Source organism: Adiantum capillus-veneris, chromosome 8 (genome assembly GCF_014529385.1).
Source record: "Adiantum capillus-veneris isolate H3 chromosome 8, ASM1452938v2, whole genome shotgun sequence".
Taxonomy (NCBI): domain Eukaryota; kingdom Viridiplantae; phylum Streptophyta; class Polypodiopsida; order Polypodiales; family Pteridaceae; genus Adiantum; species Adiantum capillus-veneris.
Window position 1 is genome coordinate 116535205 of NC_140938.1, and position 121896 is coordinate 116657100.

The 121896-nt window shown below is 43.7% G+C and overlaps 1 protein-coding gene across 4 annotated transcripts; it reads right to left on the bottom strand.

Moving 5' to 3' along the window:
* Window positions 1–45457: 45457 nt before the first annotated feature.
* LOC147452823 (putative phosphoadenosine phosphosulfate reductase) lies at window positions 45458–112122 on the bottom strand. 4 transcript variants are annotated; one of them, XM_086518417.1, is made up of 10 exons: window positions 111964–112122; window positions 80250–80544; window positions 79529–79645; window positions 79342–79437; window positions 49256–49321; window positions 49103–49162; window positions 46642–46697; window positions 46281–46431; window positions 45841–45976; window positions 45458–45758 (listed from the first exon to the last, which is right to left on the bottom strand). In XM_086518417.1, the coding sequence occupies exons 1-9, from the start codon at window positions 112014–112016 to the stop codon at window positions 45911–45913; spliced, it is 960 nt and encodes a 319-aa protein (XP_086374543.1). In that variant the 5' UTR covers window positions 112017–112122; the 3' UTR covers window positions 45458–45758; window positions 45841–45910. The 4 variants fall into 4 exon arrangements, with proteins under 4 accessions (XP_086374543.1, XP_086374541.1, XP_086374539.1 ...); XM_086518415.1 differs by having other exon boundaries at window positions 79342–79443; XM_086518413.1 differs by having other exon boundaries at window positions 79342–79443; window positions 111922–112106.
* Between the last annotated feature and the right edge of the window lie 9774 nt (window positions 112123–121896).

The following is a 121896-nucleotide window of genomic DNA, read 5'->3' on the forward strand; positions in this document are numbered from 1 at the left end:
CTCCCTCACACATGGCACGATTGAACAACACTGCGAGAACCTCCATCAGCATATCCTTGGCATGTATGAAGTGCTCCGCTACTAGACCGTCATGATCATATGCCTTCCCGGTCCTCATCCTGTCGATGGCCCTTTGTACCATCTCAGGTGTAAAGAAAGTGCTCGTAGCTGGGCAAGGCTTGGTAGGGTCTGGAAGGGGTTCCTGTCCAGGAACCGTATATAATGATGTCGCATATTGGCCCCACTATGCCCCACACATCAGGTGAAGTAATCACTGGGGGAGGGGAGTGCTCATGGAAGAGTCGCCATGCCTCTCCTGAGTCCCTACTCAAGAACATCTGATATAAGTCTCGCTCCATCTGAGCTAGGTAAGCTCGCTTCTTTCGTCGCACAAGGCGTCAGAAAGCAATCCGAGACTCCTGAAAGAAGATCCCTCTGAAGCTGGGCTCTCATCTCTCTGCACTTCTCATCATACCAACTATTCTGGGGCATGCTCCCAGAATGTCGTCTCTTGCCTAGCTGAGTGTGTGGGTATGCCACTGATGCATCCCCATGCAATGTCTCAGTCAGTAGAGTGGTGCACTCCTCCACTGAGAGGCCTGTACCATTTGTGCCAGTTGTGCCTTCCAATAGACGGTCCCAGATCTCCTCTGTATAAACGAAATCAGTCTCTGGTGTAAATGTATAGCGGGTGTGTGACCTGCCTCCTGATGTCTGGGTTGTATTATACTGAAATTTAACGGACAGTGTCAAGAGAGCATGATCTACTGCTATGCCCACTGGCCTGGCTCCCACTGTGAAATCCTGAATGCAGGGGACAAAGCTCGGTTGTGTCATAACATAATCCACTGTACTGGCCTCATGTCTGTGTGGAAAGCATGTGAAACCGGCTGCTTCGGGAAATCGCTGTAAGCCATTAAGTATGGCTAATCCATGTGTGTTAGTCATTTCCATGAGGTATCTCCCATACTCCGTCTGTTCTCTGTCATCTGAGCATCTGTCAAGTCCCAACTCACCCACATCCATCTCTCTAAGCATCTCATATGAAGTGTCGTAGAAGACTGTCTACGAGTTGCCCGTTCGGGCATTGATGTTCACTAGGAGAATGATATCACCATCCCTAGAAAACTCCCATATGTCATCATCTAGAATAGAGAAAGGTGATTGCCCTCTGGATGCAGCATACATGGATATACTGGGAGGAAAGTAACATATGGCAATATATAGGAATCGACCTATGTCAGCTCTCAGTCTCACCCACATATATCTAGCATGATCATCTCTTCGTACAATATGAAATAATGGATGTAGTTCCTCTCTGAATAGCATTGCTACTCCTCCTGAACCTCTACTCCCATGCTGAGATCTTGCATTTGTCCTGTGAGCTATCTCCCATCTGTATCCCATCACATGTGGCATTACCTGTCCAGGGGATTGATGAGTCTCTGAGAAGAATACAATATCCTTGTCTTTGAAACTGTCCTCAAATGCACCCCCGTCCAACCTCATAGACCCATTACAATTCCAGGTAGCCATCTTCAGTGTGGTCCCATAGGTCTCGCACCGTCATGCAGTGCGCCGCTCTAAAATCACCACCCGTCCATCTCTGTAAAAGGCTATCTTTTTCTTCTCCCTTGCCACTGTAATCTCTGGCATTACCTCTCTCATATGTGCGAGCTGTGACAGAGTCAGGTCATCCCCGAGGAAAATACGTGTCTTTTTGAGAGTAGGCCTCTTCCTCGAGAATTCCTTCTTCTCTTCCAACGAGGGGAAGCATAGTATGAGAGCTCTTCCCTTTGAAGACACTCCCGTGCCGTCACTTTTCTTACCTACCCTCCATGCCTTTGTGTGCAAAGGCTTCTCCATCCCCATCATGGATGTAAGGCTTGTGACCTCTTTCTCCACATTGTTTATGTCCTTGAGACCGGTCACTCTCACGTGTAGTGCTCGCATCCGCCTTCTTTGTTCCTCTTCGAGGGTCATGTTGATAAGCGTCTGTGTACAAGGGGTTTCTTGACCTTTCCCTTTCTTGGCGACCTCAATCCATTTTTCGGCCTCGTCCGCCTTTTTCTGTGTACTTGTTATCATCTCCGCCCATGAAGATGTCTTTGACACACTCGGTTTCTCTTCCTCTGTGCTCATCCTAACCTGTTCCTTGATTTCCTTGATTTCATCTATTACCGAGGGCTGAAATTCGCCTTCCTCTAGTCCACTGCTTACTCTATCCGCAAGCTCTTGTTTAAGGGCAGAGACTTCTTTTTTGAGTGTCCGTATCTCGGCGTTTGGGTTCTCCTGTTTGAGGGCTGAGACTTCTTCTTTGAGTGTCTGTATTTCTGCGTTAAGGCTCTCTTTCTCCTTCTTCCATTGTGCGCCTTCATTGAAGAAGGAGGTTGGCCTTCTTCTTCCACCATCCTTCCATCTCTGTTTCCACTCCTTCATTTCCCTCTCCATCTGCGCCATCCGCTTGTTTGTGATCGTGAAGGTTGCCTTTGCATGCGACTTGCAAACACGTGAGACATTGACGGCTTCTGTGTCCTATGCCGAGTCCTGTGCAAGGGAGATTGCTTCCATGTTTTGTTGTTCAAGAGATGTTTCGGGCTCACTTACTCGCGGCCTATGCAACCAGCCAGCACGCGGCCCCCTACTGGCTCAGCCCGCGGCAACAATTTTGCATCTGCCAGAGCCCCGCACGCTCCGTGTATGTCTGACCTGTTGCCCCCTCGTGTACTCGTGAGGAGGACCTGCACTACAACCCAGTATGGGCGCCTCTGATAATTAGGAACAGCCTCTCGCTGCCTCTCTATCTGGCTGTAAACAATAAGTCCCGCAACCCCCTATGTAAGGTATCCGCAGGCAGCACTGCTCGCTACTGAGTGTGCATTAACCAATCCCTCAGGCGACACGTCTCTTCTGGAGCATGGAACCCGAGAGCAGCCCCCACTGTGGGACGGGCCTACTATCCCCACACCTGCAACCAGTAAACCTGAGGGAGCTGCCCTAAGGTCTGCAGGCTCGAAACCTGCTCTAGTGTGATGGCGTATCTACTCACGGCCCCCAGAGAGAGAGAGAGAGAGAGAGAGAGAGAGAGAGAGAGAGAGAGAGAGAGAGAGAGAGAGAGAGAGAGAGAGAGAGAGAGAGAGAGAGCCAAACCTACTTGCTCTCCGCCGCAGACCTTCAGCCTCGCGCTAGAGAGAGAGAGAGAGAGCCAAACCTGCACGTTACTGCTCACCCTGCGCGCGCTGCAGAGAGAGAGAGAGAGAGAGAGAGAGAGAGAGAGAGAGAGAGAGAGAGAGAGAGAGAGAGAGAGGGCCTGCTCGATGGCGTGGCAACACACACAACTCCAGCCCAGGACTCACAGGTACAATGGGGGTGTCGAGGCTCAGATGTGGCGGGATGGTGAAGACGTGCTCTGTGTAAAGACCCACTTTAGACGACTACGTCCAAGATAATCTGACCAAACGCTACTACTCATATATATCACCATAAAGAGCCACCAACGGCTCATAAATGTTAGCCATGTGGTGACCTGGCCACGAGGTCCACTAGACCACCGTCGGTGGGAACCCTGCCACGTGTCACTCCCGAGACCAGAGGGTCCGTCCAATGTGAACCAAACCAAGTGTAACCAATTGTCCAACTGTCTGTCCTGTGAAGTGACACTGTAGCCCTGCTAGAGGTTGCCCGCCACAAGACCGCTCACCGTCTTGGTGAGAGGAATACTGAAAAAATTGTGAAGGAAAACCACTAGGTACTGCATCCGTAGATCTTTCTTGAAGTAGGTGTTAGGCCCATGACCATACATGCCTCAAAAGTGGAGTTAAAAACACTACACTGCTTGCAATCGCCTTAAGCCTCTAACTAGGCAGGAAACCAGTATGTATGATTGCATAGCCTAAGAATCCCAATTGGCAAAAGATGAGGCTCTACAGCAAAGAGATAAGCTTAGTTTGATTCCAGCGCATCTTTATCTTCCCTAACCATAGTGATAGAAAAATCACATGGTTGCAGATTAACCTTGCCACACTTTTTGCAACAACACTCTTCTCGAAAAGAGCTATGACCATAAGCCCGAGTAACACTGCAAATAGGGTTAAGCTCCATCATGATGGCAGAATGAAAAATCCCTCACAGCAGCAAAAGGATGGCAGCGAAGTGAAATCTTGAGAGCCAGTTGATCATGCTGGGGGTAAAAACTAGCTGAGGCTGAGAGGGGTGGGGAGGGCTAGATAGGGGTAAGTGGAAGGGAGGGAGTGGGTAGGGGCGAGGGGGGGCTAGGTAGGGGCGAGAGGGGGTGGGTAGGAGGGTAGGGGCGAGAGGGTAAGAGAGGAGGTGGGTAGGGGCGAGGCCAAGAGAGGGTTTTGAAAGCTTTTGTGCTAGCAATGGCATTCAGAGGCAAAGGACAACCCCAAGGACACCTCAACAAAATGGGATTTCGGAAAGGATGAACATGACAATCATGGAGCGAGCACGAAGCATGCAGCTACATACAGGACTACCGCTTGAGCTTTGGGCGGAAGCTGTAAGTACGTCTGTGTACTTAATCAATCGGTCACCCTCAACGGCATTGGATGGGGGAGTTCCTGAAGAGGCATGGACAGGTAAACCGATGAATTATGCATTTCTCAAAGTGTTTGGGTGTGAGGCTTTCATGCACATAGATAGAAGCCTAAGATCAAAGCTAGATGCAAAGTCCAAAAAGTGTTTCTTCATTGGCTATGGAGAAGGTGACTTTGGGTATCGCCTATGGAATCCTGAAGATGGTAAAATCTTAAGGAGTAGGGATGTAATTTTTAACGAACAAAATATGTACAAAGATTATTTGGAAAGAAAACAAATTAAAGAAACAGGTGATGAGTACATGGAGCTTGAGGACGGTGAAGACTCAAGGACTACAAACGGTGACAGTGTGCAACAACGTCAACCAAATGAGGAGCCTCAACCTATTCCCCGAAGATCTACAAGAACAAGTAGACCTCCAGAAAGGTTGGCAACATGAATCCAAAGAAGAATGGATGAAGAGCATGCAAGTAGAGATGGACTCACTACATCGCAACCAAACATGGGAGTTGGTTGAGTTGCCTAAAGGTAAGCGGGCACTTCAAAACAAATGGGTGTACAAGCTGAAGGAAGAAGAAGGTGGGAAGAAAAGGTACAAGTCTAAGCTTGTGGTAAAAGGGTTTTCTCAAAAGAAAGGTATTGACTTCAATGAAATATTTTCTCATGTTGTAAAAATGAACTCAATTAGGCTTGTCTTAAGCCTTGTGGCTGCTCATGATCTAAATCTCATGCAAATGGATGTAAATACGGCATTCCCTCATGGTGACTTAGAGGAGGAAATCTACATGCTTCAACCAAAGGGGTATGAAGTACAAGGTAAGGAGAAAATGATTTGCAAATTAAAGAAGAGCTTATATGGTTTAAAACAAGCATCAAGACAATGGTACTTGAAGTTTGATCTATGGATGTTGGATTATGGATTCACAAGATGCAACTCGGATCACTGCGTCTACACGAAGAATTTGGGAGATTGGAAATTTATCATCCTAATGTTGTATGTTGATGACATGTTGATTGCAAGCGCTAACATGCAGGACATCAAAGACCTAAAAGAGGAGTTGTCTAAATCTTTTTCAATGAAAGATTTAGGTGCTGCAAAGACGATACTTGGTATGAAAATATCAAGGGACAGGACAAAGAAGACAATAACGATATCTCAAGAGGATTACATCAAGAAGGTACTAGAAAGGTTTGCAATGCAAAATGCAAAACCAGTTTCTACACCTTTGTCTTGTCATTTTAAACTAACGAAGGATATGTGTCCAAAGACACAAGAGGAGATAGCCTATATGTCTAAAGTTCCATATGCTGCAGCGGTAGGTTCTCTAATGTATGCTATGGTCTGGACAAGGCCAGACATTGCACATGCAGTGGGAGTTGTGAGTAGGTTCATGGACAACCCAGGTAAAGAGCATTGGCAAGCTGTGAAGTGGATACTTAGGTATCTAAAAGGGACAACAACAAATGCTTTGTATTTTGGAGGAACTAATATTTTTCTAGAAGGGTATGCTGATGCAGATATGGCAAGTGACAAAGATACTCGAAGGAGCACAATTGGCTATGTCTTCACGGTTGGAGGCACAACAGTAAGCTGGGCTTCAAAGCTGCAGAAAGTGGTCTCACTTTCTACCACGGAAGCAGAGTATGTAGCAATGACGGAGGCAAGCAAAGAAATTCTGTGGCTTCACAGATTCTTAGAAGAGCTTGGATTCAAACAAGACAATTGTGTCTTGTACAGTGATATCCAAAGTGCTATCCATCATTCAAGGACAAAGCATATTGAAGTGAGATATCACTTCATCCACACTCTTTTGGAAGAGGGACAACTAAAGCTAGGAAAGGTGCATACAAGTGAAAATCATGCAGACATGTTTACAAAACTCGTCAACAAGGAGAAGTTGAGCTTTTGCTCATCTTCAATCGGCATTCAAGGATAAGAAGCCGGGATGGAAAGCAGTCACAGGTTTGGTTTGGAGATCAGTCTCCAAGTGGGAGATTGTTAAGTATGGAGCCTGATTTACCCTTGTAATTTTTTGTGGTAAAAGTGCACATTTGTAAGGCCCCTTTTTTTTCCCTCGCCGGAATATTCCTTTTCACCGGAATATTATGGCCGGACCGTGGCCGAAAAGTGGTCGAAAAACAACCGTCAGTTAGCCGGTGGTGGCCAGTAGTCAATGGCCAATGGCCGGTGGCGGCTGGCCGAATTCAATGGCCGATGGCCGATGGCCGAATTCAAAAGCGGACTTGTCTTTTCAAGGGCGGCCATACATGGGCGCATTGGAGGGTCCGATTTGGACTTATCTACACAAGGGCGGCTACACATGGCTGCCTCTCATGGAAGAGGGCAACACTTTTGGCCTATAAAAGGAGGCCATTTCTACACACATTTCATAGTGTGAAGTTGATGCAACAAGGTGAGTGTGAGGTGGTGAGAGTGAAGCAAGGTGGGAGCTCCATTAAGGGTATAATCCCTTTGTAAACTACTTCTTGTTTTGAAGTACTAAAGCCATTGAGTGGCTGCTTTCCCGTGGACGTAGCCCACATTGGGTGAACCACGTATATCGTGTGTACTCTCTCTCTCTCTCTACTCTACTCTATAATCTTTTTTGTGTGAAATCTATCTCTCTCCATTAAGTAATCTACTCAAATATCTATTTAGCTACGTCTTATTTCCTAACGGTCTGCTGCTGGGTCTCTGTGTTGATCAGCTATTATCTATTGTTTCCTTTGTTTTCATTATGTTTTGAGTGAGATGTCACACACATTGCACTGAGGAGCACCCACTATAGAGAGCACGACACACTATCCACGCTACATCTCTCACTTGGTGAAAGTGGAAGAACTCCATCTCCTTCTCCAAGCTTGTTGAGAAGTTGAGAGCCTACACCAACAATCTTGGATATGGAATGCAAATCCAAACAAGAGCCATGCTTCAATGTTTAAGCTTGCCATCTTCACCATCTTCATTATTATGCTCATATGCTACGCTAAGCAAGAAGAGTGATGATAAGTGAGCAGCTATTTATTTCTCCTATGAATGATTCTTCTTCCTCTTTCCTACCCTCATTCCCCGCTAGCTCTCTCCACCTTCGAAGGTGTTTGAGGTCTTAGGACTGAGGTCGAGGATGGTTAATGCTTTTACAAAGTTTATATTATGCTCGTGATGCATGAAGCTTTCCATCTTCATATCATCAGCAAGGTCACAAGGAACACAAATACTGTATTATACCAAGTCTCTCTTTATGGGAGAATCTATAATACAAAAGCCTATTGGAGGGGTGACCGGCTCCACATAAATCTGGTCCTCAATTGTTGTCAAGTTCTCTAATTATCTCTCTCTTACAAAAGTATTGTTCATGCCAAGTTAATCAGGTATAATGGTTATGTTGCTACCTCTAATTAAGTTTACCCTCTATGTTTTCAAAGTAACCTCACAAAAATGCTCTCTTCAATTCTCCTAGTTCCGCTATTCTCAAAGTTCATGGGCCATTTCCATTACATTGGTATCAAAGCTATTGGTTTCTCTTTTCTTGCTTAAGAAGAGAGGTCCTTAATTTGTTCATGAAAGGGTTGGGCATGTTTATTGCAATAGGGTAAGTGGGACAGGGATCTATTATCTTGGTTGAGAAGGACTTAGTTCGAGGTACACTGTTGGGAACTATAGTCTTAATATGAGTCTCTCGGGGCTTGCCTTTGGCTTAACCATTATTGAGCTACTAGCAAGCTCAACAGGAACTAGAATCAACTGAGCAATGTTAGACCCTCTTCACTAGTCTTTGCAATCAACAGTGTCTAAACCACGGGTGTGGCTACTTGAGAACTATTTTTCAAAGGTAAAGAAGAGTAGGGACTAAGATTTTTTAGGATACCAAAGCACAAAGTAATTGTATACATAAGTTTAATTAGCATGGCTGACAATAACCAAGAGAGTAGAATGAACATTGGTAGCTTTGATTTTGCACATGAAGGTGCTAATGATGATGCCCCCATGTTTGTTAATTATCTTGTTACTAGGTTGCAACAAGCTATGGGCAACCCTGCTTTGCAAGCCGAAGTTACTCAACAACCTTGTGCTTATGTGATTTCCCTTCTTCTCCAAGAGGAGAGAGAGTTTAGGAGACCTCTTGATAAGACTCCCAAAAGAAGACTCTCTCCATACGAGAGGAGGAATCCAAAGAATGAGAAAGTAACGAATCCCTAAGTTCCTCTAAAGATGTGGCTCAACGAAGATGGCGATCTAGACGATCGCCAACTCCTCCCAAGAGGAAACATTCAACCCACAGTCCTTCTTCTCATCACTCTAAAAGGGAAGAGAGGAAACAAAGGAAGAAAAGGGTAAGAAAGAGGTCACCCTCTTCTCAAATCTTACCCTGCATAGCAAAGGTCACAAAAGCTCAAGAAGTTCAAAGAGGGAGGAAAGAGTATCTCTTTTTTCACCTATGATGGCACCTTTGGTGCTACCGACAAAGTATTTACCTTCATCCAACAATTTGATGCGGTCTTTGGAGACAAGGGCTTCACGGAGTCCTCCAAGCTACGTCAAGTAGCTATGCACTTCCAAAAATCTACTCGTCAATGGTGGGATAGCCTTCATGGCAATGGCGAAGCCCCAAAGACATGGAAAACTCTACGAGTTTCCATCATGAATCAATTCCTTGCAAGCGATGCAAAGGACAAGGTGCTTACTAAATGGTGGAGTTTGAAGCTTCTCTCTCATGAGTCTATCCACAAATATGTGGACAAGTTTTGGGATTTACATCTCAAGGCTATTGTCTTTCAAAAAATAGACTTCGCCGAGCAAAAGCAACAATTATGTGCGGGATTACCCGAAGAAATGGCTGAGTATGTCAACTCCCAACGGCGTGATTCTATCATGGAAGTAATCCACCACTCTATGGTTGCTTCACGCATCAATTTCCAACAAGGGGTTAAAAGGAACATCAAACCCATGGAAAATAAAGATCGAAATGAAGCAAAGGGGAAGAACAATGCTCAAAATTCTTTCCAAGGCAACTCTATCAGCAACAATAAAGCTAAGGAGAAAGGTGTCTACAAAGGCAAGAATTGAATTTCTCTCGAGGAGCTAGAGTGTTATCGTAAAGATAACCGGTGCTTCAAGTGCTGGGAGCAAGGACATGCCTATCGTGCTTGGATGCTCAATCATGATCTAGTAAAGGGATTTTTAGGCCTAGGTATGGAACCGTCAGCTTTGATACCACATGATTTCTCCTTTCCTATGCTCGGGGAAAGATGCAAGATCATGATGCCTTTATTTTGTTTGACCCTGGTTCAACTCATGACTTCATATCCACGGAGTTGACCACCAAGCTAGGCATACAAGCCCACGAGATGGGAGATATATTGAAAGCCAATGGAGCTATCAAGGGACAAGACATCTCAGTTACTCCCTTAATTGGAAAATTGAGGCTTCATGTCCAAAGCTATGTGGACAAAGGGGATTTCTTCATCTCCCCTCTCAAACATGAGGATGTTATTGTTGGGGCACCAAGGTTTAACCGCATGGCTTCCAACATGAAGTTCCCTAAAAGGAGAATCTACTTCACCTACAAGGAAAAGAGCATGTATATAGATGCTCATGAGTCGAGGAACACCATATCCCTGGTAAATACGCTTGCTTTTGATAAGTCCATGAAAAGCTCTACTTTTGCGTATATGATCTTTGTTGGAGAATCTGTAAATGATTCCAATGGTATCACAAGTAGTAATAAAGGGAATAGAGAGGAATTAGAGTTACCTAAATTTCCTAAATGGATTCCAAGATGTTTTCGTTGATGACATCCCTAGTGAGATACTTCTAAAACGAGCTTCTATCAGGAAGCTCACCACCTAACAAGCCTCCTTATCGAGTTTCCCAAGCTCAACAAGAGGAGATCATGATGCAAGTGCATGATTTGATGGAAAAAGGGATGGTGAGTCCTAGCTCCTCTCTATTCTGTTCACCAATACTTTTAGTGCAAAAGAAAGACGGCACATATCACGTGTGTGTCGACTATAGAGCACTAAATAAGATCACTATCAAAAACAAATTTCATGTGCCACGAGCCACTCAAATTCTCTTGAGGAGTACAAGTGACACCTTCATGTAATCTTTCAAGTTGTGAGAAAGAATAAGCTTTTCATGAATAAGAAGAAAAGTGCATTTTTCCTACAAGAGATTCGATATTTAGGTCACATAATCTCTAAAGATGGCACATGTATGGATCCAACAAAGTTACAGGTAATAAAAGGATGGCCTAATCCAAGGAATCTACAGGAGGTACGAAGCTTTATAGGTATGTGTGCATACTATAGATGCTTCATAGAAAAATTCTCGCTAATAGCAGGCCCATTACATGACTTATCAAAAAAGAAAGTTAAGTATTCATGGAGTGCAAAAGTGCAAGAATCTTTCGAGAATCTTATTTCTCAATGTGTGCTCACACTATTAGATCTCTTAAAGCCATTTGAGTCTAATGTGATGCTTGTGGTGATTGCCTTGGAGCTGTTTTGCTTCAAGAAGAGCATGCCATAGCATATGAGAGTCAAAGACTCAACTCTGATAAGCGAGTATTGAGAAAATACAAAAAAGAGCTACTAGCTATTCTATATGTCCTAGACACGTGGAAACGCTATCTCTTGGAGACTCCATTCATCCTACAAATGGATCACAAAGCCTCAAGAACTTCATGACGCAAACCAAGCTCTCCGACAAACAAATTAGGTGGGAAAATTTTCTTTCATAATTTTAATTTCATATTGCTCACATTGCTGGCAAGCACAATCAAGTGGTCGATGCACTTTCACAACGGCCAAGGGTAAATGTGGTCTCTACAGCAACTCGCAATGATCTATCTTTTATGATAGCTGAGTATGCTACTCACCGAGACTTTAAGTACATAATTATAGCCTTTGCATTAGGGAAGAAAAAAGAACCATTCACCTTGAGGGATGGTTATCTTCCAAACGGCAATCGGCTATGTGTTACTCACCCATACTATAAGAAAGTCATGTATGAATCACATGATTCTCCTTATGCAAGGCAAAGAGGGATTCCATAATGGTCTACTCTTTGAGGCGTAGAAATGTATTTTTGTTGGTCTACCATGAAAAGTAAACATACAAGAGTATGTTTCAAAATGTGTGGTATACCAAAAGTTGAAATTTGACCGAGGGAAGCAACTTGGATTATTTCAGTCGACAGGCTTAACAAGAAAACACACTCTATGCCTGTCAAAAAGACTATTTAGGCACATCAAATGGCAACCCTCTTCAGATCTCAAATTTTCAAGTATCATTGGCTTGCCAGCATCCATAGTTTCGGACAAAGATCCTACAATGACCAGTAATTTCTAGAAGGATCACTTTGAGAATCTAAGAAGTAGATTAAAATTCTCTTTCCTCCTATCATCCACAAACGGATGACCAAAGTGAAATAACTAATCTAATGATTCTTGAATCTACTAAAAGCTTATGTCATGGAAGTAGATCAATGTTCTCAATGAGAGAAGTACCTACCTCTTATAGAGTATGTGTACAATAACATTGTACATACTTCTATGGGGAAAGCACCTTTCGAGCTTAAAGAGGGAAGATCCAAAAGTCCCTTCTACTTAAAGTACATGGGAAGATCTTCGCTACTGATGAATATAGCTGAGACTCACAAGAATCTTTTCCAAAGATTAAAGAGGTTATATCCATCTCACATCGAAGGCAAAAAGGGATGCTGCTAATAAGTACAGAAGAGCCTTACCCTTTAAGGAAAATGATTGGGTCTTGCTAAAGTTTTTCAAGACTCATCTAAGGCATACTACGGGCAAGAATCCTACAGGCCACAAAGAGTATTATGCTAAACTAGCAAAAAGATACTATGGTCCTTTTTAATTTCTTAAGCCAATCAATGAGATGGCTTATCAGTTAAAGTTGCCCAACCATTGGCTCATGCACATTGTTTTCTATGAGAGCCCACATAAGCCTTACAAAGGAGCACCACCAAAAGAAGCAATAGTTGCAGACCCTCCAAAATTTGAAGATCAAGAAGAAGTATTTCAATCTGAGTCCATCCTATGACATGAAGACAAGGTATTAAGAAACGGTAAGATTATCTAAATATATCTTATTAAGTTAAATAATTATCCTTTTAGAGATGCTAAATGGATGCAAGGAAGCTAGCTTAAGGATAATATGAACCTTGTCAATGGTTACAATGATGCCTTAAAGTAATCATATGAAAATGCATTTTAATGAACAATGTTTTTGTCTTGTAAGACCAGTTCTCTTTTTATTTTGCACAAATTTAAATAGTATGCATGCTTAGGATCATGTTTGTGGTGACGACGTCTCCCAAACACCAAATAGAACTTATCACTCTACTTTGGAAGTATGATATGGACTAAAGAGTAGACATGCTTGCGGCAACTAAGTCTCGAGCACCAAATGGATTAGTCATCCATTCTAGAATGATGTCGTAGGGTAAAAAGAGATCCTCTACTGGCTAAGAAACATGGACTAATGACTAGGCTTTATCTTCTCTACCTCATAGTCAAGGACGACTATGATTTCAAAGAAAACCAAGAAGTTGTTGCTGAAAAAGAAGTCCACAACCCCATTGTTGTCTACCAAGAACAAGGAAAAATACTACAAGTAGGGAACGTGTTTAGGGTGTGGTGAAGTGGGGAATGTCTAATCAAAGTTTCCCAAGAATAAGGAGAAGTTAGAAGAAAGCCAAAAACTTCCAAAGTGGAAGAGGAACAAGTAAAGAAAGGGAAAACAAAGTATAAACGTGTACCAAACTTCATGGGGATCCTTGAGGATGCAACTACAAAGCTTTGTGTGGCATGGGTCAAAGTACAAGATCAAGAAGCCCTAGTTTTCTTTGACACTGGCACCAAGGACAACTTTATTTAAAGAGAAACTGTGTCTTGCTTATGAATCAAGACCACTCAACCATATACATCAGATCATATTCCACAACTCAATACATATGAAATGTGTCCAACTTAAGAGATTTAATACACATGTCCTCCCTACGCGAAAAACAATGCATGGAGAGCCACCCATATACATAGCTTTTGCATAAGGAAGACACATCTTGAAAAAACTTAATCAAAAGATTATGCTCCAAGAAGTGTCCTCCCTACATAATTTTAGTAGGTATGGATGGGAGCTTGAAAACAGTGAATTCACGGAGGGAGGATACAAGTTCAATGGAAGATACACATTGCAACTAATAGATTAATTGAAAAATGTGTCCTCTCTATGCAAAAATACAATGCACGAAGAGCCACCCGTATACAAAGTTTTTGCACAAGGAGGACACATGTTGAAAAAACTCAAAAAATATCTTAGTAGGCCCAGATAGGCATCCGAGTACACTAAATTCGCATAAGAAGGACACAAAATCAATGGAGAAGATGAATTTTGTTCATAGTAAAGAAATAATAAGTAAAAGAAATGTACCTTTATGTCCTCTAAGCATCATTTTGAATTCAAAGTCACGTGGACAAAATTAAGAAGTTTAAGAAAAAATGAGGTTTAGAGGAATTTAGGGGTATATAGATCATGTCAATTATGAGCTTTGAAATTTGTGCACAACATGCAAAACGGTTAAATTTTGTATCATAAGTATGCAAAATCAAATCTTGTCTAGATATTTGTGCACTACTATATAAAGAGGAGAGCGCACCCAAACAACTTTTTTTACTCATTTTACTTCAAATTTTTTTAAAGCATCTAATCTGCTCTAATTTATTTTTTCTACGTTTTTGAATACTTCATATCCTAAACACTAAATGTAACTCTACGTTTTTTGAATACTTCATATCCTAAACACTAAATGTAACTCTACGTTTTTTGAATACTTCATATCCTAAAAACTAAATGTAATTCTACATACTCTATTATAAGCTCGAATTGTAGCAGGTTTTTGACATTAACTCCTAACAACTACAAATGTTATTATTTAACTCAATATGAATTTATACTACTTTCATTATTATCAATTTCTTTTGATCAATTTCTAAGACATGTGTTCACCTTACGTGAAAAGCAAGTACTTGGACTAGCCTCCAACTACTCAATTTTTCGCGCAAGGAGGACACTCACTCTTTTTTATGAACTCACAACAGTGTATGACTCCAACTAAGGAGTAGGATTTAGCTTAGCACTAGATAGATAATCCCTTCTAACACTTCTTGGCATAGAAATTTCTTTCAATCCTTATCAAGACATGCAAGACATTATAAAAAAGGAAAAGTAAGACTATACCTCATAGAAGAAAATAATGGTAGAAAGAAAGCCATAATTATGTACACACCTTTCTATCTATCTCAAAAGCAAAAGCTGAAGAAAAATTTTATGTGCATTGTGTAGATCTTGCCTCATTTGGTGGAATATGCATATGGATCTGATCTTCAAGGTGGTCATTTTTTCATTGTTCATCCACATATCAATGTCCCGGAACATAGAAATGATCATAAGAATATCCCCTTGTTTGTCAGAGACCCATAAGTTCTCCTTTTGTAAAGTTCCTCCTCAATGGAGCCATACTAAACACCCAAAATGTCCATGGTAGACTCCACTCATTGCCATTCCTATATGTAAGAAGCATAGTAGCACAAAACAAGCAAAAACAAAATAACAATCATAAGAGCAAAGTATCACAAACAACCCAAAGTGGAAATAATAGTCACCATCTGAATCACTTATAGTTATCTCTGTGCAAAGGAAGTCTGGAGCTTCCGAGATGGAGATGAAGCTCCTTGTGCATGTTAACATGCTTCAAAATTCCTTTAGTGTCTTCTTGGCACTAGAAAGCTTAAATTTTTTCACTCAATCTTTTCAGTATGATAAGAATTGGTTTTTTGAGGAATCTTTTCTTCTCCTGCTCTGCTGCATTATAATCTAGCTACCCTTGGCTATGGATATTGAGATCCACTATTTGTGCTCATTTAATGTGACATAGGTGGTAATGGTTTCAATGGATATGCTAGGGTGTTTAGACCAGGTGGATTCCATTGCTTGACGAAGATGACACACAGAAGATGAATGTGAAGAAAGGACATGAGAAAGAGGAGGGAGAAGAAGGCAGTGGCAGGAGGAGAGAGGTGGGAATAGGAGGGAAAAGAAAGCCGTGAAAAGATTCAAAAGAGAGGTGGAAATAGGAGGGAAAAGAAGCCCTGAGAAGATTCAAAAACACTTTTTGGTCGCTAAAAGAGACCTTTTTTAAGGTAAAAAGACCACATAATGAAAAGTTACCTTAGCCTTTGTTTCCAAAAAGAATATTTTTAGAAATTCAAAAGAAATTCTTAAAATGAAGGTTCCATAACGGAAGCCCTCCTCTCATTGGCATAGAGCACTCTCTGTCTAAACGTTAAAAGACAAAAAAGAGACCTTAAACTTTCCCTAATGTGAGTTGGAACACTGGTGCTTAGCGTGGGTTGTGTTTTATCTTTGACCTCACCTCTCCTTCATGGAAAACGATTGACCTCTATCCTCTCTCTCTCTCTAGCTTTGCCTTTGATATCATCCCCCTTCTTCATGGAAAACATGAAGGTTGTAGGAAACCTCAACCCTACCAAGAAACTAAAAGAGAGATATAGTGCGCACATGAAGGAGATGCACTCGGTTTGTTCCCTCTCTATGAACGTCAGTGAAAACGAATGGTTTCATGCACACACAAAGACTTGATCGCTTGCAAAGTTATTGATGTAAGCTACAAATTCTGGCAGAGCTTCTGCAGCTTAGTTGCAGAGCAGCTGTAGCCTTTAGGAGACCTTCTCGCCACAGTGAACATAGGCATTTGAAATGAAAAACTTCTTCACAAGCCCGAGGAATTGTCCGCTTGAATTGAAAGAAAACTATAATAACACCAAAAAAATGGTGGACCTTAGCACTTTTTGGATTTGGAAATGAACGAACGCGCTTCATATGCGCATTGCGAGAGAGCGAGAGAGAGAGAGAGAGAGAGAGAGAGAGAGAGAGAGAGAGAGAGAGAGAGAGAGAGAGATTCTACCCCTTAGATAGGTTGAAGTGGTGTCCATGCTTGGCGTGTCGTGTCCACTCAATCTTCAGGGCATGAATATGCGGTTGCCAACTTGCCACTCTCTCCCTGTGCATAGTGGACATTTGCATTTGCATAGAGTTTGCACAAAGGCATCCATCCCAGTTGTATAGGGATCCCATTAGGGCTAGGTCGCCTGCGCCATGCAAACATGCAATCCTACAAGCACTTCTGGTCATCAAAGGTAAATTCTATGGAGGTGAAAACACCAAAACACAGTTGCGAAAACAAATGCAGCTCAAAAAGTGGAAGGGGGTTCTAGGACCCAAATTAAGTAACGAGGAGAAGCTTTGATCCTCTTGTTCACACTGACGGGAGCAAAGCGAACCCCGAACCCCGACGGCCTCTAAAACACACCGGGGACCGAATGGCGCGCCTCGAGCTTGTCATGGTAAAGCAAACAGGGGGCACCACCTAGCTTCAGCGGCTAGGACGCAAACAACACACCACCATAACAAAGTTTTCATCCAAGAGAGATGGATGCTTAGGAGTAATGATGAAAAGGAAGGGGAATGAGATCAAGTGAGAGAGAGAGAGAGAGAGAGAGAGAGAGAGAGAGAGAGAGAGAGAGTGAGGGAGGGGGTATAGCGGCTTAGTACTTAGGCATCACAAAAGGATGGCGAATCCGCACACCCTTCACATATACACAAGCTCACTCCAAAACACAAGACTAGGTGGCGATTCCGCACACCTCACATGGGCAAAACATTGCAAGAAAACATACTCACAAAACCTCAAGCTTTATTTAGAGAATTAGGCAATGAAATGGGGAGCGTAGGGTAGGGGAATGAGAAGGGAGAGAGTGGTAGAGCACATGGCGGATAGGTGGGAGTTGATGGCGAAGACTCGCACGAGGATTATGACCATTATCCTTTATTTAGTTGCCCTTCATCTTCCATAGCCAAGGGTGTAGAGGTCATGCTCAAGACAAGCATGGTGATTGCGGTGATGGTGATGGTGTGGGTGTGTGTGTGTGCACTAGGCACACACAGTGCATAGTGTGTTCTTTGGTGATGTTGTGTGTTTTTGTGTGACCCTCTTTATATAGGGGAGGAGGGGGGGGAGAAATTCTAGAATTTAGAAATGAAAAAATCATTATCTACATAGGCCATGTGACTGTGGGCCCCACTTGTCTGGCTGTGTGTATATGTGCCAGAACAGCAGTCTCATGAGAGAGAGACTAAGAGAGAGAGATGGGTTGATGAAAAAAAGTGAGAGGTGACATGGAGAATAAAGTAATTACAAGAGGGGAGAGAGAGGAGTGTGTTCTGAGGTGAATTTGTGTGCAGATGTGTGTGAACACAAGAAAAATCAGGTAACCACAGGGTGGGGATGGGTCTGTGGACACCTTTTTTAGTGAAACTGAGTGTGTGTGTGTGTGTGTGAGTGTGGGGGAGGTTATTTAGCTACAAGACAAGAGACATTGCGCCCCTGAGAGAGAGGGGGGGGGGGGGGGGGGGGGGGGGGGGGTATTTGGGTCATGGGATATGATAGGAGAGAGAAAGGGGGGGTGGGGTATACTATTTTGGAAGATAGGGTAAGTTGCATGTGAGTTAGGGCGCATTATTGGTGAGTTAGAATGCATTATTGGTGAGAGGTGGGGTAGCTTGAGGGGAGAGAGAAAGGAGAAAGGACTAGGGGAAGAGAGAGGGGGTTCACCTTTTGAGTGGAGAAGAGAAAAAGGGACACACGGCGGGGCAACAGTGAAGAAAAAGGAGGCAAGGTGGGGATGGGCTGCCCCGCAGGCATGAGGTGGCCTATTTTACCTTTCTCATATATTTACATAATCATACTTTATTTTTTTCTTACTTTTTCCAATGTCTTTTATCACTCCCTCCCTAAGAGGGGGTTTTCATGGGGTGGGGACGAGAGAAGAGGGGTATGGGAGCTTGGCTTGTGAAAAGCCCCCATCATTAGCCCTCCCCTTTTGGCTAGAGGCATTCATGTCTCTAGCTCATCTGTTTGATCATTATCGTCAGAGGTGGCGGCTGATGGTGTGTCCACATCTGGAATGTCAATAGGTGGAGCCTGGTCAAATCGAAGAAAATAAGGTTTAAGTCGCCAACCATTTACCCTGGTTTTATGAAGTTTTCCATCAGCCTCCATAAGCTGGTAGCTTCCATTGGCATACTTTTTCCTGACGATGAAAGGACCTTCCCATCGGAGTAGGAGTTTCTTATCCTTGCGCGTGTCGAAGCGATTGTCGTAGCGGAGCACCAACATTCCTTTCTTCAATTCTTTTTTCCGGAGATGCTCGTTAAAGCTAAGCCGTCTATGCTCTGCTTGTGCTGCATAATAATTTATTGCTTCTTCTCTGTCCAACTGCAGTCTTTCCAAGTTGATGATGTGATCTCTCAAATGCATGTTGGGCTGTTGAAGCTGGCTTGTCATTACTCTGAGACTTTGTAGTTGCACTTCAATGGGCAAGATTGCTTCCTTACCAAATACTAGATGATACAGTGTGAATCCCAAGGATGTACGAAATGAAGTTCTGTAGGCCCATAAAGCTGGTAGTAGATACTTATCCCAGTCTCCAGGATGATTGTTTAGCTGCTTGGTAATAATTTTAGAAACCATTCCATTTACCTTTTCAACTAGGCCATTACATTGAGGGTAATATGGTGAAGAGTGCCTCCTTGTAATGCCCAGTTTCTGCATTAATTCTCCTACCAAGTCTGCTCTGAAACCTGGCCCTCTATCAGAGATGATCTCTAAAGGTGTGCCAAACCTACAGCATATGTGCTTGTAGATAAATTTAGCTACCTCTACCGTTGTGATTCTAGTGGTGGCTGTAGCCTCTGCCCATCTAGTCATGTAGTCGACCCCCATGATAATGTAGAATTTTCCTGAGTTGGCCCTAGGTAATGGCCCAATGGCATCGATACCCCATTTTTCAAATGGGCCATATGAGAGAATAGGTGTCTGTGGTTCAAGCATAAGTGACCTAGTGCCGGCCTTTTGACACAACTTACACGTTTTGCACCAATGGTGTACATCACAGTTGAGGCTAGGCCATATGAAGCCTGCCTGCAAGATTTTCCTACTTGTTATGTCTAGGGCAAAGTGACCACCACAAACCCCGTCATGACAGCTAGCAATTACTCACGTGATTTCGTGAGAGAGAGGGACCTTCATGAGTATTTGGTCCTTACCCTTACAGTACAAACTATCATTGATGAGTCGATACCTTGTGGCCTTCCGCGTCAGCCATTGCTTCTGTCCCTTTGTTAAATCTGATGGGCATTTCTCTGTTTCCAAAAAATGCATGATGTCAGGCAAGGCATCACTGCCTTGAAATAGAGGGAGCTTTAGTTTTATTGCTCCAACCACCACTTCCTGTAGTCTTTCACTTGCTAGGGCATTTGCTTCTTGGTTTTGAGCCCTTGGGATATGGTGTATTTGAACTTCTTCAAACTTACCCAACAAGGTTTTTACACCACTTAAGTGAGTCCTTAAACTAGGATTCTTGCATGTCCATGCTCCATTTACTTGCCTTACCAGAAGTAGAGCATCCCCAAATACATTAAGGCGTTGTACACCTTGCAAGACGCACCATTGTAGACCCTTGGTTAGTGCTGCATACTCAGCTTCATTGTTAGAATGTGAATCTAACAATTGGCCCAACGAAAATACCTTTGTCCCTTTGTCATCAAAGACCACTATGCCTGCAGCTGCTTTGTCGGATGCTCGCTTGTAGGCTCCATCAAAGTAGAGAGAGTATGCTCCTTCTACCATCGGTGGTATTGGAGGTAATCGGACTTCTCCTTCCTTAGATTGCTTCTCCTTCCTTTCAAAGACTTGGTAGGTCATGAGTCCCCCCAAACTTGCCCTTATCGTGCTTTCTACCTGTACCGTGTAGTCAAACTCTTGCAGACGAACTAGCCATTTAGTAATTCTAGCAGACACATCCATGTGTTGTACAACATAGGGAAATATTTCATCCGTGGTTAGAATCACAAATTGCTTAGGTAGCAAATATGACCTAAACTTTGTAGTTGCAAATCTAAGAGCTAGGACTAAGTGTTCCACATGGGTGAAACCTTTCTCTCCTGCTGTCATCATTCGACTAGAGAAGTAGATTGGCCTCATGAAAGATGTCGTCGTATCCTTTTGGAGTAGCACAGCCCCCAATGAGTCATCACCAACACTTGAGGTGACATAGAATTTTTCATCCCACTTAAGTGGTGAGATAGTTGGCAGAGTGGCTAAGACCTCCTTTACCTTGTTGTAGTGATGTTCACTTTCCTCATCCCAAGTGAAAGTTGATCTTTGAGTAAGTTTTTGCAGTGGTAGAACAAGTTGTGATAGTAGATGTATGAATCTATTGAAGTACCTCACCTTCTGTAGAAAAGAGACCAGTTAACGTGCGGTCGTTGGTGAAGGTAGGGCTATGAGTGCGGACACCTTACTTGGGTCGGCGTTGATACCTTTTGCTGAAATTTCATGGCCTAGTAGAATGACTTTACTCTCCCCAATGTGGCATCTATCCACATTTAATTGCCCACCTAGGCTCTGCAACCTGGCCAAACCTTCAGTTACCTTTTCTAAATGTGAAATACGGGAGCTATATATACAAAAATCATCAATGAACACTCTTATGGATGTTCCAAAGAATGGTTGAAAAACATATGTGACATATCTTTGGAATGTGGCAGGTGCATTTGTGAGACCAAATGGCATAACCCTGTATGCAAAACAACCCCATGGCGTGATAAAAGTGGTTTTTAGCTGATCTTCCAAGGCTATGTGTATTTGAAAGTATCCAGAATAACCATCACAGACGGTATAGCATTCAAAACCCGCTACTTCATTCAGAATTTCATCCAAGAAAGGGAGAGGAAAGTGGTCTCTCTTTGTAGCTGCATTTAGTGGTTTGTAGTCAACACAGACCCTCCACTTACCATTCTTTTTAGGCGTCACCACTACGGGTGACACCCATTCTGAGTTTTCTACAGAATAGATGAATCCCGCCTCCAGCAGTTTCCTTACCTCGGCCAAGAGTTCCTTTTCTTGTATGACCCCCAATCGTCGTAGCTTTTGCACAACTGGTTTTACCCCTTCCTTCAGCTTAATATGATGTTCCACCATTGTAATGCCTGTGATTCTTTCATAGTTGTCAATGAACAGGTTAGGAAATCCCATCAACATTTTCAAAAAACTATCTTTCTCCTCAAGTGTTAATTCCGTAGACAACATACCCTTCAACCTACTTCCTCCTAGGTCAGGTGATTTGCTCTCCTCTTCATTGGGTTGCCCTTTTAGTGATGGATCACCAGTTGTGCTTACCCTTTGTGGATCCTTCATAATGATACCCATCACATCAATGGAACTGTCACTTTCGTCGGTGGATGTGGTCTCCTCCTCAGAACTGGAAGATTCGCTAGTGGTTTCATCTGCCGATGTTTCCAGATTCATTTGCTTCTGCTTGCCAATCCTCATGTCGTAGTAGATTGTCTCCCCTTTCTTACCGGTCATGCGTAGAAGGCCAATACCCCAGTCCTGTTTTGCCTTCATGGCCATCAACCATGGCCTTCCCAAAATTAGTGGATAGCCCTCCCCCTTAGTAGGCATTACAAAAACATCTACCTCTACCTCAGTGTTGAAAGCTTTGATTTTCACGGCACTTACCACACCCACACACTTTACTTTTACGTTGTTTGCCATCTTTGCCTTGCATGGAGAAGGCCTGTCAACCTCGAGCCCTAATTGAAGCATCATAGCTTCGCTCATTACACAGATTTGTGCACCTCCATCAATGTAGGTGTTTCCAACCCTCTTTCCTTTTATGTTTACGTCGACAATTGGAAGGATGTCATCCATGTTGCATCCCGAAATTGCTCCGGCTACCTTTGTTTTGGAGCGTCTTGTACTTACCATTTTAGACCATTGTCGCCTTACTTTTGGTGCAAGATGTAGCAGCTGTGGCCATGTAATCTTCGGTCCTTGCTCTGCCACATCCAATGTTAGATCATAGGGCTTAGAACTTTCCCCTAGCTGGAAGTCGGTGATGCCCAATTTCCGTCATGGCTTGGATGGCCTCTTGCTAGTTTCTCCTCTCATGCTTCTCTCATCATCTGATTGTGTAGCTTTCTCCCTCCTAGCTCTTTTCACAGTCATGGCTTCAAGTGGTTCTAAAAAGGTTACCTTCTCCTTATCCTTGTCCCTCTCCTTTGCTCTGGGTGGATCCACTACTATGGCTTTTCCTTTCTCTTCTAGCTTTATGATGTTTAGAGGGCGATCAGGTGGTGGGGCTGTTGGAAGAGGTGGGATGGATACTTGTAGTGGTGTTTGGGGTGGACGTAGAATTTTTGTTGGTGGGGGTGGTGCTCGGGGTGGGGGTGTTCTTTCTCTAGGGGGTGACAATTGGTTCCTCCTACCTCCTCTATTATAGTTTTGTCGTGGTTTGGGACAGTAGTACATACCGTGACCGTCTTCTCCGCAGTTGTAGCAATGATACTCCCTGTTTTGTCGTCGTGCTCTTCCAGGGTCTTGATCTCTTTCTTGACTCCTCCCTTGTTGTATTAAGTGGACAGACAAATTCTGCAGTTGGTCAGTAATATGGGCCAACATATCTTGTTGGTCATCTCTTACCCCAAGAGCCGGTGGTGGTGGTGGAATGGTGGTTGTCGTAGTTGCTGGTCGACGCGATGTTCCTGATTCTGTTGACTCGGTTTATTTGGCTTTCATTCGCAGCTTCTTGTCTTTAAGGCAAGCAATCTCAACGGCTAACTCGTACGTAGCCGGGAATCTACCTTTCCCCTTTCCTTGAGAAGCGGCCATAAGCCATGCGTGAACCGATCTTTTTTTAGGAAATCGGGTGCAGCTTCCCCCCTAGCCAGTGACTCAACCCACCGTTCCCACAAATCCACAAATTTGGACTCATAGGTGGCATATTCTAAAAGACCCTCCTGCTTCAAGTCTCTCAACTTGTCCCACAACTTTTCTGAAGTGGTACCTCCCCCAAAGCACCTCTTAAAAGAGGTTTTTAAGGGTTCCCAGTCATCCTTGGTCGCTTGTGGAAGTGCATTGTACCATGATCTAGCTTCTAGCTTCATGAGATGCTTAAAGATTCTAACCCGGGATTCATCCGTATCTTTGTTGCTCACTACACATGCTACTTCAAAGTCATCTAGGAAGTCTGTTACCAAATTCTCCCCCTTCTTTCCTTTAAATGTTGGAAATGCTACACTTGCCATGATTACTGAGAGAGAGCTAGAAAGACACACTGCTTAACTTGCAAAAGTTTTTTTCTTCTTTACAAGGACGCGTGTATACCCTCTTATACTAGGACATAGATTAAAACTTCAAACGGTACATTGCCTTGTACCAAAGGTAAGACAAATGGCTGATATGATGCCAGAACCTCAAAAAACCGCTCCCCACTCAGCATGGTGTCAATGACGTGTTGATAGTGAGCCTTCAAGTCCAGTATTACCTTGATTGAGCGTACACGTGTTGGTATGTGTGATCTGTCCTGAGGTAGGTTGCACTGATTCATGTGAAGCTTAGAGGTGCTTAGTCACTGTCCAAGCTTGTGGGAGAGGGTGGAGTTCTTTCCTGAAACAAACTCAGTAGATCCCTAGTTTCTCTAGTGAGAGTGTGAGCCAATGATTCCATTATCTGTGCTGCAGCATCATGCGCGACTTGAAAACTGACTGTGATAATTACCTCGGTGACTTGAGTTACCCGATTCTCAAAGTAGAATAGTGTTGATTCTCTATTGTGCAGAGCTCCTTCCATTTTGTTGTTGTTGATTGGTTGTAGGTTGCGGACATGGTTTCGACCTTCTCCTTCTTCTTCTTGGCACTTGCCCTATGTATATCCACTGGGTTTGGCGTGTTGGTTGACTCTCCCACTGCAAATCGATTACCGTTACGCCTGGCACTCGAGCTTCGATGGAGATGCGGAGTTCGTCTAGTTGTGCTTGGAGCTCTTCTTCTTCTGTCGTCCAATTAGCAAATCCTGCTAGCCATTCATCCATTCACAATAGTTTAGTGGTTTCAGTCTTGTAAACTGAAGGGTTTCATGAAAAGATCCTCAGTGGGGACACAAAATGACGGGAGCAAAGCGAACCCCGAACTCCGACGGCCTCTAAAACACACCGGGGACCGAATGGCGCGCCTCGAGCCTGTCATGGTAAAGCAAACAGGGGGCACCACCTAGCTTCAGCGGTTAGGACGCAAACAACACACCACCATAACAAAGTTTTCATCCAAGAGAGATGGATGCTTAGGAGTAATGATGAAAAGGAAGGGGAATGAGATCAAGTGAGAGAGAGAGAGAGAGAGAGAGAGAGAGAGAGAGAGAGAGAGTGAGGGAGGGGGTATAGCGGCTTAGTACTTAGGCATCACAAAAGGATGGCGAATCCACACACCCTTCACATATACACAAGCTCACTCCAAAACACAAGACTAGGTGGCGATTCCGCACACCTCACATGGGCAAAACATTGCAAGAAAACATACTCACAAAACCTCAAGCTTTATTTAGAGAATTAGGCGATAAAATGGGGAGCGTAGGGTAGGGGAATGAGAAGGGAGAGAGTGGTAGAGCACATGGCGGATAGGTGGGAGTTGATGGCGAAGACTCGCACGAGGATTATGACCATCATCCTTCATTTAGTTGCCCTTCATCTTCCATAGCCAAGGGTGTAGAGGTCATGCTCAAGACAAGCATGGTGATTGCGGTGATGGTGATGGTGTGGGTGTGTGTGTGTGCACTAGGCACACACAATGCATAGTGTGTTCTTTGGTGATGTTGTGTGTTTTTGTGTGATGGTGACCCCTCTTTATATAGGGGAGGAGGGGGGGGAGAAATTCTAGAATTTAGAAATGAAGAAATCATTATCTACATAGGCCATGTGACTGTGGGCCCCACTTGTCTGGCTGTGTGTATATGTGCCAAAACAGCAGTCTCATGAGAGAGAGACTAAGAGAGAGAGATGGGTTGATGAAAAAAGTGAGAGATGACATGGAGAATAAAGTAATTACAAGAGGGGAGAGAGAGGAGTGTGTTCAGAGGTGAATCTGTGTGCAGATGTGTGTGAACACAATAAAAATCAGGTAACCACCGGGTGGGGATGGGTCTGTGGACACCTTTTTTAGTGAAACTGAGTGTGTGTGAGTGTGGGGGAGGTTATTTAGCTACAAGACAAGAGACATGGCACCCTTTAGAGAGAGGGGGGGGGGGTGTTTGGGTCATGGGATTTGATAGGAGAGAGAAAGGGGGGGTGGGGTATACTATTTTGGAAGATAGGGTAAGTTGCATGTGAGTTAGGGTGCATTATTGGTGAGTTAGAATGCATTATTGGTGAGAGGTGGGGTAGCTTGAGGGGAGAGAGAAAGGAGAAAGGACAAGGGGAAGAGAGAGGGGGTTGACCTTTTGAGTGGAGGAGAGGAAAAGGGACACACGGCGGGACAACAGTGAAGAAAAAGGAGGCAAGGTGGGGATGGGCTGCCCCGTAGGCATGAGGTGGCCTATTTTACCTTTCTCATATATTTACATAATCATACTTTATTTTTTTCTTACTTTTTCCAATGTCTTTTATCACTCCCTCCCTAAGAGGGGGTTTTCATGGGGTGGGGACGAGAGAAGAGGGATATGGGAGCTTGGCTTGTGAAAAGCCCCCATCAACACGTTATAGTAAACTAGGAGTGATCTACGGAGTGAACTAAGGACCAAAAATGGTAGTCCTAGTTCACTCCCAGTCCACCCTTACTTCATCGCCCTCATATTGCACGAGGTTGAACTCGGGACCTCATGGTTAGGGTTGGCGAAAATCGAAGTCACACGGCATATCCTAAATTAGGCCTTGGTTCCCTCCTGAGGAACCTGATGCCATATAGTGACAAGGACAACCGACAACAAAGAACTCCACACTTTTTGATGGGTTGATGTGAACTAAATTATGATCTGTGTAGCTGTCGGTTAAGGCAATCGGGCATAAGGCTAGAGGATAGTGCCCATGCGACCTAACCCATGCCCTTTGTTGGTATGTATGTCTATTGCACCTTGAGGCCATAAGGTATCTTTGATCTTTACCTTGATTGTGTAATATCATTTTTCAAAATGCTGAAAGGAGAAGGTAGCCACTTGGCATGAAGGGATTGGATCCTATTAAAGTGGTCAAACTGAGAGAACAAGACAAAAGGAGCAGTGAAAAGACATAATTTTGGAGCCCATGGAAAAAAGGATACGTGCAAACGAGGGCTTCGTCGAACTAGACTTGCTCTGCATCATCGATTGTCCTAGTCTTCGTGTGCTCAAATCTTGCTCTTTTGCCAAAACCTGACAAATACCTCCCGCACTCCCACTATCCAGGTCTTTTTGCTTCTCTCTCTCTCTCTCTCTCTCTCTCTCTCTCTCTCTCTCTCTCTCTCTCTCTCTCTCTCTCTCTCTCTCTCTCTCTCAGTGCAGCTCGGCTTTCCCGCTCCCTTGGCATCTGCAAGGCTATTATGACCACGGTTGATGAATAGCATCTTTTCTATAGGCTCTCTAGGGTTTTTGTTGTGTCTCAAAATGATTTGATCTACTTCGAAGGCTTTCAATCAAGCTTTGTTACCTTCTTGATGATTTGAGGAAACGTCTCTGCTCCTGTTGCTGTTGTGGAGGCGGAGAACGGTCTGTGCTTGACATTCAACAGGCTCCCAAAATTTTTGCAAGAAGACGGAGATTTAGAAATTTTCTCATGTTGGAAAATAGAGTCTTTTTCAATGTTTTTCATACAATGCATAACATCATTAGCTTCTGTGAGGGAGGCACCACATACCTAGCTAGGTACGATTGGGCGTAGAGGACCGCCGGCCTGGTGTTGGAGGACAACAAAAGTAGGGACGATTTCCAAAAAGAGGCATGGTCCGTAGCAGGCAAGAATCAAAATCACTGCAAAACACTTCTATTTGCGGCCCTAAGCTAGGACCGCATGCAGTGCATACCATTGCTGGTCCTGTTGTTCAAACACTTCTCTTTGACAATGGTATCTGGATCTCCATTGAAGCTATCGAACCATGCCTTAGAACTCGACAAGATGAAGCAATTCTGCATAGTAGCAGAAAAAGAGCAAATGCACCACATAATTTTTCAAGGTGGCATGGCAATATTAGCAAGCCGAATAATTGTAAGCGTGATTGCCTGCAAAGAGCACAAGTAGAGAAACACCACATCTATCTGCTCTTGTAGCTCACTCATCTCACTGGAAAAGGACTCCATATAAACAAATACCCAATTTAACAACAGCCTCACTTTGTGCTTGTTTCATTCTTGGGGGGGCTCCATAAACATGCAAACCTCCTCTTCCTACATGCACATGTATTTCCCACCACAAGTGAGATATGGCTATGGTTTTTGTTGTTTCTTCCAAATAGTTGGGCTACCAAGGTCTGGCAGGCATGCAAAGGCGCGTCGTGTCAGTGTTATGAAGCGACACTACACACGTGATAAAATTAGTGGTGAAGATGATAGCAGAATAGCTAACGCTTGGACTCCTACATCTTGGCAATTTGTGGACAAACATTGTTGAAGGCAGGAGAGTGATGCATCCTCAGTGAAACTTTTGGTTTGGGCACTCAGCCCCAACACTGCTTGCAATGTCTAAGAGTATCAGTGCTCCGCTTTCACAAGTTGTCCGCCATCAATTGACCATTGGAAATGTGAAAGGCTCACTTAAGCATCCACATACAAAATGTGGGCAACGCAAAATTCACACATGCACCAAGTATGTCGGACACATTTCAGAAAATGGTTGTATATGAGGAATCTTGTGAAGATGCTTTGTATCAAAGGCGAAGGCGCATGAGGCGAGGAGCAGCAAAGGCTCAGCGAAGGGGCGCAGCTGCATCCTCACCATTGTTAGCACCTCCATCTTCCTCATCCTCGCCCGCGCCTCCTCTTGCAAGCATACTATGTGCAGGAAGTGTGAGAGAGGAGGAGCCCTTTCCAGCCAGGCCAACTATTCTTTTTTTAATTTAAACAGATGTAGAAGTTGTCATCGTGCGAACACAGGCTGAATGGTCAGTTCAGGTTGTGAAGAGTATACATTTCCATCACTTGTGTTCGAACACCATGCAGACGTTTTTGAAAATTGCAACAGAAGGGAGAAGCAAAAGGATCTTGGGAGATTCTGATGGATTATAATAACAGACCAACCAGTATGTATGCAAACACATTCTCTCAAGAAACCATCTTTGGCATGTTATATTTATCCATTGCTTGCTTTCTAACCATAGTAAATGTTTGCTTTCTATCTAATCATAGTATATGAACATATTCATTGTAACTTCAGCAAGTGGCAAGATTCATAAGCACCAAGAGCATAAGGGTGATTATAGGGGGGATTTATAAAACACCAAGAGGTTAAGTATTCACCTAGATCATTATTCTTCTTTTCCCATGAGCTATGCTCTCTCTTGAAGGCATGTAGCTCTACGCAAGATGCTGATATGAGCATAAAAATTCACGCTAATATTGTAAATCAAGGGTTGTTGAAAAAGATGTTATTGGAAATGCCTTGGTTGACATGTTCGCTAAATGTGGTGCACTTTAGAGAGCATTGGAACTTCTCAAAAAGCTTCTTGTCCAAAGTCTGGACTCTTTGAATGAACTGATTGTAAGATTTTCCCCACAAGGGCAAGGCCAGAAAGCTCTAATCTGTTTTTAGGAGATGCGAAGCGATGTTCTCTCTCCTGATTGTAGGAAAATCTCAAAAGGGTAGCACCAGAAAGCTCTAGGTTGTTTTCAACAATGCAAAGCGAAGACTCTTGGAGAAAGATGTTGTGCTTAGCGGTTCTTGGAGAAAGATGTCGTGCTTGGCCGTGTTTTGATTGATATGTACATCAAAAGGGGTGCCAAAAAGACTGCGATTTTGTGTATGTGTGTGTGTATGTGTGTGAGAGCCTATAGACGAACAATACAAAAGATTCAAACTACCCTAAAACCACAAACATCAGAAGTAATGTAGGTAATGGTAGGCACGATAGCAAAAGTGAATCTGACAGTCGACATGTTGGCAGAAATTATGTTGTCTTCTACTTCAACATTGAACAATGCAAAAATCTGAGGTGGACCAGCCGAGGAGGACCTTCCTACTGTATAAAGGCCTTCATTTACTTTGATGATGGTTAGGCTAGGTTCAAATTGCACACTTCATTGGGCCCTCTTGGCCGGGGGGGTGGGATATGCAAACCTTTTGTGCCCTCGTTTGGTTATGAGGAGCAGTTTAGTGGAACACTTTCCTAGTGTATAAAGGCTCAGAGCTCTCATGCACTTTGGTGATGGCTAAGGTGCACACTTCATTGGTCCCTTTGAGGTGGGCCACATGCAGATTGCACACTTCATGGGGTGGGCACTTTTATGTCCCCAATCGACCAAAAAGGAGGAGGGTCCCTCCACAAATTGTCTCCTTATTCATTGGATTCCCCTCACCCCCAACGTGGTGAAGTCCCCCCCTTCGCCCCCTTTGCCTCCATTATGTTTGAAATGGTCCAGATTCTCCGATCAAGGCTTGCTAAAAACATTTTTCCTAATCGAAGACAATAAGGGCACACATAAAACTCTTTCGATTTTTAGGACGAAATTTGAAGCATTTGCTAGTATTTGCACTAAAACTTATAAACTTTTGCCGGTTTTCTTCAAGGCAAGCGGAATCTAAGCGAAAGTACACTTAACCTTAGTTCTTTACAAACATTGGGTCCGATCTTGATACAACTTTTGCATTGGATTGTGTCTGTATCTCTCCCTCCCTATGCACTCTGGTGGAAGCTCACAAATTGGGTTCCATCTCACCTTTTTTGTGTTGAGGATAATTGCAGTATTTGACAATGGATGTTGCATGGTGCAATATGTCATTTGGCCCCAACCGATGAGATCTCACTGATCGGTCATATCCACAATGCATGTGTTGCCCTTCCCTTCTAAAAATTCCTTTTCCACCAAAAAAGAGGGCGACAAAGTCCCTATCACACATAACTAGGTAGATTGTTGTCACACCACAACTTGCTTGTGTTTACTTTACTTAAATGGACCGAGCTAATATAGATTGATCCTCAACAGACTGCCATTTTTGAAGATTATTTGCGAGTTTTGAAGTTTACATACGTTATTGAAGTCCGTTTGTGTTATTTTACTTGTTTGTCGAAGCTCGTTTGCGTTTTTGAAGTACATAAGTTGTTTTTGAAGTCCGTTTGTGATTTTTCTATCATTTGTTGCTAGCTCTAACTACCTCACATTCTCTAACCATGCCCGATCCCCACACACCTCGGTCTAGAGGTGCAAAGAGATCAAGACCATCGGGTAATAATCTCGTCTTTATTGGTCAATGCCTATATTCGAGGGTTCGACATAAGTACACACCCATACCTATATGATAATGCATGTACGTAGATCCAGTACAAACCTTAATCTACTGCATGCAGATTGCTTAAATGGATCGTTCTAATACGGATCGATCCTCATCAACACATTGCCATCTCTAAAGATCATTTGCGTTTTTGAAGTCTATGTGCATTATTGAAGTTCGTTTGCGTTATTTTACTTTGTTTGTCGAAGTTCGTTTGTGTTTTTGAAGTACACGTCATTTTTTAAGACCGTTTGCGGTTTTTTTACCATTTGTCGCTAGCTCTAACTACCTCACATTCTCTAGCCATGCTTGATCCCCACACACCTCGGTCTAGAGGTGCACGGAGATTAGTACCACCGGATAATTATCGCATCTTTATTAGTCAATGCTTATATTCGAGGGTTCGATATAAATAGACACCCATAACTACATGACAATGCATGTACGTAGATCTTGTACAAATCCTAATCTAGTACATGTGGATTGCTTAAATGTACCATTCTAATATGGACCGATCCTCAACAGACTGCCATTTTTTAAGATCATTTGTATTTTTGGAATCTGCTTGCATTTTTTAAGTCTATGTGCATTATGAAAGTCCGTTTACGTTATTTTACTTCGTTTGTCGAGGTCCGTTTACGTTTTGAAAGTACACAAGTCGTTTCTGAAGACCGTTTATGATTTTTCTACCATTTGCTGCTAGCTCTTACTACCTCACATTCTTTAGCCATGTCCAATTCCCGCACACCTCGGTCTAGGGATGCACGGAGATCAAGACCACCGGGTAATAATCTCGTCTTTATTGGTCAATTCCTATATTTGAGGGCTCGACATAAGTACACACCCATAACTACATGACAATGCATGTACATAGATCCAGATCATTTGCGTTTTTTAAAGTTGTTTGCGTTTTTTAAGTCTATGTGCGTTATTGAAGTTTGTTTGCGTTATTTTACTTTGTTTTTCGAAGTCCGTTTGCGTTTTTGAAGTACACAAGTTGTTTCTAAAGATCGTTTGCGTATCTGAAGTCCATTTACGATTTTTCTACCATTTGTCGCTAGCTCTAGCTACCTCACATTCTCTAGCCATGCCCGATCTTCGATCTAGAGGTGCACGGAGATCAAGATCATTGGGTAATAATCTCATCTTTATTGGTCAATACCTATATTCGAGGGTTTGAAATAAGTATACACCCATAACTACATGACAATGCATGTACATAGATCCATTACAAATCCTAATCTAGTACATGAAATTGCTTGAATGGATCGATTTAATACGGATCGATCCTCAACAGACTGTCATTTCTGAAGATCATTTGCATTTTTGAAATCTGTTTGCATTTTTGAAGTCTATGTGTGTTGTTGAAGTCCGTTTGTGTTATTTTACTTCGTTTATCAAAGTCCGTTTGCATTTTTGAAATACACAAGTTGTTTCTAAAGACTTGCATTTTTTAAGTTCGTTTGTGATATTTCTACGATTTGCCACTAGCTCTAACTACCTCACATTCTCTATCCATGCCTAATTCCCGCACACCTCGGTCTAGAGGTGCACGGAGATCAGGACCATTAAATAATAATCTCGTCTGTTTTGGTCAATGCCTATATTTGAGGATTCGACATAGGTACACAGCCATAATCACATGACAGTTAATGCATGTACGTAGATCCAGTACAAACTCTAATCTAGTACATGTGGATTACAATGGACCGATCTAATACAGACCGCAGCAGACCACAAAATCATTTGAGTTTTTTTCAATCCGTTTGCATTTCTGAAATCTATTTGCGTTTTGAAGTTATTTTACTTTGTTGGTAGAAGTTTGTTTACGTTTTTTAAGTACACAAGCGGTTTGGGAAGTCCGTTTACGTTTTTGAATTACATAAGCCGTTTTGGAAGTCCGTTCGCATGATTAAAATTAAGTCCATTTGCGTTATTTCACTTTGTTTGTCGAAATCCGTTTGGCTTTTTAAGTACACAAGCCGTTTTTTAAGTCCGTTTACGTTTCTGATGTCCGTTTGTATTTTTCATATCATAAACCATCAAAACACAGCCATATCCTAGCAGCTAAACCTTGAGCATCTTTATATGGCCAAACACATAAGTAACTAACCCTACCTTAGTAACGAAATGGGTAGGCTTTAACATTTTGGCAAAGAGGTTGTTAACCTAAGTGGCTAGCCAAAGCGGCAAGCCCTAAGCGATAAGTCTTAAGCGGTCTAAATATCGATTTTCCCTAAGCGACTAGCCCTAGTTAAGCAACTAAACCGATAATAACGAAACGGGTGGGCCTAAGCAGTGCGGTTAATCGACTAAATACGTAAGCGGCCAACTCTAATTAAGCGGTATAAATATGGATTAGCCCTATGCGACTAGTCCTAAGCGGCTAAGTGGCTAAATAAAGAAAGGGTATGACTAAGCGGCGTGGTTAAGCCATTGAATATTCAAGCGGATAGCCCTAAATGGGTAGCCCGAGGCGGCTAACACTAAGTGGCTAGCCCTGAAGGTGTAGCCTTCAACGACCTAAATACGGAGTAGTCCTAAGCGGCTAAGCGATTAAATACCTAAGCGGCTAGCTTTAAGCGGCAAGCCCTAATAAGTCGTTTGAATACCGATTAGACCTAAACAACTAGCCCTAAGCAGCTAAGTGACTAAATAACGAAGCTAGCTGAGCCGTGGGTAGGACTAAGCGGGCTTGGCTAAGCGTCTGAATCCCTAAGCAGGTAGCCTTCACCGATCTAAATACGAATCAATCCTAAGCGATGAAACGACTAATTACCTAAACGGTTAACCTTAAGGAACTAACCCTAATTAAGTGAATAAACCAAAACGAACAACTACATCCGATCGACATAACGTCGATTTGTCCTAAGCAATCGACATAAGGACGCCGATCGACGAGTTGCAAAATGAATAAAGCTAATCAAAGATACTTAGAGCCTAACACTATAAAGTTTCTAATTATATTTACAACAATTACGATAAGTCACAATTTAAAACATAATTTCTTAATTTTTAAATTTATTTACATAAAAATAACAAAACTAATTATAAAATGATATAAATAAAAATAACTCTTTCTTTCAATGATCAAATGTCATTATTATCCTTTGTTAATGATGATTTTTAATTAATTTAATTTATAAAATAACAAAAATTATCTTTCTTTCTTTTAATGATCAAATATCGTTATCTTTCTTTGTTAATGATGATTTTTAATTAATATAAATTATAAAATAACAAAAGTTTTATTTTTTATTTTTGAATTCAAAAATATGTGTGTACGCCGTATATAGTGTGTTTAATTTGTTTTGTCTGCATTTTTGTTTATTTGCATGCATGTTTATGTGAATGTGTGTATCCAAGAAAAGAGAATGATAGAGCACTCACATGCGGTCTATTTGAGCAAGAAACACTTGAAGAAATATCGTCAAATCTACAAAAAAAACACACACACACAAAAGTGAACAAATCTACTATGAATCTTGAAAAGAAGCTTATCTTGTTGATGGAAAGGAGCGTATGAGTACAAGTCTCAAGCCCGACAAGGCCTATGGCAGCAGATCTGTAGCAAGTGAGGAGGAGGAGGGCAAGAGAGGAAGAGAAAAACGAGCGAAATGCACCCATGGGTTCTGTTTTAGCAGAATCCGTTGGTATAGGCATCGAAATGCACGCCAAAATGGGTGCCGGTATACGCATTGATATTGGCAACAGTACAGGCCTCGATATAGACATCAAAAATTTGAATTTTTTTTTTTTAAAAATGGTCTTCCTCCAAATTTACCTACACATATAGCGACTCCCACCATTGACGTTGGTAATGTAACGTTGGAATTTAAGCAATCTCTTGTAGTGACTATTGAACGTTATTTTGACTTCTTCTTCAAAAAGGAAATTTGGGCATCGTTCTTAGAATGGAACATAATAATCAACACAGCCCAAGCTTTTTTTAAGTCTTACATGACCTGCCATGTAAAATGTTTGAATGCTTCATAGTTAAATCAATTATCCCCATAGCTTGCGCATCCTTTGTGTCACCCTTCTTTTGCTCTAGAGTAGCACTTGAATATGGTCATGTAGCTTGTGTCATTATAGCACCACCTCGTCCTTCTACATATCTAGGCATAGTAGGAATGATAACTTTTGTCATCTCCAAAGATGTAATCACACAAACCATTTTCCACTACAGATTCTAATTAGACTCTGTTGATACCCATTCGGTTGTTGTCTACATAGTCACACCATCAACTAGATGTTGTATCCCTTCTTCCTTATTATATTACAAATACATGTTAGTTTTCTCTTGCAGTGTGTGTGTTTCATTAAACTTGAGAGAGGTGTACATCACATGCACAAATTTGGTGTAACTGTACATACACACTGTGTGGTCCTCATGGTTCAACAAATCACCAAGGATTTCATTCTTGGAAGGAGAAAACTAAATTTTATTTGATGTGCAAGTACTGAAACGGACTTCCCAAGTGAAGGTGATAAGTCAAGTAAAGCCAAATGTATAGACATTAAATTTTATCAACCAAGAAATGTCTCTACAAAATGGAATTCTAAAAATTTTCTAAAAGTAAACCTAGTTCTAAGAGCTCGTGTGAGAAAAGAGTAATCAAGCCCTTATTCAAATAGTAGGTAGTCAATATGGATTGGTTTGAGCAGCCCACTCATGAATAGTAGTCAATATCAGCCCACTCAAGAAGAGGAGCTCATAGCCAGTTAGCTGGGAGAGAATTCCATATCATTTCCATTAACACACCCTCCATTAAAGGCCAAAGTGTCAATTTAGGATCCAAGTGTAGCTTTGAATTAATGGACATATAACACAATTAATATACATCAAATGCCATGTAGACAATGAAGACGGAGTTGATGTGAACTTCAAATATTTAGTGTCATGTATGTCTAACTTGATGTTCATGAGTGTGCATTTAACTATCTTTCACCATCAACTATAGGCATTACATACATGATCTTGTTGAATTATGCAAGAGTAGTTGTGCAATGCTTTTTTAAATTTGTATTTCAATGCTAGCAAGTGAAATAGTTTTACTATCATAATATTCTTTAGCTCACTCTTATCTCTCTCACACTCTCTTATGCACACACATTCTTTGTTGGTTTGCTTGTACAAAGTACCTCATCTTGCACAAGAAGGTCATGAGCTTTCAAAAGTAGCAAAATTTGGCATACATATAGCACTGCAAAGCAAGTTTTTATATCTATTGAGCATTCTCTACAATCAAGGCATGACAACATCTCGTGTTCAATACTAAATCTATATGTGATTTTTTTAGTGCTAATAATATAGTCTTGTAAAATATTCAATATAATTACTTTGTTGTGTGATGTTTAAAATTTTCAAATCTATTATTTTTAGTTTTTAGTGATATCAAAATGATTTTTCTGTTTCTTTCATTTTTTTAATTCCAATATTTCTTCATAGCCAATGCTGGTTGTGTGAGTTTTTTATATTATTTGTCAACTTCTAAGTAAATTTTTATGGATTTTGAAGATTTTGCCCTTGATAATGCAACATACGGGTATCCATCGCTAAATATTGATGTTGATAGTCAAATTCTCAACTTTGATATACTTTCTCCTTGAGATTTATTTGTATGTGTGTGTGTGTGTGTGTGTGTGTACACACACACACACACACACATAAATCTCAAGGAGGAATTATATATGTGTGTGTGTATAGACACACACACACACACACACACACATATATATATATATATATCCCTCCTTCCACCCTCCCCTTCTTTGTGCAAATGATATATTTAACATACAAAAGACATGGTTACATCAATCCTTGCTTAATGATTTTAGTAGAGCATAAATTTTACCAAGTACATTGCAAATAAAAAACACAAGCAAAGACCTTCAAGGTATACTAGTTTCTTTAAAAAATCAATTTGATTTATTTCAAGTATCGAATGTTCTTAATTAGTCCATTATGTATTAATTTTGTGGACGTCAACTAAGCTAAACAAAGACATAATTGAGTTTCAAAAAACGAGTTTGAATTTTTGAACACACCAAAAATCACAAGCGAAGAGATCAACCGTCGTTTACTTTCATCTATTTCAAAAAGAAAATTTGTTGCTTGAAAGAATATTACATTTGGAAAAAAAATAAAAACATTATTATCTGATGGAGATATAGGTGTGTGAATAAAAATTTATTCAATTTTCACATTATATGTGAGAAATTATTCATCATAGATTTTTATAGAGTAAAAAAAGCCCAAAACAAAGAATTATCAACAGAATATGTATATGTTAGAATCCATTCTTTAAAGTGAAATATCAATCCAGGAAAAATTCAAGGTGCTTTTTGATATCAAGATTGTATAAAACAATCAAATATGTGTAATTGTGTGCCTCTTTGTGTAGTGTGTATGTCTATGTATATGTGTGTGAGCATAGAGTGTGTGTGTGTGTGTGCGTGTGAATACAAGTTTATTTATCTATATGTATGAATATTTGCAATAAATTTATCATGATGAAAGTTTTTTACTTAACATATAGATGCAAATAAAAAATCCAAATAAATTTCAAAGTATTCTTAAAAATTTGAGAAAATAATTTCAAAAAATAGAAAGCTAGAGAAAAATTTCCAAACATGAACTTTGATGGATTTGAAATAAATCAAAGAAAATTACTCAATATATTAAAAAAGCCAAGTACAAACAATGTCTTGATTACACACATTCTAACAACTATATTACAACAATTGATTAAATTAAATAAGTGTATATATTTGTTTATATATATATATATATATATATATATATATATATGTTTTATTTTGAATATAACTAATTTGACATCAAAATATTTGGAGCAACTTTACATTATACACAAAAACACGCCAAAAAATAGCAAGAGAGAGAACAAAAATAAAGAAACAACAAACAAAAGAATTAGCTAAAAAAGAAATTTGAATATGAGCTAATGAAAATCAAAATAACATATATTATATTTTCATCAGATATGAAACATATTGGTATGTAGTAGTTTAGTAACACTCTGCTACGCTTTGGAAAGATGAAACAAGAAACTTTTTAAGATGTAGAAAAGGTAAACATTGCTACAATAATGGAGAAATAGTTTTGAAAAATCTCTCAAACCTCCTTAAGAATTCAAAGAACTTCTTGAATCATTTGATTCAAAAATTGTAAAGTTTCAAAAGAACATTTGTGCTTATAATAGTATTTTGATTTTTGCATCTATTGGAGCGAATATGGATGCAAGCCCATGATTTTTAAACTTTAGAATACACGGATCTATATACCACAGAAGCAATAAATCATTACAAAAAAAAAGATAGAATTCAACAACCAAAGTAAACTGAAATATATATTTATGATACATACCATAAACTACTAAATCGAGTAAAGAGATATCCAAAATAGATGCAACAATTGTCCCTACTTGCAAAACATGATGCATATGTACAATCCGTATGCAAGTGTATCAAAGAATTTGGAGAACATTTGAACCAAAATGCTTACAGCTACGTGAAATTAATTTACAAATCCAACTAAGTAGCAAAGCAATATAAGGCTTCAAAAAGAAAAGTTGTAGCTATGATGCCAGGACATGGAGATGATGAGAATATTGGACATCAAGATATTCAACTTTTGTATATGTATGCCAAAAAACATTTTGAAAATACGTCCATACACAAAAGGTGTACAGAAAAGCAGTTTATTGCTCAAAGACAATATTATGCTTATAGATTGCAAATAAAAAATAATACAAATGCATGCCTATTAAGAGGAGATAGGCTACTTCAACAATATTTAGTTCACACATATAGTAGCATTGAAGAATCTAGACTATATCATTGAAGGAAAAATTGGGCAAATGTAAGAACTAAAGTATATCAAGGATTTTCTAACATGGTGAGTACAATGGATACTTCACTCAAATCAATGAAAACTGTATTGGGAGAAGAATAAAGTTTCCTAAGTGGACTATGTTTTTGGGTTCAACTTTACCAAGATGAATTGCCAATTGTTATTCAATGGTAAACCAAATTTGTCTATAACATTCGTTTGTAATCCAAAATGGAAGGAAATTTGAGATTCTTTGCTTCTAAACCAAAAACATAATGATTTATTAGATTCAACTACAAGGAGTTTTCACAAAATACACAATGAGTTAATGAATGCTTTGACAAAGAAACAAATTGGAAAAGTCAAGAACCACATCTCTGTTATCAAGTTTCAAAAGAGAGTTTACCTCATTCTCGTATTCTTTTGAACTTGACAAAGAGAAGCAAACCAACTAATATTGAACGCTATGATAGATTTATTTGTTGTGAGATTCTTGACAAAGAAAAAATTCCTATTTATGATATTTTCTATCGCTGTAATGTACACGGTCCATGTGGAGACCTTGATAAAAATGCAGCTTGCATGAGAAATGGAAAATGCAATTGGCATTATTCAAGAAAATTTATAGAAACCACTACAGTTGGATAGTTGTTGATATACATGAGACAAGACAATGGAAAATCAATGCAAGCTAAAGCAGGAATGTTGGATTGTTTCTTACAGTCTATTGTTGATTTTGAAATTTAATACACACATAAATGTAGAGGTTTGCTCAACCATATTAGCAATAAAATACCATTACAAATATGTGTACAAAGGTCATGACAAAGCAAAAATTTAGTCACAAACATAATCTTCGACAAACACAAAATGCTGAAGTTGATGAAATAAAAAAATGCTTGGATGTACGATATGTATCTACCTTAGATGCATGTTGGAGAATCCTTCAGTATAAACTTCATGAAGAAAAGTCAAATATACAATGGTTATAGGTACGCTAGTTTTTAAAAAATATCTAATAATATTTTTTACCTTTTAATATTAAGATTCTTAAATAGGTCTACTTAGAGAATCAAAACCATGTGTATTTCCAAGGCAATGATGATTTGAGAAAATTATTGAGAAAGGAAGAAATCAAAAGACAACTCTTAGAGAATGGTTTGAATATAATACAAAAATGAAGGAGCATAAAATTTATTAAACCCTAAATTTTCAAAAAAGTAGGTTCGGAATAAAACATTGCCTAAGTGGATTTTACAAAAAAACAAAACGATTGATAGAATGTATTATATTTTCCCATCAGCTTAAAAACGATACTTTTTGAAAATGCTAGTAACAAAGTATAAAAGTTGGAAGTCTTTGATGAATTAAAATCCTTTAACGATCAATTCTATGCAACCTATAAAGGTGCGTGTATTGCAAAAGTTCATTTGGAAGTAAGAATGGGCAATTTTCATGGGAGAAGCTTCTTTACATCATGGTTTATAATTGATCTAATTTCACCACTTTTACTACGAAAAAAATTTGCAAGGATCTCTTGGAAGAAATTGTATTTTCTATCAGAAACAGTATCTCATGTGAAGAAATTTGCTCATCATTAGTAGAAACAAGGCTTTGATAGAAATCAACACTATACTTGGATTACATGAAAATCTTGTAAGAACTATTGTTTATAGCACCAATGAGTGCATAATTTAATATATTTGAGACCACTTTAAGATAAATTTATTGAGTTTCAAACTATTAGAAACTTTACATGTTCAACCGTATATAAACATTGATTTGTATAAACATACATACCTATACTTATAGAAAATAAAGCAACCTTAGATTTAAGTAGCTTATTACAAGAAGAAATAAACTTTGAGTGCAAATGAGATGGAGAAAAATTTTAATGAATTTCAACAAAAAGCATACAAAAATATAATGGAATCCATTTCACAAGAAGAATCAAAGATTTTCTTCTTAGATGGACTAGGAAGGACTGAAAAAAATAATTAGATTATGAGTCAATTGAAAAAGGGATTTTCTAGGTTGATAAAGTGGTGGATGATGCGAGATAGGTTCTTTCTTTTTCGGTTGCTGCTCTTCGCTACGAGTTAGGAGCTCATTATCGACATTTGTGGTAGCAAATTCAAAAGCTACTTACAAACATTTCTCTAGTGCCTCCACTGCTTGGGGATTCTCGGCTTTCTGATTGGCATCTCAGCCATATTAGGATGGATTGCATATCCATTGGGTTTGTTTATGCCGTGTTGTAGTCTGATGCATGGATTGCAGCTCATGGAAATCAATTGTGCTCACTCTCCATATCTCAATTGTGGTGGCAAAAAACACTCTCGCATTTGGAAGAATCACTTACTGCTCAAGAAACACATTTTCTTGTGGAAATGCATGGTGTGTGCTCTACCGGTTGGTACTTTGTTGCATGCACGACGCATTGCTTCCGCTCGTTGTGTCTGGTGTCTTGGGGCTGACGAGTCTGTTACACATTTGCTTACACAAATGCTTTGGAATTGCCGCTCCTCCCGGACTTTCATCAGGCAGGTGTCCTTTTCTCTACGCCTTTGTTTCCCATATGGAATCTTTCATAGACGGTTTTGGATTTTTGGAGTTCTTCAACCGCCACAATCTCAGTTTGAGATCTTCAATTGGGTCAGATTTTGGGTTATGTGGGCCATATGCCACCAGTGCAACTCTCGAATGTTTCATGCATTACAAATTGACCCTTTCCCTTACATTTTCGCTCGAACAAGCCTTGCATTATGCTTATGATGTGGGAGATATCTATCTTGAAGCTTACATGATTTTCCTTGATTGCTTCTAGCTTTCGAAGCATCACAACACTCCGCTTGTTGTAATTTTTTACTGTTGGTTTTCCTCATTTTGAGGTTTCCCACTTGTAAATTAAATCATGATTTACCACAAAAAAAAGTGTGTGTGTGTGTGTGTGTGTGTGTGTGTGTGTGTGCGCGCGCGCGTGTGTCTGTGTGCATATGCCCGTGTGTGCACATAATTTCATGCATCTATACTTGCAAGATCCCAAGCTCAATCCTTCTCCACCATACATAGAAAGGAACAATGAGTTGATTGAAAACTCAATGCTAATCATATTTTGGAAGATCTAGAAAATTCTTTGATTGCTATTCAATCATCCTCCACTCTAATGCCGAAATATATGATTTTCCATTTATATTCTTGTAATATTCTTTATGGTAATGTTTACTCTTCCGTTACAAATTGAATCCTTGTTGTGCATTAAATGCTTGGTCAATTTCAATTGTTAACTATTTTACATTTTTATCTCCTCTCATAAAATTTCCAACTTCTTCTGTTATGATAGGTTTTGATATGCATTTTCTCTTTGAGTTCCTCATTCTTGTACGCCCATTCTGAGTGTGCCGTACTAACTACCTAACATGGGTAAGTGTGACTAACAAATTTTTTGGCTCTTATGTCAGTGACTATCACCTAGGTGTGCTATGGTGCCGGTTTCAGAGGATGCGGATGAGGATGAGTGTGCATGACAGATACTAGAACAGTTTTTAAAAATCTCTTTTTGTTTTTATGGAATCATAAGATAGGGCGGTCTCATCTTATGCTTAAGAGCATAAGCATGATCTAAACTCTTAAACGTAAGAGAAAGTTACATGAATTTGCATAGACCAAAGCAAAAACCACAAGGGAGAAAAGCTTGGATTTTTATTATTGCAAATCTATGCCTGATTTTCAAGATCTCATATATTTTAGGGTGAAGATGCAAGAGGGCAATCTCTTTTCAGCAGCTCCAACAGTTGCATCCATAGTTGAAGTCCTAATTGCTTGATTTTGATTGGCTTGTTCAGCTTCTTCCCTCCTACAAGTAATTTGATGTCGTAAAACCCATTCAAATAAATCTTGTTTTCCATTACAGTTTCAATGTTGATGTTGATGATCTTCCTCTTTTTGGTCTTTGTGGATGAGGACTTTGTATGTGTGACAAATGTGGTCAATGAAAAATTGAAGCTAGAAGAAGTTAAAGTGAGGCATCCTTGGGCTCATTGAGAAACCCTTACCAAAAGCTTCAATGACACATTAATCAAAGCGGATGACTTCAATGAGAGAGCTATCAATCATTGGCATCAAACAGAGAAGAGTAGACTTTCCTCCATTTTTTCGAATATAATTGACTCAATAATCATCGTCGGATATTTGGGCAATGTTGGGCTTGCTCAAGGGCACTTGATAATCTTTCTATATCTGAAAAATATTAGCAAATTACACTTTGCAAATTAAGATAAAGCAAAATCAAACCAAAAAGGAGAAGGCCTTACAAACACATAAGTGAGATTAGAGATAGGTAATTTAGTTGTGAATAATTAACTTGCTAATAGGTAGAGCTAGTATGCACGTGTACTACAAGAAGCTTAATATGTCATGCTTAATTAAGAAACTAATTATGGATTGAATTGGAATAAGCAATAAGCTTTGTAAGCCTTGGGCTTATATACCAAGCTAGCAAATATGATTGACTAGAAAGTATAAAGATAATGAGAAAAACAAGAGATTATTGATTCATTATGATGCTTGGATATATGTACAAGTGAGAGGAAGTTACAGCATAAGTAGTGATGCAATACAAGCATGACATAATAGATAATGTCATGGAATAAGGTATGTGGAGAGGTTTCCCATAGACCTCTCTCTCTCTCTCTCTCTCTCTCTCTCTCTCTCTCTCTCTCTCTCTCTCTCTCCGGTGTGCGTGTAGCTTCTCCTTCAATATGAACCAAGCGATAAGAGGAGGTGTTTTGCGACCACAAGCTTTCTAGTAGCGCCCTCAAGTGGTTTTCTTTTATCCCTAATTGCGACATTCAGCCCCTCTAGCAGTTAAGCGTCAAAGGCACGTCAACGACATCGTCATCAGGTTAGGAGTTAAAAGCAACAAGCCTACACACTCAACATAGAGTGATGGTGTTATTTATAAGCTTTTTAACCAAATCTTGAAAACATTCAATACCTTTTAAGTAGGTTTGTGAAACAAATTAGCTTATCTCCTGCCTTCTTATATGCGGTGCATGTTGAGTACATTACTAGGATGTAAATGACATTCTACACACAAAACAAATTGCAACGCACCCCTCTTGCTTGACAATTGTTAAGGCGAATAACCATGTGAACTTGAAGCACCATTATACCTACATAAATTCAAAGGAACTTTTTTCCACCCTACACTTTCAAGAGAAAGGATCATCAAGGAATCTTGCCCTTGAAACCATCCATAAATGGGCCCTAACATTCCAAAATATTGCACTGAATGATGACATCGTCATGATGCAATGCACTGATGTTTGCACTCAAAGAATCTCATGCATGGCATTAGGATTACATAACATGACTTGTGGAAGATAAGCATGGATATATGCACATCCTGCACATATTGGGTCTTTGGCACAAGACAATTTTGTGTTATTCAAATTTCCCTCTCATATGAATCTGACTCGAGAATCCAAGCTATTAAGAGAGAGGGAGAGAGAGGGAGATCACAACTTGCTTTGCAGCCTCCTTTTCTCTGTCGTGCGATTCTTCCCTTTGTTGTTGATTTTCACTCTACATACTCAGTTTCAACCCCAACAGAACAGAAGAAAAGTAGCAAAAACATGCCCACAAAAAAACAAAAAACAAAAAAAAAGCAAACACCACACAACACATGTACGCACACCACCTACACGAATGCAACAAACGACTACGAAAACAAAACAAGAAAACACAAAAAGGGCAAAAGCAAGAGCACACAACAAAACAAACAAACGCGAATAAACACCTTGTAAGACAGAAAACAAGCAAGAAAAGATAACATCAATGGGCTCAAGAGAGAGCAGGTAGAGTGCCCATCGAGAGGACGGGGAAGTGAATATTCTATTTGTTGGGTGGTTTATCTTGCTTTGGTTGTTGCTTTTTATGCACATCATCAGCTTCTCCTCCCTTTTTAGATTTTTATGCAAGTTATTGGTGGCCTCTCTTATCAATGTTCTTCATTGTCTGAACTTGCTTTCCTTAAAGTTTTCATGCATGTTGGGCATATCCTCTCCCTTTCGTAACCTTTTTAGGTGTTTTTGGACAAGTCTCAAGATCTGCAGTCTGGGTGTGGATGGTGGTCCAGCTACCTGGTGGTGTACGTGACTGCTTTGTTGGGGAAAATTTAGAGCATCACGTCTTGGTAGTGTTGTATCACTTGGAGGTTCAAGAGGTCTTGGGGAAATTTATGCACATATGGTGATCCATTAGTTTTTCCCCTCGTCTTTATGTGTCGCGGAGATCTTGGAGGGTTTCTTTGACCATCCGCTGTATTTTGTAATGTGGCTTAACAATGCAGTGTCATTGGAAGAGCCTGCCTTCAAATATTTTGTAATATGAACAGGGTAAAATTCCGAGAGAGAGAGAGAGAGAGAGAGAGAGAGACTTTTGATTATGATTCGATCCTGTGGAGAGTAGAACACCAAGTTGTCATCATAGCATCACCATAATTCTCCCCTCACAAAGTGCAATCATAAGTCATATGAAAGGCATTCAAGTTTAGGACTTGGAACCTCTTTAGCTCGTAGAAAAACGGGCAAAACTGTCTTGCCAGAAAAAACAAATTGTCACACACTGAACATCAAAAAGATAAGGCACATACTAATGCAAAAAACACACATTGAGAGGCTTGGAATAATACATTACATAGGTAGAGGATGGAGTAAAGGCCCTGCCTTGTATGGATATTTACTAAATACAATTCCTGTACTCATCTCTTACTCTTGAAAAGCTTCAATGTACAATGTCAATATCTAAGGTAAGCCAGGATCTCACTGTAGTACCTAGAGCTTGCTCGTTTAAAATATAGCACAAGTCCGCCCATCCTCCGTTTTTACAAAGCTTCACCATGGGTGCGAATATGCAGATTATAAGAAAGCCGCCTGAAACATTAAAAAACCCACCTGCCATCCCAAAAAATATAAGAGACAAATCCATAGATTATCCTACAGTCCTTTTCACTATATGGTGAGCAATCCACTTTACCTCTTTGCAAGATGCCATCCTGACAGGCATGACATGAAGCTTTCTTGAGTGAACAAAAAGCGGCATCATCCTACTGTGGTCCTCCAACATGTATGCCACACTCTGTTTTGTCTGAGCCATCCTTGTTTTTCAAGCCCTGTAACACAAGTGAACAACCCTTGTATAAGAATTGGGAAACCTCATTGGCATAAGCCAGCTTTTGCAGTTTTTCTTTTCTTTGAATCCCCTCTAGCCACCTTTGTGTGCGAGGCACCATGTACCATATGATAGCCATATGCATTGTCACCCAATCCTATACCTATATAGAAGACTACTTTGGACACACGTATTCAAGTTAATAGAAGCATCTCTCTTTGTCATTATGAATGGTTCTCTTAATTTCCTCCCTAACCCAGCAAAACTTGACTCAGGAGTCCACCAAAATGTGAAACATCACTTACCTGAAAACGACCAGACCTTTCCCCTCCATATTCAAACCATTGATCCTTGGGAACAGGCAAAGTACTTTGCACATCGCCAACACTAGGGTAACCCTGATCATGAAGAGGATGATAGGGAACTCCATTCTTTTCCAAATAATCCCAGACATCCCTGCATCAATTTATGGTAGAAAAGCCAAATCAGCTTACATCCAAGTAATGAGAGAAAACCAAAGAGGTCGATCTGTTCATAAGATCCCCTGCAATAAGCTCAATTCAAGAGCTTCAAATAGCAGTAATCAATCGATTAAAAGGAGATGCCTGGAGATGCTTATAAATCAACCATTAAGAACCCCTCCACATTAGTAGCATTACACTGCACCTGAATTCCCAATATGCTAATGGTTGTACCTTTGCCCTTGCACCATCCTCCACAACCTGATGGCAAAGACAAATTGAGATCAGCAGAAGGAGCAGTCCTTCATACGACACTTTACATGACTACAATTACAGGGAAATAAAAAAACATAAAAACAAAGAATGATACAATAAACAACAAATGTAAAAGACCGATTACAAACTTATTTTACTCAGGTCTTCAAGCGTATAACCTCTTTGGGTACTTCATCATTAATATTAAATCCTTCACCCAACTCCATGGTCGAGGAAAACTTGGGCATATGAAAAGGCTAGGACAAGAGGGTTCTCCAAATCAGCTACTACCAGCACCAAATTACCACCAGGAGGGTGAAAAAAAAAGCATAAACCAGCAGTACGCTCCTCTTTTTCACGAAAAATAAGCACCACAAACTCGCACAGATCACCGATCCAACTCGAGAGCATGCTTTGACTCTACAACTCTCCAAACCGGGCAGCCACTGGATCTTGAGTCTAACACGATGAATCTCCTCTGTAATCACCTCCGAGTGCGGGCAAGTGCAAGAGGGGGAACTCCTCAGCTGTCGTAACCTGCAAGAGGCAAAAATGCTAGAGAGAGATGAGATTGCTGTGAGAAAATGTGCCAGGAGAAAACGCTAGAGAGAGGGTGCGTAGAGAAGAAGAAGAAGAAGAGAGTTTTAACATCGTAGGAAACTATCCCAAGAGACCTTAAAGATCTAGCCGACGAGGAGAGAAAACGCTAGAGAGAAGGTGCGTAGAGAAAATGCTGGCTGCGATCAGCAATGATTGGAATGAATAGAAGTGTACAACAGGCAGGGGTCCCTGTATAGGCTCCCTATCAGCATGCCCGACCTACACATGCACCACATGACCTCTACGATAGAGGGGGCACCCAATAATAATACCACATCAGCTCAACTACTAATAAACTGGACCAAGGGACCAAATATGGTCCCCGGCCGAACAAAATCAGGGAAAATTGCAGAAACTGAGGACTTGACCCCGGGAAACCCTAGGAACAAGGGTCTTGCCTCATGCCAGCCAGGTGGGCAAATACATAGCTCATACCACCGGAAAAGGTACGTCTACCTCAAATACGGCTGGGCACAGCCACAAAACAGCCCTCACTTCCTGCATTGCTCCAGGGCACCAGAGCCACCACCTGACAGAAGATGAAACTCTAACAGTCACCAAATAAAGGAAGGGACAGTTTAAAGAAAAGTCTCCAGGAGCAAAAGGATCCAAAATAAAAGTCTGCCAGACTGCAAGCAACAGCACTTGAAAAGAAACAAGAAATCCCTCAAAAAGCAAGAAGTGAACGTTTTGAATGTCTTCACCCAATTTCTAAAAGCACAAGATCCTGCATTGAAAATTAAAAGAGCAACAGTAGTCTACGTCCCTACACGAAAACAGAAAGAAAATATTGAAGCAGGGTGACATAAAAAGTTTAATGGTTTCTAGCATTTTGGAGTTTCAAGGTGGTAAGATGCTTACTCCAAATGTAAGTTAGATTTCATGCATGCCCACACGCGGACGATGTCCAGCCATACAGACATGCACTTCATTTTGGTTATTTTGGGTGAACCTGAAGTATTAGCAATGGTAGTTTGCAGAAAATAGCCAGCCGGAGTCAATGACCACTGACGCTATGTAAGAAGGCTCGGAGCATTGCAGAGAATGCCTCGAACTGCCGAAGACAAATGTCTCCATACTAAGGAGCTTCTTCAATGGAGCCAGAGGCCTAATCTATGTCTACGAGCCAGAAGAGCAAAGCCATATATGCAGCCAAAAATTCAGATGCAAAAGGCAGCGCAAATTCATTTCTACTAGTTCAAAGAACAAAGGCACAGCAAGCTTGAGATGCCAGTGACCTCGTCAAAATGGGAAACACAACATAGACAAAGAAATGAAAGGTAGACACTCATTTTCCCCAACAAGATTTTTGTTTACTTCAGTTTGTTGAAATGCTCAAGCAACTCTCCCTATAAGCAACAAACTTTCATTGACGATTACATCTACAAAACATCCTGATAAATGCACTCTACAAAAGTAAATAAAGTGGGCACCTTTGATCCCCTTTATAACCAAAACGCTTGTCAAAATGGGAAACACAACATAGACAAAGAAATGAAAGGTAGACACTCATTTTCCCCAACAAGATTTTTTTTATACTTCAGTTTGTTGAAATGCTCAAGCAATTCCCCCTATAAGCAACAAACTTTCATTGACGATTACATCTACAAAACATCTTGATAAATGCACTCTACAAAAGTAAATAAAGTGGGCACCTTCGATCCCCTTTATAACCAAAACGCTCTCATTGACTGATTACACTCTGCAATAGTATACTAAATAATGTGCGCACCTTCAAACTTTAACAAGCAGCAAAACCAAGTTCAGCATTTACATGTTCCTTTGTTTGTTTTTTTTTCTGGATATAGTACCTCAAGATGTGCCCTCTCTGCACCATGATCACGCCGTCGGCCATTAATCATTGCATCCACCTGCAGTCCAATTGATCTGGTTGTCATTAAATCCAATTCTGGGCCCCCACAAGACAAAGAGGATTATCCATTACGTCCAGTTACCAATCTGACCTTCAGAGTATCCAAAGACCGGGAAAAGGGCTCAACTTTGCAAATTCTGTCATATTTGTCAATATCCTGTGAACCACCAAAAAAAAATGGATAAGATTTTACAACCAATTTACCCTTCACAGTACTGGGCTACCAAGGTAAATGGCCACAGCCCCTTTGTAGCATGGTTGTGTCTGTAACAAAAAAAGTGTTGCTAGCCAGCGTTGCTCCCTCGCCACCCTCTTCGTACCTGCCAGCCCGGGTTCCTCCTGCCTACTGTTTCCTGCCACTTGTGAGCCACACCCTCATCTCCATCAGCCCGCGTTGCTTCTCCCCCTCCCGCCTGCTGTTCCACTTTTCCCTGGCAACAGTGAATCACCCGCTTGCTTCCCTTGCAGCAGCAAACCTGCACTGCCTGCTATTTCCTGCAGCCAACTTCCAGCCGGTCTGCCAGCCTACTGGAACAGCGTTCCGGGCATGTGGCAATCTCTGGAATGTCTCAGAACCACCAGCCGTTCCGGACAAGCAGGTGATACTGGAACGGCCAGATTTTCAGATTTTAGTTTTTCTATCCAGTGAGCCTCCCCCTTATAAAATGCCCCTCCCCCCACCCCTTACCTTCACAATGCACACAAGCTTTCAAGGGCCAAGACTCAAGCTCTACCCTCTCTAGTCTCGACTCTCAAGCTCTAGCCTCTTTCAAGCTCTCAAGTCTACAAGGCTACATAGTACAAGCTATCTCCCTCTCTCTCTCTCTCTCGACTTCAGAGGGAGGTACTTCTAGGAGTCCTTACAAGCAGTCACGGATTGCTTCTCGGTGTTTGGTACGACGGAAGAAGAGGGCGTTTCTAGCTCAACTAGAGCAGGATTTATATCAGTTGTTTTTGAGCCAAGATTCAAGCGAAGCCTGGCGACTCTTCCATGAGCACTCTCCCTCACCAGTCATCACTTCTACGGAGGTATGGGGTCAGTATGCATCATCCCTCTACACAGTCTCACGGCAGCCACCTCTTCCAGATCCACCAGAGACATGCCCACACACGTGCTTTCTTTACCTCCGAGATGGTAAAGAAAGCCATTGACAGGGTGAAGACCAGGAGAGCATATGATCACGACGGCCTGGTAGCAAAGCATTTTATACATGCCAGAGATCTGCTTGCAGAGCTTCTAGCAAAGATGTTCAACTGGGCCATGTGCGAGGGCCTACCTGAGAGTTTGTCCACTATCGTACTTATTGTCAAGTCACGGGACCCTATGGAGCTTGGGAACTACCGCACTATCATGATTGGACACATTGGCACAGTTGTACGCATCCATCCTTGAGCAACAGTTAAGTAGATGGGAGGAGAGAGAAGGTGTACGGGCAGCAGGACAGGCTGATTTCATGAGAGGTTTCTCTACTCTTGATCATATTCTGACACTCAAAACCATTATTGAGCAGGGGAGATCAAGTGGGAGACGGCTCTATTGTTGCTTTGTGGATTTCCGCAAAGCCTTCGATACAACGCCCAGAGCTAGATTGATGCGCAAACTGCAGGAGATGGGAGTACCCAAAGAGCTTATTTGGGGGGTCATGGGTCTATACAAGTCAGTAATGGGACATGTATGCACTCCAAAGGTGATTTCTGATTTGGTTCACTCCACTATTGGGGTGAAACGGGCCGCTATCTCCTACACTATTTGGCATGTCTGTGGATGAGGTTGCTAACTACATTGAGAGGGATGGAGACAGAGGAGCACATGTCACGTGACACATTCAACCCTATGTGTCCGTGGACAAGCTACAGCATAACAGGGTTCAGTCAGTCCATTCAATCTAGATTTAGAAGTGATCTGGCACTTTTGTGCGTCTATTCGTAGACCGTGCATGCCCAGTCACTTAGCATAGATGCATATCCTCTAGTTGCACACAGCATGATCATCAGAATTCCCATCAGAATCCATTAGAATCAGTTAGGGGAATTTTCCAGTGATTTTAGCCTATTTTCCCTATTTTTGACATTTTTCACTTATTAATTTAAGTGACTTTCTAACAAAAGTAGGTAGGGCAATTTTGCTAAGTTAATATATAAGCAAACCCAAGTTAGCACTTTCTGGCAGAAGAGGCAGCAGGAGCTCCCCGCTCAACAGGCACCTTCTCAGCAAGAACCCATCAGCCCTAGCGTTTTTGGGCATCCTCAACACCCCCCAGATCCCTAGCGTTTTCAGTTGCAGATCGCCATCAGCAGTACTAGCATCCTAGCGTTTTCCCTTGCCACCATCGCCAGCATCTCCACCTGCCTAGTGTTTTTGCTAGAACCACCCAAAGCTGCCAGCGTTTTGGATTTTCAGCATTCGGTGTACAAGGCAGCCCCAGCGTTTTTGGTTTTCAGCCTCAATCGCATCAGATGGTCAGCGTTTTCAGCCCTATTGGACAGCAGCAGATTCAGCCCTAAATGATTGCAGAAGATCTCCATTTTCAGCCCATAAAAACGCAGCCAAAACAATCATTTTCAGCCAACGAAACAGCCCCGAAATTCAGCAGATAGAAGACCATAGATTTCAGCCCTAAAGTCGTCGTCGTCGTCATCACCGTCGTCGTCATCGGCATAGTCCCAAGTTGCATCAGTCCATTGCATCCGCATTGTACCACTTTGTGCAATCAATAAGTAGACCACTCTCGCCGACGAGAGTGGGGCCTTCGGAGGAGGGTTTTACAACGTCTCTGGTGTCGTATCTCTCTTCTCTCTCTCTCTCTCAGTCTCATACACTTGCACGCACAGTGTCCATTCACTTTGTTTGTGATCATAGCACTTTCCATTAAGAACGGAAGGCTCTACCTTCCATAAGAACTAAAAGGAACCCTTGAGCACAGTTCGGAGCACTCATCTTGAGCAAAGCGCAAACATTCATTCCGCTGCACCTAACATTGGTATCAGAGCTTTGGCAGTGTTCTGTATCACTCAAGGAAAGAACCACAAGAACCACAAGAAATTTTTTGCTTGTTGAGGTCGCACGAACCCAAGTTCGCTTGGGCGTGTCGATTCCTAATCGTGTTTTGTTGAAGAGTGACAGGAATCCCAAGAAAGAAGGGCTTGTCCAGCCTCCCCTTGTGTCTCTTTTCACTCATTGAGAGCGGACCGTGCACTTAGCGGCCGGCCAATCGACGTGAGGTAGGAAAAAGCAACCTTCGTGTGAGCGCAAGGCCGCCAAGGGTGCGCCCGCAGAAAGGAATAGAACTCGAGTGAAGAGAAGATCCTTCTCAAACGCGATTTGCAAGCGAAAGAAAACCTCAAGAACCTCAAGGCCCTCAAGAACCCAAGACCCTCAAGAACCCAAGTTCCTCGTGGACTTAAGGACCAAGGATCATAGTCCATGGTCGTCACCCGAAGCGGAATGGATACTTCGCATACAGGTGATGAGCATGAGAGAGGCGGCGAAGATTTTTCCCCACCAGGAGACTTTTTCGACCCTCCCCCTTCGCCATCTACGCCACCAAGTGTACCAAACCCTATGGAGGAAATGGTCAAGCAGATGATGGCCATGATGGACAAACAAGAAGCAAATCGCCTTGCTTTAGAAAGTGAGCGTGACGCACGCAAAGAAAGAAAACAACAAAGAAAGGCGGAAGAGGCAGCACGAATCGCGGCCTTGGAGACCGAGCAAGAGGCTCAAAGAGAACTACAAACTCAAGTATTGGTTCGACAGGTACTTGCCTCGAAGACCGAACCACCCAAGGATCGTGGGAGTTCATCAAGTAACGCAAGCTACGATGCGGATTCCAACCATCCAGTCACAGAGAAGTTGACCTTCAGTAAGTATGATGGTAAGATGGATGCTACGGTTATTCATTTTTTGTTGCATCAATTTAATGCTTATTTTGTGACAACTAAGAAGACACGAAATAGCAAAGTTTTGACGGCAGCTATGTACCTTGCCGGTGATGCCATCAATTGGTACCACGCATGGCAAGAGGCACAGCTAGCCGCGCACCTAGAGGAAGCCGACGGATTCATGTCCCTTTCCTGCAATTGGGTTGATTTCCAAGACAAGCTCAAGGCGCGGTTGATGCCACCTCAGTACCTGGCACGATTGAAGGACGATTGGCGCTCTCTCAAGCAAAATGTTATGCCAGTTATGTCTTTTTATAATCGTGTTTTGCAGCTAGGTACTCAATTACGAAAATCGGATGATGAGCGCAAAGAGGTTTTCTCTTTGGATTGGACGAGTATATCAAGTACGATGTCGAGGTTCTTGATCCAATCGATCTCAACAAGGCGGTAGCGATTGCTCTCGCACAGGAGATGAAGCACAACAAGGGAAAGCCTGAGGAGAACAAGACTTCCACAAGTACCTCGCAGAACCCTCATAACGGTAAGAATGGTAAGAATGGTAACTCTTCTAACCAATCTTCCAACAGTCTCTCAGAAAAGAATTCTTCCAATGAATCTAAGGGTAAGGCTAACACAATTGCTAAACCTAAGCTTACTCCAGATGAAAAGGTAGCACAAGGAATTGTAGAAGGATACATCACGTCGGAAGAGCAAAGCACTTATTCTAAGGAAGGTCGTTGTTTTCATTGTCACATTAAGGGTCACATAAAAAGAACATGTCCTAAGGTTGAATCGAATGAATCTAAAGAATCCACAGAACCCACTTCCTCTGTCAATACAATGAATGATAACACGAGTGTGCCCCACGTATCTCCTGACCCTCCTATTGATGATTCTCTCATTAAATGTTATGGTCGTACGTCGGGGCAGCGTTTTGTCATATTGTTTGACCCAGGTAGTATGCATGATGTGATCAGTCCCTCTCTTGTTGAGAGAGCCCGCCTCGAAGTTAGTCTGAGATCTCCTATCGAGGTCTCTGGCTTTCGTCCCGGTATGGACGCTCTCATCCCGGAGGAGTGCCTTGATGTGTTTTGTGGAATTCAACAAGCTGCCTTCACTAGAAGATTTGTTGTTTCTCCTTTCTCAGGATGTGATATGATTTTGGGCATACGATGGTTTCGTGATAATGACGCTCTCATGAATTTTTCGGCTAACACTATAACTCTCAATGCCGACAGTGATTCTCCTATTGTCATTCATGGAGAGGACAGTTTTCATTATCCATCTCTCATTGCTAAGATGAAGCACAAGATTGAAAGGATTAAGGAGAAGGACACTCTCTCAATCTCTTCTTCTCCCAAGCATGACACACAGGATTTGCAGGATTATGAGAAGCGTGATGAATTGAATGATAATGATGAGCATGATGATTTGAATGCCAATGATTTGCATGATCAAGATGTGATTTCTCACGAGCATGATGATTTGCATGAAGATGATATGATTGTTCACAAGGATGATGTGTTAGTGGATGCTTTTTCTAGCGAAGCTAACCTCGCTGTAGATTCGATCAATCACGAAGAACCGATCTTGGCTTTCGAGTCAAGATCCAAAGAACCCCCACAGGACGATTCGATCATTCAAGAAGAACCGATCTTGACTCTCGAGCCTAAGTCCAAAGAACCCTCACAAGAAGTATTATGTGTTCGCATGATTGATACGCACGCATTGTTCGAGTGTTTCATTCGTGATCGTTTCCTGTATTTTAGTCAACATCGTTATGTGATCCCCTTTCCTAGGCATGACATATTGTATGTTGAGCACGTTTCTCTCATGGATGAGCACGAATGTATGCGGATTTTTCATGAAAAGCTGAAAGGTTTGTATGTAAGGAAGTCACATTCCATGTCTCTTCCTTGGCATGACACAGTTTCCGAACGAGCACATGAAAGTATGAGCACCAAGCGTGGGCGTTTCCATTGTGTTTTGCCACAGTTGATTGCTCTAGATCATAAGAGAGAGATTCGATCTCATTGTTTGCATGTGTGTGGTGAACGGTTTGGCACTCCGTCTCTTTGTTCATCTACATTGCATGCACAGTCGTTGAGGAAGACAAGATTTTTTTCCTTTACTTTACATGGAATCAGTATGTTCATGGTTTTGTGTTGGAAATGGTTTCAGGAATTTTCAGCCATGGAGATTCTTGAAGAAGAAAGAAGCTGGTCTCTAGACGAAGTTGAAGTAAGGAAGGAGCCATAGAAGACTTTGAGTCGCTTTCGACGCGGCCCAAAGAAGCAAGCGTTGCAGACCTTAATGAAGTTCAAGTACCGCATGACCCACACATCGGAGTGGGCCGGCGAAAAGTCCCTTCCAGGATTCCGGATGCTATTGGCGATCTCCCTCGACGCCATACAGTTCGATACCAGTACCTCACTTTGAAAAGGAGGAGATGTCACGTGACACATCCAACCCTATGTGTCCGTGAACAAGCTACAGCATAACAGGGTTCAATAAGTCCAGTCAGTCTAGATTTAGAAGTGATCTCGCACTTTTGTGAGTCTATTCGTAGACCGTGCATGCACAGTCACTTAGCGTAGATGCATATCCTCTGGTTGCACACAGCATGATCATCAGAATTCCCATCAGAATCCATTAGAATCAGTTAGGGGAATTTTCTAGTGATTTTAGCCTATTTTCCCTATTTTTGACATTTTTCACTTATTAATTTAAGTGACTTTCCAACAAAAGTAGGTAGGGCAATTTTGCTAAGTTAATATATAAGCAAACCCAAGTTAGCACTTTCTGGCGGAAGAGGCAGCAGGAGCTCCACGCTCAACAGGCACCTTCTCAGCAAGAATCCATCAACCCTAGCGTTTTTGGGCATCCTCAGCACCCCCCAGATCCTTGGCGTTTTCAGTTGCAGATCGCTATCAGCAGTACCAGCATCCTAGCGTTTTCCCTTGCCACCATCGCCAGCATCTCCAGTTGCCTAGCGTTTTTGCTAGAACCACCCAGAGCTGCCAGCGTTTTGGATTTTCAGCATTCGGTGTACAAGGCAACCCCAGCGTTTTTGGTTTTCAGCCTCAATCGCATCAGATGGTCAGCGTTTTCAGCCCTATTGGACAGCAACAGATTCAGCCCTAAATGATTGCAGAAGATCTCTATTTTCAGCCCATAAAAACGCAGCCAAAACAGTCATTTTCAGCCACCGAAACAGCCCCGAAATTCAGCAGATAGAAGACCATAGATTTCAGCCCTAAAGTCGTCATCGTCATCACCTTCGTCGTCATCGGCATAGTCCCAAGTTGCATCAGTCCATTGCATCCGCATTGAGACCACTCGCTGACGAGAGTGGGGCCTTCGGAGGAGGGTTTTACAACGTCTCTGGTGTCGTATCTCTCTTCTCTCTCTATCTCTCAGTCTCATACACTTGCACGCATAGTGTCCGTTCACTTTGTTTGTGATCATAGCACTTTCGATTAAGAACGGAAGGCTCTATCTTCCATAAGAACTAAAAGGAACCCTTGAGCACAGTTCGGAGCACTCATCTTGAGCAAAGCGCAAACATTCATTCCGCTGCACCTAACAGCACAGTTGGCAGGGACATGGATCCCACTATTGTTATATGCTGATGATGATGTGTTAATTTCCGCAGGGGACGCAGCGTCATTTGATGCTTTGTACACATTTGCCCACAATAGTGGATTGTTTGTTAACCTGGGGAAAACCAAGGTTATGGTGTTTAACACTGCACCACAGTGGGTCAAGAGGTCAACACCCACTTTTAGATATGGCCAGGAGACGGTGGAGGACAACCCAAAACGGAAACGGCAAAAACTAAAACAGAAAAACCAGAGTTTCAAAGTTTCAACCTCGATCGAAACGGTTAAGAAAGGAGGAGGGTTTTAGGTGGATCCCCCCAAGCCCACTCAATACTTGGGTTGTCAAATTGGTTTGGACTTGACCCCAGAGTAGCAGATTGCTCCTCTCCTCATTTCCATTAGGAAGAAGCTGCTTCATTGTGTTGGAATTAGGGTTGCAGAGAAACGCACACAGCTTGGAGAAGACGAAGGAAGCTCAAGGCACACAATAGAGAGTGTTTTACTTAGTGTGCAATGGAAAGATAGATAGCCCTAGAGTGACGGGCGTATATACAATGCACGGGGAAAAAACCTCCTAAAGAGGGAAAAAATGCCCCGGCGGTCCTAGTGTGTTCACACACATCACTACCACACGTATATGGTAACAAATCCCCCTTGGAGTGATGCGGTGAACGAGAGCTGGCACATAAGTAAAGGGAAGTGCCATACGTGACACATCCCAACCCTATGTGTCCGTGGACAAGCTACACCACAGCAGGGTTCAGTCAGTCCAGTCAGTTTAGATTAGCAATGATCTGGCACTTTTGTGAGTCTATTCGTAGACCATGCATGCCCAGTCACTTAGCAATAGATGCATATCCTCCGGTTGCACACAGCATGATCATCAGTATTTCCTTCAGAATCCATCAGATTCCATCAAGGGAATTTTCCAATGCATTTAGCCTTATTTCCTATTTTTGGTTATTTTCGCTTATTATTTTTAAGTGACTTTTCAACAAAAGTAGGTATGGCAATTTTGCTAAGTTAATATATAAGCAAACCCAAGTTAGCAGTAATTGGCAGAAGAGGCAGCAGAAGCTTCCCACTCAACAGGCAACTTCTCAGCAGTACCCCCCAGAACCCCTGGTGTTTTGGATTTTTCATCCTCGCCTACACCATCAGAGCCCTAGCGTTTTGGATACAGACATTAGCCCGGCGTGTCCTCTTGCAGTTACCGCGGGCAACATCAAATCCCCAGCATTTCCCCCCCTTGCATGATCGCCCACAGCACCATTCAGCCTAGTGTTTTCCCTTGCAAAAATGCTACATCTTCAGCCAGCGTTTTCCTTGCAAAAACGCCAACAAACCTCAGCCACATCAGCGTTTTGAGATTCAGCCCCAATCTGCAGCAGAGACATAGCGTTTTCAGCCTATGGTACCGCAGCAGATCAGCCCCAAGTTGGTTGCAGAAGGACCTTCATTTTCAGCCAAGAAAACGCAGCCAAAACAGTCATTTTCAGCCACCGAAACAGTCCCGAAATTCAGCAGTTAGAAGACCACAGATTTCAGCCCTAAGTCGTCGTCGTCATCGGCATAGTTCCATTGCATACGCATTGTACAACTTTGTGCAATCAAAGTAGACCACTCTCGCCGACGAGAGTGGGGCCTTCGGAGGAGGGTTTTACAACCTCTCGGGTGTCGTATCTCTTCTCTCTCCTTCTCTCAGTCTCATTCACTTGCACGCACAATATCCACTTACTTTGTTCGTGATCATAGCACTCTGCATAAGACGGAAGGCTCTCTCCTTCCCTAAGAACTAAAAGGAACCTTGAGCAATAAAGATCACTAATCTTGAGAAAATACAACATTCATTCCATTGCACCTTACACATGCCCTGAGGACATGATCAGTCCACAAAGGGGAGTAAGCCTAAAGCTTTGAGAAAAACTTCGAGCTTCTCACGAGACAATGCCTTTGTGAAAAGATCTACAATAAGGGGAGTAAGCCTAAAGCTTTGCGGAAAGCTTCGAGCTTCTCACAAGACAATGCCTTTGTGAAACGATCAGCAAGGTTGTCCTATGTTGGCACGAGCCTCTCCTTGACATAGTGGTAATGCACCTCAATGTGCTTTGTGCGAGCATGAAAAACTTGGTTCCTCACAACTGCCAATGCACTCTGACTGTCAGTGTAGATAGTGTTAGGAGTGTCCTATCCAACACCCAAATCAACCATAAGGCGTTTGAGCCATACACACTCAACCGTAGCTGTGAAGACTGCCCTGTACTCAGCCTCACAACTAGAAGTGGCCACAGTAGGTTGCTTCTTGCTCAACCATGATATACATGAACTGCCAAGTATGAAACAAAAACCACTTATAGACACTCGCGTGTCAAAACAACCATCCCAATCTGAGTCCGAAAAAGCATGTAAGTCTGGCGGCAATGATCCCCCCTTGGGATAAAACAAGCCAAGATGTAAAGTGCCACTAAGGTAGCAGAAAATCCTCTTGACAACCTGCCAATGCTTAGACCCTGGGCTATGCATAAATCTCTTGATCTGTGAGACTGCAAACTGAATATCCGGCCTCGTGTTGCATACATAAATGAGACAGCCAACAGCAGTTTGGTAAAGAGTGACATCAGCAAGATCACCAGCATCATGTAGTCTTAACTTCAAACCTGTTTCCATGGGAGTGGCAATAGGTTTGCAATCGTCAAGTCCAAACTTACATAGCAATGTTTCTATGTAACTTTTCTGACACAAGGCAATACTGCCATCACACTGCTTAAACTGTATACCCAAGTAATGATGCAACAGCCCCAAATCTTTCATTTTGAAAGTAGCATTCAAATCAGCCTTAAATTCAGCAATATGTCTCTCATTTGGTCCAGTGATCAGCAAATCATCTACATAAAGAACCACAATGAGAAGTACATCACCCTCGCGCTTTACATACAATGTGCTTTCTGTTGGACTGTTACGAAAGCCTCGTTTGACCAAATGAGTGTTAGCCTTCTCATACCAAGCACGAAGAGATTGCTTCAACCCATACAAAGCCTTCTTACATCTGCACACTTTGTCCTCTTGTCCTTTCTTGTCAAAACCGCGAGGCTGCGTTACATAAACTTCCTCAAATATGTCACCATTCAAGAAAGTAGTAACAATGTCTGATTGATGTACATCCCAACCAAAATAAGCTGCCAATGCACATAGAAAACGCACAGTAGTCATACGACAAGTGGGAGAAAAAGTCTCTTCATAATCTATGCCTTTTTGCTGTGCTTAACTCTTTGCAACAAGTCGAGCCTTATGGTGATCAATCTCACCATCCGGCTTGCGTTTCCACTTGTAAATCCACTTCGTACCAATGGCCTTTTTGCCAGGAGGCAAATCACGTAAAGTCCATGTGTCATTTTCTATAAGTGCATCATATTCTGATTGCATGGCAGCCATCCAATTTTCTGAATTCTTTGCTTCATCAAAAGACAGAGGTTCCTCAACATCATGTGGGCTAGACATAGCCAAAGCATAACAATCTGATGCATAAGATGCATGGCGAGAGCTTGAACGAGTACGACTAGACAAAGGTGCATCCAATTTACTGTCACGCAATGTATGCACCAGCCATTTTGGCATACCTCTAGCCTGCTCATTTCAGCCCTTTCCTCATCAAGTACATCATGTACATCTGCATCAGTAATAGGCTGATCTGTAACATTTTCGAAAACCCCCATAGGCTCTACATTTGCCTCATTGAAATTTACATTTGAACTTCCTCCACTGAAAAGAGGCAACAAAGTGTCATAAATGTCCTTTGAGCTTACATTATTGTCTCTAGTACATGACAGCAAGGGCTGAACAGAATCTTCCACAAACACTACATCCCATGAAACCAGAATACGCTTTGTTTGCGGATGATACAACCTGTAACCTTTGCTTTCAGCACTATAACCAACAAAAATACATTTGACAGTCTTATCATCCCATTTTGTGCGCTGTGTTTGTGGCACCAAAGCATATGCCAAACAACCAAAAACACGCATGTGCTCAATAGAAGGCGTTCTATCATGCCATGCTTCATATGGAGTAATAGACTGCAAAGCTTTCGTAGGACACATGTTTAGTACATAAGTGGCACACATGATGGCCTCAAGCCAAAAAGAATGCGGCAAAGCTTGACTTCTGACCATACATCGTGCCATTCCGTAAGTGACCTGTTTTTCCTCTCAGCAATACCATTTTGCTGAGGCGCAAGGCACTGTACATTGGTGTTTTATCCCACGACTAGCCAGAAATGCATTAAATTCATGAGACATGTACTCTCCCCCTCGATCGGAACGGAGGGTGCCCATAGTACATTTCGAGACATTTTCAGCCATAGCCATAAATTGTTTGAAGCACATAAAAACTTCGAACTTCGCTTTAAGCGGAAATACCCATGCATGCCTGGAGTAATCATCAATGAAAGTTACAAAGTAAAAGTAATTGCCCAAGGACAGAGTTTGCATGGGCCCACAAACATCACTATGCACAAGCTGCAGCCTGCATGTCGCCCTAACTGAACCATCCTTTGGAAACTTCGAACGTTGCATCTTACCCAAAATACAACCTTCACAAACATGTTTGACAGGTGCTTCAAGAGCGGCAAAGAAGCAACCATATCAGATTTCTGCATGCCAAAGTTTTGCATCTGAAATAGCCCTTGAATCTGCAACTGCATTTGCAAAATTTTGTCCACACTTGTCATACAAAGTGAGCTTATACAACCCACGGCACAAAAGGCCAAATGCAACAATTTCATCACCAAAACTGAGATCATGAACTGTACATCTGTCATCCACAAATTTGACTACAAGTCCAAGTCTAGCAAGTGCCGATACATACAAAAGATTCTTCTTGATCACAGGTACATAAAGTGCATCAACAAGTGTAAAAAAACTGCCATTTGCAACAGTAAGCACAATCTTTCCAACTCCCTGAACAGGATAAGAGGCATTGTTGGCACAAGTGACTGAATTCCCATGAGAGACAGACTCGAGAGAGGTGAACAATTCACGATGTGAGGTAATGTGCTTTGTAGCACCACTGTCGAAATACCACACATGTGAATCTGCAGCAACCGACATGCATGCATCATGGATAGCAGGATTGTAAGTGCACTCTGCACTAAAAGCCCATTCTGCATCAACATCAGCATCACAGTCTCCTTTCACAGAAGACTCAACAATGGCTGCATTTGTAGTGGAACCAGCATTTACAGTGGAACCACCCTCTTTCTTCTTAGCCTCTTCGGCCTTCAACTTAGGACAATGCTTGATCAAGTGATCATTAGCTTTACAATAATGGCAACGCATCTTCTTTTTGCCCTTATCACCAAAATTTCCAGACGAATTGCTGCCAGCAGAAGCATTAGGAACAGAATTTTTGCCACTCACAGTAGAACCATAAGAAGTGGCTACATTGTTGTTACCACCCTTTCTTTGAGAAGCAATAAAAGCCTGTTCAACTGCACGCTACCTAGTCTTGTTTTTCCTGGAAAGTGACTCTTGCAACAGCAATGTGCATAATGCATCAAACTTGACAACTTCAGGATTTTCTTGGGTCATAAGTCTCCAGTACACAGCTCGATAGGGCCACCACATAGTGACAGCATGGAGAGAAGCTCATCCTGCTCTGCAACGGCTCACTTGCAGGAGGAGGGTCTCACGTCCAAGTTCTTGGCAGGGTTCTGGGAGTGCTTGTGGGACAACAGACAGCCAAGGAGGGGCACCATGTTTCAGTGGCTAGTTGCGCGTGGAGCTACTACAGTTGGGAGTTGGTTGGTGCACAACGGCTTCTCGGCAGCTTGCGCTACTTGTGACCACCCAATTGAGACCCAGTATCACTGCCTGTGGGACTGCCCTAGAGCACAGCAGGTTTGGCTATGGCTTCTTCAGCTGATACCAGCACTTTCTATAGCAAGTCAGTACACCTTGGGGGCCGCAATAGTCCACACTCACGGGCCTTGCACTCCATTTTGAGATGGCGTCATCCAGCAGGATGATAGTGATCCACGAGGGCCGGCCTGCACTCCAGCCTACCACAGAGCTTGTCCCTCAGGAGTGGAGCAGTGAGAGAAAGTGGTGTTGGGAGCTCATTTGCGGCCTGACATTGTGGTTTATCTGGCAAGCCATATGTTTTTGCATCTTCGAGGCTCAACCTATTCATCCGGCAGATACTGTTCGTGACATCTAGCTGCAGCTCATCCATACACTCAGGGGCCAAATTGAGAGACTTCAAGGTAGCTCTGACCGCATCTTCAAGGCTCGACCTATTCCTTCGACAGAGACTGTTCGTGACATATGGCTCGAGCAAGTCCATACACTCAAGGGCCAGTTTGAGAGACTTCAAGATAGCTCCGACCGCATGCAAGAGCGCCGCGAGGCCTTCTTGCGACTTTGGTGCCCAGGGCCCTACATCACTATGGTTCATGGCACGCCTAGATGGCAGTACCGTCCACCAATGTGGTTGTTTCCTCTCCTGATTTAGCCCTCATTGTACATATCTTGTTTTTTCATTGGGAGAGTCTCCCCACATGCTGATGTAGCCCTCTCTAGTAGGGGCAAATTGCAACCCTTTGATGCGTCATATGATGGGTGACATTAAGCATCGCGAAGGGGTTTTACCGTTAGCTCGATAAGAGAGACCGAGAAACAAATATTCCTGATGCGTCACGTGATGGGGTGACGGGAGCATCAGAAAGGGAATATCTCGTTGGTCTTGCTAGAAACCCGAACTGGAAAGAGGAATACGCGTAAAGACGCAAGCACAAGAATAAAGATGGGTTCTAAGAAGCTTTTCTTTAAAAGCGGAATATTTTAACGTGTTTTCCGGAAAGAGCAAACGCTTTTCCGCGAGGAATCTATGTCTGCATTGCATTTGTGCATGTGGTTGCATCCAGGGATGCCTGGGAAGTGTTGTGAAAGCATTGTTTTTAACTTATAAGGTTTTACTGAGTTTTTGGGTAGATTCAAACCAATTTCAAAATATGTTGGCCGCCCACTTAATAAGTGGGCAGCCACCTCGAAAATAAAGAAGCAAAACAAGCGAGAGTTTTCTCTCTCTCTTTTCTGGAAGAAGAGCAACAAAAAAAAAAATCCGCCGCAATCTCTATGCGGACAGCAGCCTGCGCTCAGCTATTCCTGCCATGGCCAGGGAGCTATAAAAGCATCACACGCCCTCACTCAAGAGAAGAGTTGCCAACGCCAGCAAGAGGAGACTTTGCCGCCAGAAGACGAAAGAGATCGCGAGACTACGAAGCACGGAGATCGTTTTTCCCGCGCAAGAGCAACAGGTATCTATTGTGGATTCTCCATACAAGTTGTTGTCCCGTGTTTGTGTGTATTTGCAAGTTCTTCATCGCAAAGGAGAAAGCAGGAAGGCTTCAGCCTACGCTTGGGAATTCCAGGAACGGAATTCGAAAATTGTCTGCGGAGTCTCTACTCCGAGTACATACGGAAAAAGGATTCACAGCTCGTCTCTCGGATTTCCCTCACGTGAAGGAACGACCCTCGAGTCTGAGAATTAGAACGGAGGAGTTTTCTCCAGTTCTTGTGCTTGTAAAAAGATTCTCCCTAATAAAGGATTCTCTTTAAGGGGGGGAGACCAACCCATCTTCTGGTCCCAAATACTGTGTCGAAGTTCTCCCTCAACTCTATTTAGTTGAAAGATTATTTATTTTTTATCTTGTTGATTATTCGTGTGCGCTCCCGTTTGTGACAGTGATATCAGAGCTCGGATTCCTCTCTTTCTTTGCAAAGGAGGACAATTCCGGGAAGGAACAGGAAGAGCCATGACAAGCCACGGAAGAACCACTGAAGACGAACTTCAACAAGAGCGAGCCCAACTCGCGGAATTGCAACAACTTATTTCATTGCCGGCTGTCCAAAAGGCTTTGGACGGAATCAAGAAGCAGCAGGGAACGGATGTCGATGGGCGTTAAGAAAATCCTGCTAATGGATGTAACCGGCAAGGGGATGGTGCCAAAAGAGGTGCCGAAATGCACAAGGGATCTCCGGATCATGACAAACGGCCTTCCAAGAGCAAGGGACAGAAAAAAGAACTTTCTCTGCTTAACGAAAGCAAGGATGTCTCTATCTCTTCTCCATCATACTCTCCTGACTATACTACTACATCTACTTCTTATAAGTATATAAATCTTCTCCCAAGAAGAAAACACCTACTACTTCCCTACATACTACTAAAGAGAAGCCCCAGTTCAAGAGGGATAACCACAGACGTCACAGCAAGATGCAGATTTTCAAATCCGGTGACAAGGATGTGAAGTTTGATAATTACACACGACGGAGAGATATCTCCAAGGCACTCTCTTTGTCACGTGCACATCTAACCCTATGTGCATGTGGACAAGCTACTTTAGGTCCAGGGTTCAGGTCAGCTTAGGAAGTGTTTTGGCACCTTTGTGAGCCTGTGCGCAGGCGGTGCATGTCCAGGCACTTAGAGTAGTTGCATATCCTCTGGTTGCACACAGCATGATCATCAACATTACAGTCAGTAGCCTCATGAGCATTTAACAGTGCACAAAACCCATTTTCCCTATTTTATCCATTTTTCACTTATTATTAATAAGTGACTTTGTTGGGAAACTCGAGAGAGCAAATTTGCTAAGCTGTATAAAAGAAAGCTAGCGCTAGCACTTTCTGGTAGAAGAGGCAGCAGAAGTTCCCACAACTTGCAGTGCACCTTCTCAGCAAGACCGGCAAGATCCCCTAGCATTTTTGGCCAACAAGACCTCTGGCGTTTTTCATCAACAGAATAAGCCTAGCGTTTGCTTCAGCAGATTCAACCTAGCGTTTTGCAAATTGCAGATCAGCCCTGGCGTTAGCGGATTCTCAAGATCAGCCTGGCGTTTTCCAATTGCATACCCATCCTAGCGTTTTGCAATTCCGGTGTTAGATCAGCCCAGATCATTAGCATTTTCAGTTTGCAGCACCTAGACAATGCAGATCAAGTCCCGAACCTCGCAGATCTCACCTTTCCGCAGCAGCAGATCCGCGCCGCAAGGTCAGATCAGCCAGCGTTTTCAGAATCAACCCGCTGTTCGTAGATTTCTGCATCTGCGTTTTTAGCGCATCGTCGCCGCGTCGTCGCCATCGCCGTCCTCACCGACACAGTGTCAAAATTCAGCAACTGGTAGATTTGCAGATTTCAGCCCCTAGTGTATTCAATTTTCAGCCCGTCTCGTCGCCGTCATCATTGTCGTCGACATCGTCCGCAAGTCCATTGCATCTAGACCATTGTACCAGATTGTGCAATCAATAGCATAGACCTCTCTCGCCATAGAGAATGGGGCCCTTGGATGAGGGTTTGACAACATTCTGGTGTCGTATTCTTTTCTCTCTCTCTCTCTCTCAGTCTCAGCACCTTCATTCACAGTGTTTTTCCACTGTGTTTGTGATCATTTGCACTCTCTCACTAAAGGAACGGAAGGTTGTCCCTTCCATAAGTTAAAGGAACCCTTGAGCACAGTTTGGAGCACTCATCTTGAGCAAAGTTCAACATTCACTTCCACTGCACCTGACTGTCTTTCATAAGGCAGTTTGAAGTTGCTTTCGCCAACAGAAACTTCACTAAAAAATCCAAGTTGCATCATGTTGGGATGCATCTCAAGGAGACTGCAAGCAACTGGTGGCTAGCCAAAATTCTAGAAGGTACTCAAGCCAGAACCTGCTCAATTCAAAGCTGAATTCTATGAACAATTTCTTCCACCTAATTTCGAGAAGGACAGTCGAAAGGAATGAGTTTGGCTCCCCCAGAAGGAACAAGAGAAATTCACGGCTTATGTTGAAAAGTTTTGGTCGGTTCTTCTGAAAGTTACGTCTTTTATGAAGATTTCCGAGGAGGAAAAGATGCGAAAGTTTGAAACAAATCTTCAACCACCACTTCGGAAGAGCATGAAGGTGTACCCACACGACACCCTTCAACCGATGATGGAGTTGGCAATCATTGCCGAGGATTTACATTCCACTGGTACCTCGAGACGGATAGAACATGGCACATATCGTGCAAGGCAAAGAGCGGTTTATGATGACAATGGCAACCAAGGTAAAAAGCGTTCCCCAGAGAACCCGGATCAGCCTAAGAAGATAGAGGGTACCGGAAACGGCTTAAGTATCTCACGCCAAACCAAGTACAGACCTTCAAAGAACAAAGAAGGTGCTTCTACTGTGGTGAGAAAGGACATATGAAGCCCGACTGCCCAATTCGACACCAACGACAGGAACAAGCATTTTTTAAAAAGGAACAATCGAAGAAGGAACCCACTCCACCGAGCTTGAATTCCATTCCTGATGTACAAGGGAATACAGAAACCGAGAAAGGGAAGCGCCAGCTCCTTAAAGGCTGGGGATCTGTGAATAACCAACAGGTGTTGATCCTCTATGACCCTAGATCGATGGACAACTTCGTCTCACTGGAAACTGCAGAACGCTTGGGCCTTACACTGGCTCAACTTGGAACTCCAGTAACTTCCGGATCGGCATTCGAGGGGTTGACCACCAATGCAACTCCCGTGCAAGGACAACTCAATCTTCAGATTGGTGAATACAAGGACCGCGAATGCTTTTTGATGGCACCCATCGAGAGATGTGACATCATCTTGGGTATGCCATGGCATTACCATATGCAACCGGTCCCAGATTATGTAGAAAAGACCCTCGCTTTTGAGCATGAGGGCAAGAACATTAAAATTTTTGTTAATGCAAGAGATTTGGCTATTCCCTATTGTAAGCCATATCTCCATTAAGAAGGAAATAAAGAAGTGTTTCTCCTTACTTGATTTTCGCACGTAAAAGAGATAAAACTAATGAGGGTTCGCTCTCTAGTTTGGAAATTAAACGTTTTCAATTTCTTGAGAAGTATAAAGATTGTTTCACCGATACTCTACCAGACAAGCTACCTACAAAATCCAGAAGATCATCGCATTGATCTCATACCAGGTAGCTCTCACAAAAACCTACCCCATTATCGGGTTGGTCTTGCTCAGCATAGGAAATTTTGAAGCAAGTCAACGAGCTTCTGGAAAAAGGTCTAGTGCGACCAAGTACTTCACCTTACTGATCTCCAGTTCTACTGGTGCAGAAGAAAGACGGCGCCTTTCGAATGTGCATAGATTATCGATCTCTAAACAAGATCACTACCAAGAAACGCTTTCCGATACCCCAGATTGATGATATTCTCGATAAAGCATCTTTAGTTGCATTGACTTAAAAATTGGGTATCATCAGATATGCATAGCCCCTGAGGATGTCCTTTCGCACAACTTTTGGACTTTATGAATTTTTGGTAATGCCGTTTGGCTTGACCAATGCTCTTGACGCATTCAATCGAATGATGGATCGAATTTTCAGCCCACACCGAGCTTTCACAGGAGTGTTCTTTGATGACATATTCGTCTTTTCAAAGACTGAGGAGGAACATCGGAAGCACTTGGACATAGTGTTTCAGGAATTGCGAAAGCAAGAGTTACATGTGAATGCAAAGAAGAGTGAGTTCTTCCACACTGAGATACACTATCTCGGCCATATAGTCACACAACAAGTGAAAATGGATCCCGCAAATATCCAACTCGTGCAAGATGGCAAACTCCCACTGCGGTACATGATGTACGAAGTTTTTGGGGATTGTGTTCCTACTATCGGAGGTGTATCCGAGGCTTTGCTCAAGTAGCAGGACCACTTCATGACCTAACAAGGAAAAAAATCCCTTTCAAGTGGGGATCGAGACAACAAGGAGCCTTTGATAGGCTAAAGTACCTATTAAGCCATGGACCTATTTTGATAGTGCCAGACTCAAGAAAACCATTCGAGGTCCACTGCGATGCTTCAGGTGATTGCATGGGTGCAGTGCTTAACCAAGAAGCCCATGCAGTGGCTTATGAAAGTAGACGACTTAAGGATACAGAATTGCAAGCCTCGATCTACTAGAAGGAACTTATGGCTGTGATCCATGCCTTGTCTACCTGGAAGCACTATCTTCTAGGAGCGGATTTTGTGATCAAAACCGATCACCAGAGTTTGTGGTATTTTGTTACGCAACGGAAATTATCTGAGAAGCAAATGAGATGAGCCAACTTTTTGTCCATGTTTCACTTCCAGATCCTCCATACGACTGGGAGTAAGAATGTGGCTGCAGACGCATTGCCTAAACGACGTAGTTACTTCTGTGTATCATGAAGAACTACAATTACTTCCAGAGTTGTATCTGAATGACCTAGACTTCTCCTTCTTTTGGAATAAGTTACAGAACGGAGAGGATGAATATATTCGGGATGGTTACCTCTATCACCACCAAGCAATTTGTGTGGCAAAACCATTGAGAAAGAAAATCATGGAAGAAGCACATGCTTCACCTTATGCGGGTCATCGAGGAATTCTCCCTACAACCTTAGCATTGGAAAGATATTTCTTTTGGCCAAGCCTTAAAGCAGACAATGATCAATATGTCAGGAAATGCTTGGTTTGCCAAAAAGTAAAGTATGATCGGCATAAGACGCCTGGGTTACTCCAACCTTTACATGTGCCTGATCAACCCTTGGAGAGTATTGCCATGGATTTTATTATGGATCTCCAAAAGACTCAAACTAGAAATGATGCAATCTGGACCATTGTGGACAGATTTTAGCAAGCAAGCTCACTTTATTCCAGTCAAGGAAACAATCAAAGCAAACCATATGGCTAGAATTTTTCTAGCACAGATCTTTAAGCATCATGGATTGCCCACGTCTATTGTGAGTGATCGAGATCCTCGCATGACAGGTATGCCTTGTTTGATAACCTTAGCACGAAGTTGAATTTTTCTTCTGCATATCATCCTCAACCATCTAATTGGAAGATCCACAATGCTTTCCATGTTAGTTTACTCCGGCTATATGTGGGACCACCTCCAAGTCAACCTATTGATGAGGAACCTCCTGAGGTTGAGGAAACGGAAAAAATACTCCAACCAGAGCATATCATTCATCATCAGGAGAGGCCACTTAAGTCTGGGAAGATTACACGGAAGTATTTGGTAAAGTTTAAGGATTAATTATTATTCTACTCTAGATACTGAGTGGATGACCGAGCAGGAATTAGCTTCCTGTCCCGAGATTCTGGAAGGATATGTACAAGCACTACAGTTGAGGACAACTGTTTAGAAGCCAGAGGGATGTCGCTAAATGGACTATTTACTTATTTTCTTATTTTCTCGAGTAATTTCATTTTATTGAAATTAGGATATTTAAATATGTGCACTTGAACCGAAAGGTTAGGAATTGTAGATCTACTCGAATTATTGAAAGCCATCAGGAACGGAAAACTCGGATGCGTCATATGATGGGCGACATTAAGCATCGCGAAGAAGTTTTACCGTTAGTTCAATAGGAGAGGCCGGGAAACGAATATTCCTGATACGTCACGTGATGGGTGACGGGAGCATCGGAAAGGGAATATCTCGTTGGTCTGGCAAAAAACCCGAACTAGAAAGAGGAATACGCGTAAAGACGCAAGCACAAGAATAAAGATGGGCTCTAAGAAGCTTTTCTTTAAAAGCGGAATATTTTAACGTGTTTTCCAAGAAATGCACACACTTTCCCACGAGGAATCTATGTCTCCATTGCATTTGTGCATGTGGTTGCATCCAGGGACGCCTGGGAAGTGCTGTGAGAGCATTGTTTTTAACCTATAAGGTTTTATTGAGTTTTTGGGTAGATTCATACCAATTTTAAAATATGCCAACCGCCCACTTAATAAGTGGGCAGCCACCTGGAAAATAAAGCAGCAAAACCAGCGAGCATTTTCACTCTTCCTTTTTCTGGAAGAAGAGCAACAAAAAAAAAAAATCCTCGGCGATCTCTACGCCGACAGCGGCGAGCGTTTTCTCTCTCCCTTTTTCTGGAAGAAGAGCAACAAAAACAAAAATAATCCTCCGTGATCTCTACGCCGACAGCCTGTGCTGAGCTATTCTTGTCGTGGCCAGGGAGCTATAAAAGCATCACACGCCCTCACTCGAGAGAAGAGTTGCCAACGCCAACAAGAGGAGACTTTGCCGCCAGAAGATGCAAGAGATCGCGAGACTACGAAGCACGGAGATCGCTTTTCCCGCGCAAGAGCGACAGGTATCTATTGTGGATTCGCCATACGAGTTGTTGTCCCGTGTTTGTGTATATTTGCAGGTTCTTCATCGCGTAGGAGAAAGCGGGAAGGACGGAGATGATCTCACCCTCTCAGTCACGATTCTGTTGCTTTGAGGCAGCTCGCTGCTACTGTATCCCCGTCGCTACGCCCTCGCCCTCACCCTCCCCCTTCCCCCCCCCCCAGCGCTGCCCGCCTGCCCCCCCGCTAGCCCTCGCTGCCTCCCTCACTACTCTGCTCGCCCACGCGCTGCCCTAACCCTGCTGTAGCAGCGCGCGCAACTGCTGCTGCTGCAGCCCCGCCCGCTTTTTCCGCCCCTGCTGCCAGCTGCCCTGCCCCTGTTTGCAGTCGCTCCCGCTTGCTGCCGCCCCCGCCTTTGCTGCCAGCGCTCCCGCATTTACCCCCCCCCCCCCCCCCCCCCCCCACCCCGGCCCGCCTGCTTTTATTTTTCCTCCCAGTTGGTACCTGCAGCATTGAGTCCATTTTGGGGCAGTGTTGTGCGTGCCAAGTTGCACATTCCACCCGTCGTCTTCTTCTTACGCCACAGCAATAGACAAAGATGGAGGCTCCAGCTTCGCCACAGAGGGACTCGCCTGAAGCCCCCTCGCCTGACCCCGCTGAGCCCACCATTCGACTTGCTCTTTCGCCGACAGAGCAAGCGAGCCTTGCCGCAGAGGTAGAGCGTTTGCAGGCGACTTCGGTCATTTGCAAGGTTCTCGGCACCCGACCTAGCAGAGGAGAGCTGCGAGACCTTCTCCAAGCCCGCCTTCTCGCAGAGGTGGGCAAGATCTTGGATGTCCAGATTCTCGGACGGGGGTACTACCAGATTGAGTTCGAGACCTCCGAGATGGCCTCCAAGGTCATAGCTATGAGTCCACTGGCCATCCGAGCATCGCGCGCCCACTTTCGACAGTGGCGACATGGTTTTGACCTGACTTCGGATGTGCTAGTAGAGGAGGCAGACATCCCCATCTCAGTCTGCTTTCCGGGTTTACGGAGGGAGTACCTACCACTTCTCTCCAGGATTGATTCAGCCATCGGGACTGTCCCGGAGACACCTCGTACGGCAGCATCAGTAGCTGCCAAGGCGGCTGGCATCCCCTCACTTCGAGTTTTGGTCAGAGATACCCACACGCTCCCGAAGGTCATCCTTCTGCCTCGGGTGAGTGGGGGTTGGTTCAGGCAGAGTGTGGAGTACTCGGGTCTCCCGAACTAGTGCTTCATTTGCCGACAGATGGGCCACCTAGCGAAGGCCTGTCCACGGAGAAGGCCACGACCTGCACCTCAACCTCAGCCTCAACCAGCCAAGGCTGGGCCGCAGCCTCAGCCAGCGGCACAACGCACAGATTCAGAGCCACCCTCCGAGCCTGGGGCTCCAACGGAGGAGGGGTGGCAGCAGGCCCGTGGCCGTCGACGCCACGGGCCACAGCAATAGCCTGGCACTCAGAGTGGCCCTCAGGTGCCTACTCAACAGCAGTGGGTTCCCACGGGGAACCGCTTTGGTCCTCTTGAGCAAGAGCAGCCCCCTACGCCAGCCGCCCCACCTACAGATTTCCCCTCCTCCTCCTCATCCACCCCCCCGCCCTCTGCTCCCGTCCACTCCCCACCTCGCCCCTCTACCTCTGTCGTCCCACCTCACTTTTCTTCCCCTCCCCCCCCCCCCCAGCTCCTTCTCCCCACCCTCCTGCTCCAGTACCACAGTCGACTCAGGAGACTGGTCCCTCGCCGGCGGCTAGGAGATCGCTTGGCAGCTCCTTTGCCACGAGTCGCCTAGCGAGAGAGGGTCAGCCCTTGTTGCAGCCCCCTCTGCAGATTCAGACATCTTCCCTTGCAGCTATCCCTCGTGGTCTGACGAGCATAGACCTCCGACGCCGCTGGGATTTCTTCGACTACGGGTTCACTCGCTTTCTCGGCGATTCCGCGGCAAACCACGAGACAGCCTGCTTCACGGTCCATGCTTTGTTCCTCGCCGCTAGGGGGACAGAGGCCCTGGACTCAATAGTTGGTTTCTCCTTCCCCCTCTGTGGTAGGACCGAGACAGAGTGGTCCCTCGACTCAGTGGTGGGATGGTTGCATACACACGTTCTCGAGTTCTCTCACCACATGGAAGAACTTGGAGTTACAGATTTGTTGCAGACTTTGTGGCCACTGGCCAAGTTTGCGGTGACAACCCCAGACTCAGCAGGATGTAGGCACATTGTGGTGTACTTTTTTGCTGATACGCAGTGTTTGCCTTGCTATGTATACATTCATGAGGACTCCTGGACAGAGGAGGTTGCTTTACGCACGGCTCGCTCTGCCTGGGCTTGGGCTAGGCACTCACTATAGTCTTGCCTATCTAGAGGACGCTCGGATGCGGATTACTCCCCATCCAAGCCAGCCTCGAAGATAGTCCGTCTTGCTGCTGCGACAGCGTCTGTTCTCTCTCGCTCCCCATGAGGATCGTCTCGTGGAACGTGCAAGGATTAGGTGGGCCCCAGTTTCAGCGACGACGGGGCCGATTGCGTCAGGAGCTTCAGCGTTGCCTTGTGGGAGGAGAGATTGATCTCCTTATGCTTCAGGAGCACCATCTGTGTGAGCCGCATTCGGCGATGTGGTTAGATTTTGCGTGGACGATATGATACCTTTTGGTCAGCTGCTTTTGGACCTGGAGGCATCAAGGGTGGGGTATGTATGACTATTGCGGACTCATTGCAGCAGGCCATTGTGGGCAGAGGGATTATTGTGCCAGGCAAGGCTCAGTGGATTACTATGCACGTTCAAGGTGGCCTTATGGGCTTCCTGAACATCTATGCGTCCAATGTGGCGAGTGCTCGTGCAGAGTTTTGGTCACAGATTGTTGAGTCTTTGCCACAGGCTGACCATTCGTGTGTAGGAGGGAACTTCAACATTTTGGAGGACCCCTCTGATAGAATCGGAGGCAGCCATGCTACTGTGCATGGAGTCGAGTTAGCAGCTTGGGAGAGGTTGTGTATGACTTTGACCACTTCAGTGACTTGGGGGGATCAGTGGGCATCCTGGCAGGGACATCCTTCTCGGACCATGCACCAGTGATCCTCACAGTGGCAGACAGGCAGAGGAGTGGGAGCACGATGCTTCGCATCCCAAAGCGGGTCTTGTTGGACTCGGCACTCAGAGAGAGGGTAGACGCTCTCTGGACAGAGGGCATGGACAGCCAGGCTCTACCTGCAGACAGAGTGGCCTTAGGCCTAGCTCAGCTTAGCCACTTTTTTCTCCAAGAGTCTCTGGCTCGACGGGCTGCAACGAGAGAGGAGGAGCAGCGTCTCAGACGAGGCATTGCTTCACTACAAGGATGCAGGAGCAGCATCCAGACAGTCCATGGTTGGAGGAGCAGTTACAGCAGACTCGACAGGAGCTTGCTTGCACAGAGGAGAGGCGTCATGAGTTTGCCTTTCACCGATAGGCATCTCAATGGACTCAGGTGGGTGACAGAGTGACAGGTGCTTTCTTTGAGACAATGGGACCTCGACACTCGCATGCCAAGGTCAATCAGTAGAGGAGACCCGATGGGTCCCGAGGATATGCGTGCAGTTGCTACTGAATTTTACCGTGAGTTACTGTCGGCTGAGCCCCAGTCAGAGCGGCAGGATGCATGCAGGGAACAAGTTTGGGCACAGATGCCTTGTCTTGTGACTGAGGAGATGCGCCAGAGGCTAGAGATGCCTCTTCAGCTTGCGGAGCTGCACACGGCTCTTAGGGCCCTCCCTCGTGGTAGCTGTCCAGGTGAGGATGGGCTGACTCCCAGCTTCTTCTTGGAGTACTCGAACCTGCTTGGCCCAAATCTTTGTAGTGCCTTTCAGTACATTCTGCACACAGGAGTGATGCCGGATAGCATGTGAGGGCGTGATTTACCTCATTCCAAAGGAGGGTGGCTCCTTGGATGAGATTCGACAGTGGCGCCCCATCACCATCCTCAACTCAGCCTACAAAATTCTTGCCAAGGCTCTGAGTCTGAGGATTCAGCCACTTTTGGAGAGCCTTATACATGGGACTCAGACAGGTTTTGTCAAGGAGCGCAGTATCCTTGACAACATCTTCACTTTCTAGGAGGCTTCTGCCCTGGCACGGCTCCGTGGGGAGGACCTTGTGATTCTTCTTCTCGATTTTGAGAAGGCATACGACAGAGTTGATTGGGACTTTCTAGAGGGCACTCTACGCAGGATGGGCTTCTCAGATGCTTGGATCAGAGGAGTGTCAGCTTTGTACAGACAGGCTCACAGTCAGGTGCTTTTGGCAGGAGGTAGAGATGAGCGCTTCATGCTCACACGATCGGTCAGACAAGGTTGTCCTCTTGCCCCCTTTCTCTTTCTGTTCTATGCGGAGGCGATGAGCAGATTTTTGGTGTCACAGCAGGTTGGTCTGAGGGGCTTAGCACTCCCTATACGAGGGGATGAGCTTCAGGACGCTGAGTTTGCCGACGACTCATCCTTGTACTTAGAGGGCCAGGAGGCCAATCTACACAGATGTGAGCAAGCTTTGGAGACCTTCTGTTGTGCATCGGGCGCACTGATCAACTGGAGAAAGACAGTGGCTTTCTCGGTTGGCAGTGCTCCTGTGCCAGATTGGATGCCAGGAGAGGGTTTCAGGTGGATTCCCCCAGGGACTGCAGTTCGGTGCTTGGGTTGTCAGGTTGGTTTGGACTTGTCCCCCGAGCAACAGATTGCTCCTCTTCTCCTATCCATCAGGAGAAAGCTGTTACATTGGAGCTCAGCACGACTTTCGTTGGCTGGTAGAGTAGTAGTTGCCAACCAGGTGTTGTTGGCGACTATGTGGTACATCACTTCTTACTGGATCTTTTTGAGTTCTTGTATCAGTCAGGTTGAGAGGCTGATCAGGAACTTCCTTTGGTCAGGTCGTGACACTCAGATTGCCCGAGCCAAGGTGGCTTGGTCGGTCATCACACTTCCTTGTTCTCAGGGAGGGCTTGGGATCATTGATCCAGCACAGCAAAGCAGAGCCCTTCTTGGGAAGTTCGTCGTCAGAGGACTTCTTCCAGGCGAGGAGCCCTGGAAGGAGTTCTTGCTGCAGAGGCTTCGTGCCAGGGTGCCTCAGTCAGGAGGCCCTTGGCAACCTTTGACCAGATGGATCTTCACAGAGTTGCGCCGAGTTGGTTTCAGCAGGAGACTGGAGGACCGCTTCGCTGTGAGTTTGCTTCGATCTTGGGAGCTCTTACAACGTGGCCTAGAGCAGAGACAGCCGACGTGCACGGAGGAGCGCCTACGGCAGCCCCTCGTCTGGAACCCCATGGTTAGCACTCAGAGAGGCCACTTGGTTGGGAGTCGGCCTCATGTTTCTTGGGGTCCCATGGCAGCAGGTCCAACGGGCTCTCTAGGTGACTGGCTAGAGTTCACAGGTTTGTCAGAGGAGGTGCAGGGTTTACAGCTACAGGGCATGAGAGGGGTGCAGAGTATGTGTCAGGACATCTCAGAGTCAGTTCCAGCTGAGTGGCTCACGCCTCTTGAGCCAGTAGCACCCCGGTGGATGGGAGCCTTCACACGACTGGAGGTTTTCATTTCAGTCAGAGCCTGCTCAAAGACTGTCCCAGCCCTGTTCTTCGAGCTTCAGGGTGGGGGACGACTACAGCGAGTTGCAGTAGAGGCCCCGCAGGTAGCAGAGTGCTGTTTCCAGAGGATACGAGTTGTGGGCATCAGTGGGAGGACTTGCGTCATAGACCCTGACCCAGCAGCTCTTGAGACTGGACACTGGAGGCTATGGGCTTGGGAGTGTTGTCCACTGGCACGAGTACAGTGGGATCCTGGTGAGTGGCTATGGAGGAACCCCCTCTCTTCTGCAAACCGCCCAGGAGTCCCCTTCTTTCAGTACACTGTTCGGCTTGGACGTCATATACTTGCAGCACAGAGAGAGGCCCGCCTCGCTGCAGCACGTCATTGGCAGGAGGAGGGCCTCACAGTCGAGTTCTTGGCAGACTTTTGGCAGAGGCTGTGGGACTCCAGACAGCCGAGGCACGTCACTTTGTTTCAGTGGTTGGTTGCACACAAAGCCACGGCAATAGGGAGTTGGCTTGTGCATAGTGGTCTCTCGTCCGCATGTGCAGCCTGCGACCAGTTGGTGGAGAGTCAGCGTCACTGTCTTTGGGACTGTCCCTCGGCCGAGCAGGTGTGGCTACGAGTTCTTCGGCTGATGCCTGCTCTCTCCACGGCTCGACAGTACACTTGGGGGGCAGCGGCCTGGTCCACACTCACCGGCCCGGCACTTCAGTTTGAGCTATCTTCCACCAGCAGGATGATAGTGATGCAGGGGGGGCGCCCTACACTCCAGCCTGCTACAGAGCTTACTCCACAGGAGTGGTGCAGTGAGAGAGAGGAGTGCTGGGAGCTCATCAGTGGCCTCGCACTTTGGTTCATCTGGCGGGCCCGCTGTTTTCGCATCTTTGAGGCTCGCCCTGTGCCACCAGCAGAGATTGTTCGTGACTTTTGGCTAGAGCTGATCCATACTCTCAGAGGACAGCTTGAGGGACTACAGGGTAGCTCCGACCGCATGCGGGAGCGCCGAGAGGCTTTCCTTCGACTCTGGCGCCCTGCGCCTTTCTACACCATAGTCCAGGGGGTGCTCAGATGGCACTACTGTCCACCTGTGTGGCTCTTCCCTCCTCCCATCTCTTGATTTAGCCTCATTGTATATATGCTGATTTTTCATTGGGAGAGTCTCCCCATCATGCTTGTTGTAGCCCTCTCTTGCAGAGGTGGATGTAGCCCTATGGGCGGTTTTCATTAACTAATAGAAGGATCTCTTTCTCAGAAAAAAAAAAAAAGGAGAAAGCGGGAAGGCTTCGGCCTACGCTTGGGAATTCCGGAAATTGTCTCGACTCCGAGTACAGACGGAAAAAGGATTCAGAGCTCGTCTCTCAGATTTCCCTCACGTGAAGGAATGACCATCGAGTTTGAGAATTAGAACGGAGGGGGTTTCTCCGGTTCTTGTGCTTGTAAAAAGATTCTCCCTAATAAAGGATTCTCTTTAAGGGGGGGGACCAGCCCATCTTCTGGTCCTGAATACTGGATCGAACTTCTCCCTCAACTCTGTTTAGTTGAAAGATTATTTATTTTTCATTTTGTTGATTATTCGTGTGCACTTCCCCCGTTTGTGACAGAATCTCTCTACCAAGCATGGTTGCAATACATTTTTTTAAAAACACACATTTCGGACATTCTAAAACATAGGTTTCAGATGCGAGTGCTTCGGAAACGTTACAGAGGACCTAGGAATTAGGGTTTTTGTTTCTTAGTTTTGTAGTGAAAATATGTCAAGCAAAGCCACTCATAAGTCATAGCACATCTGGATTCTGAAATGACAAGTATACTTGACACTTGAAAACTAAATACGATTTCGAACTCCATATGATGAATACCAGAAAAAACACCAGAATTCTTATTTTCAAGGCAAGCCACAGCTAATAAACTGAAGCAAGTGGGCCATGAGATTAAAGATGATATCTGTGTCGACTTAAAATGCCAACATAACAGGAATCACAACCATCAAATGCAAACATGTAGCCACAATTGAAGCAGAAAGGAATACCATAGCCGCACTTGCAATAACTATCAGCACGTCATTACATAGATATAGTTACCAGATGAAGGTCCTAGCCTTTGGAAAAGGTAAGGTGGTGATTTATAAATGCATTTCAAAAACTGAGACATTTCGCCGAAGCACTTAGGAAGGGGGGATTAAATACATGTCAATGGAAGAGCATGCTATAGCATCAAAAATGGAAAAGTAGTGGGTAAAATAGAAGTCTCTTCTAATCTTCATGAATTTCTAAAACTCTAATGGACAATGTTTTGACCTACACAAAGGCTTGTAAATAGAAAATCCAATATAATGTCCACCAAACATGCTGCCTTCTTATATTCTTCACCAAACATGTCTATAAGTTACCAAAATTGGCTTGTAATTTTTGTGATTTTTTGTCATCAGAAGGGCAAAATGAAAATATGCCCCTTCCGTAGGGAAGGGTATAACTTCCCAGTGCCCGTCTTTTGAAAGAATAGGGAGCCCTTAAAATCCTAACACTGCGGGCCCCGGCATCCCCTGAGGCTGTTCAGCATGCACGTCATCTTTGAGATCATTTAAAAAGGAAGTTCGAATACATCTCATAACCTGTCACTTTTTCTTGCTAACCACAGAAAAACGGTCATGATATTGCCAGATGGTGGGTTCAAACTTCAAAGGCTTTCAGCACGACCACTACACACCAAGATATGAGTGAGGTCAACGGACAGTAGCTCCATTTTAAGGTCAGTCATGAGGATCCAAAGCTCTTTGGTTAGAATCTTGATACGTCACCTAAAACTCTGCATGTGGGCAGCATCAGATGGATACAAAGTGCGAGTCTGATCATAGGTCTATAGATTTAAAGCCAAAGTTGCATGACTGCTGCAAAGACATAAAGATCACCACAGGTGCACATTCACATGTACACATGCACTCACACAATAGAAAGAGAGAAGAGGACAAGGGGTAACTGGGGGGGTGGGGGTGGCGGGTGGGGGGGGATCACTTACTGTGATAAACAAATCACTTCCAAACTTCGATACATATTCTTTCTTGTCTTTTACATCTGCTGCATGAAAGACATGTGACTTGAAACCATACCTCCTCTGTAACTTGCAGAAACATATACACAATTGTTCAAACTATGAAAATGAGCTGGATACAAGAATTCGGAGAAAAAAAAAAAGGTTCCCTTACCTCCATAAGATCAAGAAAAGTGTACGATTCAGGGAACAAATGGAATGTGTCAATAAAAATAACTTTAACCCTGCCATTTTTCAGGTAATCAAGCTTGCTCAACAGGTCAAGAATAACCTGTACAAATACACAAGTTTCTTAGTCTTCATTGCTCTCAAGATATGTGTGCGCATGCATTGTGTGTGTACACATGAATCGACGTATGTGCATGCCTACATGCATCCATGGGTGTACACATGTATATGAGAGAGAGAGAGAGAGAGAGAGAGAGAGAGAGAGAGAGAGAATCTTTTTATGTCTATAAGAGGCCAAAGTTGGGCCTATGAGACAAATCAAATATACATGTGTGTCCATTGATCGGGAAAGGACAAAAATACGAAGTAACAAAATGTGGTCTTGTGGTAGGGGGGGAGGGGGTGATCCATGGGAGGCTAGGATACAAGATACATGGTATATGAGTGGAGGTGGAGCTCCATCTCTAGGGGTTTATGGATGCACATCTATATGCTCAGGGAAGTACAATCATGAAGTGCATCAAGCTAACCTAGGTCAAACTGAGAGGAGAGAGAGAGAGAGAGAGAGAGAGAGCGCTTTATTAACAATTAGAATTAATAAGAGGCCAACTCAGCCTATGATACAAGTCAATGTTCGACTGTCAGCATCCTCTGGGTATGTAGGAAGGTACAGAGAGAAATAAAGGTTTCACAAGCCAAAACCTTACCACATCCCCTGCAATCAGAGCACAAGGGAATGCTGGGGTTTGATAGCTGTTGACAATTTCCCTGAGCACCCAAAGAGCTTGCTCTTCAAGGTGTTGCAGCCGGTGCTCACGAGCTTTCTTTACCAAATGTTCTACTTGTAATGGTGACGCCTCACTTGCTGCTGCCTTGGATGTGATTTGCAACCTCAAACGCAAGTCTCTGAATAAGAACCATTCTTTTGAGCAGATTGCATTTGTTGAAATCCGCCCTACTGTCTTCAATGGTACTCTTGCCGCAACATTCGCGCAAACTGCTCTGTAAAAAGAGTTTCAAAGTTTAACTTCATCCATCACTTCCTGCTTTTTTCACATTTGAATTTTCTAGAACGCAAGCCATGTTAAAATGCATCTGTGGTTGAGCAAAAGCACGGTTTTACAGAGCAAGATGGGTTCAGGCTGCAAAAATCCCAAACAAGATTGCTTGTTCCTTTAAAGATAGCGTAGAAGAGTTAAAAAGAAGAAAGAGTGTAACCAACAGACAAGAAGCAGGGATCTCCTGCAGAACTCAGAGCCGCCTCAAGATGCTAACCATTCAAATGAGGATTGAGGGGATAAAAAGAGAGAACACCTCAAGGATGCTCATGATGTGATCATCAACAACTGAAAGCTTGTTATCAGAACCTTGATCGCCCAGCTTTAAGCAGTAGATGGTCAAGGGTCAAGCATGAAAGATCTTGTTTAATCGCATGGCTATAAGTTCACAGTCATGAGCCACAGCTTCCGAAAAAGTGTAGTGAACACTCAACAGAGGCATCCATGCTTAGTTAATGGGAAATTGTGTGTGTCGTGGAAGATGAGAACATGGCAGCAAGGAGGGAAACACAAAGCTAAGAAGAGAGAGAGAGAGAGAGAGAGAGAGAGAGAGAGATGAAATGAAATGAAATGTTATATTAACGTCTTCAAAAGGCCAAAATGACCTATGAGACCAAACTATTACAAAATTGTGAATCTGATACCATGTCTAGGTACAAAAAGACTAGAACAAAAAGAAATCAAATGAAATGTTATATTAACGTCTTCAAAAGGCCAAAGTGACCTTTGAGACAATGTGGTGGATCTGATACAAAGTCTAAGTAACAAAATAAAAATACTATGGAATCCTAAGCTACTAGATGTGAACTAAGCAGCTAGTTGGGATTGTGTAGGATATGAGTGGGGGATGAAGCGAATGGGAGGCTAATACAACACAATGTGGGTGTATCCTCAGAAAGAGCTAAATGACAAGAGATCCAACATTGGTCATTGGCGGATCTCATCAATCTCCTCCATGGTCAGTAGTCTGACCGATTGTCGTGCATGTCGGGCCAAAGTGATCCAAATCCTCTGATGCAACCTCCGTCGATGTTGTGTAGTCCTCCGCAATCGTGGGCGTCTGGATCTCCCTCGCTCGGTTGATCAGTGTGCCTCTGGTGCGAGAAAAATGTGGGCTCTGTTGTGGTAGTAGCTCCTCCGGTTGTCCAATGTCTGTTCTAAAGAAGTTTGTGATCTCTGAGACTCGCTAGCCTCTCCTCTCATCAGGCTCTCTCTGTGTCTGCGCAGCTCGAGCAAAAACAAACCCAGGCATCTCTGGTCCTCGTATCCCATGACTCTGGAGAGCGGTCCAAACCCCTCTCTAAATAGGCAATGGAGGCGGCCTCGTATCTCATAGTAGATTGGGCAGTGGCATGCGTAGTGCAACTCTGTCTCAAGCTCCATGTGACATAGGGGGCATGTCCTAACCTCTGTTGGCATTCCGATGTATCTCCGAATCTCAACCCGAAGTTGGTGTGAAGATGTGCGTACCTGGTCAATAGCACATCGTATCCCATGAGACAAGTGGGTGTCCATGTATCTGGGTCTCGTCACAAAGCCGTCCTCCGTAAGCTGGAGAAGATGCTCTCTGTAGAAAGCCATCTTCGTGCCCAGCTTCTGTGCTGGCTGTATCCATGTCTTCCTGGTGTCTAGCTGAGTCAGGTCCTGGCGGATGAGCCTGATGATCTCAAACTGTGTAAGAGTCAAAGAGGGTGCATCCAATGAGTACTGGAAGGGGGGCAATCTATCTATGCTGAACCCATGTGCCTGAAACATGATGTCATCTCCCCATACCAGCATGTTGTATCTCCCTGCATAGCTAACTGTCGAGAGGACTCGAGCACTATGCGGGCATATTTGTCTCTGGGAAGTTCCCACGGCAGGTGTATGGAGACTGATTTGGTGAGCGCCTCAACCACTAGTGGGGGGCGGCTAGCTCTGCTCGGATAATGTCACGTAGTACTGAAGCCTTGGCTCTAATAATCCGCGAGATCATAGAGACTAGAGGCCTCTCCATATCTCCCCATCCATCAGCGCGACCCGACCTCCCATGATGATCCAATGAAGGTGCCCATATCTCAGCTCCGTAGAGCAATGCGGAAGCCACCAAAGTGTCAAAGAGCTAGAGCTTCGTCCGAGGCTCCTGAAATTGAACCTATGAACACATCCTCTCCAATCTACCCAATGCTGCATGGGCTTTGGTCAATCTAGTCTTTGCTGCTCTCCTCAGTGAAAATGCTGGTCCACTGTAGACCACCCCAAGGTAAGTGTAAGCATCTGTATACTCCAATGTCTCCTAGCAATATGTGAATGCGGGTGTTGACCTCCTGATCCACTGTAGGGTGGTATTAAACACCATAACCTTGGTTTTACCAAGGTTGACAAAAAAACCACTTTCGTGGGCAAAGCTATGCAAAGCATCCAAGTGACGTTGCATCCCCTCCGGAGTGTCGGAGATCAACACAATATCATCAGCATATAACAATAGTGGAATCCATGTCCCTGCCAGCTTTGCACCTCTATCACCATCTCTCTCAATATAGTCAGAAACCGAAACCTCATCCACATACATACCAAATAGAGTAGGAGAGAGGGGGCAGCCTTGCTTCACCCCAACAGTGGAGTGAACTAGTGTAGATAGACCCTCTGAGGTGCGTACATGCCCCACTACTGACTTGTATAATGCCATGATCCCCAGATGACCTCTGTGGGTACTCCCATCTCTTGTAGTCTGTGCATCAGCCTAGCTCTGGGTACTGTGTGAAATGCCTCTCTGCCCATCTACTCAGTTGTTGCTCAAGAATACATGCGTACAACCGTGCCAGTGTGTGTCCAATCATGATAGTTTGTCGATAATTCCCAGGCTCCATAAGATCTCCTAACTTGGAGATAGGTACAATAGTAGATAAGCTCCAAGTATCAAGCAAGCCCTCACACATGGACAGTTAAACATAACTGCTAGAAGCTCTGCTAGTAGATCTTTGGCATGCATGAATTGCTCAACCACTAAGCCATTGTGATCATAGGCTCTCCCAGTCCTCATCATGTCAATGGCCTTCTTCACCATCTCAGTGGTGAAAAAAGCACGTGTGTCTGGGCATGGATCGGGGGGGTCGGGCAAGGGCGGCTGTCCCGGAACTGTGTACAGAGATGTTGTGTACTAGCCCCAAGCCTCTGTAGAGGTAATGGCCAGGGGGGGGGAGGGCTCAAGAAAGAGTCGCCATGCCTCACGTGAGTCCTGACTCGAGAATAGCTGTTATAGGTCCTGCTCTAGTCGAGCCAAAAATGCCCTCTTCTTCCACCCCACTAGGCGTCGGAAGTCAATCTGTGACTATCTGTGAGTCATGCCCCCCAAAAGCACCTCCCTCTGAAGTTTGGCTCTTGTCTCGCGGTATTCCTCACCATACCACCTGTTTTGGGGCATGCTCCCAAAACACTGTCTCTGCTCAGGCTGGGTGTGTGGATATGCCTCTACTACTGCATTATGTAATGTATGTGTCAGTATAGTAGTAAGCTCCTCCAGAGATCACCCTGGCTCCTCAGTGCATAGGCGTCTATAGATCACATCTATGTATACAGAGTCCGTCTCCCGTGTGAAGGTGTAGCGAGTAGGGGCTGCTACATGTGGCCTGTGTACTACACTAAAGATGGTCATCGACACAAGGGCATGATCCACTGCCACACCAACAGGTCTCGGTCCAACCGTGAGATCCTGGATACTAGGCATGAAGCCTGGTTGTGCCATGACATAATCCACTGTGCTGGCTCCATGTCTATGTGGAAAGCATGTGAAGCCTCCCGCGACGGGAAATCTTTGTCGGCCATTCAAGATGGCCAGTCCATGTGCAATCCCCATGTCTATCAAGTGTCGTCCATACTCAATATGTTCCACATCCTGTGATAGCCTAGACAGACCTGTCTTTGCAACATCCAACTCTCTCAGCATCTCCTCTGAAGTATCATAAAATACTACCTGGTGATGTGCAGTCCTAGCATTGAAGTCCCCTAGGATTATAATGTCACCATCTCTAGAGAACTCCCATATGCCATCATCCAAAATAGAAAAGGGGGACTGTCCTCTGAGTGTTGTGTGACAAATAGGAAGCACAAAAATCCTTCTTCTTTTCTTTGAGCAAAAAGTGGGGCTTAACCCTTTGCATTTGAGACATAAAAAAAAATTGTGTCAGAAGAGAGCTAGGAAAATCAAAGCATTGTGTGCTTTCCACACACACACACACTCACAAGCTCCGCCTCATCCCTTGACAAGTGCAACAGAAGGGTTTAAGGATTTTAACACAAATCTAGTACTTCACACGAAAACAAGGTTGCTTTACTTAATTGAGAGAACTAAACACACTGAAAGAGAGGCAGAGAGAGAGAGAGAAAAGAGAGACAACACCGCACGTCGCGGGTCCCAGCCACCCTCAACAGCCCCCTTGCCCTGTTGCGAAAGCAAGTGCTTGCTTTACTTGCACAAATGCTGATACAATGGCTGAATGCTGAATGCTGATCATGATCTCATAAGCTCCAACTCCTCTATTCATTTAGAGGAGAGTAAAAAGAAACATGACAAGAAGCGGAGAAAGAAGGAAGAATCAACCTCTCCTTCGTCACCATCAGGCTTGTCTAAATCATTAGGTTCTTCCAATTCAGATAGTAGCTATTTCAACAAGTCCAAGCGAAGAGGTCATCGACGTTCTCATGCAGACTGGAAAAGAGTTAGCAGCTTGCGAAAGTTCAAGGAAGGAGGCAAAAGTGTTCCCTTCCTTTCTTTCGAGGTGGGTTTTTGGGGGCTCAAGGGAGGCTACTCCCCTCATGTTGCCATGTGTCACAGTGAATAGCCCCACATGTGGAAACTTGCACTTGGCTCTCATCGAATAAATATAAGAGGAGGAACTCCTCATAGGTAACAACTTAGGAGAGAGCTCCTTGGTTATGCAGTCTCCTACTCCCCCATGCGTTGGCGCTGCGTGGCAACGGCTCCTCGCAAACGCATGAGCGGGCTGCTATGCCGGGCAGTGACGGGCACTTGGTGGCCCTAAGAGTTGGTTCACACAGTGCACGTCCCGGCGGCAAAATATTTTGCCAGAGAAGGTTCCCCTCGGTAGCAAGCTTGCTAGTGGAGGGAGTTCACGCGGTGGCCGAGCTCTCGTGTGAGAGTTGGGCGTGTTAAACTCGAGTGGAAGGGATAATCGACATGTAAAGTTTCCATGCAAAGTGTTCGTGATATGTGGTTCAAAGAGATTCATAAAAAATAGAAAAAAAGGACCCTATTTCTGCACGTTTTTCAAGAGGAGTTTTGGAGCATAGAAGAGGAAGAAGAAAGCTCTTAGCTAAGTTTTTGCCATTGTAATACCCCAATTTTGTGCAAAGCAAACTTCCATAGCTCATTCCCGAGCCGTTTCGCGCGTCGTCTCATTCCATTCTTCCCCCTTCTCTTCCTTTTTGCAAGTGCCACGTTATGTGCACGTGAGCCCCCCGGGCCAATTGTGTGTGTATGCGCACGCGTGCCCGAAGAGAGAGAGAGAGAGGGAGAGAGAGAGAGAGAGAGAGAGAGAGAGAGAGAGAGAGAGAGAGATTTTAGCATCTTTGTGAGGCCTATGAGACAAATCAAGTATACATGTGTGTGTGTCTTCCATCTATCAGAAAAGACAACAATCCAAACTCGTACAAAATAAAGAGAAAACCTTGGTGTATGATGGGATCTGTCTGTGTGTGTGTGTGTTTTGGGGGGGGGGATGGAATGGAGCTCTAGTACTAAAGATATGTGCATGTCTATATGCTGAGGATAGTACAACCATGCAAATGCATCAAGCTAGCTAGCTCCATCCTATGCTAATAGGGGGGTGTAAAATGTGGTACATGGGAGGATTGGGAGTAAGGGTTGCTCGGATGAACGCAGTTGGGTGAGCCATCATATGAGCTCGTCTCTCCTCAACAGCTCGACGCTCTCGGGTCTGGAACTCCTCAATCTGTCTGTGGTGAAGTCGTGGGGCCCTGCACCGGTAACACGCGGAAATTGTCTAGCCCGGCTCATCTCATCATGCTGGAGAGTCACCCCCCTCGGTGGATCTCGGAGTTGAGGGGGTGTGGTCCTCTAGAAAAAATTTGTAAGCTGTGATTGTCTACCCCCCACCTATGTCTCTATATGTGGCTGCAAAAGTGTATCTCTATGCCTCTGTATTTTTAGCAGGTAGCGCCCCAACTGTCTCTAATCTCGAGAGTGCATGATCTCGCAGAGGGTAGGCTGCCCTCTACATAGTGACTCGTATCTGCCTCTAATATCATCATAAGCTCTGCATCTGCAAACAAAATGCTCCTCACTCTCTACCTCCTCTCCGCATACTCGATAGACTCTCCTCTCCCTGGGAATGTCATGAGCTCGCCCCACCTCTATCTCTAGTTTGTGTGATGATACTCTGAGCTGACCAATCACCACCCATGAGTTGTGTGGCATGTAGGTGTCCATATAGCGTGGTCGTTGTAGGAATCCGTCCTCGAGTATGGTAAGAAAGTGACCTTTGTCGTGACATCTTATGCTAAAGGGGGAGATGAAATCTGTCTAATATATAGTTGCCATAGATCCTATCGGAGCACTATGTTGCAATGCGTGAGAGATGAACCTGGGTGGCAAGCTCTCAAGATCAAGGCCATGTGCTCTGAACCATGCTCTAACCTAGGTGTACCAAGCTCTATGATATCCAGAGTCCAGACTCTGCTATCTATATGGCTGACTCAAATGCTCGCCGTGTGAGTCTGTCAATCAGGAGCTCTCTTAACTCTTTGGATAAAGCAAACCGTCCGAAAGAGTGCCTCCACTTCCACGCGGGGGGGGGGGGGGGGGGGGGGGGGGGGGGGGGGGGGGGGGGGGCAAACTCTGCCCTGATGATGTCCTATGGCATTGTGTACTTGCCTCGAAACAAGCGGGAGATCATATATACATGTGGTCTCTCGAACTGTGCCCACTGGCTATCTGTCAACCCATGTGTCCACACTACTGCTGCGTACATCAAGGCTAGGGTGACTAATGTGTCGAATAGCCACTCCTTCGTGCAGAGCTCTTGAAAATGTGCCTAATGGCATCTCCGCTCTAACATGGCGAAAGCTACATATCCTCGGGTGAGTCTATCAGTGGCGAAGGGGCCTTATGTACTAGTGAATGTGACTCCCAGTGTTGCTAAATTGGCTTTATTTGACAAAAAATAATTCTAAATGAATTATTGGATTTATAAGTGAGAGGGTTTTCTCGCTTGGGACACCGAGAAAAATAATTCTAAATGAATTATTGGAATTTTAAGTGAGAGGGTTTTTCTCACTGGAGACATCCGAGTACAGAGTATTCCTAGTGCGTCATTCAGAGTAATGACGGGAGCACTGAGAACGGGAATATCTATAAGGCCACCAGGAACGGGTATTTCTGATACGTCACATCGGATGGGTGACAGGGAGCATCGGAGAGAAGTATCTGACCATCCGGGAACGGACATCTCTAATGCGTCATAGGATGGGTGACATAGAGCATCGCAAAGGATATTGTACCGTAAGTTCGGTAGGAGAGGACTAGGTGGTGGGTATATTCCTGATGCGTCACAAGGTGGGTGACGGGTGCATCGAAAAAGGAATATCCATAGTCGAGAGGAAATTCCGAACTGTGTTAGAATTGTGTACAAGGGAAAGCAAGCACTTGAATGAAGATGGGTTCAGAGGAAACTTTGAGGATAAACAGATGCTTTCTGAGAAAGCGGGATTGCTTTTCGGGGAAAGCAGATGCTTTCCCGCGAGGAAGTCCATGTCTACATTGCAATTGTGCATGTGATTGCATACAGGAACGCCTAAGAAGTGCTGTGAAAGCATTGTTTTTAACTTATAAGGCTTTATTGAGTTTTTGGGCAGATTGAGACTATTTTTAAAATACGCCGGCCGCCCACTTAATCAGTGGACAGCCATCTGATAAATAAAGCAACAGATTAACCAGTGTTTTTTCTCTCTCTTTCTGGCAGAATAACGTCCAAAAAAAAAAAAAAAACACGGCCGTGATCTCTACGCAGGTAATAGTGCTCTGCTATCTTTGCCGTGGCCGAGCTATAAAAGCATCACACGCCCTCTCCCAGAGGAAAGACCAGTTTTCGCAAGGAGGAGATGCTACTGCAGATTTCAGCCGCAAAGAAGACGTTGCCGGTGATACCCATGTCTCCCCCAGTGTACCAGATGTTGCCAGGACCTAGTGCGCAAGTTCCCTCGCAAAGAAGTATCATGTGACACATCCAACCCTATGTGTCCATGGACAAGCTACTTCATGGCAAGGGTTAAGTTCAGTTCAGTTCAGTTAGCCTAGCCTAGGAAGTGTTCTGGCACTTTTGTGAGTCTATTCGCAGACCGTGCATGCCCAGACACTTAAGAGTAGATGCATTCTGCATATCGTCTGGTTGCACACAGTATGATCATCAGCATTACCATCAGAATCCATCAAGAGTATTTTCCAATGCACAGAACCTATTTTCCCTATTTTTGACATTTTTCACTTATTATTTTTAAGTGACTTTTGTTGGGAACTAGGTAGGGCAATTTTGCTAATGAAATATATAAGGAAACCAGAGCTAGCACTTTCTAGCAGAAGAGGCAGCAGGAGCATTGCTCAACAAGCACCTTCTCAAGCAAGACTACCCCCAAGAGCCTGGCGTTTTCTTCCCACAGCAAACCCAGCGTTTTCACCTCAAATCAAGCCAGCGTTTTCTTCAAGAGCATAACCAGCCAACGTTTTGCACTTGCAGCAACACCGGTAGCAAAAGAACAGCAAAATGCCCAACGTTTTTGCAACAAGAACCCAGATCAGCCCCTAGCATTTTTGGATCAGCTTGGACCTCAGCGTTTTTGCAGTTCCGTCGCGACAAGGCAACAAGAAGACCAGCGTTTTCAGTTTCCAGCAGTTAACACCCGCAGTAGAAGTCCCGAACCTCGCAGATCTCACCTTCCCGCAGCAGATCCTCGCCGCACAGTCAGATTCCGCGAAGTTTGCAGTTTTAGCCTGGAAAACGTAGATTTCAGTATCTGCGTTTTCAACGCGTCATCGTCGCATTGTCGCCATCGACATCGTCACCGACATAGAGTCAGAATTCAGCAAATAAAGATTTGCAGATTTCAGCCATTAGTATTTTCAGACTTCAGTCTGTCTCGTCCTCGTCCTCATCATCGTCGGCAAGTCCAAAGCATTATAGAGATTTGTGCAATCAATAGTAGACCGCTCTCGCCATAGAGAGTGGGGCCTCCGGAGGAGGGTTTTGACAACTTTCTGGTGTCGTATTCTTCTCTCTCTATCTCTCAATCTCATGTACCTTCATTCACAGTGTTTATCTACTTTGTTTGTGTCCATTGCACTCTCTCACTAAAGGAATGGAAGGCTCTCCCTTCCGTGAGTAAAAGGAACCTTGAGCACATTTCGGAGCACTCATCTTGAGCAAAGTTCAACGTTTACTTCTGCTGCACCTTACATTGGTATCAGAGCTTTGGCAGTGTTCTATATCACTCAAGGAAAGAACCACAAGAAATTTTTTTTTGCTTGTTGCGGTCGCACGTAACCCAAGCCCTCTTGGGCATGTCGATTCCTAATCGTGTTTTTGAAGAGTGACAGGTAACCCAAGAAAGAAGGGCTTGTCCAGCCTCCCCTTGTGCCTCTTTTTACTCATTGTGAGCAGACCGTGCACTTAGCGGCCGGCCAATCGACGTGAGGTGGGAAAAAGCAACCTTGGTGTGAGCGCAAGGCTGCCAAGGGGTGCGCCCGCAGGAAAGAGAAGAACTCGGATGAAGAGAAGATCCTTCTCTAACACAGATTGCAAGCAAAAGAAGACCCTCAAGAATCTCAAGACACTCAAGAACCTCAAGAATCAAGACCCCGAAGAACCCAAGTTCCGGGAGCAGATGTTTATGGACAGCAAGTTAGAACGCGAAGCAAGGAAGTTTGAACGCGAAGCAAGAAAAGAAGAAATTGAGCGTAAATACGAAGACAGAATGGCAGCCATAGCACATGAGCGCGAAGAAAGAGAAGAAAAATTTGATCGCGAGAACAAAGCAAGAATGCAAGAGATGTTGCGACTCTTTTCTCAAGTGCAGGCACAGATGCAAGAGATTCGGGAAAAGGAGACTCTCTCAGTCTCTTCTTCTCCAAAGCATGACACACAGGATTTGCATGATGATAAGCATGATGAATTGCCTGATAGTGATAAGCATGCTGATTTGAATGATAATGATGAGTATGATGATTTGGATGATAATGACAAGCATGATGATTTGCATGATGATCATGATGTGATTTTTCACAAGTATGATGATTTGCATGAAGATGATGTGATTGTTCACAAGGATGATGTGTTAGTTGATACTTTCTCTGGTGAAACTAACCTCATTGCAGATTTGATCAATTACGAAGAACCGATCTTGGCTTTCGAGTCGAGTCCACAGAACCCCCACAGGAAGATTCGATCCAACACGAAGAAACGATCTTGGCTCTCAAGCATAGGTCCAGAGAACCCCCACAGGAAGTACTATGTGTTCGCATGATTAGTCAGCACGCATTGTTGGAGTGTTTCATTCGTGATCGTTTCCTATATTTTAGTCAGCGTCTTTATGTGATCCCTTTCCACAGGCATGCCATATAGTACGTTGAGCACGATTTACTCATGAATGAGCACGGATGTATGCCGATTTCTCATGAAAAGCTGAAAAGTATGCATTCAAGGAAGTCACATTCCATGTCTCCCCCTTGGCATGACACAGTCATAGACAGAGCACAAGAAAGATTGAGCATCAAGCATCGGCATTTTCATTATGGTTTGCCACAGTTGATTGATTTAGATCAGAAAGGGAAGATTCGATCTCATTGTTTCCATGCAGTGCTAGAAATTGCAACCCTTCCTTAGGGGTCTAGCCCTGCACATGCATGGCACTTTTGTGATAGGCCTTCCCGGTGAAGAGCATGCTGTTTAGAGGCCCCTTCCCAATAGACAGGCCCTTTGAAAATAAGCCTTCACTAGGAAGGGCAAGTTTTGAAAATGCCCTTCAAAGATAAATTCTATAAAATAGCCCAAAAAAATTCAAAGTAGAAGGTTGCTTAGTTAAAACATGAGCCTAAGTTCTAAGGTGTACTGGGATGTACTGCATTCAGGATTGACTCGTTTTAGTTTGAGCTTTGTGGTGGTAGGAAGTTTCTCCGATAGATTATAATTTGCTGTCATGTGTCGTTTTGTCTTCCTATCCATTGGACATGTTGGGGTGGGGTGGCAAGGACCTCAATGTGGTGGCATCCACTGCTCAAGATCTGTGTCCAAATATATAGTTTGTAAGATCCTAGTCTTTATGGTGTTTATGCTCCTTGTGGCATGTGATGCACATGGGGTTTTCATGGTCTGTAATGGTGGGTTGCGGGTCCATATAAAAGCCAAGACACTTGTAGTGTTTTTCTTCTTTAATATAAATAGCTCCTATTGAGCATTGCTTATATATTAGAAAAAAAAATAAAGCCTAAGCTCTAAGGTGGTAAAATATAAGTTCAAATTTATTAAGATTTGAATCCCACCACCTAAATCAAAGAAGAGATAACACTTTTAATATGTTATTTTTAATGAAGACCTTCAAAAAATCAAAATGTGACAAGATTTGAGAGTAGCAGCTCACTAGTTATGCTTTTTATACGGATGTAGATGCTTTGCAATGCAAAGTCTGAGGCAACCAGACTTGTGATGTGTGCAACGTGCATGATGATTCTAAAATCTAATGACCTCTAAGCTCCTCCTCTAATGTCCTAGCCTCTAGCGCATGTGTGACTACGGTTGAGTTTGGGCATGAATCTTTTAAAGAAAATGAGGAGATAGCATTGAGGCTCAAGGAAACAAGTCACAACCTCTCTCTCTCTCCGCAAAGCATTGAGGAAGAGGAGATTATATTGCTGCTTCGTGGACTTCTGCAAAGCATTTGACACAGTACCTAGAGAGAGACTTTTCAGACGTCTGGCTGCGCTTGGGATTGGAGAGGAGATGGCATGGGGGATCTATGCATTGTATGAGCATGTATCTGGCAGAGTGAGATGCCCGGGTGGATTATCTGACACCCTTGTGAGCACCATTGGTGTGAAACAAGGTTGCCCCCTATCACCTACACTCTTTGGTCTATACATTGATGAGATTGTAGACTTCATCTTGCACAGGCGTGGAGAGGGTGTGGATATTGCAGGGACTACTGTACACATACTCTTATATGCAGATAATATCGTCCTGATGTCAGAGACGGCAGAGGGACTACAACTACATTTGCAAGCCCTGGATGATTTCTGCTCACAGAGAGGACTCACGGTGAACTTGGCAAGACCAAGGTTCTCATATTTCATACATCGGCTCAGATTCGCCGACAGAGTAGATTTACAGTAGCTGGAGGGGATATAGAGGTGACAGGCTCATATGTATATCTGGGGGTTACATTCACCGCAGCATCAGGGACCTTCTCCATGACACAGGCAGCCAGAGATAGACTTACCAGAGGATACGCATCACTAGCTCTGATGGAGAGACTGTGCCACCAGGCCCACTTCTAGGAGCCCCGGACGAAGGGGTGGCTCTTTGACACACTGATCACACCTGCACTCATGTATGCCTCGGCCATTCGGGGACCGGGACTGGCAGACTCAGTATGGACACAGATAGAGAGGCCACAGATTATTATGATCTCCAAGATGATTCGCAGCAAGCCATCAGTTCCACACGACATTATTAGAGTTGAGCTGGCTGCACCAACGATGTTGGTAGAGGCACTCTTTCAGACTGTTTGCCTTCTTCACAGATCCAAAGATATGGATCCAAATAGGATCTCTCATAGAGCCTTCATTGCATCTAGAGAGATGGCACAGGCAGGGGACACTAGCTCATGGTATGCCCAGACAAGAGATTGGCTAGCTCGGCACGGTTTTGATATCGATAGACTACCACCACTCCAGTATGACACCCAAGCCCCGACCTATTCCCTCTCACGCTCTGAGCGGAATAGGGTCATCAGACAGGAGATATGGCATACATATATTTAGAGGACATGGCGCAGGCCCACAGACACCCTACCTCCTAAAATGCTATATTACTATGAGCATTTTCTGAGGTTCTCAGAGCAGGGATTCATTGAGATTCCATTATACATGCAGGAGTACATGCCACACCAACTTCGGGTCAGCATGGCCAGCTACGAGTGTCATCACATCAGCTAGAAATTGAGAGTGGCAGAGCCAGAGGCATACCACGAGAGGAGCGTACATGCCAGATCTGCCAGACGGAGGTGGAGAGTGAGGAGCATTTTGTCATGAGATGCCCAGCATATACAGAGCTGAGAGAGAGATATGGCATTGGAGACTCATTACAGCAGCATATGATAGGCCGAGAGCAGAGGAGGTTTGGCCAATTCCTGGTTGCGGCTTTAGAGATTCGAGAGCAGTTGTTACAGCCACGCCAGAATCAGGATAGCAGGACACAGACTACCATCACACAGTTTTGCCGACGAGCAGGGCCAGACCACCCCACACTACCTACACAGAGTAGAGGGCTTACCCTTCTGCAGGCAGAGTCTCAGAGGGCACGTCGGAGACCGAGGCTCCCAGGATACAGGACACATGGGTGTCACCAGAGGGAGATCTCGAGGATACTAGCTCTACACCATCAGTATCTAGAGCAGAGTCATATACCAGCACCAAGGGATCCAGCATTCCAGAGATACCTGAGCAGGCCACCACCAATGTACCACATTCTCTACCCTACATATGTTGCTTGTTTTTAGATACCCTCCCTATCATCTCATGGTGGCATCACCTTGCAGCCCCTAGTTGAGCCTGATGATGCGTGAGCACACCTCGACACGAGGACCCACACTATACATTGTACACCACATGCACCACCCTACCACACCCTTTTGCATAGTATAGGCTCATTTCAGTTTGTACCTTTTTTTATTTTCCGATGCCTAGAGCATCAACACATGTATATGATATTATCTCATAGGTCGAGTTCGGCCTTTCGAAGACGTTAATAAAGCTTTCTTTCTCTCTTTCTTTCTTTCTTTCTCTCTCTCTATACACATTTATGGCCTCTTCATGGCTTCACATGAGAGATGAACACTTTCTATGTACACTTCTTTCTCTGTTTGCGCCACGCATTGCCCTCTCTCCTACTTGCAGTTATAGCATGCAAGTAGGAGCATGCCCGTTGAAGGGCCACTATATGCCAAGAGAATCTCGAACCACATCTTGGCCCCTCTACCCTTGCACAAACTCCTGGATCATGTCATCCATGCCTTTGTTGCAATAGGCATTGACCAAGACACCTTCCTCTTTCTTCCTCTTAGAGGGCCTTACCTCATTGAATTGCCTCCCTCCTCTTCCTTTTCTCAGAGGGCCTCACCTAACAAATGTCCCTCAAACTTCCACACTCTTGGCACATGTTGGCTAAAGTGAGTGCTCTCAAGATGTGTGTGTGTGTGTGTGTGTGTGTGTGTGTGTGAGAGAGAGAGAGAGAGAGAGAGAGAGAGACAGAGAGACAGACGTGAAAACTAATGGTGATGCTTTTGGGGGGAAGAGGAGCAAACAGAGCTAAAGTATAATATACCAATATACTAAAAATTTACTAACCATCGAATTTAATTAAAGAATACATAATGCTAGCTCCTCTTAAGTATGGAACAATAAAAGATACACCAAAAGCAAGTGAATATTTCATAGGAGCAAGGGTATCGAGTGACGGGTTGGTGCATTTTTGCCTTGCATGATGACAGGCAAAGTGTATGATGGCCCTTCCTCTCCGAAGGCCAACTAAGGGAATTCCCCTTCCCTAGGAAGGACAAGGGCACCCTTCAATTTCCAGGCCTGTTTCCATGTGTTGGATGAATGGGTTGGCACTCCGTCTATTTGTTCATCTAAATTGCATGCACAGTCTTTAGAGAAGACGAGATTTTTTCCAATCACTTTACGTGGAATGAGTATGTTCATGTTTTTGTGTTGGAAGTGTTTCAGGAATTTTCAGCCATGGAGATTCTTGAAGAAGGAAGAAGCATGACTATCGACGACGTTGAAGCATTGAAGGAGCCACAGAAGACTTTGTGTCGCTTTCGGAGCGGCCCAAAGAAGCAAGCGTTGCAGATCTTTATGAAGTTCAAGTACAGCACGACCCACATATCAGAGTGGGCCGGCGAAGAGTCCCTTCCAGGATTCCGGAGATCTCACCTCGAACCTCGAAGATCTCACCTCCCGCAGTTGATCCTCGCCGCACGGTCAGATTCCGCGAAGTTTGCAATTTCAGCCCGGAAAATGCAGATTTCAGCAACTGCGTTTTCAGCGCGTAATTGTCGCATCGTCGTCACCGACATAGAGTCAGAATTCAGCAGATAAAGATTTGCAGATTTCAGACTTCATCCCGTCTCGTCGTCGTCCTCATCGTCGGCAAGTCCAAAGCATTGTAAGATTTGTGCAATCAATAGTAGACCGCTCTCGCCATAGAGAGTGGGGCCTTCGGAGGAGGGTTTTGACAACTTTCTCGTGTCATATTCTTCTCTCTCTATCTCTCAGTCTCATGTACCTTCATTCACAGTGTTTATCCACTTTGTTTGTGTCCATTGCACTCTCTCACTAAAGGAACAGAAGGCTCTCCCTTCCGTGAGTGAAAGGAACCTTGAGCACAGTTCGGAGCACTCATCTTGAGCAAAGTTCAACATTCACTTCCACTGCACCGTGAGTGAAAGGAACCTTGAGCACAGTTCGGAGCACTCATCTTGAGCAAAGTTCAACATTCACTTCCACTGCACCTTACAAGAAGTGCCTATGGAGCATGTTTCCATCGCGACAAGATGCTGTTTTTCTCTGTTTTCAGCCCATAAACGTCGTAGACGGGGCTGATTTATGAGAAGGAACCCGAGAACACACCTCTTTTGTGTGTAGGATTGGAAGAGAGGATTTTTTATGTAGAGATCTCTTCCGAGGAATTCCTTTCCGAAAACCGAGTTGCATTTCGAGCATAGAGACTTTGAAGGTAGCGATTTTCATGTTATGATCTCTAAGTAAATAAGTGATAAATCCTATTTATCCGAATATATTTTATATTGCTATGCGCTCCCATTTGTGACACCCAAATAGACGGAGGAGGTGACCACCTCGACTAGACCTTCTGTTGTTGTAAATGTGGCTACTCACCGGACTACCACAAGGTGTGGAAGATCATGACCTTGGTCTTCCCAAGGTTCACTGTCAGTCCTCTGTGTGTACAAAACTCATCCAAGGTGCTCAAATGGCTCTGTAAGCTCTCTGGTGACTCTGAGATCAAAACAATGTCATCGGCAAATAGCATAATGTGGGTTGGAGTACCTGCTAGGTCAGCTTCTGACCCTCCCGCTCGTAAGATGTAATCAGAAATCTCGTCGATGTAGAATCCAAAGAGGGTCAGGGAGAGGGGGCATCCTTGCTTAGCACCGAATCCAAAGAGGGTCGAGCAGAGGTGGCATCCTTGCTTAACACCAATGGTGCTAGCAATGGACTCTAACAGGCCGCTTGGACAACGAACTCTCCTTGTCACTCTCTCATAGAGAGCATAGATGGCCCATATCATCTCTGATGGTGTCCCCACACTCTAAAGTCACGGAAAGGACCTCTCGCGTGGGACTATGTCAGATGCTTTGCGAACGTCCACAAAGCAGCAATAAAGCTTCTTCGTCCGCACCTTTGCCCCATCAATGAGGCAGCACAGAATGAAGATGTGGTCCATGGTGGAGAAGGTCTGCCTGAACCGTGCCTGGCCAAGATCCTCAGTTTCTCCATATGAACTAAGCTCAGCCTTAAGTACTGCCCCGTACAGGTTGGAGATTGTATGGCCAATCATGATAGTCCTGTAATTCCTAGGTCCAACATGTCCCCAGATTTGTGGATCGGCACAATGGTGTGTCGAGTCCACCCCTTTGGGAAGCCCTCCCCTAAAGCCCGGTTGGATACATATGCAATCAACAGGGCTATAGTGGCGGCTACGTAAATCAGGTGCTCACTTTGTAATCCTGTATGATCTCAAGGCTTGCGGTGATGTAGGCGGTGTGGATGGCCCATAGTTACTCGGAACGGGAACTAGGAACGAGAGGGTCCGGAACGAGACGATAACGGGGAGGAGGAAGGGGGGGCGGAACGGTCGACTAAAGTAAGGCTTGAATTACCTCCATTAAGCTTAGTCCCAAATCAACTCCTAAGCAGCACCAAACTGCCCCCAAATCTGCCCTCAAATTGGCCCAGATATGTCTCCCAAACCTGCCCCCAAATGCCTACTTTTGCCTATTCCCCCCCATTCCGGAACACCGTTCCGCTTACAGCAGCGTTCCGTTCCCGACTCCATTTCAGGAACGCTGTTTCAGAACGTTTGGGCTGCGTTCCCCCCGTTCCCTGTTACACTGGGATGGCCTTCTTGACCATCTCTTCTGTGAAGAAGGAAGAGTGAACGGGAGGCTGGTTTGGTACCTCATAGTGTCTCTGCATAATCATACCATACCTATGGATCCTCGATGTTTGTTGACCGTGGCTCTCGAAGGGTGCGCCATGTTGTGACACTGTCCATGCTCATGAATAAGCGGTACAGATCTAGCTCATGTGCCTCCTCGAAAGCTCGCCGCTTTTGCTGTGTGAGTATGTTTATTTTGTGTATGGCCTCTCGACCAGTGATCTCCATAAGGGTCCGCTGTGCAGCTGGTAATAAGATCTCTGCACTCATCATCATACCATTTGTTTTGTGGCATAGTCCGGAGGGGGGTGTGGCCTGCGTGGGTGGTGTGCGCGAAAGAGCTCATGGACAATGTTTGAAAGACATGTGTAACGTGGGAGGTGAGCATGGGTAGTGGCACAGAGAGGTGGAGTAAAAGGAGCCCCTTCTTGACCTCTGCCGAGTATAAGGGCTCATGTGTGAAATAGATCGTGGTGTGTGGGGGGCGTGTCATGGATGTGGAGGGTGTGGCGTCTCCAATGAAGGAAAGTGCAAGATAGATGTGGTTGGCTCCAATAGGTATGGGCAAGATGCTGAAAGAGCTAAGGTGGGTGGCCTCTCTGGATCCCATGATCTAATCCACGGTACTTAAGTACCGCCTCCCCCCCCCCCCCCCCCGGGCTGTAACTCCATGTGGCATGTATGTCAGCCTTCCTGAAGTGGGCCACTGCACCATGTCGTTATAAATAACGAGACGGTGTTGAGAGCCTAATATGAGCAAATGATGGCATACTCTGTGATGCGGACTGTGTCTACTGAATCTCTCATGGTAGCCTCCTCCTGCGTGGCGTGTAGTGCCACCGGGTCCTCTGTGTCACAACCCCGAGGTCGTATGTTTCACACTGATCACAACATGTATGTTTCACACTGATCACAACATGTCTTGGTATTAAAGTCTCCCATAAGGAAGACCTCCCCCAGTGTAGAGTACTCCATAATATCATCTGATAAGCATGTATGTGGGGATGGTCTCTCCTCCCCATCCCTCTCCGTCTCTCTAGTAGCAAATCTGGAGCCTAAGAGGGGGAAGTAGCAGAGGGCAATGTAGATGATCCTCTCCTGTGATGGCTCAAAGCAAATCCAAAGGTAACAGGCCTACAGGTCGCGTGCAACAATCTGTATCCTGCTCTAGAGTCCCTGTCTCAAGAATATAGCGCCCCCCCCCCCCCCCCCCCCCCCCCCCCCGATCCTTGTGTAGTGTGTTGGCGAGTACTCCCTCGATGTGAGGATTCCCACTAAAATCCATGAATACTCGGTAGACTCTGCTCTAAGCTCTCATGTGTCTCTGTCAAAAGAATGAGGTCTCATCATCTCCTCAAGCCTCTCTGAGTGTGTCCATATATCACAACTTAATTAAAAACAAATCTTGTATCCTTTTGAGAAGGCCTCCAACAGAGTTGACTGGGACTTCTTGGAAAGCACTCTACGTAGGATGGGTTTCTGAGATGCTTGGATCAAAGGTGTGTTATCTCTCTACAGACGTGCACACAGTCATGTGCTTTTGGCAATAGGTAGAGGAGACCGTTTCATGCTCACACCCTCGGTCAGACAGGGCTGTCCTCTAGTCCCCTTCCTCTTTCTGTTCTAAGCTGAGGTGATGAGCAGATTCTTGGTTTCACAACAGGTTGGTCTGCGTGGCTTAGCGCTCCCTATTCGAGGCGATGAGCTGTTGAACGCTGAGTTTGCAGACGACTCACCTCCGTACTTGGAGGGCCAGGAGGCCAATCTGCACAGATGTAAGCAGGCTCTAACGATGTTTTGTTGTGCATCAGGCGCACTGATCAACTGAAGGAAGACAGTGGCTTTTTGCATTGGTAGTGCTCCTACACCTGATTGGTTGCTAGGTGAGGGTTTTAGATGGATCCCCCCAGGGACTACAATTCGCTACTTGGGCTATTAGGTTGGCCTGGACTTGTCTCCTGAGTAGCAGATTGCTCCCCTCCTCCTGTCCATCAGGAGGAAGTGGTTACATTGGGCACGACTCTCTTTGGCAGGCAAAGTTGTAGTGACCAACCAAGTGTTGTTGGCTACTATGTGGTACATTACATCTTGCTGGATGTTTTCGAGCTCCTGCATCAGCCAGGTAGAGAGGCCGATCAGGAACTTTCTTTGGTCAGGGCACGACACTCTGATAGCCCGGACAAAAAAGCCTGGCAGGTCATCACTCTACCTTGTTCTCATGGGGGGTTGGGGATCATAGACTCAACACAGCTGTCACAAAAATACGAAAGCGTAAACTGACTTTTGATTGTACTTCAAATACTCAAGAGAATTAGAGAGAGGGGAGAGAGAGAGAGAGAGAGAGAGAGCTTGACACTTCATTGGGGACCAGAAGATGGGTTGGTTCCCCCCTATAAAGAGATTATCTTTAATACTAAGGGAGAATCTTTACAAGCACAGGAACGGGGCAATAGCCCGTCCTCTATGCTTTCTTTTCTGCTTCTGACTGAGAGAGTGTGAAAGCTACTCTCTGAATACTGAGAGGATTTTCCCTCTGCATGAGATTTTGGGAAGCTCTCGAAAACGAGAGTCTATCTTCCACAAAACTCAACGGAAGCTCTCGAAAATGAGAGTCTACCTTCAGCTAATTGTGTCCCTTTATGCATAATCATTCCTGCAATAAAAACAAGGGAGAAACACGCAAAATGCAGGCACATGCTTGCTGTAATTTTCTGCACATAAGCTGAAAATGTTACCTAAGCACCTTCCAATGCCGAAATAGAGACCTTTTTTCGCAATGGAATCGCACCAAATTTTGTGTATGCGTAGTGTAGGTAGAGAAAAACTAGATTCTATGTGTACTTTGCTGAAATTCACCCTAAAAGAGATGATTAAGGACTGAAAACAGAGAATTTACAGCCACCACACTCTACGAAGAGTGTCTGCTACAACTTCTCGCGATGAAACTTCACCAAAAGCTGGCTATGGCTATGAGAACCCTTGTTCTAAACAATAAGAGCACGAGGCCACCACATATGTCGCAAGGGGCTGCCTCAAGCTTCCATGGAGGGCTCCAATACGTAGAGCATACTCACAATAGGGAGGGTAGGCGCACTCCCAACCTGAGAAGTGGAGGGGATGCTCTTATCAAGCCAGCAGGAAGAGGGAGCGCTAGGAAGAGAGAGAGGGTGAGAGTGAGTGAGAGAGCTAGTTGCATTGGTAAGTGTGCCACTTGGCACACTTACTTAATAACTTAAAAACCTTTCAACTTTCACTGTTAAAAGTTCATAAGTTATTAATGAAATGTGCAAATTGAACCACAACTGCACACATGGATGCAACCAATGAAATGTTAGCTGCTCTCCAGCACAATGCCGTACCGACACCGCTCTGGCATTACCTGTTCGTACTTGTGCGGCCATTTGGTCCAACACAAACCATTTAAAATATTTTAATTAACTTATCCTAAGGCCGTAAAAATAATTCAGGCCTTAGGGTTACTGTTCTAAGGACCCCATCTCATTCATGTGCTCGCATTGATGCGATGCTTCACATTGAGTAATAGACTACAAAGCTTTCGTAGATAATTATTTTCTCATAAATAATTTAATTATTTACAAAGTCTGACATTGTTACACCCCTCTTGGTTCTCAAGAGTTGACCTTAACTGTAGAGCGTCAACATAACTGTGCAAGATGTCTGGGTAGTCCTTGAGATTGGACTCAGTCATCCACTTTGCATCTAGAGGGGTGTAATTTTTGAACTTGACTAAATACTTTCGATAAAGGCTCCCGGACTTTAGTTGTCTCTCAGAGTGGTGTATTATCTGTTCAGGTTGAAGGATTTCCTCAATCTCTTCGACTTCTAGAGGATCTTCTTATACTGGCGCCACTGGAGGAGGACCAACATATGGTCGGAGGAGACTTACATGAAAAGCATTATGGATGCGCCAATGAGAAGGCAAATCCAATCTAAAAGTCACGTCATTGACTTTATTTGTAATCTTGAAAGGGCCGTAAAATCTATGGGAAAGTTTAACAACTTTCCCTTTTCCGAGCCGCTTTTTAAATCTAGCTTTCTCGAACTTAAGCAGGACGTATTGTCCTTTTTCAAGATTGAGTGTCCTTCTGCGCTTGTCTGCTTTTCTCTTCTGTTGCTCTTGAGTACGAAGGATCGCTTTCTTTATTTGTTGGTAGGCAGTATCAATATTGCGCACAAATTCATCTGCAGCGAAGATGTTGTCTTTGGTAACCATAATAGGAAGTAAGAGTCGCTTTCCATAAATAATTTCGAAGAGAGCTTTTTCAGTTGAGGAATGTATGGTATTATTATACGCAAACTCAACTTACGGTAAGTCCTATTCCCATTCAGATTGTCTTTCTGAAACATAGCACTTGAGGAGGTCTAAAACAATGGCATTAGCGATTTCACTTTGACCATCTGTTTGAGGATGATAAGCTGATGAAAAATCAAGCTTAGTTCCCAAGTTTTCGAGCAATGCTTGCCAAAATAGACTAGTCAGGCGAGGATCTCTATCGCTGACAATAGTCTTTGGCAATCCATGATGTTTCAAAATTTGAGCTAGAAATATTCTAGCCATGTAATCAACTTTGATCGTCTTCTTAACTGGAAGGAAATGTGCTTGCTTACTGAATCTGTCTACTATAGTCCAGATTGCATGATTTCTCACAAGCATGATGAGTTGCATGAAGAAGATGTGATTGTTCACAAGAAGGATGAGTTAGTGGATGCTTTTTCTAGAGAAGCTAACCTCGTTGCAGATTCGATCAATCACGAAGGATCGATCTTGGCTCTCGAGTCAAGGTCCAAAGAACCCCCTCATGAAGAAGCGATCTTGGCTCTCGAGCCTAGGTCCAAAGAACCCTCACAGGAAGTATTATGTGTTCGCATGATTGATACGCACGCATTGTTCGAGCGTTTCATTCGTGATCGTTTCCTGTATTTTAGTCAGCATCTTTATGTGATCCCTTTTCCTAGGCATGACATATTGTACGTTGAGCACGTTTCACTCATGAATGAGCACAAATGTATGCGGATTTTTCATGAAAAGCTGAAAAGTATGCATTCACGAAAGTCACATTCCATGTCTCTTCCTTGGCATGACATATTTGTAGAAAGAGCACACGAAAGTATGAGCACCAAGCATGGGCATTTCCGTTGTGAATTGCCACAGTTGATTGCTTTAGATCAATAGAGAAAGATTCGCTCTCATTGTTTGCGTGTGTGTGGTGAACGGTTTGGCACTCCGTCTATTTGTTCATCTACATTGCATGCACAGTCTTTGAGGAAGACAAGATTTTTTCCACTCACTTTACATGGAATGTGTATGTTCATGTTTTTGTGTTGGAAGTGGTTTCAGGCATTTTCAGCCATGGAGATTCTTGAAGACGGAAGAAGCGTGACTCTAGACGAAGTTGAAGCATCGAAGGAGCCACAGAAGACTTTGTCGCATTCGGCGCGGCCCAAAGAAGCAAGCGTTGCAGACCTTTATGAAGTTCAAGTACAGCACGACCCACATATCAGAGTGGGCCGGCGAAGAGTCCCTTCCAGGATTCCGGATGCTATTGGCGATCTCCCTCGACGCCATACAGTTCGATACCAGTACCTCACTTTGAAAAGGAGAGGATGTCACATGACACATCCAACCCTATGTGTCCGTGGACAAGCTACAGCACGACAAGGGTTCAGTCAGTCCAGTCAGTCTAGATTAGAAGTGATCTGGCACTTTTGTGAGTTTGTTCGCAGACTGTGCATGCCCAGTCACTTAGTGTAGATGCATATCCTTTGGTTGCCAAAGCATGATCGTAAGCATTCCCATCAGAATCCATCAGAATCCTTCAGGGGAATTTTCCAGTGCATTTAGCCTATTTTACCTATTTTTGACATTTTTCACTTATTATTTTTAAGCGACTTTTGTTGGAAAGTAGATAGAGCAAATTGAGTAAGTTTGTATATAAGCAAACATAGACTAGCACTAATTGGCAGAAGAGGCAGCAGAAGCACCGCTCAACAGGCACCTTCTCAGCAGGACCCCAAGGACTTCTAGCGTTTTTGCTCCACAGCAGCTTGGCTAGCGTTTTTGGACAAGACCACAACAAATCAGCCAGCGTTTTGCTCTTGCAGATCCCTGGCGACAAGACCACAACAGATCAGCCTAGCGTTTTGCATTGCAAGGCCACCGGCAGCAACAGAAGACAGGAACCAACCCTAGCGTTTTTGGTTTGCAGATCAGCCCCAGCATTTTGCAGATTCACCGGGACGGAACATCAAGGAACGTCAACGTTTTCAGTTTTCAGCCTTTAGACATCGCAGAAGAACCCCCCAACCTCGCAGATCTCACCTTCCCGCAGAAAATCCTCGCCGCACGGTCAGTTTCCGCAAGGTTTACAGTTTCAGCCCGGAAAACGCAGATTTCAACATCTCCATTTTCAGCACGTCGTCGTACCATCGTCATTGACATCGTCACCGACATAGAGTTAGAATTCAGCAGATAAAACATTTGCAGATTTCAGCCCACAGTGTTTTTGGACAGCAGATAAAAGATTGCAGATTTCAGCCCTTAGATCGGCTTCGTCATCCCCGTCGTCATCGTCGACATAGCCTAAACTTGCATCAATCACATGCATTCAGTTTGTACCAGTTTGTGCAATCATAAGTAGACCACTCTCGCCGACGAGAGTGGGGCCTTCGGAGGAGGGTTTTACAACGTCTCTAGTGTCGTATTTCTCCTCTCTCTCTATCTCTCAATCTCATACACCTGCACGCACAGTGTCCATTCACTTTGTTTGTGATCATTGCACTCTCTCATTAAGAATGGAAGGCTCTACCTTCCATAAGAACAAAAAGGAACCTTGAGCACAGTTTGGAGCACTCATTTTGAGCAAAGCGCAAACATTCATTCCGCTGCACCTTACAATGCGACAGAGAGCAAAGTTGTTCCTTTCAACGAGCTTTACGCATTGACACGAACGGATCTTATATCGAACAAGTTTGGAAAATTAGGGTTTTTGCAAAAAAAATCAATATGTGTGGATGAAAGTTTTTGGAAGCTCTTGTTATCTGTGTGCAGATAATTACTAGGAGCGAGGAACATGCATATTTTCGCATTTGGAAGCATGGAGTCGGCCATTGACTCTTTTGCAACAAGGTGAACCATTTGCTTGAAATTTTGTCTATTTTGTAGGTAAAATCGAGGATGATATGGCATCTGAAAGCAATCGGAAGCGACGGCAGCTCAGGAATGAAACCGTCGATTCAAGATAAAAATGATGAATTTTTGTTTTGAAAATTGAATGATGATGATGCGTGAGGAATGTTGAATGATGATGAATGATTCTAGTACATAAGATTCCTACATGAATGAGATGACTGGATACTGAAGTGAGCGCATCAAGAGTTTCTGCGAGATGAGAAGGCTACATAGAGATCTAGGTGCATCAAGACTTCAAGACGGATGAGATGACTAGATGATTGAAACACTTTGTTCAGTATGAACTAAGTGTGATTTGTGAGCTGCATGGAAATTCCCCAAAAATGAATTTGATTTATGTATGAAATTAATGTTTTCTGGAAGAACTTGCTACTTGTGTGCAAATAACACGTGAGAATTGAGAATGAAATGATGACGAATTCGGAGCAATGACGAACCCAGAATGAACCTGATAACGATAAGAATCATAAATTTTGAATCATGGTGAATGATTGAATGGAACTGTTGTGAGAGCATCAAGAGTTCCCACGGGATAAGATGGCCACACAGCTAGAACTGAATGATTGAAACACTCTGTTCAGTACGAACTCAATGTTTGATTGATGGATTGGGATCCCCGGAAATGATTACTCGCACATAATAGTGCTCGAGTGCAGATGGAATGATAGACCAAATGACTGCAGCATTTCAGTCTCGAGAAATCTATAAACATGATCGCAATATGGGATTAGTGAATCCGACATCAATCGGATCCGTGATGGATCTAAATGCGATTACTAAATACATTGCCAGGAATCATGGTCCTAGATCAGAACAAAATCCATGGACATGATCGCAATATGGGATTAGCTACTCCAACATCAGTGAGGTCCGGTGCGGATCTAGATGCGATTGCTAAATACATTACCAAGAATCATGGTCCTAAATTCTATGTGATATGATATGAATGTGATGTGATGTAATGTGACTATTGTCTTTGTACAAGTGCTGGATTTGTATCGTATCGTCTAGTACATCGGTACTAGAGTCAGTGTCTACTAAATTGGTTTATGGCTTATATCTAATTTTGCCAGTGTAATCGAGGGCAATTACAGTTCTTTCAAGAGGGGGGTATGTCACAAACCGATGACGTAGCATGACCACCCGGACATTATAGAGGTTGACGTAGCAACAGACTGTACGACAGAACTCGAGAATCGCGCTGACACGTGCCACATGGCAGCAGTACAAATTTCCACATAATGCGTTGACAGGCTGACGTGGATGCTGTACGGAATTCCACAAATTGCGTTGTTTGCTTTTTGAGGCAGATTTTAGCACCAGATGCTTTTGTGGTAGTTTGCTTTTGAGTTTAACTGCTTTTGGGGCTCTGTTTTTGAGACATCCCTTGTGAGAATAAATAGACCCTTTTGGGCCTCACTCTACAGAGCATCTGAATACACAGTCTGAGAGCAAAGGACCCTTGGGAGTTATACTTTGCTCAAGCATTAATATAAAATAAATACAGAAAGGGATAATACCTCTTGGCACGGAACTACACCAGGCCGTGTCGAATCAAATTTTAAAGTTGTGAAGTATTTTAAGTGATTCTCTCGTGTATCGTACCGGATTTCCAACTTGGGGTGTCCAAGTCTGTAACACAAGGCACAGGAACTAGTGCTCAAATACACTAGGAAGAGCAACCGTCTACCACCAATCTGAAAGACGAAGCAACCACTAAAGTGGCTAAAGAAAAACAACCACCAAGATACTAACTGCAAGCACACCATCCAAAGCCACAAGAAATGGGCAAAGAAACCAAGGACTAGAAGACACCGTTCATGGCACTCCGCTCAATGGAGCACTGAACAAAAGAGTTAAGTACCACCAGAAAGAAATCTAAGACAACATGGAGTAAAATTGCTTCCTCTGTAACTGTTGGGGTATAGGCGTCTGTGCCTTGCCCGGTCGCCCAGAGTCTGGGCGCCCACTGACTTGTATACCTTATACATAGCATAAGTGTATAGGGGGCTGCTCACTTTGAGTCTCCCCACCCATATTTGCGTTGTGTGTCTCCTTCTCTCTCTCTCTCACTCTCTGTCTGTGGTGTGCTCCCCGATCCCCTTCGATTGGTATCATAGCATGCATCAACATATATATCCCTGGCAATAGGCATCTCTGACTGACAAGGCGTGTCAGCCACATGCATCTCCTGACTGTCCTCAAAAGACGCATCAACCTGTCGTGCAACCTCAGAGCAAACCAGCTGCTCTAGGTGTCTTCTAGAAGACATATCCTGCACAACTATATCCCCATGCTCACTGTCAAGCATAGAAAGAAATGACTGCATAATCGCTGACATCTCAGTCTCCTCTGCAATCATCCACTGCAAACATGACCACTCAATCTGCTGTGACTCACTAGAGCTCTCATGCTCTAACTCCGTATGCATAGACTCTTGCACAACGTCCTCTTGTCGTGACTCACTAGAGCAAGACCGCTATACCTGTCTATCCTGCATAGAAGTATCTCGCACAACTGACTCTCTGCTTTGCTCAGTCACTAGCAAAGCATGCATGTCTGACTCTATCACCTCTCTGTGTGACTGCTCAAGTCGTACCCCAACTGTGTGCACAACGAGCTCACTACTCTGCACTCCATGCAAAGCATCCTGCAACCCACAAGCAAAAGAGACTCGCCTGCTCTCTCGCTGTCTACCTGGCTGTGTGATCACAGAGACAGCACCGTCTCTCGCGTGATCCACATGCAATGGGTAACCTGTACCACTCCTGGCACCTCTCGCAATCACTAGCGAACCCAAATGCATCACAAAATCTCGCTCTTGTAGCGAAATCTGACATCCACAATCTCTAATCTGACTAATCGAGATCAAACTCACTGTCAAATCTGGTACATAGCGCACATGTCATAACAAGTAAGATGCACCACTCGGTAATGATAGTCTCACATCTCCTGCACCTGCTATCGCATACACCGATCCATCGGTCAAACGTATACTGCCAAGCATCCCGCTAGAATAGCTACAAAACCATGCACGATGCGGCGTGACATGAAACATAGCATCTGCGTCTAGCAACCACTGCGAAGGGAGTGCACTATCCACATGTATAGCATCTCGTGCATAGCTCGAGGTAAAAGTGACATCCCCGTCACTAGTATACTCCGACACTACATGTGCCTCAACTGTCAAAGCAACTGAGTCCATGGCATCACTACATGCATCTCTGAGACTGCCATGTCTCCTACGATGTCGCATACGACGAAAACAACGCCGTCTAACATGTCCAGAATGACCACAATACCAACATGTCACTTGTCGGCGTGCTCGTGAATGTACATGTCTCACACGAGTCCGTGATGACTCAGATCTATCATACATATCATGTAATCTGCGCCAAAGTGCTCTCGAAGTAGTCTCATACATAACAAGAGCATATACAGATTTTGCAAGGTGCAAAGAGAGCGTAGATAGTGCCATCTCCTCTAGCTCCTGCCACTGATCGTCAGACATGTTTGAAGGTCCACCTGCATCACCACTCAATGGTCGATGCAACCCTCGCTGTGTCAATGCATCAAGCATACACTCTCTCCATGCTGCAAAGTCTGACCCATCAAACATGCACATTTCGGAGAGATCATAATCTGAGCGATCACCTGTCTCTGCCATGAGCACAATGTAGCAAACTAGAAAGCAAAACCACCTCACCAACAACACCTGGAAACTGTCTACAAATATGGCCAGAAACACAATGTAAAACCTGTGAGACACACTCCAAAATAGAGCTCCCGCAATGTCAATACAAGCCTCGCATGCTCTAGTATCACACTGTAATCTGTGAGCTAATCACCAAGCCCACACTGTGCGGTATCGATGCATACACATGCACAAATCTCCCACCTGCAGAGAACACCGCACACAAATGCTGAGTGCAACCTGCAATCTCTACCTAGATCGCATAAATGATACGCATAAAACTCCTGGGAAATTTCGCCAGAGTTTCGACGCACAATGGCTATCAACACAAAATAACCATTGTCCTGCAAGCTCAATACAATGAGCAATCAATGCGCATCAAACTACACTCAACATACATGCATAAGCTCTGCAAAACTATGGCAAACAATGCTCGAGATCACAAGACTCTCCCACCCGAGAGCAAACCACTGTCTCAAGCAAAGAAAGATACACAACTCCTCACTCTTGCGAGAGTGGATACAAAAACACAAAACTGTGTACAAACTGACAAAACCTGTCGAAGTGAGAGTAAACACTCGATCACAAACTATGGCGAGAATCAGGGAAAAATCCGAAGAATTTCCCCTCAAAACTGAGCAAAAAACTCAAGTACAATCTCTACCATAAACCATAACACTACTCAATGCCAATGAGTAGAAATGCAAAAATGGCTCCACATTTTCACATACAATGGCAATCCGCACTCAACGTACATCAACGGAGTGACTGCACATAAGCAAACGCCAAAAGATTTGCAATCCGGAAACTTATTCAATGCGAAAACAATGCTCTCAAGAGAGCTTACCGGCACTTGAAAGTGCTCGCCAAAATACATGTATGATGGGCATCAACCATGCGCCATAACCATATGCAAATCATTCGCAAAGACCATGAATCCAAGCACAAAATCACTGCCAAAGTATCCTGTGAAAACCAGTGAAAGAAGCTCCACATGTGTGCTCCAAAAACCTGCGTTTTTGGATCGAAACGGAGGTTTTTGGCATAGCTTTCACACCCGGACTCGGATACATGTGATCCAGGAGTCTACCTTGGGGTTTTGGCACGCTCCGGACGCGTTCGTCATATCAGAATTTTAAAGTTCTGAACGCTGAATTTTCTGCAACAGCAGTTGTTTATTGTGTGTTGAAGATTCCACACATGGTTTGCTCTCAGATGTAAGAGTGATATTTGTTGCAAGTTTCCTCACAGGTGGGAAGATACGATGTATACCTTATGTGGTTTGATGCTCAGGGAGACTAATGTGATTGCATTTTGAGCTCGGCAATGTATGCCTCGAGCATGTTTTTTGGCAGTCACAGGTAGAGCAAATATTTGTGTACTAGATTTGCAGGTGTTTGCAATGATGTATGCAAAGTGTGGAGATTGGTGCATGCTCTGTAGAGCTAGCAGGGCCCGCTAGCATTGCATCGGCATTCGGTGGTCTCATGTATGAGATGCTGATCTTGAGACCGGATATCGCAGCTGCAGTGGGAGCATTTGTAGTTGGGGTTGTCAGTCGTTTGTTGACTGATGATGACTTAGTGCACGAGGGAGATATGCAAGTATTGCATACATACTTGCAGTACGTGTGCGGTACGTCTGGTGGTGTATGGACTTACACGGGAGCAGGACAGCCGGATACACACGATCACAGCCAGCCAGTGGGCATCGGTTGAGAGCGGTTTTCTCTCACCTTTTGTAGTCTTTAGACTAGGTTCCCTTGCTTAAAGGCACAGTCGCCTTTAAGTGGGAGATTGTTGGGGTATAGGCGTCTGTGCCTTGCCCGGTCGCCCAGAGTCTGGGCGCCCATTGACTTGTATACCTTAAACATAGCATAAGTGTATAGGGGACTACTCACTTTGAGTCTCCCCACCCATATCTGAGTTGTGTGTCTCCTTCTCTCTCTCTCTCTCACTCTCCGTCTGTGGTGTGCTCCCCGATCCCCTTCAGTAACTGAATAGCAAAATCTAAATCTCATAGAACTCGAGACTCAAAGAGAATCACACCATCGGTAAATTCAAACCGCTAAGAATAGGAAGACATGAGAGGTCGTCACTTGAGGATCATGTTTGCCAAAGAAGCCGTCCAGATTTACAAAAACCTAGCTACTATGGCCGAGGCGCCTAAAACCTAAAAGAAGAAGCCAACTCAAAGTGCTTAAAGGATGTTGGGAGCACTTCTCTTTAATTGGCCACCTTTCTCTCTCTAACTAAACACATTTATCTCTCTTGCTTATTTGTGCCTCTCTATGCGACATTGGTTTGGCGTGCATCCTCTTCACCGTAGCTAAAAATCCTGTAACAAATCTCTTCATAAAATTAGAAATTGCCTGTGCTTCTCTCAATTGTCATGAATAGAGTTTATTTGCACAACTGACAAGGCTGCAGATACCCCTCCGAAATATTCAACGTTTATGCAAGCAACATGCAATCCTGTTGCTTCTGAAGGACATAGAAACTGTTGTCGAGTGTCTGGCCACCCGGATACAATGCACTACCATACTCCATCAACAGCCTGGAATCTGTCCTGTAGGCTGATGGGATACAAGCCATAATCCCAGACACTCTATACAGCAACAGCTTCCTTAATAAAAAGTCATTGCCGGGTTAGTTCTCAGAAAGTTTGCCATTAAATGACTAATGAATTCACGTCTCTTGGCATCCTGCAAGCGCATACCCTTACATTGCATAGCATGAAGAAAAAACAACCAAGGAACGCAAGACAAAAACCCTTTTCAGCCGTTTAGCAATAGACAAAGCCTGCTTCAAAGAAAGGCCCATACTGAGCTCTTCCCATTGATGAATAGAGAACAAAAGCTCTGGTAATTGTACCCATAGGCCAGTCCTTAACGAAAAAACGAACAACACTCTCTCTCTCTCTCTCTCTCTCTCTCTCTCTCTCTCTACGCACTTATTATACGCACGCCAGCACATAGCACCTGCCCAGAAATACCTGGCAGGCGAAGCAGAGTAGCTGAGCTGCAGAGGGACAACTGCCATTGGCATCTGACCTGTGTCAAGTAGCTAAAGCTTTCTCGAGGAGGAAAAATGCATGACGTAGCCTTAAGGGAAGGAAAGGTTAATTTAGAAAAGTGAAGCACTGAAGCGTGGCAATGAAGTCGGTGGGGCCAAATCTAGAGCATCGAGAAAAATTGAGACAAACCTCGTGATGCCTAGATTATTATGATTGAAATTGATAGGCCAACAACGTTAACCACCATTTGGTTAACCATGGGTCAACAATTACAAATCAAGAAATGTTAACCTTGGGATCTCGGGATTAGTTTTTACGAGTACGATCGGTTGTCTTTGGCGGCCTTTCTCTCTCCTTCGCTCCCCCTCTAAGCTCTCTCTCTCTCTTTTTCGCCCCCCACTTTAAGCTTATAGCCTTCATCTCGCAAAAGGTGACACTTGCAAAGGGTCACCTCCTCGCCATATTATGTTAGTAGATATCAAGATCAATTTTTAAGATCTATGGCCCCAATTAAACAACAAAAGTGCCTTTGAATTGGAACCATTGATCCCATGTCTATGACCCCATGGCAAATAAAGTTGGAGAATTAATCCAAAACGTAAAACATTTATTGTACTCCATTTCTCCAAATTCATTGAATATTAATATGGGACATTACCCTAAGCATCATATGAGGCTACATGTTGTGTTTGATTTATTCTCCAAGCCATGAGGGTGTCCACATGAGACAAACAAGTCAATGAGAGTTGTCTAAACCTTGAAAAAAATTTCAAACTAATTTCTAATATCATTTCAAGCATGCCTCTTTGTCATCATGGTTGTCAAGGGTTGCACCATGCTGACTTTCATATAGCTTTCTTTATGAGGTTTTTTTGTGTGTGTTGAATTGAGACATTTGGGTTTTTTTGGGGTCTGCCTATGGCAAAGGCATTATAATGTGTATGATTCATTATCTTCAAATCATTGTTTGTTCTTTAATGTCAAATCTTAAAAATGTGAAAATCATTGTTGTTATTTAATGTCAAATCTTTAAATTGTGAAAATCAAGACCATTCTCTTTGTTTTGCCACCTCTCTTTCTCTCTCTCCCTCTCTCTCTCTCTCTCTCTCACACACACATGCACACACCCATTAATACTATTCTTTATTATTAAACTTGACTTTTCTTTCTTTCCAAGCCTTCCTAGATTTTTAACGTTTCTTATTATTATTTTTATGTGAATTTGAAGCTTCCTTAGTTCATTGTGAGGCTTATCAATTAATAGACACAAATTTAATATCATATGATCAAAGTTGAAGCCATTTAGCAAAGGCCTTAGTCTACGATTCATTATTTCGCTTTGGAGATAAAGTAAATATGATTTCAAGTGGATATCTTTAAATCATTGTTTGTTCTTTAATGTCATATCTTCAAATTGAGAAAATCAAGACCATTCTCGTTGTTTTTCCACCTCTCTCTCTCTCTCTCTCTCTCTCTCTCTCTCTCTCTCACACACACACACACACACAAACGCACACGTCCATTAATACTATTCTTTATTTATTAAACTTGTCTTTTCTTTCTTTCCAAGCCTTCTTAAATTCTTTAATCCCAAAGACAGATATGCTCGGCTAGCACTTGAGTGTTTGGTGGATACAGCGGACTGTCACTTAAAAGCCGGATACACATCAAACTTTGTTGTATTCAATCCTTTTTCAAAAGAAGCCCTGTAATTCTACTATTGATGATTCTCAAAATTGTAATTTAGTTCGTTATTCTCTATTACCCACTCAGAACCTACAAGCCTTGTAAGTGGCCAATGGCTGTGGGAAAGGGTCCCGAGGCTTTAAGTCAAAACCCTTAGTTTTGAAAGACACATTATCATTATCTTAGGGATTTATTGGACGTCAACTGAGAGCTGTACTTCTGCTACAAGTTGTAATCAACCTTTCTCCTTGTCTGGTAATCAGAATTCAATTGCGAATAACACATTGTGTTCCTTGTCTTTTGCTCTTTAATCTAAGTGTAATCATTCTCAATTTTGTTGTGGTTCGCGACGTCTTGTCTATGAGCTAAATATGCTGATTTAAGGTCATAAATGGTTATTTTTTGATGTTGTGACCTTGGAAGAGTGTTTCTAAGCTTAAAGGGAACCTTTCCGTGTAGTTTTGTTTCAGTCTTCTATATACTTTTTGGAATGGATTGTGATTTATATACCTTCCCAGATGACTGCATAACTTGGTAGGATTATGCCCTTAGGTATTGTAACACCTCTCCTTAAATTTCATTGCATTCCAAATTCGTTTGGATGCCGAAAAGACGTGATGACCTAGAGCAGTGAGATTGGACATAGGCTAATTTTCTAACTAGGAAGTGGTTGATTTGCTATCGTAGATGTATGAACAGTTCTTTAAGTTCACTTCTTTGAATTTGACAATCTCATCGAGTCTCCGTGCCCCATCCCGAGTCGAATCCTTGCGTATTAAAATTATGTTAGTACCAAATAGCTATGTCGTAGACGTCCATCTCGATGACCCGCTAACATTGGCGCCGTTGTCGGGGAATGTTCGGTGGATATAGCAAATTGTCACCTAAAAGTCGGATACACTCCAAACTTTGATGTATTCAATCCTTTTTCCAAAAGAAGCCTTGTAATTCTACTATTGGTGATTCTCAAATTGTAATTTAGCCCGTTATTCTCTATTACCCACTCAGAACCTACAAGCCTTGTAAGTGGCCAATGGCCATGGGAAAGGGTCCCAAGTTTTTAAATCAAAACCCTTAGTTTTGAAAGACACATTATTATTATCTTTGGGATTTATTGGACGTCGACTGAGAGCTGTACTTCTTCTACAAGTTATAATCAACCTTTCTCCTTGTCTGGTAATCAGAATTTGATTCCGAATAGCACATTGTGTTCCTTGTCTCTTGCTCTTTAATCTAAGTGTAATCATTCTCAATTCTATTGTGGTTCACGACGTCATATCTGTGAGCTAAATGCGCTGATTTAAGGTTTTAAATGGTTATTTTTTTATGTTTTGACATTGGAAGAGTATTTATAAGCTTAAAGGGAACCTTTCCGTATAGTTTTGTTTCAGTTTTCTATACATTTTTTGGGATGGATCGTGATTTAGGTACCTTTCCAGATGACTGAAAAACTTGGTAGGATTATGCCCTTAGGTGTTATAACACGTCTCCTTAAGTTTCGTTACATTCTGAGTTCGTTTGGATGCCGAAAAGACGTGATGGCTTAGAGCGATGAGATTGGACATAGGCTGATTTTTTGACTAAGAAGTGGTTGATTTGTTATTGTAGATGTATGAACAGTTCTTTAGGTTCACTTCTTTGAAATTGACAATTTCATTGAGTCTTCATGTCCCATCTCGAGTCTCTTCCTTGCGTATTGACATTATGTTAGTACCAGATAGCTATGTCATGGACGTTCGTCACGGCGACCCGCTAACATTGACGCCGTTGTCGGGGAATGTTTGGTGGATACAGTGGACTGTCACCTAAAAGCTGAATACACTCCAAACTTTGATATATTCAATCCTTTTTCCAAAAGAAGCCTTGTAATTCTACTATTAATGATTCTCAAATTGTAATTTAGCTTGTTATTCTCTATTACCCACTTGAAATCTACAAGCCTTGTAAGTGGCTAATGGCCGTGGGAAAGGGGCGAAAGTTTTTAAGTCAAAACCCTTAGTTTGAAAGACACATTATCATTATCTTTGGGATTTATTGGACGTCTACTGAGAGTTGTACTTCTGCTACAAGTTGTAATCAACCTTTCTCCTTGTCTGGTAATCAGAATTTGATTTCGAATAGCACATTGTGTTCCTTGTCTCTTGCTCTTTAATCTAAGTGTAATCATTCTCAATTCTGTTGTGGTTTGCGTCGTCTTGCCTGTGAGATAAATGTGCTGATTTGAGGCCGTAAATAGTTATTTTTTTATGTTTTGACCTTGGAAGAGTGTTTCTAAGCCATTGAAGGAAACCTTTTCATGTAGTTCTGTTTTAGTTTTCTATACATTTTTTGGGATGGATCGTGATTTATGTACCTTCCTAGATAACTGCAGAACTTGGTAGGATTATGTCCTTAGGTGTTGTAACACCTCTCCTTAAGTTTCGTTGCATTCTGAATTCGTTTGGATACCGAAAAGGCGTGATGACCTAGAGCGGTGACATTGGACATATGTTGATTTCTGACTAGGAAGTGGTTGATTTGCTATTGTAGATGTATGAACAGTTCTTTACGTTCACTTCTTTGAAATTGACAATCTCAGGAGTCTCTGTGCCCCATCTCAAGTCGCTTCCTTGCGTACTGACATTATGTTAGTACCAGATAGCTATCCTGCAGACGTCCCTCGTGACGACCCGCTACATTGGCATCGTTGTCGGGGAAGTCAATCCTTAGGTGGTGAGTGACCTAGTTGTACAAAAAATCCTTTCGAGGGATTTGACACCCATTCCATTTACACTTAGACAGTAAAGTAACTAGACGTAGGTTTAGTACTTAGTAGAGACTGGAGTCAAGGACCAGGCAGTGCTACTTCTTATGAGCAAAGAGAGCTCTGAGTGAAGTACAAAAAGTATTTCGTTCTTTGATTTTCCTATGCTTGAAAAGGACTGCTTCACCATACATTTCAATGTCATTTTTGCAACGTAAAACTTATTTATGTTTGTGGATACATTTTAGTTTATAAGAGTAGGTTAAGTAACAATATCCACCATCAATTGGGGCCAAAAGGATCAGGGTACAAACTGTCTGAAACCTTATTTTGGTACCAAAGACCATAACTCTAAAAATTTGCTAAATTGATGGTCAAAGCTTCAAAGCTGAATTAAACTCAACAAAACCTGGCAAAAAGGGATATACAAGCTTGCAGAAGACAGTTTTTTCCCAAATTGACTACCCAACATGGATCACGATCCATGTACCTTTTTGGCCAATTGACTAGAAACTGGCCTCATTTGTTAGAACTAACCCTCAGGCACCAAAATCCCGAGTTTGGCCAAAAATAGGTTGCTAAAAGAACATCTAAATCAAGAAATTGGGCTAATCTGCACAAAACCTTGAAAATTAAGTAACTTTGGGGAACTGAACTTGTAGTTGTCCAAATTCGAAAAGGGGCGAGAATTGTGTTCAACTAAAGGCAAGGAACCAGCAAGACAAAATTCATGACCAGATGTTGTCAAACATGGATCGTGATCCATCTACCAGGTTGACATTTGGACAGGATAATTGACCAATACACTCATGAGAACTGAGGGAACAACTTTTCCAAAAGGGTCCACAACAAAAAAGTGCAAAAGCCTGATCAAAACATTTGATTGCAAAAAAACCCCAAAGCAAACACAATATCTTGCTTTTGGCCAGCAAAAAGTGGTTCAAATCCAAAAAGATTTGGGGATAAGTATCACCATACCCAATATTATAAGCTTACCAAATCTCATGTCAAAATGATGTCCAACATGGATTGCGATCCATGTACCTCATAGGGATTTTGAGCTGGTATTTGACAGGTGGACAATTGGTAAGATTTGAAGAACATTTCCCAAAACAACTATAGTCAACAAAGTTCAAAAAGTGGGTTAAAAGGGCCGAAAACAGTTCAACGTGAAAACCCTGGAACAAACCCGAGGATTGACTTTTGGTTGGCCTAAAAAAGTCCAAATTCTACAAAAACCATAAAGCTGACATCAATGAACCAAAGGGAAGCTGTGTGCCAAGTTTCAGTGCAATCTGGCAACTAGGTACATGGATCGCAATCCACGTTCCTCTGACACAGATTGATACTAAACCTACACCATAGCTAAAGCACATCACAGGGACTCTAGTGATCATTTCAAAACTGAATTTGGATATCAAAAACCAAGCCAAAAGCCTAGAACTGTCAAGCATTCTGAGCAATTTCTAGAACTGACCTAATTTTCAATCCAAAAATCCATTTTTAAAAATTTTAGTGCCAAATGACCTATTAATCATGCTGATTCTATTGGTACCAAGAAAAGTCAGTTTGGCCTCCCGACATGGATCGCGATCCATGTCCCTCTGAGTCTGTAATAAGAGCTGAATTTCACCACAGATAGAGATAGTCTCCAGGACCCTGGTGGTCTTTTCAAAATTGAAATTCTACTTAAATTGTGAAGTTATTGAAAGTATCCGATAAAATTTTGTCGATTGAAAGTTTGAACTAACAAGAGCGAATGTAAACTCATAGCCATCAAACAATTTTTGACAGGTTACAAGTGCTAGAGAGTACGACCCAACAAGTAAGACCAAATTGGAGAATTCAAGTTAGCCAATGAGGTAACAAGGTTTGGATTTTGTAAGATCAGTTCTTCATGTATTTGCGATCAGGAAGATTGTACCAGAATAGGAATCCCAACGTCAGAGACCAAGTGAGAAACCACCCAATTGAAGGTAGTGTGAATCAAAATCCATTGCATCCTTTGGAAGCCATTATAGAGGAAAGTTTCTCTAATACCACATCAGAAAGATCAAACACCATAATAATTGAGGAATTCGACAAGGTGAACCTTAAGGAAGGAACTTCCACGGTGGCATGTCCTTCTTGACCTGCATCTGATGTGAAATTGTTGTATCTAAAATTTCAATTCAACAATGAGCTTAAAGCCAAAATCTATAAGGATGAAATGGACTACTACTGTGTTAAGTTGGAAAACAAGCTAAGCGAGTTCAAGGAGCTTGTATATGTGGACTATAACGGAGACAGATACTTTGACCGGAAGGGAATGATGTGCCTAGTTGTTCACGACCCCTTTATTGTGGACAAATGGGGATTGACTGGCACCAAGGACAAGGTAGATGAAGAGTTAGTAGATGAACCACCCAAGATGGACAGACAAAATGCGGTGCTCATGCGCATTAAAGAGACGAAGCGACTTAATACAGAAAACACTTACGTGGGGCTATATAAATTCAATAATGGAGAATAGACACTCTATTATAGATGCGATGAGCCCTACATCAAGGAGCTGATTGACCGGAAGAGACTATATGTTCTTACATACGCAGAGGGGAGAAGTATCCAAGTGGTCATGATAGATATGCATGGCAAAAAATACTATGCTATAGACCGTAAGGAGCTAGAGCAGTATACATACTGTGGTGGACCACTCCACCAATATTATGTAAATCTTGAGTAACTTAAACCCAAGACGACTCAAACGAGACCAGAAACTGGGTACGTGAGTCCAATAAGAACGAAAGTGGAAGATCCATTTGGGCACCAACGATTCTCGGATGCAGGGCCCATTGATCAATGGAGTCTAGGGTTTCTTTGAACACACACAGGGGCAGTGTAGCACCTGATTTGACTTACGCAACTAGAATCCCTCCGACTATTACATGAGATCGAACAGAACGACCGGATGAACGTATGGCAGAGAGGACACCAATTGTAGTGCCAAGGGGAGAATACAAAACTAGAGAGATCATGCCAAGTGGATCGGGGATGGTTAGGATGGTTGCAGATTCTAGATGCATGCGACCATCTCAAGTGGCCAAGTGTATACCCAAAAATTATAGTGGATCGGGGGATCCGTATGCTCATGTTTCAATCTGCAAGACTAAACAGGTAACCGATTTCCACACTCAATATGAAGGATTTCAATTGACCCTAGAAGGAATAGACTTGACCTAGTTCCAACCATTGAACAGCCGGGAATTCCCAAGCATAGAGTGACTTCTTCGAGAATTTGCAGAGGAATTCTCAAAGAGAGGAATTAAGCATAATACGGTCTCCCAAATCTATGCATTTAGACAAAAGGAGAAAGAAAAGGTGAAGGAATCCTCCCTTCGATTTAAGCAATACATAGAAAGATGTTCTGCTAGAGAGCTACCTCAGGATGAGAGGTTGTCGGTCCTTTTCATAGAGGGATTGCGAAAAAAGATTTGCACTTAAAAGAATGTGTTACTTTTGAGCAAGTCACAAAAGAGGCATTGTATTTGGTAGACAATTGTAAAGCATATGGGGAGGTGATTAAGGACACAGACCAAGGGACGAGTAGCACCTCTTTAACCACTAGTGAATCCATGATGAAACTGGGTGGACAAAATCCAATTGTGCCGAGGATTGATCAAATGATAGAGGAAGTGATTAGAATGATGAACCAAGGAAACAAGATGAACCCAAACACATGATAACAGCCCACATGGAAATGTGACACTTGTGGAGGAGATCATCCAACTCAGTGGTGCAACATGCTGCTGAGGCTTGTATCAAATGTACAACGTGTATTGAAGTGGTGTGCTATCGAACAAAAATGGACAAACCATGAGACCCACGAATGTTTCTACAATAGAAACTATGTTAGAGAAAGACCATATGGGCCACCTGGAGGGCAACAGTTGCCACCACCTCCAAGATATTAAGTAGGACAAAATAACGCAGTCCAAGGGCAGGAAAAACCTCAACCTCTGTTGGGACATCAGCCTCCTTTACCCCAGGAAAACAGAGCCATGGTAAGAATTTCATAACCCATAGAGGCATTGCGGATCAGAGTATGATACAGGTAGTTTCATACCGAGAAGATTGAGACAGCTCCTATGAGAGAGGGTTAGACAGTAGTGCTTATGCTTCTGAAGGACAATTTCCATGGATAGTTTTTGAAGGGATGTAAGAATCATCACACATAGCACAACCAACAAAAAACCATTACCTGGTCGATGAAAATATGCTTATGTTCATGGCAAATCAGAACTACAGACCTAGGGGATACCCTCCTAGAACCGGACAACCATCGACAGGGGCTCCACAAGCTTCTAGACCACTAGTAGGACCATGCTATGAATGTGGTGGTGATCATTGGGCAGGAAGTTTTCCACACAAAGGAGAGCGTATCAAACTCTTTGGGTACTGTGAGGGATGTAAAATGACCATCTCATTCCACACTGTCCAAAAAACCCTGATAACAATGGGAAGGCTACCATGAACAAAAACAGAATTGTATCAAGATCAAGTGGATGAGAAACGGAATCAACAGTTCTAATGAATATTGTAATGAGAGCACAAGCACAAGAGGCTGCAAGCAACATCCCACCCTGCCAAATCGAGATAGAGAATTTGTCGATTAGAACCCTTAGGAAATCTTGGAAGGCAAAAAGAGACAAGATGAAAGCCAAAAAGATAAAAGAAAAATCAGCTTTAGAAACCAAATCACAGGAAACAAAAGAACAGTTCAGAATGGAAAGGGACCATAAAGAAAAGATTGATGTAGCAAAACCATTAGTAATATCTTCGGCAGGATCGATCTTGGTGGACAATGTCTTTGAGCCATTAGATGCGATCTTGATAGCTTATGAAGCTAGGTTATAGCCAACCAAACCCATGAGCATAGATGGTTAACATATCCTCATCCAGGGTATGAAAAAGAGAGGTTGCAGATGTGCAAGGAGCTCATCCACGCGGCTCGAGCTCTTATGGAACCACCTGTTCCTATTGCTCCAAGGATTGACATATTGATCCACAAAAAAATCCAAGAGTTGAAGGATCGAGGTATCAAAGACAGAGACTAAAAAGAATTGGTAGTTCAAACACCTTTAGATACGAGGATGGAAGCCAATACCACAGATGGGGTGTATTCACAGGCAGTTATGCCAATTCTAGAAGTGGAAGAACCATGGCCACATGACCTGTGGGAGGATATTGGAAACAAAAAAGATTGAAGTGTGACGCTTCACTCACCTCCTATCACTGATGTGACACATCTTTTTAGATTTCATTTCCTGTATAAACATGTACCTTTGAAAATTAGAAGTGGCTTGGCTAAGAAGCTTCATATCATGACTTCTCTAGGACAAAAGATTGGGTGAAACACTTGGATTAGAAGGGGTGATGGCCTTCTGATCAGAACTTAATTTAAATATGTATAAATTCCTTAAAAAATTGGGGTAGCTATTAACTTT

Coding starts and splice junctions, on each gene's coding strand:
- LOC147452823 (XM_086518413.1), bottom strand. CDS start 112,016: ATGCCAATGGCAGTTGTCCCTCTGCAGCTCAGCTACTCTGCTTCGCCT. Junction 79,444..79,528: donor CTTTTCTTGATCTTATGGAG/GTAAGGGAACCT, acceptor TGTTTCTGCAAG/TTACAGAGGAGGTATGGTTT. Junction 45,977..46,280: donor AAAGGTCTGGTCGTTTTCAG/GTAAGTGATGTT, acceptor CTTGTGTTACAG/GGCTTGAAAAACAAGGATGG.